Source organism: Notamacropus eugenii, chromosome 4, assembly GCF_028372415.1.
Source record: "Notamacropus eugenii isolate mMacEug1 chromosome 4, mMacEug1.pri_v2, whole genome shotgun sequence".
In the NCBI taxonomy this organism is placed as follows: Eukaryota; Metazoa; Chordata; class Mammalia; order Diprotodontia; family Macropodidae; genus Notamacropus; species Notamacropus eugenii.
Genome location: NC_092875.1, coordinates 463,647,774 through 463,773,679, shown reverse-complemented (window position 1 = coordinate 463,773,679; position 125,906 = coordinate 463,647,774). Strand labels below are relative to the sequence as shown.

Below are 125,906 nucleotides of genomic sequence, written 5' to 3'. Positions count from 1 at the left end.
TGTGGAGTTTGAGAAAATCCTGATCCTTTCTTTTTGGGTTCAGGATTCCCCAGTGTTGAACCTGGTCCATATTAATCCTGAGCCAAGGCCTCTTTGTGGAAAGACAGAGAAACTTTAAAAAAAAAAAAAAAGGAAGAGTGAGGAAATTACATAGGAAAAGGGAGTTGTAGGGAAGAAAAATAGGAGATGGAGAAAAGAAATGGAGCAACTGAGATGTCATGGGATAGTGAGACAAGCTGTAAGTTGTGTTTGAAGTGGAAAGGCAGAAGTAAGGGAAGAAGGTGGGATGCTGCTAATGTGGCATCCCCAAACCCAGGAGTACCTGGAAGAATCCTGATGACTTACAAAACAAGCTAAGAGGAGGCAGTAGATTCTGGCCTGCCCCTATAAGTTAACATACCTTCATACTTGCTGCTGAAAGGACACAGAGAAACTAATTGACTGTTTCTGACTCCTTTGTAAATTTGTCCCTGCAATGTTTCTATTACATTACCCATCTGGGAAGGTATGGGATATGGCACCCATTTGTGTATGAGAATGGAGAATGACTCTCCTATTTGAGTACTTGCACTACTCTGACATCTTAAGTGCTTTTTGCAATGGGATTGGTGTCTTTTGTGGTATACTAAAAGAGAGCGTCGTGCTGAATGGGGGTTCAGGATGTGATTTTAATACAAATGTATATTATACACAACATAACTCTTCATTTAACCAGAATAGACAATTAATCAGAACATCCTACTTCCCTAATATTTTGAATAAACCAAAGGTGCTTTAATCATTAAGCAGGGAACATTGAGGGGAGAGGCAAGTATGCCTGAGTAGAAAGAACAGTGGACCATAAGCTAGCAGACCTGGGCTCTACTCTTAGCTACATTACCAGTTTATTAGCTAAATGACTTTGGGAAGTGAGTTCACCTCTGTAGGCCTAATACAATCAAGATTCAAAAAATGTCAATGGGTTGGAGCAACAGACTAAGAAAATGAAATAGGGGGTTAATGTGAATTCTTGCTTTTAAGTGAAAATATTGCACAAGGATGCAGGAGACTTAGCTCAAAGGCAATTTTTGTCAAGGAAAGAAAGGATAGGCTGTTAATTGACTAACTTGTATTACCTTGGGATAGTTACTCTACTTCTATGGCCTTTGGTTTCCCCATTTATAAAATAAGGGAAGCAGACTAGATAATCTGTAAGGTCCCTTCGAGCTCTAAATACCATGATCCTAAGGCATGATCCAATGTGGATGCTAAGAAATGAACCCAACTGCCAAAACAAAAAAACAAACAAACCAAAAAGAACTAGTGCAATCAGAAGCTGCATACCTAGTGTCTAGTTCTGTTCTTGGGACATTTCAAATTAGAATGTTCCCAGGGAGGGCAATCTGGGACATGAAAGGTCTAGAAACTGTCACGTGAGAAATTACTGAAAAACCTGAGGAAAGTTCACCCTTGAGAAAGGGGGTCATAATAGCTGTCCTCAAATATTTGAAGGATAAAAGGGAAGGGAATAAGGATTTATATAGCACCTGCTCTGTGCCAGGCACTGTTCTAAGAGCCGACCATATCTGATCTTCACAACAAACCTGTGAAGGAGGTGCTTTGATTATCCTCACTTTACAGTTAAGGAAACTGAGGCAAAGTTCAATTGACTACCCTAGGGTCACACAGTTAATAAGCATTTGAGGCTGAATTTGAACTCAGGTCTCCAATGAAAGGGATCAGGCTTCCTTTTCTCATACTCTTCAGCTCAAAAACCTCCAGCCAAGAACTTGGGGACAAATTTATTTATAGTAGAAATTACAAGAGTTTCCCAAAAAATGGGAAGGATGTGTTTTTTTTTTTAAGCTACCCAATGTACAAAATTAGGTATGGGGCCAGTAATCTACATACAATCCTACACACAAAAGAAATGCTAAACACGAGACCCATGATACACATTAACAAAACAATTTAAAATAACACAGACCCATGATACACATTAACAAAACAATTTAAAATAACACAGAACCATGATACACATTAACAAAACAATTTAAAATAACACTTAGTAAATTAACTTGTATCTACTGTTACAGTGTGTTAGGAGGTTGAGATTTAAATCTCATCAGAATATAACGTAGTTGTCAGGACAGCTAATTAGGTATTCTGTATATCACCTTAACACTGTACTATTCAAACTACTGGAATGACTGGGTCAGTGGCCAGACTTGGATCATTCATCTCACGGATGGCCATCCTCTCTAAGAGCACTGGAATCTGTCTCCTGCTGTCATTCAGCTCCAGCTAGATGGGAATCAGTACTAATTACTCTTGGACTCATCCATATCAGAATAGATATTCATTCATCTAAGATTAATCACAAAAGAACACAAAAAGCAGAAAAGACAGACAAGGTTCTAGAAGGTGTAAATTAATCTAATCCAATTTTCCTGCGCTAGCTGCCACCAGGGTGAGGTTGCTGATGCTGGGGTAGAGAGGACCAACCCTTCTCTATCCTTCATTAAAATGCATGATGCCACCTTGAGTATTGAATGAAAGCAAGAGAGCACTGGCTAAGAGCTATATCTTTGAACTGATTCACTCACCACCATCCCCACACCCCTCATCTGTCAAGGGCAAGGAACGACTAAGGGACTACTTGGGATTTGCCACATCATATTAAAATGCTAAGTACTTTTAGCAGTGGGTCACTATATTGTCAAAAGCAGATCCCAAATCTCCCATGTGATCAGTCAGAGCCAGAAAAGTTCTCTAAGCATGCTCTATGAGAGATGGGATATTTTTCATAAGAAAGGACTTTTAAAAACAAACAAAACCAGAGCTGACCCTAAATGTAATGTGCTATATTGTAAAGTAAAGAGTTTTCCATCTCTGAAATTATTCAAGCATTTGTTGGATAACCAGCAACTCTAAAGAAGAGATTCCAAATAGTGTTAGGTTGGACTAGACATTATCTGAATTCCCACCTAAATCAGAAATTTTATGAAATTATAAATCTAAATGCTCTATATTTTAAGACCTATATTTTATAAGAGCTTGCAAACACTAATTGTTCAATAAATGTTAATTGATGAAAATGAAATAGAAATTCAAATATGCCTTCCCCCAAGAATGTCCAAGAAAATAGTTCCTACATATAACAAAATATTGAAAATAGCACTCTTTGTGGAAGCAAGAAAGAAAAAAAAAAGGAGAGAGGGACAAAATGCCCATCAATTAGGAAATGGCTGAATAAATTGTGGTGTATGAATGTAATGAGATGTTATTGGCCAAAAGGAATACAAGCAATTCAAACATTCATGGGAAGATTGATATGACTTAATAAGGAGTAAACAAAATAAAACCAAGAGAACAAAATGCACAATAGCTACAGTAAAGTAAACAAAAGAATTATTTTAGAAAATTAAATAATTATGAAATATATTGAACAATCTGGAAAATTTATAGGGAAATACACCTTCCTATTCTTAATAAAGAGTAGAGGGACTCTGAATGTGATATGTAGTATATATTCCCAGATGTGCTTCTTGCTTACAGTAATTCTGAGGCTTTTTAATTTTTTTACATGTGGACTTTTTTTTTAAGTGCAGAGACTTTTTGATACTTTTTAAAAATTCTTTTTCTTCTCATTTTGCTTTACCTATTGTTTTAATTAGAGTTAAGGGTTATTTAAGGTGAAATTAACCCAATTAAAAAAAGGTGAGGGGGCCACAATAAAACTTTTTTAACAGAGGAAAGCAAGATGGTAACAGATAACTAAACAGAGATACTGTATATTCTTTAGGACACAGTAAGGAGTTGCACAACAAACTAATCAGCCTTAAGGTCTGAAAAAGAATGGAGATTAGCCAGTAGAGTGGTGAAGTTTGACTAGAAAAGGGGTGCCATGCTGAGTGTTTTACCCTTTTCATCAGTGTCTTTTATAAGTATATAGCTTAAAATGCAATGCCAAGGGAGGGTCACAAAATCATGAATTTAGAACTGGAAAGGAACTTAGAGTAGTACATCTTCTTCATTTTACAGATGAGGAAACTAAGGAAATTTTGTCTTTGTATCTGTTTCTCTGCCTCTCTCTGTGTCTCTCTGTCCTTCTGTCTCTGTATCTCTCTCTCTCCCTCCTCTCCCCACTTTTTCCCTATCTCTTTTCTCTCTCCCCACATCTCTGTCTCTCTGTGTCTGTTTCTCTCTCTGCCTCTCTCTCTTTCTCTCTCATTACCCACACCCAGACCATGGAATGTAAGGAATACAATCATATTCATGCATTCAACTCAAGAATTTATGAAGCAGTTGTCAGACAAGTACCATGTGCCCCAACACTATTGGAGGGCAAGAATCAAGACATTGAAGGTCATTATGTACACAGGACACTAAAAGTTTTGTAGCTGTTGCAAGTGTTAACTAGTTTCCCTGCCCCTCTAAGCTAGCATAAAAGGATCATGTGTTTCTGTATGCTGGTAGCAAGGGGCATCCTTTTCAGCATAGATACAGCCTAACAAAGTGCTGAGCAACATCTTCAAACTTGGCAAAAGCAAACTTGGCAAAAATCTTGATTAACACAGAGCCTCCACACTGGAGATATTCCAGGAGATGCATGAGGAAGATGGGCAGTCAGAAGCTAGCTTCCTGTTTTCTGAACCCTATCTACCACCCCTGAATCTGCATATCACACTGACATCTCACTAGAGGTACAGAAATAAATATAGCTGAATTTATTATCAAGGATGTCTTCAAATCTGTCTTATCACAATGAAGTACATGGAGCTAATAGAACGGTTTGGTCAAGGCAAGGGCAAAAGCTTCATTCCATGACACTTTTAGGATTTAGCAGCTGTCTATTCTTCCACTAATGACATTAACTAGCATTTAAATTAATTTTACTGTTTAATTTGATTTTAAAAGCCTGTGCCCATATGATCTGTGAACCAGCCTACAACCACACTGACTTCAAACATGTAGTTTCAGTTTCAATTTCAGTCAAGCCAAGGCATAAAGTATTTACTGAAAACCTACTGTGTGCCAGCCACTGTATTGGGAGGAGGGGGAAAACAAGAAAGTGGAAAGAGTAAGAAGATGCCATGGTTCCCACTCTCAAAAAGCCAAAGTCTGTCATAAGGGAGAGGAGACGAGACTTACACATGGAAAACAATTAGAGAATTATTTTTTTAAGTAGGAAAGAGAATTAAGTACTTTATTCTGAGATAAGACAATGAGGACAACAGTAGTTCAGTCTCTAAATGAAAAAGTGCTTGGGCTGATTGTACTCAAGGTAGCCTTCAAATATTAGTTGGGATTTAGTTGGATTTTGCAGGTTAGATAGGATTTACAGCAACAAAGAGGACTGAAAGGCATTCTAGACAAGGGGAAGAGGAGGAGGAAAGGAACAGGAATAGGAATGAGCACAGCTAGAATGGTGGAGAGAAATTGTTGCACAACTGGAAAAGAATCAGAGAAATTTCTGGTATGGAAACTCACTCCATTGATAGAAATAACCAATTCTGCAATTTATAGTGTAAGGGGAATGTTTGTTGCCTATGTAGATTGTAGATATCCACATGAAATCTTTGAAATCTTGCCCACCCTTCTTCAAGGGAGACTGATTCCTGCATTGGAAGAATCCCTTTGGAGAGGAATCAAAGAAGGGAGCACAAGGCTGACTTCAATCCAAAGGGTTGATTCCTTCCCACCAAATGCTGACTATATTAAAAAACCATCACAAATAATGAATAATAGATAAATCCATTTTTCCAAGCAGAGAACAAACAGAAATAGGGGAAGTTATACAGATTAGAATATTCCAGACAAATATAAAATGTGCATGAGCTCTTCTACTAGGACTGAGATAGCTCAGTTCCATCAAGTCTCCTATCTCACTGAGAGAGAAATTCCTTGAAGTCCTTAGGAAGGCAAACTGGAAATCAAGGATATATTGGGGAGCCAGATTTCTGCTATATGTCACCTCCCAAAGTCCATTCTCTTTCTCTCTGGATTTCTTTATATATATATATATATATATATATATATATATATATATATATATATATATATATATATATATATATATATATATATATATATATATATATATATATATTTTAGTTTTCAACATTCATTTCCACAAAATTTTGAGTTCCAAATTTTCTCCCCATCTCTCCCCTCCCCCAACCCCAAAATGCCAAGCATTCTGATAACCCCTTCCACCAATCTGCCCTCTCTTCTAACATCCTTCCCTTCCCTTATCCCCATCTTCTCTCTTTTCTTATAGGGCAAGATAAATTTCTATACCCCCTTACCTGTATTTCTTATTTACCAGTTATATGCAAAAACAATTCTCAACATTTGTTCCTAAAACTTTGAGTTCCAACTTCTCTCCCTTTCTCCCTCCCCCCTTTATCCCCACTGAGAAGGCAACCAATTCAATATAGGCTATATATGTGCAGTTTTGCAAATGACTTCCATAATAGTCATGTTGTGTAAGACTATATTTCCCTCTGTCCTATCCTGCCCCCCATTTCTTCTATTCTCTCTTTTGACCTTGTCCCTCCCTAAGAGTGTTGACTTCTAATTGCTCCCTCTTCCCATTTGCCCTCCCTTCCATCATTCCCCTCACCCTGCTTATCCCCTTCTCCCCTACTTCCCTGGAGTGTAAGGTAGATTTTCATACCAAATCAAGTGTGCATGTTATTCCTTCCTTGAGCCAAATGTGAAGAGGGTAAGTTTCACTTTTTCCCTCTCACCTCCCGTCTTTTCCCCCTCCATTGGAAAAGTTTTTTCTTACCTCTTCTAAGAGAAATAATTTGCCCCATCCCATTTCTCCCTTTCTTCTCTCAAAATATTCCTCTCTCACCCCTTGATTTTATTTTTTTTAGATATCATCCCTTCCTATTCAACTCACCCTGTGCTCTCTGTCTATATATATAAATGTATGTGTGTGTATAATCCTTCTAACTACCCAAATACTGAGAAAAGTTTCAAGAGTTACAAATATTATCTTTTGATGTATGAATGTAAACAGTTCAACTCTAGTAAGTCCCTTATGATTTCTCTTTCCTGTTTATCTTTTCATGCTTCTCTTGATTCTTATGTTTGAAAGTCAAATAAATTTTCTTTTCAGCTCTGGTCTTTTCATCAAGAATGCTTGAAAATTCTCTACTTCACTGAATGATCATCTTTTCCCCTTAAGTATTATACTCAGTTTTGCAGGGTAGGTGATTCTTAGTTTTAGTCCTAGTTCCTTTGACTTCTGGAATATCCTATTCCAAGCCCTTCAGTCCCTTACTGTAGAAGATGCTAGATCTTGTGCTATCCTGATTGTATTTCCACAATACTGGAATTGTTTCTTTCTAGCTGCTTGAAATATTTTCTCCTTGACCTGGGAACTCTGGAATTTGGCCACAATGTTCCTAGGAGTTTCTCTTTTTGGCTCTCTTTCAGGAGATGATCAGTGGATTCTTTCAATATTTATTTTGTCCTCTGGTTCTAGAATATCAGTGCAGTTTTCCTTGATAATTTCTTGGAAGATGATGTCTAGGCTCTTTTTTTGATCATGACTTTCAGATAGTCCCATAATTTTTAAATTGCCTCTCTTGGATTTATTTTCCAGGTCAGTTGTTTTTCCAGTGAGATATTTCACATTATCTTCTATTTTTTCATTCTTTTGATTTTGTAATTTCTTGGTTTCTCATAAAGTCATTAGCTTCCATCTGCTCCATTCTAATTTTTAAAGAACTATTTTCTTCAGTGAGCTTTTGAATCTCCTTTTCCATTTGGTTATTCTGCTTTTTAAAGCATTCTTCTCCTCATTGGCTTTTTGGACCTCTTTTGCCAGTTGAGTTAGCCTATTTTTAAAGGTGTTATTTTCTTCAGCATTTTTTGGGGTCTCCTTTAGCAAGTTGTTGACTCACTTTTCATGATTTTCTGGCATTGCTCTCATTTCTCTTCCCAATTTTTCCTCCACCTCTCTTACTTGATTTTCAAAATTCTTTTTGAGTTCTTCCATGGCCTGAGACCATTGCATATTTATTCTGGAGGTTTTGGAAGCTTTGACTTCCTCTGACAGTATGGGTGTGCATTGTTCTTCCTCATCCAAAAGGATGGGAGAAAATACCTGTTCACCAAGAAAGTAACCTTCTATAGTCTTATTTTTTTTCCCTTTTTTGGGGCATTTTCCCAACCAGTTACTTGACTTTTGAGTCCTTTGTCAAGAGTAGGGAATACTCTGGGGAACCTGTAAGTTCCCAGTTCCTCCAAGATAGCACAATCAAGGGAGAGGAGTTACTCCTCTCTTGGCCTGCACACTGGTCTGGGAGCAACCAAAAACTTTTCTGCCTAGAATCTGCAAATAGTAGAATTCCCTCTCCACAACTACCTCCAGCTCTGCCAGGTCAGTGCTCCTCCCCACTCCTGGGCCAGGTTCGCTGAGATTCATATCAGCTGCTCAATTCCCCCAAGGGTTTTAGGCTGAGCACTCCACAAATGGACCTGCCACTGCTGCCACCACTGCTGCCTCCACCACTGCTGTGTGGGGCCATGGCTAGGGGAGGACCCTGCTCCCTTGTCACCGAGGTGAAAAAGCTTTCTCACTGACCTTTGAAGCTACCTTTGGTGTTTGTGGATTGAGGGATCTGAGAATGGCTGCTAATACTGGGGTTTATGCCCCCAGGGCCTGTTCTGGTCCTGTTTCTCCCAGTGCCCCACGGTCAAGTCTGGCCTGTGCTCCATTCCATGACCTGTTTGATAGACCTTTCCTGTCAGCCTTCCAGGCTACCTTGGGCTGGAAATCTCTTTCACTCTGTCATTCTGCACTTCTCCTGCTCCATAATTTGTTGAGTCATTTTTTACAGGTATTTTATGGACTGTGGGGGAAGAGTTAGAGTATGTGCATCTTTCTACTCTGCCATCTTGGCTCCACCCCCCCCCTCTGAATTTCTACCTGTGTTAATGATAGTTAAAGATCTTCCCTGTCCATTAATAGCTTCAGGTGGAGCTCATTAAGGGAAGCTTGATTAGGGAAGACTTATTTTGTAGGAAGACTTGTTTTGTAGGAATGCCCATACCTTTTGTTAATTTCTAATGAGGCACTGGGTCATGAGGGTCTTGATACCCTCTGACTCTGAAAAGTGTATATATACTCTGAGGTGAAGTAATGCTTTGGGGTTTACTCTTTGGAAAGAGGTCTGTGTGCCAGATGAGAATCTGGGTAGCCATTAAGGAACCCCTTGGCTTTGAAAACCCAGATGTTGGTGCTTCTCTCTCTGGTAACTATGTATGTATGAAATGGATCTGTCTGTTGATCTGTGATATATGTATGGCTTATGGTCAGACAGTTAGAGAAGCCCTATCTATTGGTCTTTATTTCTCTGCTTGTATTTTCTCTTTTGGTATATGTGATTAAAGAAGATTGCTGGCCTCTCAAACGTTGCTTTCATTTTAGAAAAGCAGATCTAAAAACCTGTGATAGCAGGCCATCCTGGGTATGTCAGGGGGCTTGTTACTGCACTCCTAAAGAGGGCCTGGAACTTTTCCTAAACTCTCATGTCAACTCTGCCCCTCATGAAGGCACATAGAATTGAGTCCTCCTCCTCTCCATCAATGAGGAGAATCTTATGCAAATAATCCAGGCTTGAACAGCAGTTTGCAATAATCTTAGACATTTGCCTGGGGTACTGAGATGTTATGACTTATAATTCCTATGAGTCCTCTTGCCTTCAAGAGTTGATTTCTATCCACAGCACAATACCACCTTCCTTTAAAAAAAAGTTTAATTCAATTTTACTTTCAGATCCAAATTCTCTTCTCTCTCTCTCTTCCTCACTTATTGCAATGGCATGAAAAATAAAACCCATTACAAATATGTGTATACATGCAAAACAACTTTCTGCATTGATCATGTTCAAAAAGAAATATAAGAAAACATGCTTCAGTCTATATTCTGAGTGTAATGAATTCTGCCTCTGGAGGTGGATAGCATGCTTCATCAGGAGTTCCTTGCAATTGTGGTTGATTGTTGTGTTGAGGGGAGTTACCAAGTCTTTTAAAAATCTATTATCATCTTTACAATATTGCCATCATTATGAAGTACTCAGTTCATTCTGCATCAGTTCATTTAAGTTTTCTGAGGTTTTGATGAAACCATCTTTCATCATTTCTTATAGATATTCTTAAAGTATTCCATCACATTTATATGTCATACTTGTTTAGCCAAGTATAATGTCTTTCAAGAACAACATATATGGATAAATAAATAGGGAAATGGGGAAAAAGAGGCAAAAAGCTTACTTGGCTTCCACAGGCTTCCACTTTTATATAGCAAGTTTATAAAATCCTTTATATACATTCTCTCAAGTGAACTTCATAAACATCCCTGTGAAGTAGGTAATTCAGGTACTCCTATTTTTATAGATAGATGAGGAGACTGAGACTTATGGAAGTTAAGTGAATTGCTCATGTTCACACAGCTAATAAAGGTAAGATGTAGGATTTAAACTACACTTTCATAATTCCAGGTCCAACATACTAGCCACTACCAGATACAACCTCTCTTCCTCAGGGCATCTATAATTCTCCTAAAGAGCATAGGAGTGCCTCTTCCCCTAATATAAGCAAAGCTCAAGGAAAAATCTAATAAATAAGTTTACTTATGTAAGGTAAAATCCTAAGGGGATATAATTACCATGATTTTAGGACCCAACTTATTCATGTGATGAGCTCCAGATCATGTTTTGTAATATATGAAATATGGGATTGAATGAAATAATATTTTAAATAGCCAATACTTAAATTGAATTTCAACCAGATAAAGTGGAAACTATTGTATCCATAATTATAGTACGTTAGGAACACTGGCCAAAATTTACTTTGGGTGAGAAAGATAAGTAGTAACATTCTTCAATTAAAAAGGAGGCAGAGGAATGCTGGCAAGATGGCTGAATGAGAGTTTAGTTTCACCCTATCACCTTAAAATTGCTAGAAATGCACAAAATGAACTACAGTTAAAAGAAGGGAATGAAAAGAAATCTAAGAGGAAGTTCCCAAAGGAAAAAAAATACAGCAGAGAAATTGAGTAAAATAAGCAACCAGAGAAAAGCTCCTAATACAACAAATACTATGGGGTAAGTTTGTCGTTACGTTCGTGCTTCGTTGCCAAAGAAGACCATGCCATCAGAGAAATGATGACATGCCTTGTACTAGATATTGTTTAGATTTTCCTTTGTTTCCAGTTTTTCTTCTTTTATCCTCTTTTTATTTATTTCTAGCATTCTTTTTTTTAAAATTGAGTTTGAAATTCTTTCTCTCCCTCTAACCCCTCCCTCACCCATCGAGAAGAAAAGCAATGATATCCATTATACATGTGAAGTCGTGCACAACATATTTCCACATTTTATTATCTTTCTGATAAAGACAGATGTCATCAGAAGGATGTAAAGATGGACAAAAAGTCGGGTGTTATGTGGTGAGAGTCGGAGTAGCCTATAGATCGTCCGGGCACTCCATTCATAGCCTGCAGAGCCAAGAGAACAGTCAAACAAGATGGGCAAGAACAAATCTGATTGTGATCTGCACTCATGGATGAGATCAAAGATTCAATTCAATATTTATTGTGGAAACTCTGTGCAACACACTGTGCTAGGTATTAAAAATACAAAAATTAAAAAGTAGACCTTCTTTCAAGTAGTTTACACTATACTGGGGGGAGTACAATTTGGGTACAAGTAAATTCAAGTAATACAACATAATTTCAAGAGGATGAGAGTCCTAATAACTGGGGATATCCAAGAAAGGTTCCACATAAGCAAAGAAGTGTATTCTTTTCTTTTTCCAATATATTTTATTTATTTCATTAAATACTAACCAAATTTAAAAATTTTTGACTTCCAAATTCCCTCCCTTCCTCCCCCTTCCTTGAGAAAGGCAAACAATTTGATACTGATTATAGCATGAACTCAAACAAAACATATTTCTATATTTATCATGTTGCAAAAGAAAACAGACAAAAAAGAAAAAATAAAAAGTCTGCTTCAAACTACACTGAGTTCATCGGTTCTAAAGGAGCACATTTTTGACACAGGGAACCACTTGTGTGAAGGCACAAAGGTAGAAGATAAAATGTCATAGATAGGAAACATCTGGCAGATCCTGATTTGTACAGTCTGTTAGAAACATATAAAACTAAGACTGGAAAGATGGAGAGGAGTCAGATTGTAGAGGGCTTTGAATGTCAGGCTGAGGAATCTGTACCTTATCTTAGAATGCAACAGGAAACCTCTGAAGACTGAAAATGTGGGTGAGAGGGTGGTGTAACGTTAGTAAGATTTATGTTAATAGGAGTTAAAGATCTTCCCTGTCTAGAATAGGCCTCAGCAGAGCCCATTAAGGGAAGCTTGCTTAGGGTAGGCTGGCTTGCTTGAAGGCTTTCATACGTTTTGGTAATTAGGCACTGAATCAAGTGGGTTCTATATAGATTCTGGGATTAGGATTTTGCTTTTGGGGCTCACTCACTGGAAGTGTTCGTGTGATTTGGCCACATGAGTCTCTGGGTAGTCATTAAGGAGCACCTCCCCGCTTTGAAAACCCAGATGTCGGTGCTTCTCTCTCCCTGGTAACTCCATGCGTACGGTCAGACAGTTGGCTCTGTCTGTTGATCTGTGATGTATGTATTGCTTAAGGTCAGACAGAAGCCCTGTCTGGTGGTCTTTATGCCATTTTCTCTGTTTGTAATTCCTGCTTGTATTTTCTCTGAAGTTCAGGGTGCTGACTTTTTCCCCCTGAACTAAGTGAATGATGTATGTGTTTGACTAAAGTAAGATGGTTGACCCCTTTAAAGTTGCTTTCCTTTAAGAAAAGCAGATCCCAGAACCTGCACTAGCAGGTTACCCTAGGTATGCTAGGGTGCTTACTTTTACAGATGGGGGAAAAAGAAGAATGACAGTGGTGATATAATGGGATCTGACCTGACGGTAGGTTGCAGGGAAGAAACTAGTGGAAAAGAAGAGTTTGATGAGAAGTGGAGGGAGGCGATCAAAAGTATAAATGGAAGGATGAACCTTGGCAAGGAGGACCTCCTCTTTGCAAAAACCTAGAGCAAAAGAGAAAGTTTTGATATGCGGAGTGGAAGAGAACTTGGTACTCATGACAGATGGTCTATAATCAGCTCTTTAAGTATATTTAAGTATGTTTAAAACTATTCCTTTCTAGTAGTTCCACTTTCTCAATAAACACCTAATTATCATTGACAAGCCAGAACAGAGTGGTTCCTCCAGCCCTTTCACCTTCTGAACAGTGACAGTCACATTTTTTGCACATTCATAGTTTCTAATTAGCTATTGGAATAAGCAAGTGCATTGAGTGCTAGACCTAGAGTCAGGAAATCTTGAGTTCCAATCCTGCCTAGGGCACTTACTAGCTATATGATCAGGGGCAAGTCACTTACCCTCTGTTTAACTTAATTTCCTCACCTATAAAATGAGGATAAAAATAACACCTACCTCCCACAGTTGTTGTGAGGATAAAAATGAGATATTTGTTTGCTCTACAAATCTTAAAGCATTACATAAGTGCTATTATTAGAGACACTCATTAATAATCTGTGAGATCTACAAAACTCTTGCTACTTCTGCCCCTTTTCTCTCTCTGGTGGTCAGTTACTGACTGCTTGCAATTCGTTTTCTCTGGGGTCAAGGGATCTCAGATTTGGTACCATTTGGTTTTCTTTGTCCAATATATTTTTACAGCTAGAAAGCAGAAAACATCCTAAGTACTACTCTGTCAATTCCTTGAAAACATGTATCTGCACAATGTTGGTTAACTTAAAATTCAGTATGTGCCCTTGACCAACTTGCCAAAAGGTTTCCTTCTATTTTTCTGGTCCCCAAAATCATCTGCTCTGCTAGCAAAGAAAGTGTGTGATTTAAAACTTAGCAAAAAAAAAAGTATAAATTGTTCAACAGACCCCTACTGTATCTCAAAATCATACCACAATTTGTGATGGTGACCACCTTTAGCAGAAACAGGTGCAGAATGTTTTACTGTAGAGGGATTACTTTTTCTAAATTGATTTGAACTCAAATTCATACAAAAATGGCCTCTATTTTTGTAGCTGATATATGACAAGTAGTCACAATCCCCAGATACATTATCTGTGACTCATAGGATGCATGCCAAAGTTTCTATATGGAAAAGATCACATGGGTCACAAGAGAAACAGTTTTTCACACTGTAGACCAAGAAGCAGCTTGTCGATCTGAGAGAGGCCTGTGCCCCTAGAGGGAAGGAACTGGCACCAGATGGGGACCTTGAGTCATACATGGACCTGGAAAAACCTGTGCTGAATGAAGCCTGGCCGCAAAGAGGAGCCAGCACCAGAATGGAAAACTGAAGAGGCAGAATCATGATTAAGTGCCAAAAAGGGGGGCAGGGAACCACAGAACCAAGGTCTCTAGGAGGATCTGGAACTGAAGAATAACACACTGAGCAATAATGTAAAGAAAAAATGTACTTTGCCTTTTGTTCATCCTGTGGAGAGCAGACACTGTGGATCCCATACCATCAAGTCATTCTATGATTCAGCAAGACTGTACAGGCCCTTGAGAGAAGTGGGAGAATTCTGTCAATTTTCTGCATGCGCTGGGGTAAGTCCTTTCTATTGCTTCCATAAGCAGGAAGTTTTTCTTGACTATCTAAGGACCCAGGCACAAGTCTTTTCTGTACTGTTGCACAAATAAAACATCCACGTTGTTCAACACCACAGTTAGCCTAAGTTGCTCTTAAAACATCTTGGAGAACAAAACGAGCCAGGTGCCTACGTTCCCAGCATTTCCCTGGGTGAGTGCACAGGCAGGAGACTTAAGAGACACATCCAAAACTATAATTGGGTTCTTCTGTCTGGAAGGACTATGATAGAATCAGACCCCACTTCCCTCTAACTGGAATTAAGTTTTCTTTAAACTTGATTGCTGCCTGCCTCATTTGGCAGTCACTTAAGGGCATGAAAAGTCCTCATGTGGAGTTGAAGTCCCTTCAATTTGGTGGATTGTGGAAGACCACTGAGAGTCACCATACTCCGCTGTTGACCATTTACATTTCCAATATCAAGAAGAGAGGGACTGTATCCAGAGAAGCTATGAGTCACTATATCCCTGCCGTGTCTTAGACAAAGTAAACTTCCTTATACCTGTGCAATGGTGTGAGTGCCTCATTTCATCGGAACATTTAACTTAAACAGGATGCTGGCACTAAGCCTGCCTCTAACGAGGAGTTACATTTCATATTTGAAATTTCACATCCATTTTTCTTCAGAATAAGAAGAAAATAGTCCAAAAGAGAATAAGGAGTATGTATCTCAAGCTTTCAAAAACAATGACTTTATGTGGTGTTTTAAGGTTTGCGAAGTACTTCACTTATATAATCTCATCTGATCCTCATAAAAGCCTTTTAAAGGAGGCACTATAGGTATTCATAATCCCATTTTACAAATGAGGCAAGTGAAATTGGGAAGTTAAGTTGGTCATAGGTATACAACTAGCTTCAAAAGTGGAATCTGAACTCAGAAAAAAACAAAACTGTACAAGGTGGCTTTACTCCTATATATCAAATTGTGATTAACTATAAATATAAAATTTTTTCTGTTTTGGCTTTTCTCACGGTGAAAGAAAAATCACCATGTATTGTAGCTGTGAAAACAGCAGTCCTCCATTTGTGGTTTGTTGTAGATAAACAAGTCTATTTAGTCTTTCTAAAATTAAGACTGAAAGGACAGAGAATGAGTGGTATAAAATTACTTTATTATTCACATAATTTACATATATGAAAGATCATTACTTTCTCTGAAACAAGAAAGTTTACAAATGAGTATTTTTTCCATTTTTATCAATAAACTGTTAGGTAACATAGTATAGATGATCACTTCTATCTCAAATTCCAAGTATGCAACTAGTAGGTGTTGAAAGAAAAAAATTATGTTTCTGCACTGATCATTCCTGAACTTTTTTCTTGAGAATAATCATTTCCTATTTTCAGAAATGCATCTCGAGAGAAGACATAGAGTCTGACCTATGTGGCAATTAGGAAAAAAAAAAGTCCTTGTATTCCACAGGGGAAGATAAAAGACACTTCATCATATTTTCTGTAATTAATATTTTTTAAAATACAAATTTGAAACCAGATTCAAAATCTGGCTGAGACCAAAGATACTTATGAATAAATCTTTTCAATTTCACAGTGGCACTAAATTTGCTTTAATGTCTCTTTTTCTGATATTGCTTATTCTCATCAGGTCATTTAACCAACTTGACTTGATTCTTTAGAACAACTGGATAAACCCACTGTGTACGCAGTAAAACATAACATTTTCCCAAAAGTTGCTGTTTACAAATGAAATCTATAAGAGGCAAGGTTTAATTAGCACTGTTCATAAAAATTAAGTCTACAAGTGGTACTTGTACTGTGCCATCATACAATCTAATCCTGAAAACAAATTCAGAGAGAAAGAAATTTAGCTTAAGACTTTTTAAAAAACACCACAGTAGAAAAGCAATGTGATAATTATCATGATTTTTCTGTATCTGATGCTTATTTGCATAAAAAACCTATACATGCATGCCTGAATGGAGGAAATCTTCACTCCGACTTGCAAGTATCCTCTCTAACTGTGATCCTATCTCATAGACTTCAGACTTACTCTCCCATTTTTTATGGGTCATACAAAGCAGTAGTCACTATAAAAGAAAAATTTTCTTGGGAATTTAATTTGAATAAAAATCATCTTTTCCCCAAATTTGGCTTATACAAAACCTAAGTGAGCCTATGATTAGTTTTACTGGTTTTTGCTTGCCTTGCCTTTAGCTTGAAGGAAGAAAGAAATTAAGTTAGGAATTTTATTATCAGGGCTTACCAGCCCTCCTCCTCTCTCCCAGTCTGAACTCAAGACTATCCATTTCTTGATGGTGCTTGGATATCTCTTCCATAGGTTCTAGGACTCCCTTCTCCAGATGGGAGTAGTTCCCGATTCTGCATTCTGGTCCCCTTCCTCAATTACACAATGTTCATAGTAAATATATATCTTACACAGGAACTTTATACAACTATTTTTCTACATATAACTTTTCTCTTTGCAATATAGTAATATGTTTCATTATTAATTGTTAATGAGTTGTAAAGAGTAAGGACATTTACGTAGGTGGTAGCAGATTTGGAAATTCATTTTTTTCCATGTGAAAAGCAGGATTTAGTTTATATTCTGAAGAGTTTTGCTCTCAGGAAAGATTCATGACTTCAAACACGAAATAATTAATGGAAGACCAAAAAACGAGCTATTCAAAGAAAACCTCAATTCAAAAAAACTGAAAATTCAAAGAAATATCCTTTGGAAGGTTTCTTCAGAATCTGCTAGATTTGGAAGGGGATGGAGGAGGGGGAAGAGGAATTGAAGCAATTCCTAGATTATGAAGATGAATCACTAGACCTTGAAATTATAACTTTTAAGTGTAAAAACTGGCCAAGAATTTACACTGAAAACAGAGTTTATGACTTCATTTCAATTGTCTAATTGATATCTATTAAGATGATTTTTTAATCACAAATCAAACTTTATGTAGAATTTGGAGGCAGAAGAAAGAAGCAGTAAAAAAGAAGTTACAATTTACAATCAACTTGTAGAAGGAATTTTGCCTAACCTGCTAGAAATAAAATGCAAGATTTTTTTCTTATTAGAAAAAAGGTGCTTATCCTAAATTAAAAAAAAAAAAGGCCACCTAAAATACCATCAAGAGCCAAGTCAGTCAAGTAAGGTACGAAGAAAATCTCCCTGGCTTCACAACTTCCAAGAGACCAAGCATAATCCATTATAATAATCATGGTCAATGGCTTCAAAATTAAGGAAGAGATTCCTAATTGGATACATACATTCATTTCTACCTTACCCACAAGTCTGTCAGGTGAAAAGACTGAAACAAAACAGCATTCTTATAAATAAATAAAAAATAAATAAATAAGCTCTTTGATGTTTCACCGCTGTACAAATACTGAAGTTAAATATTTACTTTTCAATTTGAACTATCAATCTTACATCAATATGGATTCTTTTATTACAAAAATACATATTTATAGTCAGAGAAATAGCTGATCCTAGAAAATGGCTGTTTCTTTGCCATTTTCTAAAGTTTCGTAACCTGCTTCCATCTACTCAGAGGCCCCTACCAAGAAGATACTTCACAGAAAGAAGTGATCACTAAACGTTGTAGACAATCAACCTCCAAGGACTTTAGGCCTCCAATTGAAAAGGCATTTATCTGTAACACCACAAAGTGTCCACATGTGGCCAGCACAGGAGGAGGGTCTACGTGTAAACAAGAGTCATTATTTGTTTGACAAACCAGTCTTAACTGCCTGACTCAGCTAATTTGAGGGAAATATCCATAATGTACTCCAGTGATTTCAAAAGCTTGAAGACCAAGTTCATCAAATACAAAATAAATCCAAGAAAAAACAGTGATCCTTTAGCTAAATACTGCTTTGTTGATGCAATTCAGAATTAAAAGCCCAAGCTTTGTAAAAAGCTTCAGTTTTGCTCTGTTTCATCCACTTCCATAAAAATATCACTAAAAAAATACTCAGTGACTTTGGTTGGCTCCTCTTCAGTTTCCATCTTTTGGTCACTTTTACACTTTTCTTCCTCAAATGATTGATCACAGGAAACCTAATGTAAGAAAAATAAATACTTTAAAGTATTATATTGCAGAGCACGGCCAGCTCATGTGCTGGCAAGTTCTGCCAAACCACTTACGGCTGCTTGCTTTTTAAATCTTTGTTATAAAGGAAAGTTAACTGAGGGTGTGGGAAATTTATTTAGAAATAGAGGCAATGCTGAAAATATAGCAATAAAAAATAAATTTTTTAAAAAGACTACCATGTAACACTACAGCACAAAACTGTTGTTTTCTTGGCATAACTCTTTACATGGAGCCCAGATTTTCTTATAGCTTTCTCTTTACTATACTAGTTAGGCTGGGGCAGCTAGGGAGTGCAGTGGATAGAGCACCAATGCAGGAGTCAGGAGGACCTGAGTTCAAATCTCACCTCAGACACTTGACTCTCACTAGTTGTGTGACTTTGGGCAAGTCACTTAACCCCAACTGCCTCATCCTGGGTTACCTCCAGTCATCATAATGAATATTTGGTCACTGGATTCAGATGGCTCTGGAGAAGAAGCAAAGCTGGTGACCTGCACAGCCCTCCCTCACTCAAAACAAAGTCAAGTGCAAGTCACGTCATCATTTCTCTGATGGCAACAAAGGACGAGCACGCACACGCGCGCGCACACACACACATGTTAGGCTGTGTAGGCTAAGGCAAATTGTTTCAACTCTGCATTTTTGAGATTTACTATCTTTACAATAGAATCCATATCTTCTCTTTGTACTGCAGATGAAATTTATGAAAATGTGCAAACTCTTAGGACTATATACAAGGAATTAGAACAAAACACATTATAATCTGGAGAAGCACTCAATGTAGGAGAAAAAAATCCTACATTTCATTACAGTTCCTAATGAAATTATTCTACCACGTTAAAACTACATACACTATACTTAAATCAAATAGAACGCCCCCCCCCACACAAAAATCAATAGTGCCAACTACTGGCATTTAAAGTGGCAAGGACATCTTCAGTCATATAGAAAGTACTTCTAAAAATGAATAATGACACTGCATTATAAAACACCTCAGAAACATAAATTGAGTAAACACTTTGTTGTAAGGCAAAAGCAATTCTTAAATAATAGAATATATATATGAGCTGATGGGGCCATGATTACTTTGCTCTGCTGCTCCCTCAAATTAACAGTCAGACACTGCTTTCTTCTTTTGCTGCTTTTGGGTATCAAAGAAATCATATTAAAATTCCTAATTTTGATTAGATCACTGGCTTTGACCCAGAGTAACTCCCTAATTTAAAAAAAAAATAAAACTTTTCTTCTCCTTTTTCAGTGTTTCATTTTGTAGCCTCTGCTGATATTCCCATAAAAAGATCCATAACTGTTTATCATCATGTTCCTTCTTAATTGAGTACATGTCATTTATCCCATTTCAGAAGCAATAAAACCTAGAAGCAACTATCCATACCTGAGGTGCTGAGCTGCTAACAGTACTGGCTTCAGAATGAGACTCAGCACTTGTGGGTGGAAGGGAACAAGAATCTTGCTTTTTTCTCTTGCTTTCATTCACCAGCGTTGGTCTTCTAACATTATGCCTCGAGACAGGTATAAGAGGTTTCAAGCGCTTTTGACTATTTGTTGGTGTAGCTTCCTCGGATTCCAAATTATTCTTTGAACATATCAAAGATAAAAATCCCAGGGGTCTTCGCCCAGGCCTAGAAACAGAAATAAAGTGACAATCTTACCTATGTGCCTGGAACGCCTTTATTTCGGTCCAGAAGAAAGTTGAAAGTTGCCACCTACCATTCCTAGTAACATTTAAGCTGTTTGAAGGATACATTTGTTTCATAAATTAAAAGAGAAAGGAAACAGTTATCATAGTTAAGAGATTTCTTTACAATACCTGGAAAACAAAGATGATGGCTTGCTCCTCTGCTCTGATTGATGGGTAGCCTCACTCCTTTCCTGCTCGTCAGACACTGCTGTCTCATCCTGAGGTAAATGAGGAACATTCTCTTCTTCTTGAGCACATGTCACCTCTTCAGAAGATTCAGTTCCTGAAGTCTGAACAGTTGGTTCTGACTGCTCTTTCTCTATCTTTGGAGGTTCTGCAATTGTACATGTGCTTCCCAAGATAGGTACAACTGTCTGTTTTTCATAAGACTCTCCTTCAGAAGACACAAAACAGTGAGTACAAACAATGAAGCAAGTTACTCAGGAAATGTATGTATTCAAGTGATCTGAAATGCTTTAAAAATATCAGCAACTGACAGTAAGAATCCTCAAATCCAGTTCACTCTAAGCTATAATGAATCATTGTGGAACATTTTAAAAATTCATTCAGAAAAAGCTGAAATGATTAAAATGGAAAATGGCTAAAGTTTCTGTGCTAATAATAATAAAAGTATCACACTACAATGACAGTAAATGATGTATTTACTCTCTGATTCAGGTCCAAGACAGAAGGAATGGTCTCATATGTGCAAAAATGTTTATGAAAACTCTTCTTTGCAGTCAAGCTTTGGTCATTAGAAGGATACACAGTTTTGTTTTGTTGTTTTCATCTACATTGTTGTGGTCATTACGCAAAGTTTTCTTGGTCGTACTTCCTTCACTTTGTATCAGTTTATCTAAGTCTTCCCATGTTTCTCTGTATTTATTCACAGCCATCATTTTTTACAGTGCAGAAATATTCTATTACATTCATGTACCACAACTCATTTAATCACTCCTCCGTCTATGTAAATGTTTCTAAGATCCAGCCCGAGTCTCTCTCCTGAGCTCCATCACCAACTGCCTTTAGGATATCTTGAACTGGATGTTGCATAAGCATCTTAAACCCAACATGTCCAAAAGAAAGCTCTTTATCTTTCTTTCCATACGTTCCCATCTTACAAACTGTCTTACTATTGTCATGGGACACCATCCTCTCAGTCACTCAGGCTTGAAGCTTAGTTGTATTATCCTTAACTCCATACTTTCATTCACCCCACTCATCCAATCTATCATCACATCTTGTTTTTAATATCAAAATATCTGCTGCCCCCATCCTCTTCTCCCCACTCATATACTACCCTCCCCACTGCCTGTACTCATTACAAATGTCATCAGGATTAGTCTTTCCCCTCTCTGCTCCATTCTCTGTTCAGCTGCCAGAGTGATTTTCATATAAGGTACATCTGACCATGCTACCCTCTTTACTCAACAAAATCCAGTGACTCCCTATCACCTCCAGAATCTAGTATAAAGGCCTTGGGCATTTACAGCCCTTCACAATCTGGCCCCTTCTTTTTCTGTCTTGTTACCTTTTGCTCCTCAGTTACACTGGCCTATGTGTACATACAACTCTTCATCTCCAGACTATGCCTTTCTTCTGGCTGTACCCCCCCATACTCTGAATCCTCTCCCTCCCTATGCCTGCCTCTTAAGCTTCCCAAGCTTCCTTCAAGGTTCAGCTCAAATCCTACCTTCTGTATTATCCTGACACTTCCTGATCCTGGTGCACGCTCCCTAACATTATCTTCCATTTACTCTGCACACTGCTGTGACTGAATTTTAACAGAAGGGTAAACTGAGGCAAATCTCCATGCAAGATAATATTTATTAGCAGAGGCAGGCTACCTGAAAATAAATAGGTCAATGGACTGCTTCCATTAATGTCAAAGACCCCCTAAGCAGAAGGACATTTACCCTCATACAGGTTGTGGGGAGTCCAGAGCAAAGAAGATGACATCATGGGATTAAAGGTAACACAACTGATGACAAAGCAGAGGTGCAGGGAACAACATGATTTGTTGGAAGTCTGGTAATGGGGCTAACCACAACCCCTCTTCTCTTCTCATGAGATAAGAAGCGTTCACTGTTTGAATCCAGAGAGTGGCCCAGACTTCTGGACAGCAAACAAGACGTTCCTGAAGAATGGCTTGGTGACATAAAAACATCAGGCCCAAATTTCCTTGCTTTCTCACACAGTCCCTAAGGTTGGTTTAATTCCTTGAGGCAAGAAAGCTGAATTTTAAAACAACCCAGTACAGGCCAGCTGGAGTCTGAACTAAGTTCAAAGAAAAAGAACCATAACTTCAACAGTTATAGGGCAAAATCAATTACTTAAAAATAGGATCAATAAGAAAATGATACAGGATCAGTTTTAATCTTCTCAGTACGTCTTGCATGTACTTGGTTACTGTCTGTCCCACTGGAATGTGAGTTTCTCTGTCTTGACCTCCTTGGAAGTACAGGCCTTACAGTGCGATCTCTGAGTCAAATGATATGGTCACATTTTCATCACTTTGTCAGCACAATTCCAATTTGCTTTCCAGAACGACTGCAACAATTGACAGATCCACAACAGTATACTGATGAATGAGCCTACCTTACCAATGACTTCCCAACAATGACAATTCCCAAATTTTGTCACTTTAACAATTTGATACTCATTAAGGGTAGAAATATTATAGATCACTGAAATTCTCAGAGTATCAAAAGCTCCATTCAGGCAATGATTCCAACATCCTTCCCAACCAAATTAGTTCAAGTATAAGCAAAGAGAGAGAGAGAGAGAAAGAGAGAGAGAGAGAGAGAGAGAGAGAGAGAGAGAGAGAGAGAGAGAGAGAGAGAGAGAGAGAAGACATTGGTTTATCCTTATGTAATATAACTTAATGTAATTTTAAAAGTTCTTCCTTTCCTATGATAATTTTTGATGAATATTAACCAGTAACATAATGAAAATTTTATAAGCTAGTAATACTGAAGTCCCATAAAAATGGACACAAAGGTTACTGGGAAGTTGTGTTGCAAATGGTCTGGTTACAACATGGTGACTGATCCTATGTAGTATTTTATGTTAAACATGAGTTTGGGTGTTTTTTTTGGTTTGGTTTTGTTTGAGCAAACAAACCAAAAAAAGCATTAGCATTTGTACAGTACTAGAACTTTCCAATCACTGACAAGTCACTCTAGCTTTGGGATTGGAATAGAGCTGAATTTGAGAAGGAAGACCAAGCCAAAATGGTAGCAGGCCGTATAAAATCAGGTATATCTCTAGCTATGCAAGTCTTCACCATACCACTCTATCCATATTTTTTAAAAAAATGTAACTTACTGAAAGCCCAAGCTTAGACAAGGAAAGAAAAGAGGGAATATTAGAAAAAGAAAGGGGAAAGGGAGAAAAGGAGAAAGGAGTATGAAAAGGAAAGAGGTCCATATAGAGGGGAATGGGATAGGGATACCAAATACCAATTTGATGTAAATTTCCCAAAGAATTTTTGTAAAGATAAGGGAACCAAAAATTCTAGAATCTTTAGGAGAAAGTCAAGCCCAAATGCTTTTTACTAGTTCCAACATGAATCTCCAGGATGATTCCAGGGTATAAAGAAAACCCTTTAAAATTGGGAGTACAGAGTAGGGCCATTCAGTCTAAATTTGACTTCTGGGCTAAAAAAAAAAAAAGTCTGATAATTATTTGGTTTGGGGCTAACACAACAGGCTAACACTAGCAAACTGCTTTGTGGAAGGCAAAAGAAGCACTCTTAATCCCAATGTAAAGGAAAGAACAGAAAAATGTTGCTAAGGCCCCAAGAAGGAAAGTCAGCAGATACTAATAATAGAAATCATCAATCACATAACTGCATAATTTGATCCTCATTACCACCCAGCAAGGCGGGCAATGCCAAGTATTATACCCATCATATAGATGAGTATAACTAAGATTTGAGAGATTAAGTTACCTGCCCAACGTCCCACAGCTTCTAAGTACAAAAGCCAGAAGCTGACAGGAGATCTTGGCACTCTTAGACAGAGGCAAAGGCCTCAATTACACCACAATCTCTAAGGCTGGCTAACAATTAGATCACTAGGAAGGACTAGCTCAAGTTTGTGAAATGCCCCATTAGATTAAGATCATTCATGATGACAAGCAAAATGTAAACACCAAATCCCTTACCTGCAGCATTATTGTACGCATTTGTGGATTCCTCTGAGAATACCTGTTTTAAATAAATGTTATTAAAGTCAGAAACATATTTTTTTCTCCTCAGTCGAGTATTTGAATGAGATGACAAAATATCTTCTAAAAAATCAGCCCAGATGATTAGAGTGTAATGCTGAAAATAAAAGGCTACAGGTTCAATTTCAAATTGGAAATTCCATGAATTTAAAGAATTTAGCAAAGTTCAGGTCCAGTCATCTAAAAATGGATGTTACTGTTTATATAACAAAACATATATTACTAGTAGAAAAACAACCAAATCTCTTGGCATATAGTGGTAGTTCAACAGCGCCATTTTCATGTATAAAGAGAAAATTTTATAAATCATAAAAAGACTTCTTACTGACAAAATAAATACAAGCTTCAGAACTTGCATGAAATTGCAGGTTTAACTATGTAAAGATATGAAATAAAGAGCATAGAATGATACAATATTCTTGAAAAAAAATTATAGTAATTCATAATCATTTGAACTTAAGGATGTATCTCATATTCTCATAATTACAGCTAAAAGGAATCTCAAGTCATCTAGACCAACTCTCCCTCATTCTACAGATGAAGAAAACTAAGGCCCTGAGAGGTTAAATGACTTGCTATGCTCACAGAGGTAAAATAAGTGACAAAGCAGGGCAATGAGCTTATTTGCTTTAACTTTAAATAGAGAGCACTTTCCCTCTTGCTTTCTCCCTTTATCGTGTTGCCTCTCTGTTGGTTATATTTTAGGGACCCCAAGAACATTCAGTTTTGCTTTTGGTCTTTGGCAAAAAAAGGATGCATCTAAAGTGTACCACTGCAGGAGGTTTAGTTCTAGTGTTTCCCCTAATATGTTTTGAGAAGGAATACACAATGAGAAAAGGAGATTGGTATGTAAGTCTAGGCACTGTAAGAATATGTCTCTAGGCTTACCTCAATTCATGTAACTTTGAAATTTATCAAAGCAAGCCATTCGTATTTAATATCTTCACATTTCCTCCTCAAACAAGGAATTCCTCCCCACTTTTTGTGATTCTCTGAATGCTGAGAATGTTCTATCACTACTTTAGGAAACATCAGGTAACAATACACAGATACGCAGATGGATCTGTGATCTCAATGAGAAGGGAGTTCCCAATGAGGCATGCTGTAACCCCATTTCTACCTGCCAGGCGCATGGGATTCTGGTCCACATCCACCCTAAGTCCATCTTACTATCAATCCACCACCTTCCCTCAAGCTTGCCACACAGCCCACCCATTTTCTCCATCTCTTACATATTTCCTTGATTAGTTCAGATTATTCACACTAGTACACAAACTAAAAGCAGTATAAATGCAATTCTCAGTACAGCTATGCAGGGAAAAACATGAGCTTGGTTCACAGTGGCAGCCCAAATACTATCCTAATTTGTCCTCTGTAGAGAGAAGGTTCCTTTTGCATTGTTTTTCTTCACATGCATGAACAGATGGCATTACATGGTACCATGAGGTCTGGAGAGTACCTAACAGCTGTAGTACTTACTGTTTATTTTTCTCTCTCCATGTATCCAAACAGAAAAATAGATGACAAAATATGGTTACCTCAGGTCCTCTTACCTCAGAGGTAATTTTCTGACAGTCCTCTCCTACAGTAGACACACTAGGATTTGTGGGAGCGACCACGCTGGTGCTTTCTTCAAGGCTGCAACCAAGTGTTTCACTCAATGTCACATCCAAATCAGTTGCAGGCTTGTCAGGGGACGGCTGTATACTGTTTCCATAACTAGATAAATGTGTGGTATCTTCACCAACTGGGAAATTCAAGCTGCAGTTAAAATAAATTGGAATTCATAATTTTATAATGTGCTAAGTATCAATCCAATGAAAAATGAAGAAAAATTATGTATGGACCACCAAAAAATTCTACTTTCTAGTTATACTCATATTTAAAGCCTGATCACCTTAAGTTCTTATACATTGGATTCAAACCCGAAATATTTAATATATTCAAAATGAAAAAAAATTGATTTAAATATCTCTAAATTCCTTTCCATCTCTGACATTTTGATTTCTAATATCATTTGACTATATAAAAATTTCCAAAAATCTTAGTGAAGTTTTAAGCTTCAGTAGCTTAAAAGTAGCTTCTAATAACACTAAGCTTCAAGTTTAAAACTTCACTAAGACTTTTGGGACATCCTATGTGGGACAGAGGAAAATCAGAATAAAAGATGTATAAAAAAACATCAACACTCAAATGGCTTTTTTTTTAACCAAATATAAGAATGGTCGTAATACATTTCCTCTTTAGCTATCCATACAAAAGATAAAGTAAAATATTTAAGATAACTACAAATAAAAAAATTAAGCTTATTTCATTTTAAAAATGAATTTGTTAATTTCTTCCCAAAAAACTCAGCAAAAACAGTGCATTTCATAATTTACCTCACGTCTCCCCTTTCTTCTTTATTCACTGGTTTGACCAATATGGGTGCTGGCAGAAGAGGGCCAGAAGTTAATGAATCCGATAAACCAGCAAATTGCTCTGCTGAGTCTGTTGGGATTTCCACCAGTGTTAAAATGAATGTCTGCTCCTCCTCTTCTCCTTGATGTTCACCAGCAACAAGATTCACTATCAAAGTTCAACAGTCAGTAATGAAAATATGAACTAGGATGTATTAGCAATTTTCTTATATTTCAAATTAGTCTTAGCAAAAAGGTTCACACAAAGTACTACAGTATTTCAAAAAGAAAGATGACTGGAACTGGCTCCAAGATGGAGTAACATACACACTCAGAAGGGTACAGAAACCTATATTACCATACAAAGTTGAAGGGGAATGGGACGGGGGTGGGAAATTTAACAGAAGGGAGGATGGATTGGGGGAAACAATAATAAGAAGCAAAACACTTTTGAGAAATGCCAGCATGAAGTGAAGGAGGGTGGGGGGCAGGGAAAGGAGAGACAGACAGAGAGAAAAGGATAAAAGGTAAAAATAGGATGGAGGGAAATACACAGTAATCATAACTGCGAAAAAAAATTTATAGTAAGTTTCTCTGATAAAGACTTCATTTCTAAAATATACAAAGCACTGAGTCAATTTTATAGAAATAAGAGCCATTCCTCAATTGACAGATTGTCAAAGAATATGAACAAGCAGTTTCTTTTTTTAATTTAATTTTTTAATACATTCATTTATTTTTAGTTTTCAATATCTGGTTCCATAAATTTTAAAATTTTTCTGCCTCCCTCCCCTCTCCCTTCCCTAAGACAGCATGTAATCTAATATAGGTTCTAAATACCTATATCTATATCTAAATATACATTCTTATTAACATAATATAATAATAATATAATATAATATACATTCTTATTAAACATATTTTCACATTAGTCATGTTGTATAGAGGAATTAGAATGAATGAGATGAACCATGAGAAAGAAAAACAAAACAAAACAAAAAGAGTAATAGTATGCTTAAATCTTCATTCAGACTGCATATTTCCTTTTCTGGATATGGATGGCATTAGGTCCTCGCATTACTGAGAAGAGCTAAGTCTATCAGAGACAGTCATCACACAATATTGTTGTTACAGTGTACAATGTTCTCCTGGTGCTGCTCCCTTCACTCAGCATCAGTTCATGTAAGTCTTTCCAGGTTTTTCTGAAGTCTGCCTGCTCATTTCTTATAGCATAATACTATGCTTTTAAAAAAATATTTTATTTATTTTCAGTGATCTACAATCACTACCATATAACTTAGATTTTTTTTTCCTTCCGTCCCTCTCTTTCTCCCCTCCCTCCCTGAGACAGCACACAATTTTATATAGGTTCTACACATACATTCCTATTAAATACATTTGCACCATAGTCATGTCACATAGAAGAATGAAAATGAATGGGAGAAATCATACAACAAACCAAAACGTAATACAAAAGAAAATGATCTGCTACATTCTGCGAATGAATTCCATAGTTCTTTCTCTGGATATGAAAGCCATTTTGCCTTAAAAGACCACTGGGAATTTTTTAAGTCCTTGCATTTCAACGAAGTACTAAGTCTACCAGAAAAAATCCTCACATACTGTGGTTGTTGCTGCGTACAAAGTTCTCCTGGTTCTGCTCCTTTCACTCAGCACCAGATCCTCTCTGAAGCCTCTCTGAAGTCTTCCTGTTCATCATTTCTTATAGCACAATAGCATTCCATTACATTCACATACCACAATTTATTCAGTCATTCTCCAATTGATGGGCATCCCCTTGATTTCCAGTTTTTGGCCACCACAAAGAGTGCTGCTATAAATATTTTTGTACATGTCGGACCCTTTCCCATTTCTATGATCTCTTGGGGATACAGTCCTAGAAGTGGTATTGCTGGGTCAAAGGGTATGCATATTTTTGTAGCCCTTTGGGCATACTTCCAAATTGCTGTCCAGAATGGCTGGATCAGTTCACAGTTCCACCAACAACGAATTAGTGTTCCAACTCTTCCACATCTTCTCCAACAACATTTATCATCTTCCTGTTTTGTCATGTTTGCTAATCTGATAGGTGCGATGTGGTATCTTACAGTTGTTTTGATTTGCATCTCTCTAATCAACAGTGATTTAGAGCATTTTTTTCATATGACTATAGATAGTTTTAATTTCTTCCTCTGAAAACTGCCTGTTCACATCCTTTGACCATTTATCAATTGTTGGGGAATGACTCGTATCCTTGTACATTTGACTCAGTTCTCTATATAGTTTAGAAATGAGGCCTTTAACCACAATAGTATTCTTAATACATTCTTAACACAACTTGATCAGCCATTCCCCAACCGATGGACATTGCCTCAATTTCAAGTTCTTGGTCACCACCAAAAGAGCTGCTATAAATATTTTTGTACATGTGGCTCCTTTTCCCATTTTTATGATCTCTTTGAGATACAGCTCTAGAAGTGGTATTGCTGGGTCAAAAGATATGTACATTTTTATAGCCCTTTGGGCATATGAACAGGCAGTTTTCAAGCACAGTAATCAAACCTATCAATAGTCATGTGAAAAAAATACTCTAAATCACTATTGATTAGAGAAATGCAGATTAAAACAATTCTGAGCTACTACCCCTATATATCAGACTGACTAACATGACAGAAAAGGAAAATGACAAATACTGGAGTGGATGTGGAAAAACTGAGACACTAATGCACTGTTGGTTGAAGTTGTATACTGATTCAACCATGCTGTAAAGCAATTTGGAACTATGCCCAAAGGGCTATAAACCATGCACACCCTTTAACAAAGCAATACCAATCCCAAGAGATTTAAAAAAAAAAAGAAAGAAAGAAAAGGTCCTATCTGTATAAAAATATTTATAGCAGCTCTTATTATGATGACAAAGAATTGGAAATTCACAGGATGTCTATCAATTAGGGAATGGCTGAATAAGTTGTTGTATATGATTATGATGGAAGATTATTGTGCTATAAGAAATGACAAGCAGGATGGTCTCAGAAAAACCTGGAAAGATGTACATGAACTGATGCAAAGTGAAATGAGTAGAACCAGGAGAACATGGAACACAGTAATAGCAATACTGTATGATGATCAACTGTGAATGATTTAGCTATTCTCAGCAATTACAAGATAATCTGAATATCTAATTATGTTTAAAAAAAAATGCTATCCATCTCCAGAGATAAAACAGAAAGGGGGTAGTCAAGTGGCACAGCGAATAAAGCACTGGCCCTGGAGTCAGGAGGACCTGAGTTCAAATCCAGCCTCAGACACTTAACACTTACTAGCTATGTGATCCTGGGCAAATCACTTAACCTCAATTGTCTCACTCCCAAAAAAAAGGCAAGAACAGATGAGAGTCTGAATGTAGATTGAAATATACTTTTTATTTTGTTCATTTTTCTTGGCTTTTTTGGCTTTGTTTTCTTTCAAAACATGACTAATATGAAAATGTTTTGCATGACTGCACATGTATAATTTATATCAAACTGCCTGCCTTCTTAATGAGGCAGGAAAAGAATTTGGAACTCAAAAATTTTTTAAAAAGAATGTTAAAAATTGTTTTTACATGTAATTGGGGAAGAAAATAAAATATTTTTAAAAAGATGATGACTATGATGAGGGAAACTTAAGACTCTTCATTTAAAACTCATTTCATCAATTACAAAAAAATAGGTCTTACGAATGAAAAAAAATACTGGCTTTTAATGGGCCCAAATACAGGTAAAATATCAGGGTAAAAACAAGGGTAATACAATGCTTTATATATAGGTAGCTAGGTGGCAAAGTAGATAAGAGTGCTGGGCCTGAAGACAGGAAGATGTGAGTTCAAATCCAAACTCAGACACCTGGTATCTGTATGACCTTGGCCAAGTCACTTAACCCTGTCTGCCTCAGTTTCCTCATCTGTAAAATGAACTGGAGAAGAAAATGGCAAACCACTCCAGTATCTTTGTCAAAAAAAAACCAAAACCCCAAACAAATCAAAAAACCAACCACATATGGTTTCATGAAGAATGGACACAACTGAAACAACTGAACAATGGGGAAAAAATACTTTCTAGAATCAGTAAGCCATACCTGCTGTGTTATCTGGGGTGACTACATTCTGCTGCTCAGCTTCCGGAGCATTATTCAATGTACACTGCTATAAAAATTGTAAATGAAAAATTATTTTAGGACAATTTGACACAATGAACAGCCACTAGATTTGGATTCATGGAGTTATCTGCACTCAAAATATTTTAAAATGTTAAAAAATTTAAAAATATTTTGTCTTACCAATGATTTCCATTTACTTAATTGTGTGTGTATACGTGCATACAGATGAAGAGACCTAGGAGTGAAAACTGAAGTGTTTTTACTCTAAGTGTGCTGACTAAATCACCCAAATGATTTCTATCCAATGAAGTAACTGAGATAGTGAATTGAGATAGCCTTCTCTCTTCTATATAGCAAGAACCAACTTGATAGAGAATTTCTATGACCTTACTACATGTGTGAGTGTGTGAGCAGTCATTATAATCTAAGCACTGTCAAAGATTCTGATAGGCTGCAAACTCAATGACCCAAATGAGTCAAATCTGATTACGACGAATATCACTACAGAGAAGGGTTTTACACGGAGATTTCTAAATTTTGCTAAGTGTACCCATAAATACAAAGAATTGGATACAGGGTTATTTTTTTTAAAAGCATAAAATGAATGACCTTGTGCAACAAATGAGCATGTGACCTTCAGCAAGTCTCCCCACATTTAACAATAAATTTTACAGAAATTGATTATGTGAAGTTCAGAATGAAGGTGGGGGAAAGGCAATTTGAGCACTTTGTCTGTTGGCTCTTTTTAGCAAATACCTTTCAACTCCTCCTTATTCATGCTTACCCTTAAACATCCCAACTAAAACATTTCTCAAACAACCTAACAAAGTCAAAAATTAATTTCAAGTATAAATGTTTAAAAGAAGAGTGGATGGGATCTCCATTCTGTCATTACTAGATTCAAAGAATTTCAATATTAAAAAAATTACTAGAACTAACTGAACATCTACTATTTCATTTCTAGGACCAAAAAATAGGAAATATGTTCGTATTTTAGCAAAATTCTATTATAGTAAAATAACCTGGAATTTGAAAGAAGTTCAGAATAAAAGGAAATACTAGATATTCTTTTACCTGGGCAAAACGAGTCATTACCAAGTTGTGTCCATCATCATCATGGCTAGGAAATTCTCCTGTTGGAGCCTCAGTGAGATTACAGCTAATGTCACCTGAACTGGTGTTGGCTAGTGGAGAGGGGGACGCCATTTGAGACTCTTGAGATTCCTTGTCCCGACTTTCACCTCTGAAAGTAAAAAAAATATGTAAAAATATGTATAAAATCACAGAATTTTATTGCTATAAAGGCCTTGAGTAATTTAGCTTAATTTTCACATTTTAAACTGTTGAGAAAAATGAGGCTCAAAGAAGTTCAGTGATTTTCCCAAGGTCACACAGCCTCTGAGTGGCAAAGTCAGGGTTACAACTGAGGTTCCTTTACTCACAGTTCAATTGTATTTCTGCTATACGATAATCAGTTTTTTTAATAGAAAATCCAACTATTTATTTTGAAGCTATACAAACAATATTTTCATCAATATTGCAGTTTGGAAAACATGCCATTTTACAAATCTTGCTAATAATAGCTGGCTAGCATTATTTAGCACTTTGAAATTTGCAAAGTACTCATTTAATCCTCATGACAAATCTGGGAGGTAGGTGCCATTGTCATTTCCATTTTACAGTTAAAGAAACTGAGTCAGACAGAGACCTGCCTGGCTACTTGCCCAAAGTCACATAGCTAGCAGGTGTCTGAGGCTGGATTTGAACTCAGATTTTCCTGACAAGGTTCAGTGCTCTGTCTCCTGCACCTCTTAACAGCCTACAGAATATAAATGGAATTCCCTCCTTTCACTTACCTTTCTATTTGTTTGACTTCTTTGCCATCATCGGTGCCTTCAAAGCTGTGGAGATCTGTCAACATGCTAGCCTGCTTCATGCCATCTGCCATAGTCTTTGATTCTAGGCTTATATCTTCCAATACTGCTTCTTTGGAAGCTGTACATCCTGTTTCTTTAAAAAACAGAACAAGTCATTCAACATATTGTGCAAGATAAGATAACTTACACTAAAACCACATTCTTGATTATACTCCTACCAATATAACTTACTTAATCAGGAGCTCTTCTAAATAATTCCTAAACAAGAAATACTGATGTATTATTCAGAAAGGGGAAAAAGAATGACAATAGTCAATCACATTATTGAACTCTATATCTAATTAATATATTGTGATATATATTGCTCACTAAACAGAGTCTCACTGGGAACCCCAACCCAGTTTAAACAATTTCATTTTAAAAGCTACATGAAAATGCATCCTGTAAGCAACACTGAAAACCATATTTAAAAGATAAAATTTGACAACTCTCTATATTACTTTTAGTGAATTTATAAGTCACTTCATACACATGTGTTTATATGGTTTTTACAATAACTTTATGAAATGGAAGTATTATTATCTGCCTTTTAAAGGTTAATAAACTAAGGCTCAGAGAAGACTTACTCCCCATCTTAATATTCCACCTCCAGCACTCTCTTGACCACACTACCTTCTTAAAAGATAAAGTGACCCCATTACTTGACAAACCAAAAGAAAACAATATCTAGGTGTCTATTTTTATTTACAGTCTTAAAACTGTAATTAAATGGTTTTTCTCATAAATTATCACAGCCTTGCTGAACATTCCATTCTTTAAAAGGTAAATGCGATAAAGGCAGAACTGCTATTTTGGACATGATGCTGAACAAGAAGAAGGAAATTGCTGGCAAAGTAGAAATTAACCATAACCTCAGAAGGAATTGACCAAGACATCTTAAAAAATGGAGAAGGAAAAGCAAATTTCAAAGAACTCTGAGAATGGACGGGATAAGATGTGACAATCTGATCATTTCAACAAAGGAGGATGGCTTAAAAGAGATGAGATGCATTTAAAAATAAAATGCTCAGAATTAGATCCCCTACCACAGCCTCTTAGGCTGAAGAAAATAAGACAAAATTGAACAGTGATAAATGTAAAGCCATAAAACTTAAGAGTTAGAAGGGATTTCTGCCACCACTTATTTGAAATGGTACCTGACCAAGAATCCCTTTCAAAGAATTCAAAGAGCCAAAGGAAGATCCATGTGAACTGACACAAGATGAAGCAAGAAAAGAATACATACAACTACAACAATATAAATAAAGGAAGAAACTGAATGCTATGTAACTATAATAATCACTTGACCCTAAACAAAAGTGGAGAAAATATACCTCCTTCCCTACTTTGTAGAGCTACTGGATGACTAAGGATGTACCAGGTATATTGTCATATATATGATAATCATATCTGACATATATTGTCAGATATAGCTGATGTATTGGTGTATTTTCCTCAAACTTTTTTTTTCTGCTTTTCTTTTAAAATGTTAAGAAAGGCTTTCTGGATAAGAGGTGAGAAGAAAGCTCTTATCTGGAAATTAAGGTGATATCAAATAAAAAGATTTATCAATAAAAAGTATGATTTTTAAAGTTCTTTTGTAATATTGGGAACAATTGGCATCCAACTTCTGCTTGTTAAAGGGGCCCACTGCCTTTCAATGAAGGACATTCCACTTTTGTACAGATCTAGTTATTAAGTGTTTTTTTAAATGAAACCTACTGCTGTGTCTATGCAACTTTTATCCACTGCTTCTGAGTTTGGATGCTCTGAGGGCATGAAGACAAACCAAGACTGAAAGGAATACAATATATGACCCCTTTTCCACATGACAGCCTTTCTTTATATATATATATATATGTGAATAGCGAGTACTGCTACCAACTTCCCCCGGAAGTTTTCTTTTCTCTAAGGTAAAAATCCCAAGTTCATTCAACTGACCCTCAAGTGGAGCATTTTCCAGTCCTCTCACCATCCTTGAAGGCCTCTTTTCCTCTAGCTTGTTGTAACGGCAAGTAAAATAGGATCTTTTGCTATTTTTGTTTTAGTATGATCAAGAAGTATAATGCCTCCATTTGAATGTGATTAAGGAGGCTCTTTCCTATTCACGGTGGGGCCTGGGAAGATTTGTAAGAAAGTCCACGCCTTTTGTTAATGAGGCACTGGTTCTCAAGGGATGTGATGCCCTCTGGCTGTAAAAAGTGTATAAAGCTTTTGAGGTACAGTTTTATTTTGGGGTTTACTGACTGGAAATGTTTGTTTGGCCAGATGAGGACTCTGGGAAGCCGCTAAAAGAGTCCCCTGGCTTTGAAAACCCAGATGTCTGTGTTTCCCTCTCTGGTAACTATGGTTAGACAGCTGGAGGCCAACTGTTTGTTGAATTCAGGCAGAGGAAGCCATGTCTGTTGACTTTTAATTTCTCTGTATTTTCTTTGAAGTTCAGGGTGTTGACCTCCCCGAACTAGGTGAATGATATACGTGCTTGGTTAAAGGAATGATATACATGTGCTTGATTAAAGTGATAGTTAACCCCTCAAAAGTTGCCTTTCCTTTTATGAAGGCAGATCTAAGAACCTGTGGTAGCAGGCCCCCGTGTATGTAGGGGTACTTACTGTTACACTTGTTAAGGTCCTGCCTTCAATGTAGTATTCAGAATTGAACAAAGTATTCTCCATGACAGCAAGTTATCTATTATTGCCTTCATTCTGGATGCCATCTATGTTTCTCTTATTATACCTAGGCTTCAAAGAAGTAAATAGTCTATGTGGGAGATGCAACTATATGAAAAGGATCTTGGACTCTGTGAACTACAAAACTTCATATGAGTGAAAAAGTTGAAGTAGTGGCCAAAGAAGCTAAAGTCATCTCAGGTACATTAATAGAAAGAGGAGATGATCCCACTGAATTCTGTACAGGTCAAATCACATCTGGAATATTATAGTCAGTTCTGGATACAATATTTTAGCAAAGACATCAATAAGTTAGAATATGTCCAAGGGAATGAGACCAAGACAAAGATGAAACTAGAAACAACAATTAAGCAACTGAGAATTGCAAGCCCCTCAAAAAGATTTAGGAGGAAAGAAATGCTGCCTTTATATATGAGAAAGCCTATAAATGAAAGATCTGAAAACTAAACTAAAGCCAATGGGTAGAAAGTTAGAGAAGCAGATTCCCACCAGATATTAATGTTACATTTCAAATGCTGATATGCCATTAACTTTAAATGTGGGGCCAAAAGCAACTCTATCTCCCACAACACTCACCACTCTGAATGTCAACCTGCTGATCCACAGTTGAAGGAAGACTAGTAACTTTCCGGCGAATATGTCTATCTTTTCCAAGTATTTTACTGATGTTTGGCTTAGGTTTAGGAAATCTGCTTCTTGTTCTAAATGAACTTATCTTTTTATAAGACTGGTCACTACAGAAAAAAGAAAGAAAAATACAAATTAACTATAGATCTTTCCTAAATGCCTTTATATCTTACTGTACTATAAGCATATTAATCTTATTAGTCTAAAACAACTAATTAATTTCCAAAGGCCAAACTTACTAGCAAGGAGTAATAGGTAAGAGAGAAAGTTTGGTTCAATGTTCATAAAATATTCTAACTACTTTAGATAAGGCTAAATAAATTTCAGCACAGACTCAAATATACTACGATATATCATCAATGTGAAATGTTAAGACCAAGAAACCAATGATTTTTTTCAAAATTAAGAAACTAGTATCATCAATACTTATTTTGATTTGTATTTTATGATTAAATGTGCCTCAATACTATCTCATATATTAAAGTAGTTAACTTAAAATTGTGTTGTTAAATGACAATATAATTTATATTTATTTTATACTTCCAGTCAAAAAAACCTAGATCTATAAAGAAAAACCCATGAAATTAACCTGGAAGGTGTAGAATGTTCCTTTATTTGCCCAGGTAAGTTCATTTCTTTTCCAGCATTTTGCTCTTCTAATATATTTTTATTTTCATCCAGTGTTGTAAGCAATGTACTAGGGACAGGTGAAGAGAGAACTTGATGTTCAAGAAGTACTCTGTGGTCAAAGGTCTCTGGGTTAGAAGTGGAAATATGGCTCCTTAAGTCATCTTCAGGAAGCACACACACTATTTCTATTGTATGAAAACAGAAGAAATGAGAGTGACAAGGAGATTTTCAAATGAATTAATTTATTTATAACCAATAAAGCAGTAATTCCACATGATTTGTTAGTCCTCTATAATGAAAAGTTAATTACATTTAAAGATGTGTAACCTTAACAATTTTTATATAATGAAGCTTTAATGTAGCCTGATTATTAGCAGAACAAATATATATTTTGGTGAGACTGGTTTCTAAGGAATCCTTCATGCTGTCCACAACAAAATTCTCTTTAGGTGGATTTCGAGATGGATATCTATTTAAATAACAAACATGATACTATGACAGACTGTATAATTATGCGAGAGTAATCTAATGTTATGTTAATTTAATGAATCTGTGAAGAACTCAGCTTTTATATGCTCTTTTAATGAACCAAAGAAGTATTATAATTTGTAAGAAAATATAATGCATCTTTAAATTACTATTTTTAAAAATGAACAAATATCCTGAGAGCTTGCACAATGTCCAGGAGTCAGAAAATTTAGGCTTTCATCCCAGCTTTGGTGCAAAGCCTTTAATTTCCTTGGGCCTGAGGTTCCACATCTATAATATCAGGTTAGCTGAGATGATCTTTGTGGTATTCTCTAGCTCTAGAATTCTCTACTTCTGGGAATCCATTAACTAAGGGAATGAAGCGCATCCAAGTGCACAGGTACACTATGCAGGTACACTATGCAGGTACTGAATTATAAATAAGAGCACAAGGAATGTCAGGGAGCCAGGCGGAGATGATTATGATGACATAAGTACTTCTGTGACAGACACTGAACAGTGGCTGCTGCCCAAAGCATCTGAGCAGAGACGTGTCGAGCGTAGAGAAGCCTTCTTCCAGAATGGGCAGACATCCCATTTAGAGAAGTGCTAGTTTACATGGCTGATGGTTAGCATACTTGTGGCTACGACTCTACAGGAGATACACACTGCTGAAAAACTACTACATATTACCAGTACAAAAACAACCTTTGACCCAGCAATATCGCTACTAGGACTGTATCCCCAAGAGACCATAAAAATGGGAAAGGGTCCCACATGTACAAAAATATTTATAGCAGCTCTCTTTGTGGTGGCCAAGAACTGGAAGTCAAGAGGATATCCATCAATTGGGGAATGACTGAATAAACTGTGGTAGATGAATGTAATGGAGTACTACTGTGCCATAAGAAATGATGAACAAGAAGACTTCAGAGAGGCCGGGAAGGACTTATATGATCTGATGCTGAGCGAAAGGAGCAGCACCAGGAGAACTCTGTGCACAGCAACGACCACAGTGTTCCACTGGAACTTCGTAATAACGCAAGAACTTAAAAAAAAAAAATCCCAATGGTTTTCTAGGGCAAAATGCCTTCCACACTCAGAGAAAAAACTAGGGAATTCATTTCCAGAATGTAGCAGATCATGTTTGTGTGTTTGTGTGTGTGTGTGTGTGTGTGTGTGTGTGTGTGTATTATGTCTTGATTTGTTATATGATTTCTTCCATTTATTTTAGTTTGTCTACACAGCATGATTACAGTGAAAACGTATTCAATAGGAAAGTATATGTAGATCCTATATAGAATTGTATGCTGTATTGGGGAGGGAGGAGGGTGGTAGGGGGTAGGTGTGTGTGTGGGGGGGGGGGGGGAGTGGTGGTGGTAAAAATAAATAAAATTAAAAAAAAAAAGAAAAGAAATACAACCCCAAATGTCTTAGTAGTAAAAATGATTTTGATACATGAAAGACTACAACTTCATTTTCAGTTAAAATGGTAGAATAGGTTTTTTGAGGAAGTTCTTTCTTTTTTTTTCTTCCAAAAACATATCTTGTTCTTACCTTCAGGACTTGTCTCTGACTGCAACATCTGATGCCCCATTGAAAGTAAAGCTATGGCAGCTTCTGTGCTTCCATCACTGATACCTATAAACCAATTTACCCAATTCTGAATCACAGAACCATGGTAGAAATCAAAGTTTACTTTAATTTACTTTTTAAAGAATCTACTTGAAGATACTCTCCCTCTTCTTTATTATACTACTGTCAACATCTTACAAAGAAACTCTAGAAATATCAAAATGAGACCTGAATTATTTGATCAGTTTAATCCATCACTAAAAATATTATATGCCTTTGAAAAGAAATTTGTTGATAGTATCAAATGACTATCTGCTATGACAATATCCTTTCATCTATGTTAAAAAACATTCTGGGTATGCAGTAGGTCATCCACTTAACTATCAGAAAAGAAGAACACACAACTCTTCTAAAAGAAAAAGAATTCGTTCATCAACATAGTCTTTTGGCTCAGTCTTCTAGAGAGTCCTTCCCCAACTACCATCATCATTCAATCAGTGAGTTTATTAATGGTTACTTAGTTTCTCTATTAAAAGTTACCTGTTTCTTCTTCAGGATATTCAATTGTAGTCATTTCCTGAAAAAGAGGGAAAAAATGTGAACTAAGCATTAATTCAGCACCTTACCAATGGTACAATGTGCCATTAGGCAGTTAGCTGCCTTTTGATAATTCTAAAGCTTAATTTTCTTTTTTTGTTTATTATTATTCATGACATTAGAAAAAAGCAAAACTATTCACTATTCCTGCTTTTCCTCTTTCTTTGTACCCTCGTCCTAGCTATGGCCACAAATTAAACTTCTTTACCCCTTTTATCATTTGTGTCTTTCCTTTTTCATCCTCATAAGCCTCTTTGGACATCTTTCTTGTCAGCTATAACCTAAATAAAAACAAGTCCGAAAATGTCCCTTTTGAAAGGACAGATAGATTGACACATATACTAATATAAAATGAATGTTATAAAGTCTAGAAATATAAATTAAAACCCGTAACTCCAAGTCTTTAATGAATAAGATTAATGTAAAACAACTAATGCGACTTCCAAAAGGCCTGGAAATAAATATATTCAGAATAATTTTAAATTGACATTAATTCAATACAAAGAATTAAAGGATTATTGAAATACTGGGGAAAAGGACCCTCATTTAAAACAGATGAGTGTAATGAATACAAGTGATAGAACTTGCACTAGCATTGGTCAGGTGAGTACCACAGAGCATGTAGTATCTATTCACAACATATTCAATTGTCACGGGTATTATTGTTCTTCTTAATTTTAGGTCATTAACTAGTCTTTGTGTAGGACGATATGGCTCCTGTTATCTCTGAGTGCCTACAAATGAATTAAAGGTAACAAACTGAGGTGTTTACTTACAAGGGAGGCATTCAAATTCTGTTCCTGATTTAGTCCTTCATTTGACACCTTTACATCAGAAAGGGGACGTTCAGGAATAGTAATACATGCTACATCTGGGACATTCACAGAAATTTCAAGCTACAGAAATGAAAACATTCTATTATTTCATCTGAAAGTCTACAAAAATTTAACAATACTAAACTTGACAACTTCATGTTTGACTTGAGAATTTAATTCAACCTCTTCTCAAGAACTTGCTTAGGTGCTAGGGGTAACAGAAAGGATCTAAGGATATAAAAGAACTTTTGGCACCAAATACCACTATAAACTACAAATGGATAAGTGATATGAATGTAAAAGGGTCATATTACAGGCAATTAAACAAACTTCTTTAAATTAAATTAATTAAACTAAAGGACAGTGGAACAAGAAACCTTTCAGAATTGTAGCTGGGAGAGAATTCATAACCAAACGAGGAATAAAGGATATCACAACAGATAAAATAGATAATTTTGATTAAATAAGCATAAAAGTTTTACAAACAAAATCAAGGTAATAGCAGAAACTATAAAGTAGGAAAAGTAAACCTTCTATCAGATATCTCTGATTAAAGGTCTGATAACCAACATATATATGGAAATGACAACACTAAAAGCAATTGCCCAACAGATAAATGGTCAAAGAATGTGAACAGTTCTCTATAAAAAAAGTATCAACAACCATATGAAGAAATTATCAGGATACCCAATAATAAAAGAATTGCAAATTTTAAAAAATTTTCAAATAATACCTTTAAAACCACTAAATTAGTCAAAATTATAAAAAGGCAAAAATAAAGGCTTTAGAAAGGGGTTGAAAGGGCCATAGGAAGAAAGTCATACAAATATACCACTGGCAAGGCTGTTTGATGTTCTAACAATTCTGGAAAAAACTTGGAATCGTGCATGAAAAGTCACTAACCTGTTCAAACCCCTTCAATGCCACTACTAGACTGATATACTGAATGGGCATCAACTGAATAAATTGTAGTATATGTGTACAATGGAGTATTACTGCACTCTAAGAAATGATGACTTGAAATCAGAAATATATGAACTTGATAAAGAATGGAGAAGGCAGAATCAAGAGAATACAACACAAAATGATTTTAGTGATGTAAATAAAAATAATATCAAACAAAGCTGAATGTCACAGAGGGCAGATAACAAAATACACTTTTCTTCTCTTAGAGATTAGGGCGATTATTGGGTGTATTGGGATTCATATACTGGTAGATATGGTCCCTGATTAGGGCGATTAGTTACAAAGGAAGGATATAAGGTGGGGAATATTTTTGGAAAAATGACTGTGGTATAAATACTAAAACAAAACCCAAAAAGCAAATATCAGTAAAACATTTCTTTTTAAAATTCATAGCTTGGTAGGGGGGGTGCAACACATATAGAACATAAAATGTTTGCCAACCAAAACCAAAGTGCCATACTCATAATTAAAGGATTAAAAGATTATAATCCTTACTTAGTATTAGTGATAGCGCACTGGCCAAGAAAATTCCCTTATGATTACCAGTAGTCTTACCTAAACTTAAGTCCCTGACACCTTATTCTCTTTTTTTTTTCTCTGCATAAAGGTGTTTATTGCTGTCCTATTTCATTATCCAAGGGAAAACTGGAAACAGCTAGTTTAGGGAATGGCTGAACAAACTGTGGGATATCAAGGTAATGCAGTCACATCACCATAAACAAGTTCAAATTTGAGGACTGTAAAGAAAAATGCTAAAAACTCATATGAAATAATGCAAAGTTTTTTTAAAAAGCACAACTGGAGGTATTTTAACATACTGACTACAACTACACCTTATTCTCTTTTGTCATTATTTTCTGGCCCAACTCTCCAACCATTTTTTCTCCTCAATTTCCCTACAAATTGTGTGGCCTCTGGGATGGCAGCTTGTATTAAAGAAGGTGGAAGAGAACAAGATTCCCTCAGGGTCGACCTTGGATGCTCCCTTCCCATTAGCCAGATGTCTCTACAGACCATGTGACCTAATAATTAAAAGTAAAAATATCAGCATACTGAATTAAGTACTAGACCTAAACAAGTCATATAAATTCGCTGTGCCTCAGTTTCCTTACCTAGAAAATGGGCATAAACCCTTTGCTATTTTCTTAACCAGGCTATTTTGAAGCTAAAATGAAATAAAAAGTGAAGGTACTTTTTAAAAAAGTTAAGCATTTTATAAAACACAAGGCACAGTAACATCAGTTATACATGATGTTTGGAGAACAGGGTATTCTAAATAATAAAGGTTAGCATTTTGTTTGTTTCAATCCTTTTTGATGAATTAGCTAAAATGTAAATACATAAAAATGTACATATATAAAATCAGCTAAAACATACATATGTAAAAATATCCATTTGTAAGCCCTAGCAAATGGAACACAAATGAAACCTTTCTCTAATGATAATCTATGACAAATTGCTATTCACATCCTAGGACATCAGAATAATTCTACACAGTTCCCAGGGCATACATACCCTGAAACTTCTCTTCCTGTTATCAGGTAACTAATTTTCATTTACTGTTCTTCTCTCAAAAATAATCCAGAGTGCCGAATGTGTACCTGATGAATTCCTGTGCAGTATTACTTAGCTATATTTTGGCAAAATTAATTACTAAGTAAAAGACCAAACTAACCGGTGGCATTTTTACCCCTCAGTATGAACCCTCTTTGCCTTCTTTATTGGTGTTCTCTGAATTTTTAGCAGCACTCAGAAAGATTCTTTTATTTTAGCATCAGTAATCACTTTAATCTCCTTCCTAATTTGCTTTAGCCTTCTTCCTAATTACCTTCCAGCCATTTTCAAGCTTCCATACTTTAACTTTCTAGGGAACTTTTGAAACTAATCATTTGTGCCAATGACCAGTGAAGGCATGCCGCATTGTTACTCCTATGGACATAAATGGTACTCAGTCTCTTGAGCTATTCCTTTACTTCTGGTCAGACCCCAGAACTAAATTATGTCAGTTTATTATATTGCTACACTACTACCATCAAAACCTTGCCAGGTTTTTTAGGCCTCTGGAGTTCTAACAGCCATTAAAATCAGTGGTTCGGGGATTCTTCACTGCAACCCATGAGTCCTGTGATATCTGTGGCTAGATAAAGAGGATAAAGTGGTGAGGCCACGTTTACTGAAGGGAACAGAAAAAATATGATTACGCTGGACCCAGCTATGCCCCAAACAATGTGCTCCAAAAAATAATGACAATCACCAACATGGGTATTTTACATAACACAGCTACACTGGAAAGCTTTGATGCCCATGTGTAAACAGCTGTTCCTCCTCCCAACTCTTCTCACGGTCTACTGTTGTTGTTATTGTGCATGGCTCAAAGAGCTAAGCAGTGCACCCAGGAGTGTACATTTCTTTCTTACTTTCACGGATTTAATTAGCTTAAGGCAACTTAAAAGTTTTTTAAATCCTAAGACCAAAAGAAGAAAATGTCACATAAAAACAAAATAAAACTAAGCAAGAATGTGTCAGGTAATCTTGCATACCTCTTCCATAGTTTCCTCAATTTGGGGAGAAATAGGTTCTGGTGACCTGAGTCCTATAGGTACAAACACTGGGGCCTTGTTGACTTCTTCTGGTGCAAGGTGGTAGTTTTCTTCCTCATATTCAGACTCAAGATCATCTATATCCTCTTCATCCTCTTCCTGAGAAGCTCGGAGAGTCACCAATACTGCCTTTGAGGTCTTAGGTTCCTTCTTGCAAATCCTGCCACGAACACGTTTGGACCCACGTCCTTTGGTGAAATTTTGTTTAGACTTCCGCTGCACTCTCCTGTCGGTACTATCCATCTCACATTCAGAGGTTGAGGAAGTAACTATTCTTCGACCCAGAGAATTTTTCACACAACCTAGTTCTTTTGATTGTTGCACATATCTAAATGATCATTTTAAAAAATATTGTGGTCACTAGACACAAATAACTTTTTAGGGAAGTTTTATTAACAATATTATTTTTTATTAATAAAGGCCACTAATAAGAAGCATAAGTTTAAGTCATTACAACAAAAATTATCACTACCCATTTTAAAGGGTTATTTCCTTGAAGAATTATAATTCAGTTGGTCAGAACTTCCTACTATTATTCTGTATTTTGCAGCAAATTCAATTTTTGATCAACCACATGTTACAACCCATAGCAAAACTTTCACCCCAAGCTAGCTTCTCCTTTCTATGCAAATGGAAAAGAGAATAGGCAATTTGACAAAAGAAGAGAAATGAAGGTAAAAAGGCATTAATCTTAAGGAACTTGAGGACAGAAACCCTGTCCTTTTTTTTTTTTTAAAATTCATAAGGGGGCTATTCCAATCTAATCTCTGTAACAGAAGAGGGTAAAAGAAGATAAAACACTGGCAGAGGTGTATTCTTCTGAGTGAATGGCTTCCAGCTTCATTTATTGGGATGTGCCAGGAGAATGCACCTGGGATACTTTTTTTCACTTCCCCATTCCCATCCTTACTCTACCTATTCTCCTTAGTCTCACCTTTAGTCAGTGGGGCCATTTCCTGCCTGGTCAGGTCCCATCAATATATGTAATGCATTCTACACTAAAGATTTGACCTGGGATGTGGAAATAAAGAATTTTATATTCACTCATCAATAAGGGAGAAAACCCTTATTAGAAAAGGAGATCATAATACAAAAGGACAAGAATAATCAAAATAGAAAAGAAATTTACATAAATAAATAAGGAACCCTTATTTATTATTTATCCTATAAATGAAGCAAATAAAAGGCACTTCTAAAAGACAGAATGTATGTTTAATTTTCCAATCGGAGAAGCTATGTTAAATTAGAAGTAGCTAGGTGGGCATACTGCATAGAGCACAGGACCTGGAGTTGGGAAAGCTCGAGTTCAAATCCTCCCCTCAGAGACTTACTAACCATGTGATCCTAGACAAATCACTTTTCTGTGTTTCGTCATCTGTAAAATGGGGATACCTACCTCCAAGAGTTGTGATGAAGATCAAATGAGGTTAACAGTTATAAAGTTCTTCATAACTGTTAAAGCACGATATCAGGGGTGAGGAGCTTGCAGCCTTGAGGCCACATGTGGCCCTCTAGGTCCTCAAGTGTGGTCCTCTGACTGAATCCAAACTTAACAGAACAAATGCATCTCTAAAACTTGCATTCAGTCAGAAAGCCACACTCGAGGATCTGGAAGACCACATGTGGCCTCAAGGCTGCAGGTTCCCCGCTCCTGCTCTATAAAAATGCTCTTATTAGTGTTAATGTTATTGTTATTATTAACGTTTTATTATGAGACTGTACCTTGGTGATACATTTAGAAAGTGCTCTTCAGTGCCTACACATGAGGCGGTAGCTCCCGGGCCACTGTGACCAGCAGAGCCCAACTGTCTGCCAAAGGAGTCCAGTTGTTCTGACTGACTACATTCTTTGGGCAAGGCAGAGTCTCTGGAATCCACACATTCTTTTCTTGCTGCAATCCCCAGGGATGACAGTAGCTCTGTTTTATCCTTAAATATGAAATTTTTAAAATGTTTTTAAGTATCACAATGGTTTTTTTCTATATTTTGGCATGACACCCTTAATCTAAACTTGTTCAAAAATTTGTTTAATGAATTCATGAATCTTATTAACACTCAAAATTCCTAAATTTCCAAAAAGAGAAGCAGAAGACTCCGAAAGGTATGGTCTCCCTCAGGATCATGATAGAAAAGAACTCACTAGAACTAAGTGGCTCTAAAAAGATTACACTTTTCTAAAAGGTGAAGTCTTACAAAGAAGAAAATAAAATAAAATTATGAAAACACTTAAGATAATTGCTAGTAACAAAAGTGAATCAAAATCTGAGACGTTTCTCAATATATAATTCGACAAGGTACTTTTGATTTAAAAAGTATCAAAACAAAAGACTTTTATATATCTATTGAAACATTATAGCAATATCTTTTTAAAGATATGAAATCAATTAGTGACAGGTAAAAAAAAAAAATCTCACTTTTAGAGACTGGTGAGCATCAGAGTCTCCTTGCTGCAACAACTTATCTTCTACTTTTCTTGTGTCATTTTTATTTGGCACAATCTTTTGTGTTCCAGGTTCTTCTTTCTTTCTGTACACTCTGCCCAAATTTGACTTAGCTGTTTGGAATCGGCTCCTTCTCAACTGTGCTGGGGTGATAGTATGAGGTTTATATTTATCCTTGCTTTAAATTAAAAATAAAAAATAACAGAGCAAAATTAGTGGTAGTAGTAATTGTTTATGGCAACTATTTTTGGAACAAAATTACTCAATGATAAAAAGTTTTAATATAAATGGACTATATAAAAACAGATAGATGAAACGTACCCTATACATGCCAAAATTAATTACAAAACTTAGTCATATTTTAAGTTTTAAACTTTCTTTGATGATATCAAGGCCAAACTCACCTTATCTGTTCATTTAAAACTTCAGTTCTGCTAACTTGCAAATTTTGTTCTGAAACCCCTTGATTCTTATTTCCATGCATACCTTCTTCAGAAGGTACAACTTCACTTTCAATTTTAGAATTTGGCTAAAAAACAAAGTTAGGCAATGTTATATAACAGAAGAAAAATAAACACATAGGATTTCCTTTTCCAAAAAGCAGAAAATAACTAGGAATTCTCTGAACCATAATAATAATAAGGATTAAAACTGTGAGTCTTTGCATATTATATATAAAATTTGCTGGTTCAAATTTCTTTAAAAGATTATGACATAAACAATCAACAACCATTTGTGAAATACTAACAATCAAATAATAGAACGGAAAGGAAAAAAGGATTCATTTTCATCTATCTGTAATTTCAGTATGCATTTTTTTAACTGGATTAGAAATTTCACTGGAGACCTGGTAAGGGAACTTCCTCTACCAAGGTAAACTGTATCTTATCTATAAGCTTATAGTATGAGAGAATTGCCTGAGGCACTGAGGTATTCAGCAACAGAAAGTTAGGACTTGAATGTGAGGTTCTAGACTACTAAGCCAACAACTTCTATCCACTATGCCATGCTGTCTTCTCATCAATTTGCTACACTAATTAAAAATGCCCAGTTCATAGAGTGCATCAAGTGTTAACCCAGAAATAATTTGCTTTAAAAATATAATAGTCTTTTGACATGAAAATAAAGAAAAGTTTACAAGCACAAATTTATGCTTTATTTTTAGCTCAAATCAAGAAAGACCAAATGATTTTTAATCTAGTACCTTTATGAGGGGAGGTAGGACTGAAAAACTAGAACTAGATAATACATATTTCTTTAGTCATACAGCTAAGTACCTGCAAAACAGGAGACCCATGTAGTCTTGGAGGGGCTTACTATAAATGTCGTATATACTTGTCCTATAAGCAAACTGACTAATATGTCCCTAGGATTGCTTCTGGATTCTCACTTCATACATTTCCATCAATATTCCAGACATAACTGCAGAAGACTAACTTACAAGGGTGAAGAATTCACTAGCAGATTCATTCATATGTTGTGTTATTCCTTCTTCCTTATCCCTTTCTTCAATAACCCAGCTTCCTGCTGTCCTGCAGTCTCTCCGCTCTGCTTTGCTGATGTTTGGCCTAGGCCTCTTAAATCGACCCCTTGTTCGCGGTGCAGGTTGGATATCATTTTTTTTAATTTCTTGTTGGGAATTCTTGATGCTAAGAGTGTGGGGGATTAGAGGGGAGAAAACAAAGCTATTATTACAGAAAGCTTAAAGAAAGCATCCTAATGGTATAGAACTCTGAATTATAATAAATTACAGCTGCTTAAATTCATAAATGACTTCCTCATATATTAATATTTTCAAAGGCCTGTTAAAGTTAATATGCTTATTATTAATAAATTATTAGTGAATATAAAATTCTTTAAAGAATATGAGCTCCTTGGAAGCAGATACTATCTTGTTTTTCTAGTTTATAGCACCAGAATTTAGCCAGTACTAAACATAAAATAAGCATTTAAATGCCTTTTCATTCATTTTTTTAAGGAAAAACTAGGTTAAATATTTTCCATCCATAAACTACATCTTAGTGTAAAACATCAGGGAATTATGCGATCTTAAGAGCAGGAAATAACTTCAGAGGCCATCTAATACAATTTGTTAACTATGAATCACCTCAACAATATAACCAACAAAGGGAAACATACTATCATTCAGCTTAAGGAAAATACAAATAGAAATTTCTCAAATCTCAAAACAAAATGATTAAATGTTCATTAAAAACTGCTTAACCATAAATGTTTATTTTCTTATTTTTGCTATTAACTATACCAAAAGGTAAATCAAAATTGTTTTCAAATACATTTTACATGACTATAAAAATTAATGGAATTTTTAAAAAGTCTATCTTATTTTCCCTTTCCCCTAGCCTACCAAACAATAATAAAAAGTAAAATTATTTACCCTGTAGAAACAGCAAAATTATTTTCCTGGGCATCTATAAATGAAGACCTCTCTTCAGGTTCACAATTCATTGAATCTAAAAGCTTCTTTGGAGTCTGTTCATTTAAAAGCACGTCTGCTTCCCCCTTTTCTTGAACTGGTTTTTCATATTTAATTGCTGTCTTTTGAGAAGATTCAACTGTATCCTAAAAGGCATATTGCACAAATAAATTAATTATTTTAAATACCAAGAAAGCAACTATAAACACTATTAATAGAAAAGCATTACGGTACTTTAAAAACAAGCTGTCAAATTATTTTTAACTCAAAAAGGTTTTTATTGGTACAAAATGCTCAAATATTCATCAGTGTGAACAATGGATTTCACTTTACATCAAGCATATGACCACAGGAAATAATGGGATTCTGCACTAACTCATGAAAGATAAGCTAAGTGTTTAAAATACACAAATATGTAACAAACAGGTATAATTCTTAACTTTTCAAAGTATTTTCACTTCCACTGTCTCACATCATTATCCAACAACCCAGTGGAGACAGTTTAAGATACTATTATTATCATGTTCAGGTGAAGAAATTGAGTCAGATATGTAAATGCCACATCAATGTACTGTTAGCGATAGCAGCTAGTTAAGAAGCTAGGCATGCTGACTTCATGACAAGCTCTTTCCACATTCTAGTCCATGACTACATCTGTGACTATGCCTCTCTAAGTGTTTGTACCTGAAGCTATGTGGTATGACTGAAAGGACAATGGGAGACTGGAAACATGAGCCATACTGATGACTAAAAGTTTCCAAATATATTTAATATTAAATAGTATCACTTACATTCTGACAAGGGCGGCTGATGTCCTCAATGGGAAGGGCAGCACCTTGAAGGCAGGAAGCAGTGACTTGAACAGGAGGGGCATCATCTTCAGGCGAGAAGGTAACAACTTGAGTGTGGGAGGCACTGACTTGAAGGGAGGAGGCAGCAACTTGAAGGGAGGAGGCAGCAACTTGAAGGGGAGAAGCATCAATCTGAAAGGGGGAGGCATCATCTTGAGTGGGGAAGGCAGCCATTTGAGGGGGAAAGGCATTATTTTGAGGGGAAGAGGCATTAATTTGAGGAGGAGAGGCATTATTTTGAGGGGGAATGACATCATCTTGAGGGACAGAGGCATCATCTTGACGGATGGAGGCATCATCTTGACAAACGGAGGCATCATCTTGACAGACGGAGGCATCATCTTGACAGACGGAGGCATCATCTTGACAGACGGAGGCATCATCTTGACAGACGGAGGCATCATCTTGACAGACAGAGGCATCATCTTGACGAGAGGAGCCAACAACTTGAAGAGAGGAGGAAGTCAATTGGGGGGAAGAACAGACTTGAGCAGGAAAAGCACCAACTTGAGGAGGTGAAGTACTGTCTTGAGAAGAGACATCACCTTGAAGAGGAAAGGCTTTGCCTGGAAGTGGGGAGTCATCACCTTGAAGAGGGAAAGCCTCATCCTGAAAGGGAGAGGCACTGCCTTGAAGGATGGAGGCATTGTCTTTAAGTGGGGAGACTTCAACTTGAAGAGGCGAAGCTTTGCCTAGAAGTGGGGAGGCTTCACCTTCAAGGGGAAAGGCTTCACCTTGACAGGGGGAGGCATCACCTTGACATGGGGAGGCACTGCCTTGAAGAGGGGAGGCGTCATCTTGAAGGGAGGAGGCATTGCTTTTAAGTGGACAGACATCATCTTGAAGGGGGGAAGCACTGCTCTGAAGAGGGAAGGCTTCACCTTGAAGTAGGAAGCCTTTACGTTGAAGGGGGGAGACTTTGCCTTGAAGAGGGGAAGCATCATCTTGAAGGGAGAAGACTTCACCTTGAAGTGATGAGGCATTATCCTGAAGTGAGGAGGCTTTACCTTGAAGGGGGGAAACACTAACTTGAAGGGGGGAGGCATCATCTTGAAGGGGAGAAATGTCATCTTGAAGAGGACAGGCAGTGATTTGAGGGGGAGGACTGTCTTGAGGTGGGAAGGCATCAAGTTGAGACGGAGAGGTAGGGACTTGATGGGGCATGGAATCACTTTGAGGAGGAATGGAATCATCTTTAGAAGAGGCACCAACTTGAGGGGAAGATGCAGTGACTTGAGGTGGAGAGGCACCATCTTGACAGGGAGAGGAATTAACTGCAAGGGAAGAAGCATTTTCTTGAAGGGGAAAGGCATCATCTTGAGAAGAAGAGATGGCATCCTGTTTACAATCATGTTGAATCATAATCTCCAATTTTCCTGTTTCCATTTTCTCCATTAACTCGCATTTTTCTGCTTCTGGAACACCACTTTTTTCAACTGCTCTTCCTAAGTTTGGTCTTGGTCTCTTGAATCGACTTCTCATAAAAGGGGTTTTTTTAACTACAGAAAGCTTTTCATCTTGAAAACATTTGCTTTTGAGAAGAAAAATATTAAACATAAGAAAGCAGTTAATGCTACAAAAGAAACTGATAAGCAAATTCTTTTCTACCTATAGCTAGGATAGGCTCCAGTTAAAAAAAGTCGTCATTTAAGCACCAAACAGGAATTATTAATACTTGTGGGAAAAGGTTAAAATACAGAGAGGACACCTAAAGATGCAAATACTGCTGACATGTCAAGAAGTTGGGGTTGTAAGCTAGCATTTATACAAACAAGTGCCATGAAAATCTACTCATCAATGAAATAAAACTTGCATCACTTAATGAAGCACTTAAAGAATGTTTTTCCATACCTAATAAGCTTTGCTCTGATCTCTAGCTCTCTCTTCTCCCAGAGCTAACAAATTCTAAAAGGTTATTATTACTCTTATGCCTAGGAAAGTTGATCAATCCTGTTTTTTTGGTTTCTTTTTTTACTGTGGTTACACAATCCTTATTCTTTAAAGATCACGCTATTAAATTTTTTCAACCTATGCAAATCAAAGTGGACTGGGAAAAGACCACCAGATGTGGCAATTAAAAAATCCTTGGTAACCATGGAGAACGCAGTTTCATTTGAGTGACAGAAGACAGACTTCAACAAAAGGTTGAGGGTTGAGAGGAAGTAGAGGGGAAGAAAAGTAGAGACAATGCATACAGACAGGTTTTCTAGGAGCAAATCTGAAAAAGAAAAGAGGGTTCAGTAAAGGTTTTTCAAAGATGGGCAAGTGTTGGGCAAGTCTGAAGGAAGTAGGGAAGAAGCCAGGAGAGACACTAGAGAGGAGGAAGGAAAACAGAGAAGGACAGAAGGAGTGGGAGGTGGAAGAGAGAAAGATTAGATGGGGGCAGATGAGATCAAGGGCACAAGTAGAGGGATTATCCTGGCAAGAAGAAAGCCTACTTTATCATCAGAGACTGGAGGAAAAGAGAAGAAAGTAAGGGATGAGAAGGGGTTTTGAGATGAAGAGAAAAAGAAAGCGCTTGCTACCAGCAAATGGACTCAACTTTCTAAGTAAATATTTAGGAGTTAAGTCTTTAATTGTGGGAAGGTTTGAGGAGAAAAGAAAAGTTCTGGAATAGTTCTGTGGGAAGCGATATATGGAATTTAAATTAAGGAAGAAAAAAAGGACTGCCTTGTTGCAATGAGGGTCTAGTTGATGTGAGAGAAAATAAATTTGTAATGGACCTAGTCAACTTGATTATGTAAATAAGAAAGGAGAAGGCAGATGGTCAAAGCAGATTTTCTCCAGGTCCTAGACAAAGTAATGAGGGATGGATAGATTTGAGGTCACAATGAAAGTGAAGATGGGTAAGACATAGGAAGAGAGTAAGACATCAGGGAAGATGGAATGTTAGGTTACAGAAAGATAGAGGAATGTCAGAATTTTTTATCAAAGAAACAGGATACTTTAGAGCAATGGTAAGATCCATAATGTAAATATCTCTAAGCATGGCTGAGGCGGAGTAGAGAAAGAGATGGGATCTGAGGAGACGGAGGAATTGTGAGGTTAAGGATGTCTGAATTAGAACCCATCACTTTGAATGCTGAAGTCCCCTAGGATAATGGCAGGAGTTGAGGAGGTGCTGAACTTCTTCAAAAAGGAGAGAAAACACCTTGGGGGACATCAGATAACAGCCAGCATGACAGTTTCTACTCCCACAATATCTCTCACAATCATCTTTTTCTCTAACTCACAAAGTTGCTACCACTCCACCTCTTAGCTGGACTACTGCAATGCCTCCTAATTGGTATCCCCACCTCTAATTTATTCTCATTCCAATTCATCCTCCATGGAGCAGCCAAAGCTACTGAGCTAGTTAGATCTGACCATGATATTCTCTAATGCAATAAATTCACTTTTATCTCTAGTATCAAACACAGTTAAGCTTAAAACTGAAATAAGACTTTTGGGATATCTTATACAAACTTCTACTTTTAAAGCTCTTTGTAACCTTGCCTCAATCTGTATTTCAAGCCTCATCATACATTATTTCCCTTCCTATACTCTACAACTTAGCCGTGGCCATTGACTTTCCCCCATTTTTAGTGCATTACCTCCTTTAACTTCACAGAATCCCTTTTTTCATTCATTGTTTAGCTCAAGCACCAACACAAGGTTCTCCCTCATCCTCCCAAATGCTAGTGTCCTCCATTTCTAACTACCTTGCACTTATTGTATATGTATTCTCTATATGCTCATACATGTTGTTACCCCCAAAAGAATGTAAATTCCTTAAGAGTAAGGATTGTTTCTTTTTTCTTTGTATCTGCATCCCCAGAGCCTAGCATGGTGCCTGTAACAGAGATGCTTGTTAACTGGCTGACTAGCTACTCCCCACAATCACAGTACTAAATCTTGCCCTTTCTCTTCAAAGCCTTAGATACACTCCCACCTTGCAAACTTACAGAAATGATTTATGGTCCCTATTTCACTACAAAAACTAAGGTCATCTGATGACAACTCCTCAACTCCTTTTCTCAAAATTTCTCAGTATTATTACTCACTCTTCACCAATTCCTGTATCAGAAGACTCAGTATTCCTACCTTTTGCAAAGTTAATCCTTTTAGCTACATCTTTGATCCCATTCCTCCAACTTCCTCTAAGAGAAACATTCCTTATTCCAGAAAGATTCTCTTTTCTCCCTCTCTAATGACTCCTTCCTATTTGTTCACCAACACATTTTTATCTTTTCAGTGCTATTAAAAAAAAAGCACCTTCCTAAATTTAACTCTCTTTCCCTTGGCCAGCTACTATTTCCTTCATTCTCTTTCCTTTCAATGCAAAACTTATTGAAAAAGTTGTCAATATCCAAAATCTCCACTCCATCAACACTCTCTATTCCCACCTAAAACAATAACAAAATGGCATCCAACTGCATAACACTATTGGAATTGACTCTGCCAAGAAGTCATCAAATCCAAATGGCTTTTTTCCAGCCCTTTTCCTTAAAGTCTCTGAAGCATATGATGCTGGACACTGTCTCCTTCTGGATACCACTGGTTTCCCTGGCATCTGTGAAACCTCTCTACTGTTCCTCTTCCAACCTTTTTATTCTTATCTAGTTTGTCATCCTATTTTCACTCCTTCAAAATGAATGCACACCAAGTTCTGTCTTGGTCCTTTTCTTCATACTTGTAAACTGCACACTCATGTTTCCAAACTATCACTCCCATGGAGACAGCTCCCAAGTAGATGTCCAGGCCTAACTGCTATTTTGCACTTCAAATCTACAAATGCTTACAAGTTACCTATTCTTGGTGCGTTTCACCAAGAATTCAAAATTCAGTATGTCTAAAACTCAGCTGATGTTTCCTCTAACCTTTCTGTCAGTGGTGCTAGCATTTACGTAGTCTCTTACACCTAAAACCTTGACATTATCTTTGATTCTTCTATGTTTGTCACCTCTTACCTCTCATCAATTACCAAGTCCTTACCCCTCCTCCTAAACCCTGCTGTAACCAAACTAGTCCAAATCCTCATCACCAACTGCATTGTAAAACTGCTTCCTCTATCTGGTCTTCCCATCTCCACTTCCTGCCTATTTCTGTCCAGCCTTCACACTGTTCCCATATTTAGCCATGTCATTCTGTTCTAACATCTTCAATGGTTTCCATATATCTCTGTCCGGCTTCAAGACAGTGGACAATATGACATCACCATACCTTTCCAGACTGACTTACTTCTCCACCGACACATTCTGTGCTGCTGCTGAACCAGATAACTTGTAATCCCCTCAAAACATACTTTACCCCCCACCACCCTTTTACACAATAGTGCGAATGTTCTTCTCAGTCTTCTGTTGGTGAATTCCTACCCATCCTTCAAAATTAAAAATGTCCCTTTCTTCAGGAAGATCTTTACTGGATCCCAAGTCAGTTATGACTTTTCATATCTAGATCTCAGTACTTCTGTATCTCTCTAAAGCACTTATCATGTAATACTTTGTATCAGTGTTATCTGTATGTATATCACATGGCCTTACTAGACTGTTAGCTTTTCCATAAGGGAATGTCTTGTCTTATTTAAACTTTGTATTTTCTACAGCCCTTGGCTCAAAGCTCTGAACACAGTAGACATTTTATGCTGAACACAGTAATAACTTGTTAAATGTTTTTAATTTATTCCTCCCTCTCTTTATTCGTGTCCCTAAATTTACAGATATTTATCACCAAGAGTTGAGGTAAACTCTAAATCAATAACAATGTTATCTTACTGCTGGCTCACTAGATCTAAGATTATCATCTAAGAATTTCAGCATATTTTCTTGGTTTCCCTTTGTTATGGTCATCTTAAATTTTGTTTCTGTCTTCCAGAGTATCAGAAATCCTATCTAATTTACTATCAACTATGAATTTAAATTTTATTTTCTCTTACAAATAAATACATCCACTCAGATACCTTGTGATGACATCTGAAATCTGCTCCAGATCGGTTGTAGATTGCGTTTCCTTATCTTCTTCACATCCTTCTACAGGGGACATGCAAGAAGGCTTCAGAGGAATTACTGGACTTGAGATTTCCTTTGGAGAAGGAGCTTCTTTCTCAAATGCTTCAACAGGGGGTGGTCCTTCACAGCTTATGATCTAGAAATGACACCTACAATCATCAACTAATGCACAGCCATGATCTCAAGGATCTAAAACTTCCCTAAGTCACTCTATAACCAATACTTTTATGCCAAATCTTTATCCCAGATAAAAAACAATGCTGAAGTTGTGAATTCTTCCTAGCTACACTTTTTTATGTTAAGAATGCTTCTATTCCTTAGGCCACCTCCTTAAAACCCAATCATCTAACAGAAAAGATACATTAGAAAGCACTCATTAACAAAACACATTAAGGATAATGGAAACTTCAATTAATGGAACAAGAACCTTCAAATAAAGGGAATTTTTTTTAAACACTAAGGAATCAAATGATGAGTTAGTATCAGTTTAAAAATAAATCCTCAGAAATATCCTATAATCAGTACAGATTCATTCTAATTCTAATTTCCTATACCTCCTATATCTAAATACTATAGAATGATAATTCACAGAACAAGTGATGACCTTGAGGCATGATAAAATTCTGAATCAGGAAATGTTTAGAGTCTTTCAGACACTGTCTTAGATCAACTTTCTCAGCTCACGGATGAGACAACTAGGATCCAGAAAGAAAGAGACTTGTTCAAGGTAATTTATAGCATTATTTCAGCTGTAGAATGGTATCCAATGGCCATATTATGGAATTTCACAATGAATTTAGTACCTAACAAATAATGTTCCTCCTTCTAGAATCTACATATAACCATCACCACGTTCAAGGATTTCAAATTTCAATGGGAGTAAGGCAGTGTTCATAATACAAATTTGCTAATAACTTTCGCTGAAAAAATACCTAAGAATATTTTTAATAAAGAAAAATGCATAAAACTTACATCTGGGAGGGGAAGAGAACTGAATTCACCATCAGTCTGACGCAAACCTGCCTCTACTTTTCCAGTGACACTTATTTCTTTGGGTGCCTTTTCCCCCGCGCTAATTTTGCCTCTTCCAATTTCACCTCTTCCAGTTGCTTTTCCTATGTTAGGTCTTGGCTTCTGAAATCGTGTTCTCATTACTGGTCCTCGCTTGAGTGTACTTGATTTAATGCCATCTTGCAGACTTTCAAAAACAATGCAAAATCACAAACAAGTTCTTTAGTCTTTTAGTGAAAGCTATAGCAGTTGAGGACTTGTGCTAGAATGTACAGAAACCTCAGAAAGGAAAGGAAAAGAAATATTTTATCTCACAAGAAAACAGTAAACACCAAAAATTCTAGTTCCTGTCTTTTCAAGTGCTTGTGGGAAAGGCTGAAGTAGAATTTTCATCACTGTTCTACAATCTTATACTCTACAAGGTATAAGGAAGAAACCTTAGAGAAATGATAATTTAACAAAACCAGTCATACAAAGGATAAAAAATTAAGAAATGTTAACAAAAAAAAAAGCTTTCAAACCTCCAAAAACTTAAAATAGTAGGTTTCCAAGTTTGCTCATGAGTGAGAATAAGGAAATTTCCTATGTCTTCCCTATAACTGACCACAGATGTGGTAAAAAATGGATTAGTCATTCAGTCCTTCCAGCTAAGCTTTGGAAAAATTATCATGTATAAATATAAAATTTTCAATTACAAACCAATCAATTACAAGTATTTATCAAGCATATATTATGTGGTAAGACCTGGGAGTACAAAGACAAAACTGAATCAGTTCTTGTGATGCACTTACCTCTGATTTTCCTTAACAGTCTCAGGCTCAACTGTTTTTAACTTCTGAGAAATTACATCTTCTTTTTCACTCTTTGAACTACTGTCCCCAACATCTAACTTGCTGAATGATTGATCTTCTGTCTGCATTTGAGCCTTAAGAATAAAAAATGGCAAACATCTTATACTTTTCACATTGTGACTGTTACTCTAAGAAATGTACTTGTTATTTCAATAATTCAAAAGTTTTATTGCTGTGGGTAATTCCTCTATTAATGATGCCTCCACACAACAGTAAACTTCATGAGTTTCTGTGAACAAAAATTCTATTGTCTGAAAACGAGACTTTCTGATGAGTCTTTCTAAATTTACCTATGCTGAGGTCCATGTGCAAAGCAAAACATGTAACCAGGTTTGTAACAGAAGCCTTCTGATGTGAAAAGAATCTACTGGGATAGCCTGTGAGAACAAATCAACTCCATATCACGAAAAGGCATCAAGAATAGGACTTTCAATGGAGGAAAAAAAATACCCAATGGGGAAAAGAACTTCATTTGAAAATCCAGGCTACTGTAGATTTAAAGGAAAAAAAGGCAAGGTATTTTATTTACAAATAAAGTTCCAACATGATTCCTTAAATTTTGTCCTTTCAATACTCCTCTTAAATAGCTGATAACATTTCATATGTCTCTATTTCCTTTTTCCTCTTATTTTGACATGTCTAATGACCCATTCTTATTCCCTTTTTATTAACACACAAAAAGTTGCCAGAACGTTATCCCTTCAAATCATGACCCCCAAAGTTATCTTTCCAAATAATTCTTCATTCAGTATCCTTCCTTCCATATATTATTCAAACAGGGACCAAATGCAATAATGTATATGGTCAGTTATTGCTATTATTATATCCCTAGGGATCACATGAACCATAAGGAGTCACTGCAATACTCCAAATGGTAGCCTGAAAACAAAAACTATTTAAATCTGTTTATAAGGAAGTTGTATTGATCCCTTTCATTTATTACTTTAAATATACTCACATGACTGGTTTTAATAAAAAGGAACTCAACAAAACACAATTACAATGTATATTAAGCACAATTATATTTCAGATGTTAATAAATGGAAAGATGTGTTCCTTAACTTTGATAGGATAGTACTAACAATGACCACTGTATTTAACCAGTTTTGTTGACTGACCACTATAACGAGATCAACAAAAATAAAGATATGACATTTGTACACAGACCTCACAGTTATCATTTCAAAGTTTGATGTCAGACTTTTGGTGCCAATCGATGGTACTTATTGAATGCTCACTGTATATTAAAAAGAATAATAAATGCTAAGACCAAGATAAAAAGATTAAATAATATGAAGAGTAAAGAATCTATCAGGGACGATCAGAGAAAAATTAATTTGATTACACATAAAGGAAATATAATTCAGTTTTAAAAACTTGATTTCTACTAGGTTTTTAAAATAATAGCAGGGAATATAAAATTTTAGACAACAAATATTATTTATAGAACACTGTCAGTCTTAACTACTGACCAACTTAGGAATGCCTCGGACAGCCACACTGGTTTTGTCCCCTAAGTGCTCCAGCTGTCACGGAAGGCATTTATACTGACAGCTGAACCAAATCTACACAATCAGTACACAGGGTATTCCAAAAGTCTTAGCACAATATTAAGCTTTAATAACTTTTCTTGCTGGTTACCACAGTCATCTGATATCCATCAGACTTTCTGTTGTGTGGTTATATCAAAACTGTCACGTATGCATCAAAACCTCATTTCTATGTGATTTTAATTAAGGTTAGGATTACAAATGCAATGCTTTCAGTCACCAAGCAGCAGCTGATAAAAGCTTCTATAAAATTTAAAAAGCGACTAACACAAAACTTGTGATTTTGAATTTTAATCACAAACATAAATATTTTAACATTTTAAACTATTAACCTTTCAAATGTCATTTTTTGTAAGTCTGGAGCACTAACTGAAGTTATTACATCTTAAAGCTGCACTAAGACTTTTGTACACTATAAAATATCTAGTTTCAACTTTATTGAAAGGTTTTACTATTTAATATAAATCTAAAATTAGATTCCGAGGTCATCATAATGAACTTCACAGACATAACAGGCTGACAGAGATTATTTTATACATGTTATTTAGTACAGAAAAATGTCAATTATATCAAAGAAAAAATTCATCATGTATTTGAAAAGGGAAAAGTATTTATCTTTTTAAATAATATTTTACTTGGGTCAAGATTAAAAATTACTTTTCTCCTAAGCAAACAACTACTGCTGAGGCAGGGGTAGAAAGGAAGGGTCAACTGGAAAGTAAGGGCTATTTAAATGAGAGGTTATGGGAGATATCCCTGGAGATCTTTCTGGAATTAAAGACTGGCTACAGATTATGCATAAAGAAGATCTCTTCAAAATTCAGGTAAATTAGGATTCCCTCTTTTTTCTATACTTGGGAAATCTGTTCTGCTAACCACAGGATTTTGGCTTGTTTGTATCATTAGATTAACAAACTATTACATCTGATCTTGCATCAAAGAGTTTTTTTTTTTTAATTAAAAAGAAAAGAATACTTACACCTCTGGTGACATTCGGCTCACTTTCCTCCTCTTCCTTAGTTCCAGTTTTGTCTTCTGCTGCTAGTACTTCTTTCTGGCCAGCTGTTCGACCTATATGTGGCTCTGGTCTCTGCATTCGACCTCTCAGTAACCTCGCTGGTCTGAAAGTACTTGCCTTATTAGTTTCTTGTAAACCATGTTGTTCACTGGAAAAAACAAAAGAAATGATAAAATAAGGGATGTCTTCTCCCTAACACATGATGTGTTATTCAGTGTGTTTTATAACACATGAATAACTAAGACAATTTGAAATATAACTCATTTTGTGAAACATTTTCTTAAAAATTCTTTGTAAAAAGTTTCATTACTATCAATTGTAAAGCTAGAAATGCGTACCCAAACTGATCCTTGTCACCTTTTAAGCACTTCATTCAAATTCTATAAAAAACAAAAACAGAGGGAAAGAGGAAAGGGAGAAAGACAAAGAAGGATGAGAACTGGGGGAAAAGAATATATTGGGGAGGAAAAGTATTCTAGTTGCTTAAAATATGTTATGAATGAACTAAACAGTCTCCAAAAACAAAAGCAGCTAAAAGTTTCTCTGATAAAAGCCTCGTTTCTCAAATAAATAGAAAACTAATTCAAATTTATAAGAACACAAGTCATTCCTCAAATGATAAATGATCAAAGGATATGAACTGGCAGCTTTCAGATGAAGAAATCATAGCTATCTAGTCATATGACAAAATGTTCTAAATCACTGATTAGAGAAATACAAATTAAAACCCTGAGGTATCACCTCATACCTATCAGATTGGCTAACATGACAGAATAGAAAAATGTTGGATGTTGGGTAGGTGAGAAAACTGGGGCAATAATGCACTGTATGTGTAGGAGTTGTGAACTAAACCAACTTACCCAACCATCTGGAGACCATTTGAAACTTAGCCCAGAGGACTATAAAACTGCTATGTAAAAAAGATAAAAAATAAAAGGGAAGGAAATGAAAAGGATCTACATGTACAAAAATACTTATAACAGCTCTTTTTGTAGTGTCAAAGAACTGGAAACTGACAGGAAGCCCACCAACTGGGGAAATGGCTGAACAAGTTGTGGTACATGGTTGTGATGGAATACTATTGTGCTATAAGAAATAATGAGCAGGATAGTTTCAGAAAAAACTGGAAAACCTTACACGAACTAATGCAAACTGAAGTGATCAGAACAGCATACACAGTGACAGCAATATTGCTCTATGATCAATTATTCTCAGCAATGCAATGACCCAAGACAATTCCAAAAGACACATGATGGAAAATGCTATTAACCTCCAGAGAGAGAACTGATAAAGTCTAAATGCAGATCAAAACATACTTTTTTTAATCTTATTTTTATTGGGTTTTTTTTCTGGTCTATTTTCTTTCACAACATGACTAATATGAAAATGTGTTTTGCATGACTGAATATATATAACCAAAGCAAATTGTTTGCCTTCAATAAGGGGGCAGGGAAAAGAAAGAGGGAGAGAATTTGGAACTCAGTATGTTTAAAAAAGAATGTTAAAAATTGTTTTTACATGTAATTGGAAAAAAATAAGTTTTTTTTTTAAAATCAACTTATATTTTGTTTACATGGAGAATTTTTATATATCTCATTGGATCTAATAAGCACACCTAAGTGTGACAGCATTGCTTCATGGGTCCTGATTATCTGCTACTCAAAATGTAGTGACGTAGAGAGAGGCCCCTGGTGGCACAGAGGATAAAGTGTAGAGAACTGAAGTCAGGAAGACTTAAGTTCCAATTATGCTTCAGAGACCTGCTAGTTTTGTGACCCTGGGCAAGTCATTTAACCGGCTTCCCTCAGTTTTCCCAACTATAAAATATGGACAATAGCAACATCTACCTCAGAAGGTCACTGTGTGAGAAATTATAAAGCACTTCGCACAATGTGTGGCACACAGTAGGCACTACATAAATGCTTACCCCCCACTCAACTGCAGATCTACCACTTGGTTCCCTTTGATGCACGTGACACTACTTTTTCTCATGACAGGGAACATAAATTTAGAGTTGGAAGGGACCTGAAAGTCGCCTAGTCCAACCCTTCATTTTACGGATGAGGGAGCCCAGAAAGATGGAGTGAGCTGCCAGGTCACATGGGTGATAAGGAACAAATCCGGGCTTGGGAAACAACACACTCTACTGGTGATGACTGGAAAGAACAATACCAGATAGAGATGCCCTTTTGTCTCTTTTTTTAAAAGTAAATGTTTCTTTCTAAAACTTCCATGCTGCTGTTGTTGTGGAGCTCTGAAATGGTCCATCCATGCTAGAGAACAATTTGGAACTATGCCCAATGAACTACAAAACCATGCATACCCTTGGACCTAGCAATACTACTGCTAGATCTATACTCCAAAGAGATCAAAGAAAAGAAAATAGGACCTCCATGTACAAAAATATTTATAGCAGCTCTTTTAGTTGTGGCAAAGAACTGGATACTGAGATGCCCATCAGTTGAAGAATGGCTAAGTTATGATATATGATTGTGATGGAATACTATTGTGCTATAAGAAATAATGACCAGCATTTCTAAAACATAGAGGGAACTGAGTCAGATTGACAAGAACACAAGTCATTCCCCAATTGATAAATGGTAAAAAGACATAAACAAGCAGTTTTAGAGGAAGAAACTAAAGCTATCTACAGTCACATAAAAAAATGCTCTCAATCACTATTGATTAGAGAGCTAGAAATCAAAATAGCTCTGAAATACTACATCACACCTATCAGATTAGCTAACATGACAAAACAGGAAAATGATACATGTTGGAGAACATGTGGGAAAGTTGGAACACTAATTCATCATTGGTAAAATTGTGAGCTGATTCAACCATTTTGGAGAGCAGTTTGGAACTACATCCAAAGGGATATAAAAATGTACATGCCCTCTGACACAGCCATATTGCTTCTAGGGCTGTATCCCAAAGAGATAATAAAGATGGGAAGAGGATTCACATGTACAAAAATATTTATAGCAGCTCTTTTTGTGGTGGTCAAGAACTGGAAATCAAAGGGATGCCCATAAATTGAGGAATGACTGAACAAGTTGTGGTATATGAACATAATGGAATACTATTGTGCTATATAAGACATGATGAGCTGGTAGATTTCAGGAAAACCTGGAAAGACTTACATGAACTGATGCTGAATAAAGTGAGCAGAACTAGGGGAACATTACACACAGTAAGGGTCACTGCGTACAAGGACTGATTTTGATAAATCTAGCCCTTCTCAGCAACACAAAGACCTAAAACATTTCCAAAGGATTCATGATGCAAAACACCATCCACATACAGAGAAAGAACTATGGAGTCAGAGCACAGAATGAAGCAGACTATTTTCTTTTTGGTTGTTTCATTGTGTTTTGATCTGTTTTGTTTTTCTCATGGTTTCTCCAATTCATTATAAATCTTCTATGCAACATGACTGGTATGTAAATGTATTTAGTAGGAATATATGAGTAGAGACCATATAAGATTGTATGCTGTCTTGGGGAGGAAGGGGGAGAAAATTTAAAACTTATGGAAGTAAATGTTGAACACTGAGAAAAAATAAATTAATAAATTTTGGGGGAAAAAAGTACAGCCTAACTCCCCCCCAAAAGTAATGAGCAGGAGAGTTTCAGAAAAACCTGGGAAGTCAGGACAATATCGTACACAGTAACAGAAATATTGCAATGATGATTATCTGTAAAAGACCCAGCTACTCTGACCAATACAGTAATCCAAAACGATTCCAAAAGAATCATGATGAAAAATGAAAAAAAAAAATGAAAAAAATAAAGGTGCTTCATAACCTACACATCTACACTTAAAATGGACCTTAAATACAACCAGTAGAAACAAAAAAATCAGAAATTGGAATAAGATATGCATTTTTAGATGAGGACAATGTGGTGATTTGTTTTCCTTGACAATGCATATTTACTACAAGGGTTTTGTTTTTCTTTTTTACTTTTAAATTATGGGAAGGAAAGAAAAGAAATACAATTTAGTTGAAAAACAAAAGAAAATGAAAAAATCTGAAGTCATAATCATCCTCCATGAATACTGCCACCATCCCTAAATGCTATTTTAAAAATTATTTTTATTGATACTTACTGAGATTCAGCTTCAGGTGCTTGACTCCCTGTTTCTGTGACTCCCTTTCCATTAATATCAGGAGGGCTGCATTCATCTTTTTCAACGAGATTCTGGAAAATTGTAAAATGTTAACATATTTATACATAATAGTCATAGCAAAATAAGTTTTTGAAATTTGATTTAGTGGCTGAATTTAAAGAACAGAAGAAAATCCTCTAAGTCCAAATATAACGTATAAAAAATCTGACTGTAATATAATGTAGGATGATAGCAACTATTTTAAACAAATACACCAGAACACAGACATCCCAATGAAACTGTTCTTCTAAGGTGGCACAAAAGGACTGTTCAACCAGTATTTACTAAGCACTTACTGTATTTCTAGGCACTGTGTTAGATGCTAAGGACACAAATTTGAGAATGGAATAATCCCTACTCTCAAAGAGTACGCTCTAAGAAGGAAAGCATGATAAGTACATCGTTAAGTATATGACAAATAAATATAAACAGGATACAAGATAACTAAATATAAAATATTCAGAGGTAAGGTATTGACAGTTGGAGCAATCATGAGGTTACATGTAGAAGGTGATGTTTGAGCTGAATACTGAAGTGAGGGCACTCCATGAAGCGAAGGTGAGAAAGCAGTGCATTCCAGGCAGAAGGGGGGAGGCAGGCGGCAAATGTACTAAGACAGGAGATGTTGTGCCCTGACTGAGGAAGAGAGAGGTGGTTTGGCTAGCCTGAAGAATGTAAGGAAGAAGAAGAATTTAGAATGAGGCTGGAAAAACAGGTTGAAGTAAGATTTTAAAGGACTTTAAAAGTCAGAGAACCCTGAAGTTTAATGAGGGGAGTGACACATGGCCCAATCTGTGCCTAAGGAAGTCATTTTGGCAGCTACATGAAAGATCAACTGAGGTGAAGGTGAACTTAAAGGGACCAATTACTTGTGTGAGAAGAATGGATTGGGTATGCGAGATTTAGCAAAGGAAGAAGTAGCAAAAGATTACAGGTTTGGGCGAGGAAAAGTGAAAAGGTGAAAATAACCCCAAGACTATAAAGGTAGGAGATTGGAAGAATGGTGGTGCCTTTGATAGAAATAGAGAAATCTGGAAGAGGGGTGAAGTAAGGGAGGAAATTGTAAACTTTGCTTTGGACACTGAGTTCAAGATGCCCCTAGGATATCAAGGTTAAAAAGTCAAATAAGTAAAAGATTAAAGTTCAGGGGAGAAGCTAAGACTGAATATATAGATTTAAGAGTCAAATTCACAGATATGATCATTAAATCCAAGGAGCTCCCCAAAAGGGGGTAAAAGGAAAAGCAGGTACAGAACAGAGTTTTAGGGGAATATACAGTTTTAGCGAGTGTCACAACAATGATCAATCTAAAAAGAAGAGAGAAGGAGAATGAAGTTTCACAAAAATCAAGAGGGGAAAAAATATCCAGGGGCAGAGAGTAGCAAACAGTGTCAAATACGTTAGAGAGGTGAACAAGGAAAAAGGGCTGTGAAGAGACAGAACAAACAACAAAGAGATTGCTGTTAACAATGAAAAGAGTGATTTCAGTTGAGTGATGAAATCAGAGGACTTCAATAACAAGTTGCAAAAGACTGAATCTCCAATTAATAAATGGCAAAAGTATGTGATTTTCCTTTGCTTTCCCCAATGGGAATAGGGGGAGGGCAATGGAAAAAGAACATAAATGTTTGTCAACGAAAAAAAAAAGATCGAGGAGATAAAGGGAAAGGAAATAATGGTAAGGGGTATATACAATTTCTTCAAGAAAAAAATGAGAAAGGGGGAGGAGCCAAGATGGCAGAGTAGAAAGATACACATAGGCTAGCTCCGAACCCAGAGCCCATAAAATACCTGTAAAGAAGAACTCCCAACAAATTCTGGAGCAGCGGAAGCCACGCAACAACGGAGTGGAGGAGATTTCTGTTCCAGAGAGTCCTGAAAAACCAACATGAAAGGTCCGTCACACCCTGGACCTGGAGCAGAGCCCAGCCCTGCCTTGGCTGCGGCACCAAGAGGAGCAGATCCGAGCAGGCTTCAGGGACAGAATCTCAGGCAGCCACGCAGGTCCCTCCACCCACAGACACCAAAGATCAGTGAGAGAGTCTTTTTGGGTGGCCGAGAGGGGAGTGGGGTATCCCCATGGCTCGGGCCCCCTCAGGAGGCAGCAGTGGGGGCAGCGGTGGACAGGGGCTCCCAAAGCAGGCAGGAGCTCGGATTCATAGTTGAAGGTCTCCACATAAACCCTCTGAGGGAACTGAACTCCTTGGGGCGGCCCTGCCCCCCCCCCAGCACCTGAACTTAATCTCACACTGAATAGCAGCCCCACCCCCGCCCAAAGCCCTGAGGCTGGGAAGCAGCATTTGAGTCTCAGACCCCAAGCATTAGCTGGGCGGATCTGGAGGCGAGGTGGGTGTGGAAAGGAAACTCAGAAGTCAAGTAACTGGCTGGGAAAATGCCCAGAAAAGGGAAAAAAAATAACACCATAGAAGGTTACTTTCTTGGTGAACAGATATCTCCTCCCTTCCTTTAAGATGAGGAAGAACAATGCTTACCATCAGGAAAAGACATAAAAGTCAAGGCTTCTGTATCCCAAACATCCAAAATAAATATTCAATGGGCTCAGGCCATGGAAGAGCTCAAAAAGGATTTTGAAAATCAAGTTAGAGAGGTGGAGGAAAAACTGGGAAGAGAAATGAAAGAGATGTAAAAAAAGCATGAAAAGCAGGTCAACACCTTGCTAAAGGAGACCCAAAAAAATGCTGAAGAAAATAACACCTTGAAAAATAGGCTAACTCAATTGGCAAAAGAGGTTCAAAAAGCCAATGAGGAGAAGAATGCTTTCAAAAGCAGAATTAGCCAAATGGAAAAGGAGGTCCAAAAGCTCACTGAAGAAAATAGTTCTTTCAAAATTAGAATGGAACAGATGGAGGCTAATGACTTCATGAGAAACCAAGAAATCATAAAACAAAACCAAAAGAATGAAAAAATGGAAGATAATGTGACATATCTAATTGGAAAAACAACTGACCTGGAAAATAGATCCAGGAGAGACAATTTAAAAATTATGAGACTACCTGAAAGCCATGATCAAAAAAAGAACCTAGACATCATCTTTCATGAAATTATTAAGGAAAACTGACCTGATATTCTAGAACCAGAGGGCAAAATAAGTATTCAAGGAGTCCACAGATCACCTCCTGAAAGGGATTCAAAAAGAGAAATTCCTAGGAACATTGTGGCCAAATTCCAGAGTTCCCAAGTCAAGGAGAAAATATTGCAAGCAGCTAGAAAGAAACAATTCAAGTATTGTAGAAATACAATCAGGATAACACAAGATCCAGTAGCTTCTACATTAAGGGATAGAAGGACTTGGAATATGGTATTCCAGAAGTCAAAGAACTAGGACTAAAACCAAGAATCACCTACCCAGCAAAACTGAGTATGATACTTCAGGGGAAAAAATTGTCTTTCAATGAAATAGAGGACTTTCAAGCATTCTTGATGAAAACACCAGAGCTGAAAAGAAAATGTGACTTTCAAACACAAGAATGAAGAGAACCATGAAAAGGTGAACAGCAAAGAGAAGTCATAAGGGACTTACTAAAGTTGAACTGTTTACATTCCTACATGGAAAGACAATATTTGTAACTCTTGAAACTTTTCAGTATCTGGGTAGTTGGTGGGATTACACACACACACACACGCACACACACAGAGACAGAGAGCAAAGAGTGAATGGAATAGGATGGGATCATATCTTAAAAAAAGGAAATTAAGGGGTGAGAGAGAAATATATTGGGAGGAGAAAGGGAGAAATGGAATGGGGCAAATTATCTCTCATAAAAGAGGCAAGCAAAAGACTCTTTAGTGGAGGGAAAAAGAGGGGAGGTGAGAGAAAAACATGAAGTTTAGTCTCATCACATTCCACTAAAGGAAGGATTAAAATGCACACTCATTTAGGTATGAAAACCTATCTTACAATACAGGAAAGAGGGGGAGAAGGGGATAAGCAGGGTGGGGGGGATGATGGAAGGGAGGGCAATGGGAGGAGGGAGCAATTTGAGGTCAACACTCTTGGGGAGGGACAGGATCCAAAGAGAGAACAGAAGCAATGGGGGGCAGGATAGGATGGAGGGAAATATAGTTAGTTTTACACAACACGACTATTACGGAAGTCATTTGCAAAATTACACAGATATGGCCTATATTGAATTGCTTGCCTTCCAAAGGGAATGGGTGGGGAAGGAGGGATGAAGAGAAGCTGGAACTCAAAGTTTTAGGAACAACTGTCGAGTACTGTTCTTGCCACTAGGAAATAAGAAATACAGGTAATGGGGTATAGAAAGTTATCTGGCCCTTCAGGACAAAAAAGAAGATGGGGACAAGGGAAGGGAGGGATGATAGAAGAGAGGGCAGATTGGTGATAGGGGCAATTAGAATGCTCGGTGTTTTGGGGTGGGGGGAGGGGACAAATGGGGAGAAAATCTGGAACCCAAAATTTTGTGAAAATGAATGTTAAAAGTTAAATAAATAAATTAAAAATAATAATAAAAAAGAAAAAATATTAAAAAAAGAAAAGAAAAAAGAAAAAAATGAGAAGCTATGGGGTGTATCTTGCTGAAGGTTTTTTAAAGTTTAGAGGAGAACTGGATGCACTTAAAAGTCATGGGGAAAGAATCAGTAAAGAGGGAGATGGTGAAGATAGGAGAGAGAATGACAGTGGCAGTGACTTGATAGAGAATATGGTAAGGGATGGGATCATGGGTACATGTAGAAGGATTGGCCTTGGCAGGGACTTTATTATCAGAGAGTGGAGGAAAAGAGAGAGGAGGAGATGACATCAAAGGGTTTGAGATCAGAGAAAGACAAAGAGCCCACATGACCTCAATTTTCTCAAAAAAGTGAGTATGAAGGTCCTTACTCTGTAAAAGTAGGGGAAACTATGGGAAGCTTGAGGAGAGAAAAGAAGGTTTGGAATAGTTTGGGGGAGGGAGGTGCTGGGTAGGGAAATGAACAGAGGAGCAATAAAAAGTCTGCACAGCCACAGTGAGGGCCTACTCAAGGCTGAAGAACGCACATTTGTGATGGACCCGGTCAGAACAGTGGTTACTATAGTTTCACTCAGCCGCAAGTGAGAAGAGGAAGAAAGGGAGCGTAACCTATGGCTGAGAAAGAGGTGAAGGAGTGAGATCACTCTGTATCATACTAGAAAGCAGAGTGCAACTGCAAGGTTTAACTATAGGGCTGAAGAGGAGAAAGAAATAAAGGGAAGTCAGAGCAAGCACAAAGGCCTGACAAAGTACCACATGGTGGAGGGGCTGGGGTTTACAATGAAGACCAATAGGCTTAGGAGGAGTGATGCTTAAGAAGAGACAGAATGATAAAAACTTATGATGAGAAAGAGGAATGTCATCCAAATGGTGACCATCCTTCCTCATGATGGAGGTGGTAGGGAGGTCATGTGAAATGGGAAAACTGAGGAATCAAGAGGTTAGGAAGTTTGAGGCAGCATCAGTATGAATGGTGAAGTCCTTAGTACAGGGTATGAAATTCTAATGGCTTTAAACTGCAGTGAGACTTTTGGGATCTGTGCAAGATCAAGAAGTGGAGAGCAGAAGAAGACAGCTCAAGAGGAGAGGAAGACAGTGGTCCAAATGCTGAATTTCTTGAGAAAGGCACAAGAATGTCCTGACGGTCCGTACAGAAGAGCCACCATGATTATGCAGGGCAAAAGAAAGATTCAGTCATCTCGATTTTAAAGAAGAGGCTGCTGAGTGATGGTGATAAAGATAAAAGTCTGAAAGTGTCAGTGGGGAAGCACGCACACACACACACACGCACGCACACATGCATGTGCGCGCGCGCACACACTCACACACACACACACTCACACACACACATACACACACACAAAAAGTTGGAGGGTTCTAGGTATGAAGGAAAGTCTAGCCAGTGCTGGAGACAAAAGGCAGGGATCTAGTGACTGGTTGGGAAGACAGATATTGGTGAGAACCAAAAAACAGAAGTATAAGAAAAAGAAGTTCAGAATACAGGGAAACTGGATATTATGGAAGAGGAAATTCAGAGGACATGGGTGGGGGAGAAATGAAGAGGATGAGGAGATGAGAGGATAAAGTAGGCACCGGCAGTGCAGACTGCTCTGAGGCAGTGTTTAAGTAACACAGGGATAGCTTAATGAAAAGCAGCAGACGGAAGATGATTTAATACTGATAGACTCAAAGAGGGGGGTATTTTCTGGAAATGAAACAGGGCTATTGGACCTCAGGAGCTCTGTGTGATCCTCCAGGCTTGGTAATGATGATACCACTTCTCAAAAACATTCTTGGAAGCACATTTTCAAAAAAGTTTTCAGAAAAAATTCACAAGCTATGTAACAAATACCATATTTCCTTTAAGAGTAGCACATCTATCTCCACTTCAGATGTCTAATCTCATTTACAATTCATTTTTACACAAAAACATTATTATTTAAGTTTATCAGACTTTAGTCAAATTCATTTTGCGATATTTCCAAAACTCATATCTATCCTCACAGGACAAACACTTGCTAACATTATAGATATTGGGAGTTTCAAAAATTACTTCAGTAATGGCAATATCATTGAAATAATACAGTGATTCATTTGGAAAACTTTATCATTTGGGTTTATAAATTCTAGTATGGTGGTTTAAAAATACACAGTATTACACCATAGTCATACTTGATGCACTTTAATCAACCATTTGGAAAAAAAATTTATACTTTATTTACAACTTAGTTTCTCCCTACTCCATACCTTTTCAACATTTCCTGGAAGTTCTGGAAACGAATTTTTGCTCTCTACTTCAATCTTATTTTCAGTAGGTTCTGCTTTCTTTCCAAACGGTCCTAACAAGTTGGGTTTAGGCCTGAGAGGACGCCCTCTCACTTTGGGTTTGCTAGTATCGGTTTTTTCAGCTTCCCTAAAAAAAAAAAAAAACAAATAGCATAATACTTAAACTATGTTCAGACTAGAGAGTCTAAATATGGTCGAAGACATGTAATCACAGAAAATAATGCTAAAAACAAAGTTATTATAAAAGAGGTAGCCTACTGAAATATGGTCTTGTTTTAAAGAGGCACAAGATTGCAGAATGAGTACCTGACCTGATCCTTGCTAGCTGTTTGACCCAGGAGAGATCACTTAACATCCTTGAACCTCTGTCCTCTAATTGGTACAAAATGGATAATGATACTCAAATTACCTCAAGAGTGCTATTGGGAGAAAAGCATTTGGTAGCTAGTGATAGTTAAAAAAAAAAAAAGGAAATAAAAGGAAAAGAGGAAGAAATAAAAGAGGGTGATTGAAACACCTTAAAAAATGCACAGAAGGAAATAAAAGGTCAGAGAGAAACCCAATATGCAGGACAGTCATGACAGTAACATGTTGAATTTATGACATACTTTTTTAAAAAAGGCATATGTATTTGTGGTTTCACATATAATCCCCTTTTCTGTTCTATTTTTTATATGGAAATGTTCTCTTTTTTAGTGTTCATCAAAATTAGAATGAAAAAATATAGCTCTAAAGACTTGTAAATGATTAAATTCTTGAGTTTTTATAAAAGGTACTCTATGGGGGCTGCTTTAATCAATGATTCATAGCTTCTACTTTTTAATTAACTGAATGAATAATGAAGTAACTCTAAGTCCCTATTGATATCAGGTTATCCATATCTCCTAAATTACATCAAGTGCCAAATCCTCTTTGGTTAAATCCATGCAGTACAACAGGTTGGTCTAACCATCCATGTGCAAAAAAAAAAAAAAAAAAATTTGATGCATCAAATATGGAAAAGAAGTGCATCAAATTAATACAAGCATACAGACAATAACAACATAGGTACTGCTTGACCAAGAGTAGAGTGCAGAAGAGAATGAACCACATTCAGGAAACTGTAAGGGGTTTTCAAGGGTGTCAAACTGTGGGCTCCCACTAAGGCCCTGCTCCTTCCTCCCATTGTTTCCCCAGTGATGTTACATAGCTACAACAATGGAACACCACAAATCCCTAAAATGGCAAATGGAAAGGTGCATTTTAGACATAACTAACTTGTGCCATGTATCTCACCAACAACACCTTGAAGAAATGGCATAAAAATTCCACTCATTCATGTGAGTGGAAAAGGGTGTAGGCTGCTCATCTAGTAAGAAAGAAAACTGACTGACCAAATAGTACAATGGTATAACTGGGATAGTAAAAAAGAGGAAGGTCTCAAGTATGTTGCCTAGAGAAACAATGTAGCACTAATGAAAAAAACAGAAAAAGATGAAAAGATCTCAAAAGATCATGATGTGCACTGAGGGAAAGAATGACCACATGGATGATGTCCTCAGTCCTATGAAACCTATGAAAAAGTAAAAGTGAAAACTGACACTTGACTTAATTTCTTATAGAGGCACTGTCATAATCAGTAACTTACTAGGAATCATACACCTATTCTATAGTATCTAAAGATAAAAAGTTAATGGCAGAATGCCATGTTATTAATACTCACTTCATGGCAAAAGAAAAGTGCACTGAACCTAACCCTTGGAAGTGTCATGCACATTCAACACACCACTTCTCTTCCTCCTACAATTTCATCTATAAAAGATACTTACAGGAGTTTAATATTAGTATCACTAATTTTTCCTCCTACGTTGCTGTCAACTTGAACAATCTGAGTCAATTCTTTACTTTTGGCTTTTGAAGGAGACAAATCTAAAGCCTCTGGTTCAGAGGACTCAACTGCTGTTACTGAGGTGGCAGTATCATCTTGAATACTGAAGAAGAAAAGCATGGTGAAAGAGATATGATAGTGTTACACTTTAGCATGTATAGATATCCAGAGGTCTTCACAGCAAAGAAATTCTAAGAAATGTACAGTTCACACTTGAGAAGATGATCTCACACATTACTTAAGAAATTCAATCTGATATTGTGTTGTTCCTTTGGCTCCTTTGTACAGCATTTTCACTGAATAACATTCAAAGTTGTTTCTAATTAATTCAATTTGAAACAGTATTTCCTAATATTAACATTCTTTTAAAAATATTGGATAACAATGTCTATCACAATCAAAAATTTACATAGGCTTTACAAACAATTGGAAAGGAAGAAAATTAAATTAGCTTTTAAGATTGGACAAACTGAAGTTATTAAAGACAACCTACATATTATTTGCTTGAACAGAAAGTGTACCTGAAACTCATTTGCAAAGAAAAACTTAGTTTACCTAAGTATATTCTGAAAAAGCCCATCTTCAGAGTAAGCAGCTACTATAAGTTAACATAATAAGCTCTGCTCAAGAGAGACCCTAGGAAGTAGCAAAATGTAAAATTATTACTTCCATAAGACTGATGTATATATACAAAATATATACAAAGTATTTGAAGTTATTCATTCAAGGTTAAGTTGTCAGCATTATGTGTAGTGGGTGACCAGAAAGTAATATGGCTGTTTTCACAAGCCAAACAAACAAAAATCAATGTTTATCTGATTTTTAATTTAAGAGATTCAAACCAAAAGGCTAAGAAAAAGGAATATACTGAGTTGGCCATTGGTGGGCTGCAACACATATAAAAGAGTATTAAATGATAGAAAATTCCAGGTGGTAGGTGTCATCTCCTTCTAGTAATAATACCAGGAGATACTTTTGGAGGAGTAGAGTGAACAGTTACAGTTCTAAACTTACATTCCACTCACTGAAAACAAAATGCAATCCAATACTCCTGCTTTCCAAGTCAGGTGGCTGTGCTGAGACCATCAGATTTTGTTTTTACTATACACTAATTTCAAATGATTAAAATAACAAACTATACCCATAAGCCCAGCAGAATCCCAGAGAACTAGGAAGGCAGTGAACTTGTAGAAAAGCATTCAAATTACCTTGTCGAAGAGATGTGCTCAGTTTCATTCTTATCATTTTCACTTGGTGGTATGCAAATTATTTCATCTAGGTTTTCTAAATTGGAAACTTCCAAGTCTTTATTACATTCATCCCCATTTAATACAGTTACCAAAAGTTGACATTTCTCTATTAACAAACAATGATACAAAATGAATGTTATTTTCAAAATGCAAGAAGAGAAAAATTTCTCAGTTTTCTTTAACAGGACAGCCTCTTCTGATGGTGTCATCAAGAGTATAAAAATCTTTCTAAGCCTATAATTTGGAAAATACTCAATATTCAAAGATTGATTCAGTAAATAAATTTTTTGTATTATCACTGATTGATTACATGTAAGCCATCATACCAAGACTCTCTTAAAATCTAAAAGCAGATATTATACTATAGTGGAAAAAGCATTAAGTTGTCTTATTAAAAAACACAACTTCAAGTTACAGATCTGCTGTTCATTAGGTGTATGACCATCAGTACGTCACTTAACATCTCTGCATCAGTTTCCTTATCTGTAAAATAAGGATGATACTTGGCTATCTACCTCAAAGGGCTGTTAGGACATATATGTAATCAGGCAGTGCGTGTCAGCCACTCGGCAAACCAAAAAGAATAACATAACTGTAAGGTATTAGTGCTATTTACCTGGAGGCAAACGCTGACTGTGTGTGTCTTGACAGACCAACTATAGTTAAACCAGGGCCAAATTACTCATGATTCTTCTGATCTCTTCCCTTTAACTCCTCAGTCATCTTAAGCTATGAAATTTTAACTCACAAGGGTGGAAACAATGTTTGCTCTACACCAAGTACTTTCACATTCCCACCTCAACCGCACAGCAACCGATGGTCAAAAACATGTGAGTTTTAATAAGCATTATTACGCTACCAATAAAAATCATCTCCTAATGCCATCCCCGTCAAAACAATAAGTAACTTGGACACAATACCCTGAATATAAATAAATCAACCCTTAATAGGTGTTATTTCAGTGATTATTCAAAAGCAAAATATAATCAAAAAGTGCAGGTGCACAATAAGTATTGCATAATCTTTAATTTTACTATAGATTTCTACTAAAAAATGTCACTTACTCTTATTTGGCTTTTCTCCTTTAGAAGTATCTGAGGGGTCAGTGGCCTCTTTTGAAAGATTTTCTGCTTCTTGTTCATCGGTGTCATCCTTTTTCTTCCTTTTCCGTTTCTTTCTATTTACAACAGACTCTAATATAGTTTGTCCTGATGTATTCAAAGACTGGTCATTCTCTTTCTCGACAATCTCAGCATCCATTTCAGTTCCTTCCATGTCTGAAATTCTAGCATTCAGAGAATCATCTGGATCATCATCCACTTCACCACTGGCAACTCTATTTACTAAAAACAGAAATATCTGTAAATTTTTTATTTTCATTTTCAAATGGTAATTTTTTTCAGACAGGCTAACAGCCAACTTTAAAAGAAAAGACATAAAGGAAAAACAATGAAATGAACATAAATAAAAATGAACTAAAGAGTATAAAAAGTACAGAAAGGGGAAAGAGGATAAACAGAGAATTAAAAACCAGATCTTCTCTACATCAGTGAACACATTTTGCACTCTGGAATTACATTCTGGAAACTCGCTCCTGTTCTTAAGAGCAGTCTTGATATAAAATAAGTTGCAGTGAACTGAGGTTTCTTCCAGATACAGATCTATGATCCTATGAACTGAGAAAGCTCTAAAAGGAACTAAGTAAATCATAATTATCAGAATTATTTTTAAATTTATTATTGCAGAATTGATGTTCCTTCTTTCCCATACAGCATAGATGGCAAGTAAAAAATAGCTAAGAACTACATGCTATGAAATGAAGTACGATGTTCTCAATACTACTTCCACAAAGAGAGACAATAAAGTGGAAGAAGCACCCAAGAAAACTTTGGCTTTTGCCCTAACTCCATCACTGACTAGCTGGTTTGACCTTGGTGAAGTCACCTGAGTTCATCAGCCTCAAATTCTTCAGGTATAAAATGATTATTAAATAATTTTCTAGCTCTAAGATTCTATATAATTCCATTATTTCAGTAGTATATACTATGTAAGGAGGATTTAAAGGACACAGTTAAGAAAAATGACAATATTTATGCTTATAGACCAAGAAGTTTATGTAGAAATAATTTTCCAACAAAAACCAAAATTGTCTTTTAGAAGCCAGTAGTACTCAAATGCATTAAAAGCATAAAACAGATCATCTAAATTAAAAGAAAATTAGATTTCTGTTAAAAAATAGAGTCAAATACAAAATAATTAAAGATTGCTTTTACACTAGAAATCAGTACTGATGTATTATGATATGGTGTTAACTATATAAGCATACATAGATAACATATACCACCCAAGATACTCCAGGTTTTTTAGAATGCAAATATAGAATGAGCATGTATGTGTGTATATACAATATATATATACATTATGTATGTATATATGTACATGTATGTGCATATGCGTGTGTGTGTGTGTGTGTGTGTGTGTGTGTGTGTGTGTGTAACATTGATACAGTATCCAAAAACTATTTAGGGAACAGCTCCCATAAAGACCTGAAAGAATCGAAATAACTATGAAACTGAAGAAAAATCAATTACCCTTTAGTTGAATACTCTGATGTTCTCAACTTACTGAATCACCTATAAACCTCAAAAATTACTGAGAATAAATATGCAACCAAATCAATACTATTTCACACTCTCATTTATAATAAATACCATTTTGTTTTTTTCGAGGTCTAGAAGACTTCTTCTCTTTTGCATTTTGATTTTTAACAGTTTTCTGTTTTCTTTTCTCCTCTTCTGCAAGGACCTTCTCAAGCAAACGAGCAAAGAAATCGAAGTCAAAGGGGCGTTTCTCTTCTGTCCAAAATAAAATGCAAAAAAAGTTTCTGGTCATGATTTCCAAAATATCCTAAGACTTAGGATACATATATTATCTAATGACCTCAGAGTCAAAAAGTCTACCCAGCTCTACCTATCCTCCTGTTACTATCACCTTCTAAAATAATACATGGGAAAAACAACCTAATAATGACAAAAATCAGCTAGGTGGCAGAGGAGTTAGAGTGCTGGAAGTCAGGAAGATCTAAGTTCAAATTCAGGTTCAGATACTTATTATGTGACCCTGAGCAAGTTACTTAACCCATTTGTCTCAACTTCCTCATCTGTAAAATGCTAATTACAAAAGTGAACCTACCTCCCAATGTTGTTATGAATACCAAATGAGATACTACTTGTAAAGCACAATGTCTGGCATATAATAGGTATAAAAGCTACTTTTTGTTAATTACTGCTACTAATACAACCACTACCACCATTATTATTATTATATCCCTTTCAGCAGCACTGGGAACAACAGACAAATGAATGGAACTGCAAATCATCAAGGAATGCATCCAAAGCAGTGGCATTCAAAGAATCTATAGGTAGATCTGGAAAGGACAACAAAACATTCTGATCCAAATTCTGTGCCAGTTTTGATGCTTTATATATTACTGTAGATAGTCTGGTCAGAGGCGAGTCTTAGAAAGTGAATCTGACATAAGAAAAAACTTGGTGCATTGAGAAATCAACTACCACTCTACATTGTGATCAAATCTTCAATACTGGACATCTTAGGTCATTCTTAGGACTAAACCTATAATATCACAAAATCTATAATCTTATGAGTATATTCCAAAAGTTCCTGATATGCTCTGTTGCAAACTAGATTGAACCAGACGATCTGAATGTGAATCCCAACTTTGCTATTTACTATAACTGTACGTCAACCTCTCTGGGCTTCAGATCCTTATCTGAAAAATAAGAAATTTGGACTAGATGCAAAATAAAAGTCACAGAAAAATGTGCAGGTTTAAAAATGTTAATTTTCTGTTACAGATTTGGATCTAGAGAAAAAATTAACTTAATATAGTTTATTGACTTCTTTTCACATCATAGTCATTTCAACACCATCTTCTGAGAGAATCCTCCCTTGTGATAAAGAAAAATAATTAAGCAAAAATAATTGATAAGGAAACTTGTTCTGACAATGTATATAGTACTCTGTCATATCTGCCTTCCATCTGCCTCAAGGGAAAAACATATTTGTTATCTGTGCTATAGTTCACTGGTTGCCTTCCTTTTACTGATCTGTTAACTTACACTGCTGCAATGACTGCTTTAATATCATTCTTTAGGTTCTACTTATTTCATTTTGCATCAGTTCATACTAATCTTTCTGTGTTCTTCTTAATTCCTTATACTTATGCATTATTCCCTACAGCACCAAATTAATATTTTTTCAACTGTGGCAAATTTCACAAAACTTCCAAGTTGGAATAGACCTGAGATCACTGAGCAAAACCTGGGCAGATTTTCTTTCAATAAGATTCCTGACAGGGGAATCCTGCCTTTGCTTTAAGACCTCCAGTAATAGGAAATTAACTACCTACTGAAGCAGCCTATTCTACTTTGGGGTATCTTTAATCCTTAAGGAGATATTTCTGAAGACTGAGTCAAAACTTTGTCTCTCAAAATCTTTTATTCATTTTTCATATCTGTGTCTTCTCAAGCCAAGGTTGCAACAAGGTGGATTCCCTACAAGACAACCTTTCAACTGAATGTAACTACTGAACACAACTCTCCTCTAGGCTTAAAATCTCCAGTTCCTTCAACTGATATGGCTTGGCCTCCAGCCCTTTTATCTTCTCGGTTATACCTTCATGGACATGCTGATTTATAAATGTCCCACCAATAAACAGGGCACTCAGAACTGAACACAATATTCTACATATGCTTTGACTAAGGTAACCTGAAGTTGTGTTCAGTTTTTTGGATGCTCTGTCACGTTACTGGACAAAGTGAATTTGTACTCCCCTAAAATCCCAAATCATACAACCTGCTGCCTACTTGCCCCATGCCTGAACTATGCAGCTAATTTTTATAATCCAACAAGGGAAGGGATTTACATTTATCCCTATTAAATTTCAACTAATTAGATTTGTTCCATCTGTCCCAGATATATTTTAGAAATCTGAGTTCTGTCACCCAACATATTTTCCCTTATTTACTGAACACGCTATTCTTTCCAGATTTGTGGGATCTAAAATCAAATAACTATAGATAGGACTGATATCTTTAAACAAGTCACCAATAAAAATTCTGAGAACTGCCACCAAGGACTAATCCTGGAGCTCTTGGTTAAAGGCTAAACTTTATTCTTGACCTAAATCCATAAACACAATTCTCCAGATCTGGTCACTTAACATGTTCCACACCAAAGGCACTATCAATGAGCTCCATCTTTTCCACAAAGACATCATAAAACATTATCAAATGCTGTCTAGATTTGGGTATACTATATATAGCATTTCCCTTCTCAACCAGTTTAGAAAATGAAAATGAAAACCAGATGATCAGTTTTCCTTTAAAAAAGGTCACAAAGCGTTCCTTTAATAAAGTAACCCTAAAATTTTTCAGGTATAGAAATAAAGCATACAGGTCTTTAGGGTAAAAAATCAACTTTCTGTACTTATTTGGAGATATCAGAACATTTCATTTACTCATCTTTAATCCTGAAGTGCCTGTCCTCTTTGCTATGATTTTTCAAAGTCCACTATTAATAAGTCAATGATCATACTGACAGTAATCTCCTTGATGACTTAGCAGACATGTTCCACAACTTGAAGCTGGTAGTCATGAAGAGTGGTCTTTGTTCCTACTCAACTGCTCCATAGCCCAAAGATTTTTTAGCAACAGCGCTCTCAAATGGGAATAACATAGGGTCAATTTAGCCCTCATGCTAGACACCATTCTAGAAATTGCCAAAGCACTTGATTGGGAGGAGTGGAGGGGGAGAAGTACTCTTATCTGTCTCAATGTACATTAATTTTTTAAAAATTAAGCATATATTCAAAATACCTTGAAGTTTTTCTCTGCAAATTTCTTTTTCTAATAGCATTATATTTCTGATAATACAAAAAGCTTCTCAGGTCTCTCTGAGACCCTTAAGATTGCCTTTGCTCTGGAACACTTCTCCTTCATTCTACCTGTCTAATTAATACCCTAAATGTGGCCCTTTTCTGAAAATTTCCATACTTTCTACTAGAAACACTGATGCCTCATGCTTGTACAATAAGATATTATGGGCTAAGCCCAGGCATTTCCTTGTCTATTACATTAGAGATGGAAAACCAAGTATGACTGAGTGAAAAATCTGTTCCCTTCCTCTAAAATATATGATATTTGCTCCTTTACACAGCTGCCCTGATGTGGAGGAGACAGCCATCATACACATCAACTAGGATAAGTAATGCACAGCTAGCAAACCTAGACGTTTCAAGTGTAAGGACAAGCTCTCCAAAGCACCTGATCACTTCCTCCCCCTGCCATGGCCTGAAAATTGCTGTGATCAGTGTTTCAGATCTTCCTACTTGTATACTTCCACTTGCTCCAAGTGTCTCATATTAGACCTTAAGCTTACCTCTTTAATAATGGCCCGTTGCATTACTGGCCTGACTTGTAAAAACTTACATTAACACTCCAAATTTAACCAACTTGTACACCATTATTTTAATAATCATTTAATATTGATATTACACATTCCTGATGAACATGATTTGCTTTAATGATAAAAACTTAAAGGTCAGAGTAAAATTAAAAACACTTTAAATATTTAACATCTTTGTAATTTTCCTATGTGGTATACTTTCAAAGAGAAAAAAAATTCTAGATAAATCCTCAAATCATAGACATGAACTTTAAATATCAAATAGCATGTGAGAGAAATTGTAGACATTCATATATATGAGAAAAAACAAACAAACCTGACATTAGGACCTGGTGATCTTAGTATCACCATTCTATCAGATAACCGCCACTCCACTGACCTCTTTATGCCAATGATTAACACTTGTATCCTGAGACACTAATATGTTTCAGGCAGTATAAAACTGGGAAGAAATCAAGTAGCTTTGTTCTACTCTATAATCAGTGCTCAGTCCTTACTGATTCTTGACCTCCTAGAGTTTGAATTCTCCATCAGATATGGTACATACCTATCCTACCATATATTCACAGACCCCCTTAGATCTGAATCATGTTTCCAGAGTCATGGTATTTGTCTACTCCAAGCAGCTTTTGAATGATTTTGAAATGATTTATTTTCCACCTAGGCCTGAAACATGTGTCAGATACTTTTTTGTTCCCCATCAATTTGGGACTTAGACCCTCCTAGACAGCTATATTCCAGTAGTGTCCACATCTCCCCAGGGTGATAATAACAAGAAAGTCTACTCTGAAATAAAGTGAATAAAAATATATGGCTTATTAAAGGGCCCTCCAAATAATTTTTTAAAATTATTTTTAAAAGTTAGAATACTTACGAAATGCTTTGTCAATTCTCCACCCATTTGTTTTTTCCTCACGTTTAAATTTATTCTGTAAAAATAAAATAAAATTTTATCTGTAACTTTCCTTCAATAGAAAGAATGCTAAAATGGCAGGAGTGGGGGTACTTAGGAGGGGGTATTTAGACTTGATGACCTTTAAGGTCTCTTACAGTTCTAGATCTATGAGACTATGAGGTACAAAATTCTACGGAAGGTCAAAGGAAAGAAAGATCTTACCTAAAGGAAAAGGGGAAGAACAAGGAGAAGGAAGCCTTATCAGAAAAGTAACAGTTAAGATGGGGTTTGAAAAATGTGTAACATTGTGACGGGTGGAGATAGAGGGAAAAAGGAAAACCCAAGCTTAAGGTAAAAACATGGACAGTAACGCAGAGGTGGGAAAATGCAGTGAAAGTTTAAGGAATAACAAGTGGTCCAGTTTACCAGAAGCATTGAAGAGTAACAGGAAAAAAATACAAGGGATATAGGTAGGGGCCAAAATGTAGAGGACTTTGAATGTAAAAGTAAAGAGTTCAGATTTTATTTGATGGGCAACAAACTAACACTGAAGATTTTCAATTAGAAAACAGTGTGAGCAAAGCTTTGCTTGAGAAAACGGAAAGGTGAACCTGAAGCGTGGTGATCTAAAGGCAGCAATATCAGTCAGGAAGTACAGCAGGTCAGCTAGGCAGCGCAGTAGATTAGAGCACCAGCCCTGAAGTCAGGAGGCCCTGAATTCAAGACTGGATTCAGACACTTACTAGCTGTGTGACCCTGGGCAAGTCACTTTACCCCAATTGCTCCCCAAACCCCCAAAAGAAATATTGACAACAGCTCAACAATAAAGGACCTGAACTAGGGTGGCAACAATGGGAGGAGAAAGGCAGCAATGATTTAGAAAGTTATTGTGAACACACGATTAACAGAACTTGACAAATGGCAGGATGAGAAGAAAAAGAAGGGAGGAGTCAATGAAGACTACTAAGTAAGATAAATAGGAGAATAACTGTTACTAACAAAAAACAGGGAACTCAGAAACACTTAAGTAGATAAATTAAAGAACACCCACACAACAATACCGAGCTCATGCCAAAGGAGGGTTTACAACAGAACTCAATCTAACATTAGTCCTTCCCAACAGTTACTGAGAAGGCAGGCATACCACAAACAGGAGACAGTCAAAGACTCTACCTCTTATACAAAGTGAATTCAAAGTGAACACAAAAGGCTAGAATCCTCAAAAAAATGACTATAATATCACAACAATGCCATCCTATGCTGGCTTTAGAGAAATAATAGTAACAACAGATACAGTGACTAAATAACTCTCTCCTCAAGAGCTGGAAGTGATACTATGGTTGGCTTCTACACTCCAGGGAATAGATAACAGTAGATATGGCTGGAATAGGAACCAAGCCCAGAATTTTGGTGGAAAGGGTCTAAGAAGACTGCCAACTATTCATCTACTGCAAAAAATAAAGATAAAATTATGCTTAGAGACAGTGGGGAATAATGAAAACTGTAGGGGACATGGAACAAGGAAACTTGGCTTTGAATGCCACTTTGTCACTTCCTCATTTTATTACTATGGGACAACTCATTTAACCTCTCTGAACTTCAATTGTCGTACATGTAAAAAAGTATGGTAACCATAGTACTCAGCTCACAAGGCTGTTGTGACAATCAAACGAGACAAAATTAAAACGCCTTCTCAATGCTAGCGATTGTATCACTATGTGATGTTATATCATGCTGTCAATCACACTTGTTTATATGATACATACTTTAAAGACTGAGAAACATACTTTTCATATAGCAAAGAGTAAGTGTAAAAGAAAGCAATGAAATGAAACAACAAAAGAGAAACAAAAACCCAAAACTAATAGGAAGACATGCTAAGTACTTCCTGCCCCTTTCCTGATTACCCGCCACAGCATACATTTATTTTTTACCTTAATTTCTATTCTTGCTCTGTGAGGAAAGAGTTGTCCAATCATGGAAAAGTCAGTTCCTACCATGCTGATGGCTAAGAAGAACATGTCTGTTTCTATTAAAACAAAGTTTCAGAAAAATTTCAAATTAACTTCAATATCTGAAAGTAGAAAAGTTATAGATAATAAATATGTATACAATATTAGTGCATTTATATAAATTTAGATAATGCTTTAATGCTTTCTGCCTCAAGTTCATAATATCAGTGGTCATAGAAAGTAGCTGACATAAAATAAAAATCACATACAAGTATATATCATTTTATAGAACATTCAAAAAAATCTCATTATATAGAAATGAAAAATATTTCCAACATGTCATTACAGTGGAATTAGCTTAAATACAACTTAAAATAAAGATAGTAACCAAGCAAGAAATACATAGAACTTAATATAAGGTCGACTACAAGAAAATTTTTGCAGAAATAAAGGAAGAACTAAACAATTCCTTAGTTAAGCAAAGCCAATATAATAAAAACTAAAGACGATAAAATGCAAGAAGTATTTAGTAAATGCAAGGCATTGTGGTAGGTGTCAGTATTTAAAACAAAAAACAAAATAAAACCAAAAAACTTTTACTGCCCTACAGGAGGATTCTTGTAGGTCATGTTACATGACCTAAATCTTAAATAAAGCCAGGGATTCTAAAAGGTGAAGGTAAGAAGGAAGACCATTCCAGGCCATGAATAAAGCCTGTGTAAAGGCACAAAGATAAGGGATGAAATGTCTTGGACAGGAAAAAACAAGTAAGCCAAACTGGCTGAAATATACAGGACATGGGGAGTAATGAGAAATCAATCCTGAAACAGTGGCTAGAGTCCGATTACAAAGAACTTTAATGACAAAATTTCTCTCTTATCCTAGAGGAAACTGAAAGACACTCGAGCTTCCTAAGCAAAGCTGTGCTTCAGTCACACTTGTGCTTTAGGAATGTTTTAGCAGCTATGTGGCAATTAGTCTGGAGAAGGAAGTGATAGTCAGCAGTGATACTAAATAGGTGGAGAGCCTGAACTAAAGCAGCTGTGGTGTTAATGGAAAGAAAGGGACAAAAACCAGATCTGGGCAGATCTTGACCAAATGGGAGGGAGAATCATTCCCAAATTTCAAATTATACCATATGGACATAATTACCAAAACTAAGTTTTATGAGATTTTTAAAGAGATAAGTGAAACATGTTGAAAATACTAAGACTGCAAGCTCCTCCATTAGACTACAAGAATACACTGTCTTTAACCTTTCTTTATATCACCAGTACTTAACACAGTGCCTGGCGTGTAGTATCCTCTTAATAAATGCTTCTTTGATTGATTACTAAGCAAAAACCAGGTGCATACAGTAGTCTAAAGTTTGTCCCCCCAAATTTGGTTGAATAATAATCTACCCAGTGTTTTATGATCTAGATACAGCAAAAATATCACAATTAAAAATGGACCAGTGATAGAAATATTTCTTAAAAATTAAAGGACAAGGGATATTGATATGCTTTACAAGGAAAAGGATAAATTCTTAATAAATCATGTCCTGAAAAATTTATGGGAAATAAGTTTGCAGAAAATGTTATCAATACAAACACAAAAATCAAAAGGTTTTTTGTACAACAAAAAGAAGTTCATCCAGAAGTTTCCTGGAAACAAAACAAGGCGGAGAAGGGGAAACTTCAGCAAGGGATGACAAACATCTAACATACAAAATTTATAAGGCACTGACACAAATTTATCAGAGTAAAAGCAATTTTTTAAAATTAAAATGTGGTCAAAAGATATGAAGAATCAATTACAATTAAAAATCCTATCATATCAAAAATCACAACAAGAAATCTCCAAATCCTATTAAGGGGGCCAACAATTCTGGACAGCGATTTGGAATTATGCTAAGAAAGCATACGCTTTGATCCAGATATCTAAAAATAGGCATGTTGCCAAAAGGGTTGAAAAAACCCATCCTCAACAAAATATTTATAGCAGTACCTTTTGTCACATCAAACAACTGGAAACGAAGCAAATACCTATTATGGGACAAGGGGGAAAATGACTATCAAACCATGGTATGTAAATAAAATGGATTATTACTGCACTGTAAGAAATAATGACCATAAAGAATGTAAAGATTTCTATCAGTTGATACAAAATGAAGTACATTACCTGAGTTATAACACAGAGTTAGCTAGGTAGTACAATAACTTATTAATTCATCAGTATATGAATAAAAACATACACACAGAGAGAAATGATTTGGGACCAGAATTAAATAACATCTGGATTACAATGACAAAACTGCACCACACTTTCAACAATCCTGAAGTGTCCCTACCACAAAAACCCATCTTTTAACTCCAATATTCTTCCTGTGGTGGGTGTAAATTAAAGTACACAACTATATAGAAAAAAAATCACTATTACTGCAACCTGAAGGGCCATGGAGCTACATGGTAAATATGAGTGGGCTGCAGCATATTAACTAGTGATTACTTAAATAGGACAAATCAAGTAAGATATATCAAGAACAATGTCATAAAAAGTATCTAAAAACCAAAAACAAGCATAACATGCAATGGGGATACATTAGAACCTTTTCCAATAAATAAGAGTGAAACAAGGATGCCCATTCTCCTCACTATTATTTGACACAGTTCTGAAAATGCTAACAAGAGCAATATGAGAAGAAAGAGAAGAGAAAGAAATTAAAGGAGTAAAGACAGGCAAAGAGGAAATAGAACTATCCTATTTTCTAATATGATGGTTTAGTTAGAAAACCCAAAGGAATAAGCAAAAATACTCACTGAGACAATGAATAGCTTCAGCAAAGTTGTGAGCTCCAAAACAAATAGCATTTCTACATAATAATAGCAAAATCTAAGTGGCAATAATAGAACAGGAAATCCCATTCCAAATTACTACAAAATGCAAGAAATATCTAAAGACCAACCTACCAAAATAAATAAAAGATCAATAGACCAGGCAAGGGAGAATCACAAACAATAGCACTTAAATAACCTATTGAAAAACAAATTATTTAGCAAAGAACTTTATATGTGACAAATACATGAGAAAACTAGAAAGTAGTGTGACAGAAACACTTTTAGGACCAACATTTTACATTATGTTTCACAATATATTCTAAATGGATTTTGTTGTTGTTGATCAGTCATTTCAGTCATGTCCAATTCGTCATAACCCCATTTGGGATTTTCTTGGCAGTGATACTGGAGTGGCTTGCTGTTTCCTTCTCCAGCTCATTTTACAGATGAGGAAACTGAGGCAAATGGTTACGTGATTTGGTCAGGTTCACCAACTTATAAGCATCTGTGGCCAGATTTGAATTCAGGAAGATGAATCTTCCTGACTCCAGATCTAGCACCCTATCCATTGAGCCACCTACCTGCCCTAATACATGACCTTACTGTAAAAGATAAGAAAAATTAGAAGAAAAGCAAATTATATATCTCTGACAGGAGATATCTTCTTAACTAAACAAGGGATAGAGGAAATTACAAAAGATAAAAGAAATCTTTGATTATATAAAGCTAAGAAGCTTCTACACAGTCAAAACTATGCTAAGGGAAGGGTAAGATCTTTATACAGAATTTCTCTGATAAGGATTTGGTATCCATAATATGTAAACAATAGATATCTATAGAACTCCAAAACCTATTCCCCAACAAATAAGTGGCCAAAAGATTTCAACAAACAGTTCTCAAAAGAATTGCAAAGTATTAACAACCATATAAAGTCACTAATAAGAGAAATGCAAATCAAAAAAACCTACCAATTGGCAAAAATGACAAAAACCAGGAATAGTCAAAGTTTGAGGGTCCATAGAAAGGCTGTTGGAGCTTTAAATCAGTATAATCATTTTGGAAAGCAATTTGGAATTATGAAAATAAAGTGACTAAAAAGTCCATGCCTTTGGACTCAGAAATTCCACAAACAGGCTTATATGTCAAGAAGACCAGTGATAAAAAATCCATATACACCAAATCATTTATAGCAGCACTGTTTGTGACAGCAAAGAATTGGAAACAAAGTAGATACCCATCAATAGAGAAATGGCTAAACAAACTGTGGTGAGTAAATGTAATGAAATATTACTACTCTGTAAGAAATGACAAATATGAGGAATACAGAAAAAAGCATGGAAAGATCTACATTTGATGCAAAGGGAAGTAAGCAAAGCCAAGAAAATAATATGCACAAAGATTACAATATAAATGTTAAGAACCACCAATAAATGAATGTTCTAAAATTAAAGAGTTATGAGAAGGCACCTCTCTTCCACCTCTACAAAAGGGTAGTAGGTCTACAAGTGTGATAAACTGCACATATTTTCCAACTTTTTTAAGATGACTTTTTTCCTCTAGTCTTTAAACATATTATTTGTTATATGTGATGGCTTTCAGGAGGTGGGGAGTGGGGTGGACATACTAGGGAAAATTTTGGTCATGTAAAAAAAAAAAATCAATAAAAGTTTATTTGGAAAGTATCAAGGATATGTATGATCAGAAAAGCAAATGTGTTTATAGATTCTATAACATTACCCTCTCCTAGTCCATTCTGACCTCACTTAACTACTCCTTCTCTATCTTCTTGAATAGATCATCATTGATGTCCTACCCCTATGTATACTTATAAGTCAGGTCTCCAATCTGAGACCTCGTTTTCTCTTTTTATTTCCTCTGCCTTGCCTGGGTGATATAATCAGCTCTGATGGAGTAAATGATCATCTTTATGAAGATAACGCCTACAATTTACATTTCCTGCCCTTGTTCTCCTTCCTGAGCTCTGGTCCTAAATCACCAACTGCTTTCTCAATACTATCACCCCAGTGACCCATATGCATCTCCAATTCAATATGTCCAAAGTAGATAACATTACCTCCCCCTCAAAATTCCCTTCTGTTCATAACTTTCATATTCTTCCAGTTACCCAGGTTCTCAATCTCAGAGTCATTTTTAACTCTTTATTTCTCCCTTATCTCCCACAGTCAATTTGTCAAATTTTGTCAATTTTATTTCCACATTTCCATTCCCATTATGGCTCTAAAATTCAGTCAGTCATTTCTGCCCTGACCTACTACAATAGTTCCTAACTTGTCCCCCTGTTTCTAGTCACATGCCTTTTCCAAACTAATCTCCACAGAAGATGCCAAATTGACACTGCTAAAGCACCAATGTTATTCCCACTCACTCTATGCTCCAGTCAAACTGGCCTAATTACTGTTCTCCACATCCAACACTCTATCTCTCTCACCAATATCTTTGCTCAAGGTGTGCACTATGCTCTTCTTCTTCTACTGTGTCTCTTTAAGGTCTCTTCCTTCAAAGGTCAGGTAAGTGCCTTCTCTTACATAAGACCTTCTCTCATCTCCCAGATGATCAGATTCTCTCCCTTCAAAAATATATTTTCATTTTGAAAATACTTCATATATATATATTTTAATCTAGTCACCTGTGCTTGCTACAGTGGATAGAGCATTGGATTTGGAGTCTGGAATATTTGGGTTCAAATCCTGCCTCAGACACCTACAAGCTGTATAATGCTAAGCAAATCACTTAACTACTGGCTTCAGTTTTCTTATCTGTAAAGTAAAACGGCTGGATTCAATGTCCTCTAAGGTCACTCCCATCCCAAAATCTATAATTCTATGATCCAATGACCTAATATTTCCAAAAAGTGCTTAGCACAGTGCCTGGCACACAGTAGGTGCTATGTAAATGTTTACTCCTTATTCCCCTCCCCACCTGGATGAACAATTTTGTTTGTCCTCTTAGAGCCTGACACAGTGTCTGGCACAGAACAGGTATGCAATAAGTATTTGCTGAGAAGATTTAAAGTGACCATACTATCTGCTATAATAATAACCACAAAATGTTTTTTACAAAAACCTAGGAGAAAGTCCTGTTTTCACTATATTGAACTGATCCACTCCAATAGATTTATCAGAGGACATGGTTGTAAATTACCCAGGAAAAGCACAATAGAGTTATAATCTACACTGGTGAGGGCATAACCACATCAGCAAGCGCAGAGGATAATCTGTTATAAATCAAAACAGTCTATGGAAATAATTTTGTTCCAGAGAACTTTTCGATAAAACTGTTTATTTGAGAGCAGGGGTTCTTCATCTTTAAGTATCATGAACTGACATTGGTGCCTGAAACACATTAGCTTATTTTAAGCTATTCATTCTACAATAATAAACAATGGTGAAATGAAAGACAAGTTATTACCAACTCACAAGTACAAACTTTAATTAGGGAGTTGAACTTACATGAAGAATTTAAACAGGCCCATCAAAAGCAAAACTACAAATTACCAAAAAATTTTTATAGATCTAGAATAAATAATATCAGAATTCATCTGGAAGAACAAAAGGTCCAGAATATCAAGGGAATTAGATGAAAAGAAATGCTAGGAAAGGTGACCTGGCCATACCAGATCTTAAATTATATTGTAAAGCAGCAATCATCAAAACCATAAGGTACTGGCTAAGAAATAAAGGGGTAGATCAGTGGAATAGGATGGATATATGACACAGAAGTCAATGACTATAGTACTCTACTGTTCAAAAAACCCAGGTACCAGCTTCTGGGATAAGAATTCACTGTTTGACAAAAACTCCTAGGAAAACTAGAAAATAAGTATGGCAGAAACTGGGCATAGACCAATGCCTGATACCATATACCAGAATAAAGTCCAAATGCGTAAATGATCTAGGTATAAAAGCTAATACTGTAAACAAATTAGGGGAGCAAGGAATAGTTTATTTGTCAGACTTATGGAGAATGGAGGAATTTATGACCCAACAAGAGACAGAGCATTATGAAATGCAAAATGGGTAATTTCGATTATATTAAATTGAAAAGTTTTTGCATAAAGCCAATGCAACCAAGATGAGGATGGAAGCAGAAAACTGGGAAAGAATTTTTACACCCAGTGTCTCTCATAAAGGACCCATTTTTAAAATATATAGAGGACTGAGTCAAATTTACAAGAATATAAGTCATTCCCCAATTGATAAATGGTCATAGGATATGAACAGGCAGTTTTCAGAGGAAGAAATGAAAGCAATCTATAGTCATATGAAAAAATGCTCTAAATCACTATTAGAGAGATGCAAATCAAAACAACTCTGAGGTACCATATCATACCTATCAGATTGGCTAACATGAAAAACAGGAAAATGATAAATTTTGGAGAGGATGTGGGAGAGCTGGAACACTAATTCATTGTTCGTGGAGCTGTGAACTGATCCAAGCTCCCTCAGTTGGAGAGTAATTTGGAACTATGTCTAAAGGGCTATAAAAATGTGCATACCCTTTGACCCAGCAATATCACTTCTAGGGCTGTATCCCAAAGAGATCATAAAAATGGGAAAAGGACCCACATGTACAAAAAGATTCACAGCAGCTCTTTCTGGTAGCCAAGAACTGGAAATTGAGAGAATGCCCATCAACTGGGGAATGGCAGAGCAAGCTGTAGTATATGAATGTATGGAGTACTATTGTGCTATAAGAAATGGATTTCAGAAACACCTGGATAGACTTAAATGAACTGATGCTGAATGAAGTGAGCAGAACAAGGAGAACATTATAGACAGTAACAGCCACAGTGTGTGAGGACTGTTTTTGACAGACTTAGTCTTCCACAGCAATGCAACGACCTAAAACATTTTCAAAGGACTTATGATGCAAAATATCATCACACATCTGGAGAAAGAACTATGGAGTTGGAGTGTAGAATGAGGCAGACTATTTTCTCTTGGGTTATGTTTGGTTTGGTTTAATTTTCCTCATGATTTCTCCCATTAGTTTTGATTCTTCTATGCAACATAACTAATTTGAAAATGTGTTTAATAAGAATGCATACGTACAGTACATATTAAGATTGCATACCACCTTGGGGAGGGAGGAGGAGAAAATTTAAACTTATGTAAGTAATTGTTGAAAACTGAAAATAAATAAATTAATAAATTTCAAAGAAAATAAAACTACAAGTAAAACACAATAGTAATTTTACCAAATGATCATCAAAAAATTCTACAAAAGAATAAGATATGTATTGCAGTCCTATCCTTACTCTCATTATTAATAACTCTTATCATCATAGTTTATACAGTTAGATATCACATTAAGAAGAGTTTCATACAAGCCCCTGTCAACTGAAATGGGACAATGATTACCTTTATTTGACCAAGGTTTAGAGTAATAATTTTTCCTAAAGCTGGAATACGTAGTTGTGGAACCTCTTTCAAAAATGGGATCATTTTCTTCAACAACACATGGGCCTTTCGTCCTTAAAACTTCTACAGTTAAACTGAAAGACAAAGCATTTTGAAAGACATGAAGAATACAATACTAAAAATGAGGTTACATTTTTTAATTACCATAACAGATTCCTTAAATGTGACTGCAATTTTTATTTTTTTATATTTATTCTCCTTATAGTTATTATGCATACCCTAACATATGACAAAGTTATCTGAGTAGTATATAAGAGTAAAGATTGTTTCATACATTGTATTCATATCTCGAGGGTCTACAAAGTATCTGGTACATAGCAGGCACTTAATACTTGGTGATTATATTAACATGGTTTAAAGAGATGCAGTAGTTTATATTATTAAGTATGAGAACAATCTGTAAAATAGTTCAAATTTCGTCAAAAGAAAAAATTATATTGTAAGAATCCATCATCATTTAACATATCATTCTCTCTCTACACACACACACACACACACACACACACACACACACACACACATGCACATTGTGTTCCTACAACGGAAGAACACCGTTCACAAAGCAATGAAAATTTTTAAAAAATAGTGCAGTACAAGACCCTTGTGTTCAATTAATTTTTATTTTTAATGATATTTTGAAATTTACTGGCATCTAATTTAATTATTGATTCTTAGAAAACAGTATTGCCAAACATTTATCATTGTGAATAATTATCAAAGTATTATGATCTTATACTGCATTATTTCATTTATTTTTCTTTTTTTACTATAGCAAGGCAAACAAAATATCACCATAAACAATAAAAGGTAAATTTCAAGATGCCAAAATTATGATAACTTATTTTTAAGCTTAAGAGTGTAAACAAAAAAAAATTAAGGCCATTGAACAAACTTGCCTCCAAAATCATAAAATGTGTATGCTCATTCACTTGTAAGGTTTATTAAAAGTGAATCTCTTGAAATTTCAATCATCTTAACTGACTGGATACATAGCAGCAATGAGGTCAAGTTTTTGAGTTCAGTTCCCCTCAAGGTGAGCAAATACAAAAATATTCTATTCCCCAGCCACAAACCCCACATACCCCAACACTAATCATGCAAATCTCCTTTCCTGATGACAAGACCAAACAGCATGTGAACAGTTCAGCACAAACACTAAGGCAAAAAAAAAGACCAACTGGATGGCTAATTAGTAATATCATCTTCGTGTATAAAAGATAACACAATTAAAATTATCAAAATGGTATATAAGTATATCCCAGTTGATACCAATAGCATTTGTACAAACTACACATTATGTAGATGAAAAAGCTGAAACACGGTGAGGTTAAGTGACAGTGGCCCATAATGATTTGACTAACTGGGTATAATTTCCAACAACACCAATTTTTCTCTTTCTTTACCTTTCTTCGTCCAGAATAATAGAGCCATCTTCTGCCACTTTAACACGAGGAACGAGTAAAGGGCCATCATTGCTCTCTTCCTCCATTTCTTCAACATCATCTTCACCATCAGGAGTATTTTTCTCTTCTTGACTAAAATATCCCGAAAGTAAAAACAGTTTAACTTAATTGTGGAAATAGCATTTCCTGATCAGTATGAACTTATAAAAATTATTACTAATGTCATCTTGTAGATGATATTGCTAGAAAGATTAAAAGTGCAATGTATTTCTAATAACATGATTTATAAAATACCCTCACATTGTACTATCATTAAACTTAGCCAGACAAGTGTTTTCCCAGTGGAAAAAGACAATTTGTCTTTTATGCACAGTCTTAACAGAAGTACTACTGTGAACTACCCTAGTAACTATGAAATGAACACAAGATGATTATCTAAATAGGGAGAGGGCATAGTAGGTGAGTGTTAAGGGTGTCAGGATATCAGGAAATTGCACAGCTTGTTGTATGAGCTTCAGGAAAACAGACACATAATGCACCATTGGTGGAACTGTGAAATGGTTCAGCCATTCTGGAAACCAATTTGTAACACAATACCAAAAGTGACAAAACTATGCTAACCTTTGGAATCAGCAATACCACTACTACTAGACAGTACCCCAAAGAGATCAAATAAAGAATAAAAAGACCTATATATATATGTGTGTGTGTGTGTCTGTGTGTGTGTGTGTGTGTGTGTGTGTGTGTGTGTACACAAAAATATTTACTGCAGTTCTTTCTATAGCGGAAAAGAGCTGGAAACTAAGATGTTCATCAATTGGGGAATGACTGAGAAAGCTATGTTATATGAATTAATGGAATTACTACTACGCCCTAAGAAATGGCAAAAGGCCAATTCAAAGAAATCAAGATTTGTATAAATTGATACAGAGTGAAGTGAGCAAAACCAGAAAACAATTTATACAATAATAATATTAAGACAAACGACTTTAAAAGACTTTAGACTCTGATCAATGCAATGACCAACCACGATTCCAGTATAACTCATGAGGAGGCACACCTTCTCTGACAGATATATTTATTCTAAAGGGGCAGATGTGGTCACTTGTGTATATTCGTTTTGCCTGACTGTGCTTATTTACTAAGAGTTTTTTTTCTTCCCCTCATGTTTTCAGGTGGAGGGAAGGGTTGAGGACAAAGGATTGATTAGCAATGAGGACACCAATAAAAAGGGGGTCACTGAAGCATATTTAACAGTGCACAGAAAAAAAGAAAGTTCAAAAGAAGCACAAAAGAGGCAGTTCTGAAAGTGATGTGTGGAAAACACCAAAAAACTGTGAGATGGAGGGAGATTCATGGTTTTACGTACAACCCTTTTTTGCATTCTGTTGTTTACTGTTGACATGAAATTTCAAACTTTAAAATAAAAGGAAGGAAGGAAATGAGATCTCCCAATAGTTCAGTCCACAATTATCCCTGATTAAGTGAAAAGATCTCCATTAGTCCTAAAGACCTCATCATGTTATAGCAATGACAGATTTTAAAGTCTATTACAGTGGACCACATAAACTTTGGTAGGCACTAACAAGCTAGAAAAATATGGGCCCAGTAACAAACTATTTCCATCACCTGAGGATGAAAACTACCTAAAGTTCAGATACATCACTGAGGTGATGAATGTTTTTGGCCACAGAAATTTTCAAAAGTTCTATTTGAAATTATAGAAAGATTGTGATTTATGTCAGTGGAAGGAATATTCATACTGATGAAATCACAGATAAGTAAGAGTGAACGGAACCAGTAACTCTTGTGTTAGGACTTGCTGCTCTATCTTTTGGGATGACTGTTTGGTAATTAGCTACCAAAAGCCAATGGAGAGATAATGGCTAAAAAGCAAATGCAAGAAAAATCCTGAAAAGCACTCTATGAAACTGTACAAAAAAATTTGCTGTTAACCCTCAATACTCCATCTTTTAATTCCCAAATTACCCTAAAATAAAAGCTTTAGTGTGAGCTAAATTTTAAATGCAAAATCATACAAATGGTTTTCCCATATCAATTTAAATGAATTATTATATTTGTTAATGATTCTATTAAGTAGAATCCAACCAACTATACTTGACTTTTAATAGTACCAAAATAATTCTTTTTAAAAGTACCAAAATAATTCTTTTTAAAAGTATATATAATAGAAGTTTTCACAATTAGAAATAGAAACTTACTCTTTGGTTTGCACTAGTGGTGTAGATTTTTCAGCTTTTGCTTCTTGTTCCAAAGAAGATCTATTAACCAATATATAACACAATACAATTTGAATACACAATTATTACTTCTAATTTCTTCTTTAAAAACCTGATATTTAATAGATCAACTTTAAGTCACTTGTCAAATCTGTCAATGAAAAAGATACAGCAATTGATACCTCTGTCAATGAAGAGAATGAGTCCCAAAGAGATGCTTTTTCAGACACTTTATTATTAGAAAATAATCTGTAGAAAACATAGACGCATGATCCAGGAGACTTTCAGTAACTTGCCCTCCTGGTATTTCTTTCCCTGCTTGCAAGGCAGGCTAGGGATTCCCTTGCCTTCTCAGTAAGTAATCCAAACTCTGTCTATATAGTGCAAGCCAGTCATGTGATAGCTGCATATGCCCTGTCTTAGAGTGATCCTTCCTAGCCATCAAAGTCATGACTCTCTGATGTCCCAAAATACGGTCTCCCTCTCAGCTATACCCTGGTTGCATCCCACCAGTAAGAAGTTTCAAACTGAGATCACAACACTCAGGCCAACTTTGTTAAAAAGATATTTGTTCCCAATAGAAATGTCACTGTATTTAATTATTCCAGGGCCAGTTTTAATGATGTATCCATTACTTCAGATTCAAGCTTAAAAATAAAGTTATAGTGCACATTGATATGCCAGTTTATGATTTATGAAGTGCTTTTCTCACAACTATGTGAGTACTTAAGATAAGAAAAGTGAGTCATGGAATAATTAAAGGATTTGCCTATAATCTCTTTCTTTAGTTAAGAAGAAACTAGGCCTTTGGTTACAGAAGATTGGTGTCAAACTTAGTTTCACAGAGTACCTCATGATAGCTAACAAAACCAGACAAACACTTTTAGTCTCAAAGGCATTAAGATTTGCTATAATTCTGTTCCTTTATAGTCAGGCACCACTAGCTAGCCTCCACCAAAGTTAATTACTAAAACTTCTTTTTTCCTTCATAACAATCTAGGTGAAAGAACTTAAATATGCTATAAAGACATGCCAAGGAATTTGAGTCCTTAGGTTGGGGAAGCTTTAAACAAATTCCTAGAAATAATGTTAAGATGATTAAACCAAATCAATGAAAATATAAAAACACGTAATTAGACTTACTTCATAGGATTGCTGTCCGGCAGGTAATATATCAAGTCTCTCATGGTCATTTTAGAACGGTCTGGTGGCATTTGGCTTTCATTTCCAGCATATTTGTTTTTCCATTGCTTCTATACATACACACAATTATTTAATATTATTTTATACATACAAATCTAAGGCATGCTGAAACACGGAATGTAATAGCCCACTGTCATTATCTACTTTCTCAACTGAAATTTCCTTAGAAATATCCCACCCCATATTTTAAGGAAAACATTATCAATGCTGAATATTAAAAAGATGAAACCTCCTAAGAAGTTAGGGGTTAATCAAGTTGAGGTAAGAGTAGCTCACTTTTATACAGCATTGAGTAGCTAGGTGATACAATGGATAGAGTGCCAGGTTTGAAGCCAAGAAGACATTTTCCTAATCTCAAATCTGGCCTCTGACACTCACTAGCTGCGTGACCCTGAGCAAGTCACTCAACCCTGTTTGCCTCAGTTTCCTCATCCATAAAATGAGCTGGACAATCAAACCACTTGAGTACCTTTGCCAAGAAAATCCCAAGTAGGGTTGGTCCTGAAGAGTTGAACACAATTAAAATAACTCAACAAAACTGAAATTTACCAAGTACTTCCTTCACAATAGCCTTGTGAGAGTAGTACAAGTATTAATGTCCTCATTTTACAGAAAAGAAATTGAATAAAAAAAGATGAAACAGGGATGAGGGCTGCAATTCATTATATATAATAAATTCAAAATGAATTAATAATCTAAGTATTAAGAATCCATTAAAAAATTGAGAAGATGGTAGGATGTTATATAATTTCATAACTATAAAGAGGCTTTTAAATATTCAAATATTTAAAATTGAAGGAGACAAAACAGATTGGTTCAATTAAATAAAAAATAAAGTTTGTGCATAGCAACAAGCAATGTACCTAGAACAAAGAATTGGAAAATTTTCTATTTTATACATATTTTTCATAAGTCTAACTGTGAAACTGTTCAAACTCTCTAATAATCAAAGAAACTCGCAGCTCATAAGTTGAGATTTGAAAGTAATCTTAGAGGTCATCTAGTTCAATCCACCTATTTTTCAGGTGAGGAAGCACAGAGAGGAGGGAGTGGCTTACCCAGGGTCACAAGGCAGGAAACAATAGAGCTGAGATTTGAACCCATGACCTCAATAACTTAAATTTCAATGCTCTTTATAATATGTCATGCTTCCTCTCAAATTAAATTAAATCTGGAAATACATGACATTTAAATTGGCAAAGATAATTAAAAGCAATAAAATTCAGTGCTATCAGGACTGTGTACAAACAGGCACAATCTTAAAAGGCTGGTCAAGCTGTCAATTGGTGCAATCTTTTCTGAAAGCAAGATGACAATTCAAAAAGGCAGCCACTGGTGCAGTGGATGGAAAGCTGGTCTCAGAGCCAAGAAATCCACCTCTGACACCTGCAGGCTATGTGATTCTGGACAAGTGGGTTAACCTTTCAGAGCTCCAAGCAACTCTCCAAGCCTCTAACCTGAAGATGCCAACATGTATTGTAGAGGGATTCCTCATTCAGGAGTTCCTTGTATCAATGAAATTACAGGTCTGGTCCCCCTCTCTATCCCTATAGTAAGAGTGATCAACTTGCTTATACCCCTGGACATGATAAATATCACCACTCAGCACTATATAAGAATATTACTGACAGGAAAAAGAAGTCTCTCTTTATAAAAATATTCCTACAACTCCATCTGCATGGTTCCAAAGTTAAATTTTCTATTTAAATCTGAAATTGGTCTAGTTAAATTTGCTCTTATTTTATACACATACGCTTAAAGCCAAGCAAAACACATCATGATTTTTGTGCTATGTGTTCAAATGTATCCCACTCCTAAGATTTTAAGGTTAACTTAGTTGACAATGCAAATGACTTCTCATTTAACACCAATAATGGAACTCCTCAAATTTCAGTCATTCTCAGTAAAATCAAGTTATAAACTGACACCAGGTTTCTTTTCTAGTTGTATGGAATGGAAGGTAGGGTAGGGGGCTACTTGGGATTCAAACAAACCCACCCTTCCCCTCAATGGGCTCCAATCAGAACAAAAGGTCTTAGGATAAAAATCATGTGACAAGGTCCCCTTTGATTCACAAATGATTTGTTCCTTAAAAAGGGGGAATCTCTGACTTTAAGAACTGGCTTCAGAAACACAAAGTACAATGTTGCCTCTTACCTTCAAGAGGAAGGACTGAGAACTGGGGACCTAAATTGACTGTAAATAGTAGGCAGAACTTTTAACATCCAAGTCTTTTGAGGAACATTTCTCTGGATTCTTTTTCTCTTCCTATTCAACTGCGGAGCCACAATCTAGGCCCTGTAGTTCCCTTTCTCTACCTAGCACATGGGGGAGTAGAGATGTCTTTCTTCTGCTCTATTTTTTCACTCTTTTCCTAGCAGTTATAAGAACAAAAGTTTTTGGCTCTTTCAATCCCTTTTGTTCTCCCTGGCAAACTGGGGCTTCTTGCTTTCATACCACCTGTATTTCCCACTGCATATCCCTGCCCATACCCCTCTTCCCAGAGTCATCCTTATAATGGACAAAAAAGGAAAAAGAAGTTTCACCAAACTAAACAACATATTAAAAAAAGTCTGCTACGTAGTGCTTCGCAACCATAGGATCCCTGCCCTATGCGAAGAAGGGGATTGAGGGGCAGTTTTTCTTATCTCTTCTTTGAAATCAAGCTTGTTCATTACAATTTCACAGTATTAAGTTTCGATTGTTTTGTTGTCCTTTCCATCTGCACTGATGTAGTCATTGCACAGATAGCTTTCCTGGTTCTGCTTGTCTGACTTTGCATCGGTTCATATTAGTCTTTCCATGCTCCTCTGAATACAGCATGGTCATCATTTCTTACAGTACAGTATACCACAATTTATTTAGCTATTCCCTAGTCCTTTGCTAAGATAAACAGTGTTGCTATAAATATTTTGGCATATATGAGGACTCTCCATTTGTCCTGATCTTCTTTGGGTATATGCCTTGGAGTAGAATCTCTAGGTCAAAGGAAATGGACATTTTAGTCACTTTCCAGAAAAGCTAGAGATCAGTTCACAGCTCTACCACTCCGTGTTCAGGGTTTCTAGTGAATCTGTCTTTCTATAAGCTTTCTAATACTGACAAAGCTCATATTTTATCGTCTTGCCCTATTTACTGGATGTGAACTGTAACCAAGTTGTTTTGGTTTACATTTCTCTCATTATTAGTGATTTGAAGCATTCTTTCATAGTGCTGTTAATAGTTTGCAGTTGTTTTGAAAACAGTTTGCTCAAACCCTTTGACTACTTATCTAGTAATGAGTGGCTTTTGGTCTTTTTTATAATGTGTGTACCCTCTCTATATATATAATTTTGGATATTATACCCTTCCCAGAGATATTTCATAGATTTCCCTAAGATAACCACTTCCCTTTTTATCCTAGTTGTATTAATTTTGTTCAGGCAAAAATAGTTTCGATTTAGTGCCTCTATTCCTGGTTTGATACTGAATTTACCCCTTAATAGTAGCTGTGGAAGGTTTATGATGGTTATGTTGTCTTCTAGATTTTTATGTCATGACCATTAATATTCAGGTTATGTACACATTTTTAATTTACTATGGAATATAGTATAAGATGTTGCTCTAAATGTAATTTCTAACATAATGCTTTCCAGCTTTTCTAGTAGTTCTTCTCATGTGAGTTCTCTCCTAGGCATTATGTTTTGGAGCTTAAAAACACTGAGTTCAATTATTTCTGATTTTTTTCTCGTCTATTCTACTGGTCTACTCTTTTATTTTTTTTAACTAATACCAAATCATTTTAGTGATTTTTGCTTTATAATACACTTTGAGGTATGGAAGTGCTTTTCTTGTTCATTTCTATCTCTTTTCATTAATTCTGTAGTTATGTTAAATCTTTTGTTCCTACAAGTGAATTTTATTATATCTAACTCTGTAAAGTGTCCCTTCAGTAGTTGAATGGAAGAGAACATTATTAAACTAAATGTAAGTTAATTTTAGTAGCATTGTCATTTTTATTATGCTAGCTCAGCCCAGTTAGGAACACAGAGCTTTCCTATTTAAGTTTTTCTTTATTTCTTTAGTATGTTTTAGCAGACTGATTACCAGATGTCTGACGCATTTTGCAGTTATGTTGAATGGAACATTCCTTTCTAACACTGCTTCCTGGATTTTATGTTAGTACATAAATATGCTGCCAGTTGATGTAGATTTATTTTGTTGCCTGCAAATTTAATGAATTGTTAATTTTCTCAACTGATTTCTTTTCTGACTCCCTAGGATTTTCCTAGTGAACCATTATAAGATCAGTGAAGAGTGTTGGTTTTGTTTTCTCTTTATTTTTATGCCTTTATTCTTTCTCTTATCTTATTCCTATTGACAGTTTTTCTAAAACCATGTCAAATAATACTGGAGAAAAGGTACTCTACTCCTGTCTTTATTAAGAAAGCATCTAGTATTTGCCCTTTGAATATAAAGCTAGTTTTTGGGTTTTGACAGATAATTTTCCAATATTAAAAAATCATTCCATGCATACACTTTGCAGTTTTTAGCCTAAATGAGGGTTGAACTTTGTTTAAAGGCTTTTCCCAGGAGGGGCCTCTTCATTCTGTCCTCTTGCTTTTATTTCTTTTATGTAACACAAAGGAGAAGGTGCTCTAGCTCTCTCTTCCTGGTAGATAGCTGGATAAGAAGTATCTTCAACTTTCATCCTTCCTAAGGATAAAGTAGCAACCAACAGTCTTTTTTTCTCTCTCTCTCCCCGTCTCTTCATTAACAGTTGTAAAGACTGAGTAATTCTAACTGTATTTAGGAAAGGTAATCTACTTGCTACCATCTTCCATTCAGAAATAAAAGTAAAAGATTCTATTGTCAGCAAGTTATTTTTAATAGATGTATAGAGACAAGAATAACCTTCATAATCTATGCGCTTACCAGTACCTATTAAGTCCCTTTCAAACAAAACCGAATGTTTACTTAACAAGGTTACAATGACCATTAGTGAAAGTCCTGAAAACCATGATCCTCTAAGGGTTTGGAGTCTAATGTTCTCATTAACACAGATTAAATCCGATAAACTGGACAAACTACCACCCAGATGAAGCTCTGACAAGATTCTCACTCTACCACATAAAATATTTAGAATTCCTATTGAAAGTATAAATTCAACTATTTTTAAAATTAGAATATCTTCCTACATATTTACATCCCAAAAGCCTAATAAACATCTACACAGAGGCTATTCCCACACTTTTATCAATTTTACTCTCTCACTGAAAAATGAGTTTTATCATGTTTCTTTCTCTCAAGAGTATGGCTTCTCATACAGAACACTACATATTCCTTGAGTTAAATAAATCCTCATATGACTTAGAAATCTATATTTGAAAATATGACTGGTTTAGCCTAATATTTTAAAAACAAAGAGACATATATGAAGAGTATACAAAAATCTTTAAAATTAAGCTTAATAAAAGTTGTAAACTGTTTCAGTCATTATGGAAAACAATTTGGAACTGTGATAGCAAGGTGACTAATTGGTTCATACCCTGTTGATCCAGCAACAAGAGCTTCTGGTATATACCCCAAGTAGGATAAAGACAGATGGAAAGAGCCTATATGTACCAAAATATGTATAGCAGTACTTTTTACGGTAGCAAAAAAATAAAACCTGGAAACAAAATAGGTTCGTGTTTATTAGAAAGTGACTGAATTGCATTATATAAATTTAATGAAATATTTTGCCATAAGAAATGATAAAAATGAGGGATTCTAAGAAACTTGGGAAGTTGTTGGAAATGACATATAATGAAGTAAGTAGAACCAAAAGAACAGATACAACAACCATGATAATATAAGGGAACACAACACTTATCAGTTTCATAAATCCTCTCAATGAAGGGCTGGCATATTATCAAATGGGGTATATCCATTTAGAAATTATCAATGAGTAAGTTTGTTTTGCTTAGTTGTACTACTTTGTTGCAAGGGAAGTTTCTATATAAATTAGTACTAAGAAATGACAGTAAAGTTAAAAAAAAAAGAACTGGTAAAGCATTTTTAAAAGAAAAAAAGCCTTTTACAAAAAGAAACAGAATTTATATAACAAACCATGCTGCCTTTCATTACAGTCTCCCCCAAAAGAATCAAGAGAGATATTATTTGCATGGGTACAAGACTCCATGGACCTTTTCACATGTAACAATTCCCAGAATATAGTTTTCTGATACTTGAAAAGAATTCTAGCAGAATGCTCAAATCAAAATTCCATTCTTTCTCCCTATCTCATTCTTAATGGCGGTCCTTACCCGTCTTTTTGTCATTTCCTCTCTTAGCATTTCTCTCAGCTTTTGAGCTTTAAGTATCCTATAACGGTCTGAGCACGGTTGTTTCTCTTTTACTGGAAGGGGACTTGGTTGTGGTGCTTCCTCTTGAACAGTGCCCAAGGACTGGGGAACTGATGAAGCAGGGGCACTAGATTTAGTGAGACTAGGCACAGTTGATATTCGCTTTCTTCTTTGTAAAACAGTCATTGAAGATTTACTGGATTGTCCAGCACCATCCCCAGTGGGCGTTTCATCACTGTTGAAATACCAAAAAATGTATCATGAATTATCTTAAAATATTTACCACAGACATTCACTTTCTAATTTTAAAACTCAGCTAAAATCACAAAAGTACTAAGACAAATGTGGTATAATCTTACTCATTCAGATGCCAATAGTACAGAACACAGATTAAAGAATCATCTGTATAGAAATCATAATGGAACCCATGACAGCTTATGAAATCACCAAGCCAAATAGTAGAGAATACAAAAAGACCCAGGGCAGAACTGTGGGAGAAGCCCATAGTTAATAGTTGTGACATCTCCAAGAGACTGGTCAAAACAGCTGGATAGACAGGTAGAAAACCAGGAGAAATTTGTTTCATGAAGGCCCAGAGGAGACAGGATATCCTGAAGGAGATAATCAACAATGTCAAATGCAGCACAGGTCAAGTCAGGTCAAGTCAACAAGCATTCATTAAATCCTACTATGTACCAGGCATTTCTGCTAAGCACTAGGGATACAAAGAATGGCAAAAAATGGTCCCTGTTCTCAAGGAGTTCACAGAATAAAGGAAGAGATAACAGGCAAGCAATTATATATAAACCAGATACATTCAAGAGAAATTGGAAAGAACCTCAGAAGTAGCTTGCTAACACTAAGGCGGGGCCAGCAATGGTTTTGTGAAGAAGGTGGGACTCTTGCTGAGGCTTAAGTAAGTCAAAGAAGTCAGTGACAAGGTGGAGATGATGGGGGAATGGGGTAATTAGCTGGAAAAGACAGGATAGAATGGGGTCACTGCACAGCATGTAGAGGGATCTGCCTGCCTTAGAAAAGAGAAGGGACATATTTTCACGTGAGACAGAACTGAAGGAGGAAATAGTAGCTGAAGGCATCGGAGTGATGTGAGATAAACAAAAGGAAGAGGGAGCTCTGAATGAATAGTCACAATTTTCCAAGAAAATATGAGACAAGCTGCTCAGCTAAAAAAGTGGTGATGGGGGGAAAGCCAAGGAAGTCTGAGGAGGAAAGAAAAGATTTAGAAAGGTTACTGTGATGAGTGGAATAGGGAAACAATAAGGAGGGCATGGAAAGACTGCCTTGCCACTGTGAGAGTCCAGTTAAGATTATGAGAGAGGCTGAAAGACAAATCTAGTACACTAGATAAGGCTGCCCTATGGTGCCATGCCTCTTGAAGAAGTTCCTTTAAGCCAGCCAAGGCTATCAACTTGTGAGAGCTACTGAGTGCTACTAAATGCATGGAGGGTATGAGGAGTGTGAAGTTTGCTCCAAAGCCTCCTTAATTCTGAGGGCTAAGTGGGTTTGGCTTCAATAATAGATGAGAACTGAGCAGCCTAAAGCTTTACAAGCCTTGGGAGCACCTCTGGCCTTGATCTTGCTCATCAAAGAATCTTGCCTATTCTTGGAATTCATTCTCTAGAACCTGAAGCTTTTCCTTGCAAGTGCAGCATAGGTTTGAGTAAGACAAAGGATGTCTGCAATGGTTCTGTTAAAGTATGCTGAAGGCGGAGCCAAGATGGTGGAGTAGAAAGACGCACATACACATAGCTCCGAACCCAAAACCCACAGAACAGCTAGAGGGGACCAACTCACGGTGAATTCTGCACCCAGAGGCCATGGAATATTGGAACGAGGGAGATTTCTGTTCCGGAGAGATATGCAAACGTCTCGCGGGGGGTCCTTCGCGCTGTGGACTGGGCGCCGGGACTGGGAGCAGAGGGCAGCCCTGCAGCGGCTGCGGCACCGAGAGGAAAAGATCCGAGCGGGCTACGGGAACGGGATCTCCAGCAGCCACGCGGGTCCCTCCACCCACAGAGGGACCTGCAAACCTCTCGCAAAAGGTCCGTCACGCTGCAGACGCGGAGCCCAGCCCAGACCTGAGGCGGCCGCGGCTCCGAGAGGTACAGACCTGAGCAGGCTTCAGGGATGGGATCTCCAGCGGCGGCACAAGCCCCTCCACCCACAGGTGACAGGGGTCGGTGAGAGAGTCTCTTTGGCGGGTCGAGAGGGGAGTGGGGTGCCCCCATGGCTCGGGCCCCCCCCAGGAGGTAGAAGCTGAGAGGCGGCGGCAGACAGGGGCTCCCCAAGCGGGCGGGAGCCTGGATCCATTGTGGAAGGTCTGTACCTAAACCCCCTGAGGGAACTGAGCCTGAGGGGCGGCCCTGCCCCAACCTCACCACCTGAACTTAATTCTCACACTGAATAGCAGCCCTGCCCCCGCCAAAAGCCCTAAGGCTGGAAGCAGCATTTGAATCTCAGTCCCCAAATGCTGGCTGGGAGGACCAGGAGGTGAGGTGGGTGTGAGGAGAATATTCAGAGGTCAAGTCACTGGCTGGGGAGAATGCCCAGAAAACGGAAAAGAAATAAAACTATTGAAGGCTACTTTCTTGGAGAACAGACATTTCCTCCCTTCCTTTCTGATGAGGAAGAACAATGCTTACCATCAGGCAAAGACACAGAAATCAAGGATTCTGTGTCCCAGCCCACCCAATGGGCTCAGGCCATGGAAGAGCTCAAAAAGAATTTTGAAAATCAAATTAGAGAGGTGGAGGAAAAACTGGGAAGAGAAATGAGAGGGATGAAAGAGAAGCATGAAAAGCAGATCAGCTCCCTCCTAAAGGAGAACCAAAAAAATGTTGAAGAAATTAACACCTTGAAAACTAGCCTAACTCAATTGGCAAAAGAGGTTCAAAAAGCCAATGAGGAGAAGAATGCTTTCAAAAGCAGAATTAGCCAAATGGAAAAGGAGATTCAAAAGCTCACTGAAGAAAACAGTTCTTTCAAAACTAGAATGGCACAGATGGATGCTAAGGACTTTGTGAGAAAGACAGATATCACAGAACATAGCGTGAAGATTCGAAAAATGGAAGATAATGTGAAATATCTTATTGGAAAAACAACTGACCTGGAAAATAGAATCAGGAGAGACAATGTAAAAATTCTGGGACTACCTGAAAACCATGATCAAAAGAAGAGCCTAGACATCATCTTCCATGAAATTATCAAGGAAAACTGCCCTGAGATTCTAGAACCAGAGGGCAAAATAAATATTCAAGGAATCCACAGAACACCGCATGAAAGAGATCCAAAAAGAGAAACTCCTAGGAACATTGTGGCCAAATTCCAGAATTCCCAGGTGAAAGAGAAAATATTGCAAGCAGCTAGAAAGAAACAATTCAAGTATTGTGGAAATACAATCAGGATAACACAAGATCTAGCACCCTCTACATTAAGGGATCGAAGGGAATAGAATAGGATATTCCAGAAGTCAAAGGAACTAGGACTAAAACCAAGAATCACCTACCCAGCAAAACTGAGTATAATACTTCAGGAGAAAAAATGGTCTTTCAATGAAATAGAGGATTTTCAAATTTTCTTGATGAAAAGATCAGAGCTGAAAAGAAAATTTGACTTTCAAACACAAGAATGAAGAGAACCATGAAAAGGTGAACAGCAAAGAGAAGTCATAAGGGACTTACTAAAGTTGAACTGTTTACATTCCTACATGGAAAGACAATATTTGGAACTCTTGAAACATTTCAGTATCTGGGTACTGGGTGGGAGTACACACACACACATGCACACACACATACATAGAGACAGAGTGCACAGAGTGAATTGAAGAGGATGGGATCATATCTTAAAAAAAAAAATGAAATCAAGCAGTGAGAGAGAAATATTGGGAGGAGAAAGGGAGAAATTGAATGGGGCAAATTATCTCTCATAAAAGAGGCAAGCAAAAGACTTATTAGTGGAGGGATAAAGAGGGGAGGCAAGAGAAAAACATGAGGTCTACTCTCATCACATTCCACTAAAGGAAAGAATAAAATGCACACTCATTTTGATAGGAAAACCTATCTCACAATACAGGAGAGTGGGGGACAAGGGCACAAGCAGGGTGGGGGGTAGGATTGAGGGGAGGGCATGGGGAGGAGAATGCAATCCGAGGTCGACACTCATGGGGAGGGAAAGGATCATAAGAGAATAGAAGTAATGGGGGACAGGATAGGATGGAGGGAAATATAGTTAGTCCTATACAACACAACTAGTATGGAAATCATTTGCAAAACTGCACAGATTTGGCCTATATTGAATTGCTTGTCTTCCAAAGGGAAGGGGTGGAGAGGGAGGGAGCTAAAGAAGTTGGAACTCAAAGTGTTAGGATCAACTGTAATGTTCTTACCACTAGGAAATAAGAAATACAGGTTAAGGGGCAAAGAAAGCTATCTGGCCCTACAGGACAAAAGAGAAGACGGAGACAAGGGCAGAGAGGGAGGACAGAAGAGAGAGCAGATTGGTCACAGGGGCAATTAGAATGCTTGGGTTTGGGGGGGGGGGGGGATAAAAGGGGAGAAAATTTGTAACCCAAAATTTTGTGAAAATAAATGTTAAAAGTTAAATAAAAAAAAAATAAAAAAAATAAAAAATAAATAAAGTATGCTGAAAAAGATCTATTCTTTTTTAAAGTATAGGAATAATTTGCTGTGTGCTTCAGGAGCTTCTGAATGAACTTGATCTTGTTTTTCTAGGCAGCCACAGAACAAGCAAGAGTGTAAATTCTGCATCAATCTAACCGGCACCAGGGAGCTGCTCTTCTTTGTCTGATGACAGCACTAGTGCTGAGGTTAAGATATATTCTCATGGAAGTTTTTGCACAACCAAACCCAATGCAACCAAAATCCGGAGGGATGTAGTAAATTGGGAAAAAATTTTTACAGCTAAGCTCGGGGATAAAGGCCTCATTTCTAGAATATATAGAGAACTGACCCAAATGTATAATCATACAAGTCATTCCCCAATTGATAAATGGTCAAAGGATATGAACAGGCAATTTTCAGAGGAAGAAATTAAAGCTATCTATAATCATATGAAAAAATGCTCTAAATCACTATTGGTTAGAGAGATGCAAATCAAAACAACTCTGAGGTACCACATCACACCTATAAGATTGGCAAACATGACAGAACAAGAAAATGATAAATGCTGGAGAGGATGTGGGAGAGTTGGAACACTAATTCATTGTTGGTGGAGCTGTGAGCGCATCCAACCATTCTGGAGAGCAATTTGGAACTATGCCCAAAGGGCTACAAAAATGTGCATACCCTTTGACCCAGCAATATCGCTACTAGGACTATATCCCCAAGAGATCATAAAAATGGGAAAGGGTCCCACATGTACAAAAATATTTATAGCAGCACTCTATGTAGTTGCCAAAAACTGGAAGTCAAGGGGATGTCCATCAATTGGGGAATGGCTGAATAAATTATGGTATATGAATGTAATGGAGTACTATTGTGCTATAAGAAATGATGAACAAGAAGACTTCAGAGAGGCCTGGAAGGACTTATATGACCTGATGCTGAGTGAAAGGAGCAGAACCAGGAGAACTTTATGCACAGCAACAACCACAGTGTGTGAGAGTTTTTTCTGGTAGACTTAGATTTTTGTAATAACACAAGAACTTCTGAAAAAAAAAAAAATCCCAATGGTGGACCTCAAGGCAAAATGCCTTTCACACTCAGAGAGAGAAATATGGAAGTCACTCACATAATGTAGCAGATCATGTTTGTGTATGTGTATCTGTTTGTGTATCATGTTCTGATTTGTTATACGGATTCTTTCATTTATCTTAGTCTGACTACATAGCATGACTATAGTGAAAATATACTCAATAGGAAAGTATATGTAGAATCTATACAGAATTGTATGCAGTCGTGGGGAGGGAGGGAGGTAGTGGGGGGTGGGTGGGGAGGGATAAAATCGCAATTGTATGGCAGTGACTGTTAAACATTAAAAAAATAAAAAAATTAATAAAAAAAAAAAGATATCTTCTCATGTCAACTAGTTGGAAATTAATAAAGTTATTTTTAGTTTCTATATAGTTTCTATAAGGGATACTTAAGGCACCTCAGAACTTCATAAATGTTATTTTTTTGCTTTAATTTTCTGTCTCCATTCCTCATTGGTCACTTGAACTTGGAGTCACTCAGACGAAGGAGTCTTGAGTCCAAATTTGGACCTGGCTCCAAATAGGGCCTCAAAACATCTACTAACCGAGCAAATCTCTCTAACTGCTTCAGTTTTTCCACTGTAAAATAGGGTTAACAACATCTACTTCATAGGGGTGCTGTGAAGCTCAAAAAAAGATAAAGTGTAAAAGCACCTGCAAATTATAAAGTGCCTCCTTTACTCTCCTTCACCAAACATCATCTCTTCCTCTGAAGTTCATGAAATCCCAAATTATCTCCCAATGCAAATCCTTGTGACTATTATCTGTTGCCCAGGATATCTCTCTTTCCTTCCTCAATGAGTTCATTGTCGAACTCAATCTTTCTTCCCTATTTCCCCTCATATTAGAATACTTCAACATACCAATGCTCTCTCAAAAATCCTAACTAACCAATTCCTCAATCTATTCAACTCACTGACCTACACCTCAACTACAGACAATACCCATACTCTTACCCTTAATCATCCCTAAGTGTTCTGCTTCCATGTTAATGAATTATGAAATTCTTTTTTCAGAATATAATCTTTTCTCATTCCATCATTACCTCTACCTTAAGACCATGAAGCTTGTTCTTAGATGTTGCCATGATCTCCATTCCTTTAACCTTTCAGTTCTTTTCTGGGCCATTATTCCTATAAGCTACACTCTCCTCCTTTCCCAATCTCAAATCCTTGGTAAGTCAGTTCAACTTGGCACTATCTTCTACATTCAAGTCCCTTGTCCTTTGTCCTACCTCCATCACACACTGCCAAGTCCTAACTCTGGACTACTACCAAAGACTGACTCTTCTGCTCTTATTCACAGTGATACTAACAGGACACAGAGGAAATTATGAAAAGGTGCCCGCTCTAAATTCACACTATTCTTAGGTGGACCCTCACTCCAACAAGGCAAACATCCCTCCTTGATTGACTGGAAGAGCATCTCTTCCACACCATTTCACCTCCGTCATCTCCAGATCTTCAGATTCATCTTCCCTCCTTCAGTGAGCTGAATCCATGCTTCACTGCTTTTCTCTCCTCCCCAATACCTGCTCTCATACTAGAGGACTTCAACACACACAATGATTCTCTCTCAAAAATCCTAACTTACCAATTCCTCAAAATACTCATTTCTAATGATCTCTACCACACAACTAACCAGAGAAATGAACATGTCCTTCCCCTTCCCATCCCTTGTAAGTGCTCCACATCTAAATCCATGAAATTCAAAACTCCTATATGGGCTCATAATCCATTACTGCTCTACCTCTCTCTGCTATTATTCCTCTTCACTGTGACTTCTGATTTCTCCAGTCCTCGGTGCTTTCCAAAGTCATTACTACTGCACTCTCTCCCTTCCCAATCCTGACCCTCATACCGACTGAGAAAATATTTGTAAAGTGTTTACAAAGCCTGGTACATAGTAGGCATTTCATGAATGCCTGTTTCCTTTCCTTCTCATCTTGACCCCTGGTGAACTAATTAAATACTGACTTCTCTTAAGTCCCTTTAATTGTTATTATACATAAGATCTTGTCCTCCAAACCCCAATTAAGGATTACTCCCATCATCTACTTAATTTGCTTCATTTGCTGCTAAAAAAAAAAAAATTCATGAAACTACATTGATTGATTGAGTTCACTTCAAATATGTTACATAATGTCAACTGGACCCTCCAAAGCAGTAAGGCAATCCTTTACACTTTCCTGATTGATTCATTAGCCCACTTACCCCAGATGTACCAGATTTTAAAGTTTCCCTTACTCTACCTCCTCCCTCAACTGAGAACACTGCCTCATATTTTATTGAAAAAACTGAAGCCTTCACTAAGAACTTCCTCTTCTCTTTATTCCTCATCTTACATCACCGAGATGCCTTTTTCCACTATCTCGTCCTTCATCCCTGTTTCACAGGAAGATATGGCCTTTCTCCTTAACAAGGCAAAACCCGCTTCATGCGCAAATAATCCCATCTCCTCAAGCAGAATGTCCCTCTATTAGGCCTACTTCTCTCTCATCTTCAATTGTTCTTTCTCTATGGGCTGCTTATCTACTATCAACAAACATATATATATTTCTCCTCCATCCTCAAAAAAACCCTTCATCTGATCAACCATCCCTGCTCGCTAACATCCTTTTATGTGTCCTACCTTTCGTAGCTAAACTCATTGAGCAGGCCATCTACAAAAGATGCCTCCATTTCCTTTCTTCTCATTCTCTTCTCAACTCTTTGCAGTCTGGCTTCCAACCTCATCAGAGAAATGAAACTGCTCTCTCACAAGTTACTAATGATCTCAATTCTCGTTCTTCTGCAGCCTTTAACATTGCTGATCATCCTCTTTTCCCTGAGAATCTCTTCTCTCTAGGTTTTCACAACACTACTCTCTCCTGATTCTCTTCCAAGCCACTTGACTACTACTCCTCAATCTCCTTGGCTAGGGTCACCCAAGACTCTAATCTGGGCCTCATTCTTTCTCTGTACTATTTCAGTTGGTTTCAATTATCACCTCTATGTAGGTCACTCTCACATCTACTTGTCTAAACCTAACCTCTCACTGGTCATAGTCTTGCATATCCAACTACCTACTGGACATCTGAAATGACTATATCCCATGATATCTAAACTCAACATGTCCAAAACTGAACATCATCTTTCCCCAAAAACTTCCCTTTCTTTTTACCTCACTATTACTGTTGAGGATACCATCCTCTAAACCACTCAGGCTTACAACCTAGATGTCAACCTTGACACCTCATCCTCTTCCCTCCCCAATAACCAATCAGAGGTGAAGTCCTGTTATTTCCATCTTTCTAATATCTCTTCTACATGGACCCCACATGTCACCACCACCAGCCTAACACCTAGATTACTGCAACAGTCTCTGTTGGTTGGTCTTCCAGCCTCAAGTTTCTCCCCCCCTCCATATATCATCTACTGAGCTATTAAACTGCTCTTCTTAAAACACAAGTCTGTCCACATCACTGATCTAGTCAATGAATTCCAGTGGCTCCCTATTAGATAAAATTAAAAAGCCTCAGTTTGGCTGTCAAAGCATCTCGAAAGCTAGCTCCATCCTACCTTTCCAGTCTTCTGACACCTCACTCTCCTCCACATACTCTTCTGACATTGGGCTCCTTATTGTTCCTCAAATCAACAAGTACTTCTCATGTGCCTACTATGCACCAGGCACTCTAAGTGCTAGGAAAACAAAGGCTAAAAACCACACTCTGCTCTCAAAGGGCTCACACCCTAACGAGACAACATGAAAACAATTACGAACAAACAAGCTACATACTTGATTAATTGGAGATAGACAATAGGAAAGGTATAGGTGAGATTTTAGTTGAGACCTCAAGGAAGTCAGAGAAGCCAAGAGATAGAAATGAGGAGAGAGTGCATTCCAGACACGGAGATGGAGTGCCTTTCACTATGAACAGCAAGGAGGCTGGGGTCACTGGATGGAAGAGTATATGGGGGAAAATAAGGTTTTGGAAAAAAAAAAATAAGGTTTTGGAAAAGTGCAAAAGTAGGATGGGGTCAGGTAACAAAGGGCTTTAAAAGCAAAACAGAGGATTTTATATTGGATTCTGGAGTTAATAAGAGGGCACTGGTATGGAGGAAGGGGAGGGTGATCAGGCTGTGGCTTTAGGAAGATTAATCTGACAGCTAAATGCAGGATAGACTGGAGCGGGTAAAGACTTAAGGCAAAGAGACTAACCAGAAGGCTACTTCAATAGTCCAGGCTATTACAACCATCCAGGTGTGAGATGATGGGGCCTACACCAAGGCAGCAGCAGTGGCAGAGAAGCAAATATATACAGCAGATATTATGAAAGTAAAATCCACAGTAGTTAGCAACAATCTGGACTGGAGGTAAGGGAGCTATGAAGAGGCAAGAGCTGATGCTGACACCAGGGTGTGAGTCGAGGTGACAGGAATACACAATTGGGGTGGCAGATTCAACAGTAATAGATGAACTGGGAAGAGAGGAGGCTGTAAGGAGACCCTCCACTGGAGACGTCCACCAGGCAGCTGGAGATGCGCATGGAGCTGAAGGCCAGGGCTGGATACGGAGAGGGGTAAATCACCCCACGCTGGGGATCCGAGGTTCCTCCCACGAGACACTACCACACATCCCAAGTCCTAGCCTGAAGTTCTCTCCTCACCGCCTTCAAGACCCAGTTAAAAGCCAACGTTCCGAACGAAGTCACTGGCGATCCCTCAACACTGGTGCCTTCCCTTGGGTGACTGTGTCCCAAGCCGTAACAGCTTAAAGCTGCACGGGTACTTCGGGGTCACTAGGAGCGCTCTCTCCCTCCAGGGCCGGCTCCGGGGCTCCGAGCCCCGGCTCGGCCCCCGCCGGACTCGCGGCTGCCTCCTCCCACCCCGAGGCCGGGGCCCGGGCCAGACGGGGCTCGGCCGCCTCTTACCCGCACTCGGCCGCCTCGTCCTCCAGGGGCTCGGCTCCCCCGGGATCCAGCGGGGGCCCCGGCGGGGTCTCGGCCGCTTCGGGCGCCGGCGGCGGCGGCGGCGCGGCCGGCTCGGGCTCCCGGGGAGCCTGCTGGCCGCGCGGGGGCTCGGGAGCGGCCGGGGCCCGGCCGCCAGCCCCGGGTCTCACGTTGGGCTTTACGCTGAGTCGCGCCCTCCGGAACATGGTGGCGGACGACGGGAGGCGCGGCCCCACCGGCCCCTGATGCGGCCACTGACTGGGAAGAGGGCGCTGGGAGGCGACGCTCCTGCCCCGGAGCTCCCCCTGCCACCCCCCGGACGCTGCTACCGCCGCTGGGCGGCCCCGCCTCCGTCAGCCTCCCGCCGCCGCCTCTTCCTCATGGCCCCGCTGCGGGCCGCGACCGGCGGGCTACCGTCCCTCCAGCTCCGAGCCCAGCAGGCAGACGGCCCCGGCCGGGCCTGACGTCATCACGGCGCGCGGCGCCGCGGGCGCGGTGACGTCACCCGCAGACGCCCGCAGGCCCGGTCGCCGCCCGTGTGTGGGTACCAGCATGGGCCGCTGTGGCTGCTGCGTGTCCGCGGCTCCGGTCGGGGAGCTCGGTGCCAAGCGCCTGCGTCCGGCCTCCCCGCGGGGACCTGCGGCTAAGGGCCATAAATGGAGCCGGAAACTAGGGAGAGAGAGGCGGGCGGCAGAGGCCGGGCCTGGGCCTGGGCCACCCTGCCCACCGAGCGGGCCGGCCCCGGGATGGCGGCTCACGCTTCCCCCTCCTAGGACTCTGTAGGTATGGGGAAAACCAGGGGGAGAGGGACGGAAAACGCGGACGGATCTGCTAAAGAGGGTCCTCCTGTGCCTTCCTGCCTCTGTCTGGAAGAGTTCTGCCTTCCCATGAGAGGGGCCTCTCCAGAGCAGGCTGTCTCCGCAGAGGGACCCGCACTGAAGCACTTTGAGATTTTGTGTTTGGAAGTTTATATTCCTGGAGTTTTTAACTGTCCGAGAGCCTCGGAAAACTCAGGAGCAACAGCCTCCCCGTTCCTTGAGAAAGCGTCCGAAAAGGGCTAGTCCGCGTCTATGCGGTACTTCCCAGGGTTACAAAGGACATTTTTCATTCCAGCTCGGTGAATTAGGTGATGCTGCTTCTGGAGAAAGAACTTACCGATGAAGTTCTTCTTTTGACAACATTTCAGATCCTCTGGCCCACTGGAAAGTAGCCATTAGTATCCACTGTTTCATGTACAGTTCCCTCCTGTTCCCCAATAAAAATGTTCATTTTATTTGGTAAGTTCAGAATTTTTTTAAAAAATGCTTAAGGGACTGAATCTGATGATGCTCGAACCCCAGCCCCTAGAACCGTGTCTCTCCCCAGTCCAAAGACCCCTATCTCTGGCAATATAATTCGTGAGTGAGCCCCCGTGAGGCAAATGGCTTCTCCTGTTACAAAAACAAGCTAACCTCTATAGACTTTGCCTTGTTTGAACAGGACTATCTTATACCAGCAGGACTATCATGTTCTGATTACTGATTCCCACAGTTACGGCATACAGTCCAGAGGGCAAGCTAGAGATGTCAACTCCCGAGGCTAGCTTGTTACAGAAGTAAACGTACAGATGTACAGACCCTCTCCCCCCTCAGGCCATGATGCTTGTGCCCAAGGTACAGAAACTGTGTGTTCACCACCTGATCAGCACACTTGGCACACCATTCACTGAACTCTTCATAAGCTTTAACATCATTCCTGTTAGTCTGTGAGTTCCATAAGGAGCTCTACCTGCCTTTCTTAGCATCATAATAAACTTTTTGCCACTCTCCTGAAAGACTGCTTGAATCTAAATTCTTTCCAGACAACTCTGCTCTGAACCTTGATATTTTGGGGTCTTGCACCTCTAAGACTGCATTAAATCCAAACTTCACAGAACAAATGCTTTTATTGAGGGAATTTTATTTATATCTATTATATATTTTATACATTTAGCTATATCCCTTTTATTTGTTCTGTGAAGTTTGGATCAGTCAAAGGGCCTCACTTGTGGCCTGGAGGCCACAGATTCCCCACCCCTGGCCTAGGCAATCTAAGACTGCTCAGTAGTTGAATAGATGTTTTAAGTTCTTTCTCCAGAAGTTGCATTACCTACTTCACAGAATTGGCATGAAAAATGTCCTTTGAAACTAGAAGGCACTATATAAATGTGAGCTATTAGCTCTATTTCATCCATCCATACCCTTTTGCTTTACCTTCCCCCACCTTTGATTTTTAGCAGTAGCTAGGCACTCAGCTAATATTCAGGGAAGCCAATTCTAACAATTTGCTCAACAATCCTTGGCGTATCATTTAGTCTAGTCTGAATCAGAAATTTTTATTCAGGTAACTGAATGGGTACGGGTAGGTAACTCCAGGTGAGTAAGTGTTTGGGGGTAATGCAGCCATGTTAAAAGCACCACTTGACTCGAGCCTAGGTGCTAGTCATAGACTTTTTAGAGCTGTAAAGATCCATAGATTTACATCTTAGTTGGGTCAGAGATTCCTTAGCGTTATTAAATCATCAGATGATGAAGGGAAAATATTCTCCTTCAAATGAATACATTTTCATTTTGCGCCTGTTACCTGTATGAGCCCAGATTTAGCATGACTGTATTACTCTGAGCTTCATTTTGCCTTTCTACAAAATGAGGGTCTTGAACTACATTATCCCCAGGAATCCTTTCTGGCCCTGACATTGTTAATCATGTAACACTGTGGTAGGGATTCTAAGAGATACAAAAGAAATACATGACAAAGTACGTGCCCATTGATTGGGAAATAGTTAAACAAATTGTAATGAAATGTGTTGAAATGAATGTAATGAAGTATATTACTGTGAAGTAAGAAATTATTAATTTGATGAATACAGAGAAACCTGAAGTTATATAATTTGTTGCAGAGTGAAGGAAATAGAGTCAAGAAAACAATGTACACTGTGACCACAAGAGTGTAAATGGAAAGAACAAAATAATCAAAAATGAATGTTGCAAAAATATGAAGAGATATAAGAAGACACCCTCCCCCCCCCGACTTCTTTGTAGATGTAGAGTGTTTCGGACAATTTGCATTTATTGATTGGCTTTGCTGATTTTTTTCTTCTTTAGCTTTTAAAAAAATATTATTATATTTGATTGGTCCCTGCAAGAGGAATAGGGAGAGGGATAATAAGAGAAATTTTGACGATTAAAAAACAGAAAATATCAATATTAAACAGTTATATACTTTATTTTTGTTTTATATTTATGTTTAAATGTTTAATATTTATATAACATAATGATTATAATTCTATAATATGTAAAGATATTAAACAGTTTGTTAAAATACATAGTATTGTCACCACCCTTAAGATAGGAAGGGAACATACATTTATATAGTACCTAATAGGTGCCAGGCACTAAAGTGCTTTTTGCAGATATTAATCACATTTGATTCTCACAACAACTCTACAATGTAGGTGCTATTATTAAACTCATTTTACAGTCGAGGCACACTGAGGTTAAATATCTTGCCTAGGGTCATTCAGCTCATAAATATCTAAAATTGAATTTGAGCTCAGGCCTAGCATTCTCCCCACTGTGCTACCTGCTGCCTTACTATTTACTTACTTACTGTTTAAATTATTATTTAATCACAGAGTCAAGGCTTATATTCACAAAGGCCTTAACTGAAAACAGGTTGTGTTCCAAATGTCCATCCCTAAATTGGTTGTTTACACTCCTGATTTAATTTTCCCATAAAACAATACAGTGGTCATCTTTCCTGTCCAGCCTTTAAACCCATTGAGCTCAAGCTCAATATACTATACTAATAGGAGGATTGGTGAGCAGCTAGGTGGGGAAGTAGAAAGAGTGCTGGGCCTGGAATCAGGGAGACTCCTCCTCCTGAGTTCAAATCTGACCTCACAAACTTACTAGGTGTATTACCCTGGGCAAGTCACTTCACCCCATTTGCCTCAGTTTCCTCCTCTGTAAAATGAATTAGAGAAGGAAATGGTCAACCACTCCAGTGACTTTGGGGTCACAGAGAGTCAGACATCACCAAACAACAGTAGGAGGATAGACCCTCTCCCACACACACATGAAGAAAGTGCCTTGTCCATATTTTATGTATCTTGTATATGCTTTGTATATGCGTATTATCTCCCCATATAAAATTTAAGCTTCTTAAGGACAGAGACTGTTTTATGTCTTTATTCCCGGCACCTAACATAGTACTTGGGCACATACTAGTATTTACTTAATAAATGATTGTTGATTATTAATAGCCATGAATAACAACATTTCTACACTTTAAAAATGCATTTAGAGTGTCAATTAGAGATGATAGAAAAGCATCTTTGCTAGTTTCCCCCATCTCAACAACCCTGGCCATTGGAACAAGGACTCTCCCTTCCCAACTGTTCCTTTCCTGCCAGGAAATAGAAGAGGGGATTTTCTCAGTTCTAGCTCTTTGAATGCTCTCTATGGACAAGGGCAAGGACTCCAGCAGGTTGGGGAAAATCTACAGAAGATCAAAACAGTTTTTTTTTTTCAAATAATTTTTTCCATTTCCTTTACGATGAAGGCAGAAAGAATGACTGACACTGAACAAGTACATATGAGAAAAATCTGTGCTAGAGAACATTTACATTTAAAAGAGCCAGTTATTAATTTTAAAGCTGTCTTAAAGAGGACAAATTGTTGTTTTTATGCCACCAACAAAAAAGTAGAAAATGCTGGCAACTACCAGCCTACATTCTTACTTAGACTATTAAAATTTTGAGGGTATTATCAATAAAAACATGAGAAAACATTCATAAATCATTTTCTATAGCAGATCATATCTTTAGGGTCATGTGGTTGATTGGGAAATATAAACTTATAGTTTTTCATTTTAAGGAAACGTTTAATTTGGGAAATTGAAATGCAGCCTTGAAAACTATCCTGAAGATGTGTCACATGTGACTTAGAATTATAGAAACTTGCATGGTAGACATGACAAGAGATAAATTTATGTAATCTGAGCATTGGCATCAAGTAAGGTGCTTAAGCAAGATAGATATATATTCACTAAAGATTATTTTTCAGCACTATGCAAAAATATGTTCTGCATAAATGGCCAAAGAAAATAATGGCTTTTTATTGATTTCTAAATATTGCTATTTGCAAATGAAATTGTACTCATTGAATCAAGCCCCCAGAACACACAACAGAGCCTCTGTAAGTAAAATAAATCCACAGTAGTGCAATAGATAATGATTCAGCCATCTACACAGAAGAACTAAGTAAAAAACTCATTGCTCAGATTATCGAAAAAATGGCAAGCTTACTGAATTAAATCAATCAACATGTATCTTTGACAAGCATTTGTTACTTGCTTTTTTGCAGCTGGAGAATTAACTGAGAATGGACTTGAGTAGAAGGGGTAACTGGGACTTTTTTGTTTCACTGATCTCAAACTGCTGATGTTTGCAAAAGTCCACCCTTTTAACACATTGGTTTCTCTAGTCATGCTGTATAGCTCTGATTCAAAGAGTATCAACCTTGGAAGAAATAAAATTACAACTAAATCCAGATGGCAATGAAAAGATACATAATAGGTATAGTAACAACAGAATGTTTTTAGTTATTGTGTTGCACAAAAATGTCTAAAGGAGAATATCAAGGGTATGAATGACCAGAAAAGTTGGAGTGGTCACTTACCAAGAAGGAGAGACAATGGATGAAAATCTTAAATGGAAGATATATTGGATGTTCCCACAATATTAAAGAACCAGAGGAAAGCCTCTTTTATATTGGGCCACTCTGGAGAATTTGTGATAAAGCATGAGCAGTTATTACAAATAATGGAAAGCTATGGAAGGATTATGATTTCCATTAGTACAGGGAGTCCTTACAAGTAAAATTACAAATCCTAGAATATCTTATCACTCTTCCTCCCTTCATATCCATTACTAAGTCTTATCCTTCTTCCACTAAAATTATTTACAACCTTCTCATTCTCTTGTTAAGACCATTAGTTTCTTGACTAAAGTCACAGTGACTTTTCCCATACTATTCTCTTAATAAAAAGTTTTGAATTAAATTGAATTTTCACCAGATCACTCAGAAAGGCCTGATCTCATCTATATAGGTATTCTTTCCAACAGTGCAGGTCACAATCTAGCCAACCCTGTCCATTCTGTGCCAATCTTATACATGCCCTCCTGTAAGTTTACCTTATGGGATCTATCCAACATGCTAGAGTATTTCCTTACTTTCTCTTAGTGTTATGAGGTTACTGTTGGAACACATAAGCTGTTCATCTGTTATTCCTTCATCTTACCATAGGACCAATTTCACTCATGCTAGGTACCTTTCCAGTGCCTTCTGGGTGAGAATCATTTCCAATTTTTTGGAGACTATAGTATTCCAAGTCTCACAGCCATACAACATTGGTGCGAAGTAGATGCGATTTTATTTCTGGGAGAAGTTTGTAATCAAGAAATGAATTTTGCATCTTCCCTAAGACAATGCCATCTACTCTACTTCTCCTGTTTATTCTCGGTTCAACATGTCATCTGTTAGCAGTGTCTGTTCATGAGACATAAACTGATTGGTAAGCTCCATGAGTGGTCCGTGATATTTCATATCATGGTCCAGATACTAGGTATTCTTCATCCACATGATTTTTCCTGCTTAGATAATTAGACCACATTCTTTGAAGTGGTTATATATCTCTCCTGCAGTGTTTCAGGCAGTGTCATCTAAAAAGAGCAGCATCTGGAGGACCTCACTCAACTCAAACTTGGAGCTGGATCTTATTTATGATAGTAGTAAAAACTTGTGACCAGGGCCATTTTCCTGTTTTATGCCTTATCTGATATTAATGATCAGACACTCATTGAACATGGTTCTTTCTGTTGTATCTTTCAGAAATCCTGTGTAACCTTGTGTGCACAGGGGGCCACTTCTTGGAGGAAAGTGTCAGGCACCATTGGAATACACTTATTGGAGGCAGTGTTTGGCTCTAATAAATCAAATGCTTTTTTATAGAACACAAAAAGTAAGTACAGTAGGAGGATGTATTCTCTACATCTTTCAGTCAGTTGTAGGATGGTAAAGATATTGTCTTCAATAAGAGATCAGATCCCATGATTGATGCGTGAAAATACTCATGAAAATTTTATATAGATAGGAAAGAAGCATGAAACTAAATTTAGAGCCAGAAGGGACATGAAAAGCCAGTTTGTCCCACCTCCTCCTTCTACAATGAGAAAACAGGGCTAGAGAAGTGAAGTCACTTGCCCAAGGTCACACAGGTAGTAAAGGGAATAAGCATTTATATAGCACGTACTATGTGCCAGGGACAGTGCTCAGTGCCTTACAGATACCTCATCTGATCCTTGCAACAGCCTTGGGAGGTAGGTATTATTATCCCCATTTTTACAGTTGAGGAAACTGAGGCATACAGAAGGGACTTGACCGGGGTCACACAACTGGTTAATGTCTGAGACCAGGTTTATGCTCAACCCTTCCTCGCTTTAGGCCCAGTTCTGTTTCCACTGTTTCATCAACTGCTTGTAGTAGTAGTAGCAGCAGTAACTGTAATAATAATAGTGTTTTCAGATTTGCACAGGGCTTTAAAAATAGCTCATTTTATCTCTACAGTAATCCTGGGAGGTACTTTTGGCGACTCCTCTCCAGTGTTCTAGATATCACAGGTCAGGCTGGAGTTGTTTTACTTCCATGCCATACTTTTTTCTTTACTTTATGGTATTCTTACGCCTTTCTTTATTCTAGCTCTGTGCTCATTGTACAGTATCTAACAAATCTATGATCTGCTGATCCCCATGAAAATAATCATATTTCCTGTTAAAAGAGTATTGATTAATATAATCAATGTTGACCTAAGTGTCAAACTCTGTCAAAGGCTCCAAGTCACTAGAAAGATTCATAGGTGCTGCCCATTAAAATGTAATTGGGGGATGTTTAACAAAATAAATAAAAATACACCAAGGGATAGATAATGTAAATTTGTGGTTTTCTAAGTCAATATGCATTCTGAAGGGATCAGTTTCTATTTGAGCTTTGCACATTAATCTAAAGGAGGATAAAGTACCCTTGGCCCTGTTCTGCTCACCATTTTTATCAATGACTTGAAGAAGACAGATGGAATGCTGATCTAAATGGCACATTAGATAACCAAATAAGTATTTGATAAAATTTCACCAGATTGGGATAATGATATTTAATAGGGAAACTAAAAAGTCCTTTATTAGATTTCTCTTAATTGCCAAATCTGATAGTCTTTTCTCATTCCTTAGCCTTCTCAACCTATTTGCTACTTTTGACACAGTTGACCAGCTTCTCCTAGATGTTCTTCTCTGAGTTTTGGTAACTAGGGAAATGTTATATTGTAAGGAGAACTGTCCCTAGGTCTTTCTGGCCTGTGTATCTTCCTTTCCCCATTTTCCAGCCCCAACATATGTTTAATATTGTTCAAGTCATTATCTATCAATGGACCTCAAAGTTTCTGACTTAATGAATAGTTAAAAACTGTAAAGTTTATTACATTTTATACCATTAAACTAAGGGCTTCCAATGATCCAGTGAACAGATAAAAGAGTTGTTTGACCTCATCCCCATCTTTTAGAGCCTAGTGGATTGTCCTCTACAGAATAAAAAAATTGTTTATCCATACAGTAATATATGCTGGCAGATTTTTTGAGATTAGAAATTGACTTCATCTTTTTACTCAAGTTCTGCCATTCTACTAGCCTTGTGACCTTGAACAAGTCTTTTCTGAAGTTCTCTGAGCCCCAGTTTCCTCCTCTTTAAAATCTACTTCACCAAGTTGTGAACAAATGAATAAAATTAAGTTAATGGCTTTCTTATTTTCCTCATACACAACCCTCTGTTTCCTATCTCTGTGCTTTTGTACTAGATGTGCCCCCCATACCTACAAAGCACTTCCTCCTCAGACCAATCTCTTAAAATCCTTAGTCTTCTTCAAAATTCAACCCAAGTGTCACCTTTATAGGAGACATCTCATTGCACTCTCCCCAAGACATAGGAGCAGCTAAGTGGTACAGTGAATAGTGCCAGAATCGGGAAGACTTGAGTTCAAATCTAGCCTCAAGACATTTACTAGCTGTGTGACTCTGGGCAAGTCACTTAACCCTCTTTGCCTCAGTTTCATCATCTGTAAAATGAGCTGGAGAAGGACATGGCAAACCACTCCAGTATCTTTGCCAAGAAAACCCCAAATGAGGACACAGAGAAGAGTTGGACGTGACTGAAATGACTCAACAACAACATATATGCATAGGATCTTTCCTTATAGGATATAAGTAACTTGAGGACAGGAACTTTCATTTTTGTCTCTGTATCCCCTGCACTTAGCATTACTGCCAGGCACTTAGTAAGCACTTAGTAAATGTTTGTTGATTGATAAACTGATTACTGCTTTATCTAAAAGCAAATTTTTAATCATCTCTAGAACTAGCATATAGCAAGTTTAAATAAATGTTTGTTGAAAGTATAACCCCAAAGTGGAAATATGAGAAGATACTTTGTTCTTTTGCTGAAATGGAAGGTTCATAGATGTGAAACATTACATATATTTTCAGATATTTTCAATGTACTGATTGGTTTTTGCTGACTTTTTTCTCTTTTTCTTAATAAAATGTTTGTTATATGGAATGACTTTCTGGGAGGGGAAAAAGTTAGGAATACTGTGAGAAATGTTAGTAATGTAAAAGACAAAAGATCAATAAAAAAATTTTTAAAACCAAATATTGAATTATCCAGAAAATACTTCTGGGTTGATTGTATTACATACAATATTCCCTCTGTCCCCTATTAGAAAGGTTTTTGAGAACACTGAATGAATTATATGAATGAAAAGTATTTACTAACTTCTTATTAAGTGCCAAGAATTGGGCTAAGTACTGTTCCTGTAGATACAAAAATGAGAGCTAAGTGCCCTTAAAAAGTTTATATTCTAATGAAAAAGGAACACTTGTACAGGGAAGTGATGGCTAGGGAAGGATGTCTTTCTCTGGGAATTCACTGGCATGGGGAATAAATGACACCCCTTTTCCACAAGCAAATAGTACTGATTTGAATTCAGTTACCATAATAAAAAGTGTGGGGAGGGTTATTATGAGATAAGTATGCTATGATATGATAAGATGAGTGGCAAGATGTCCTTGGTGCACATCTAGAGACATGGATTTTGCCTTGTCTGCATTGTGGGTACTCTGCAAAAGAAGGATATTTTATAAATGTTCACAAGTCTCTCATATATATGGATGTGCTGCCATCATGTGACCAATTTTCAGACTTTGCTCAGAGTTGATCAGTTGAGTTGCTCAACTGGACTTCCCTCAGTTGTTTGGTTTCTTGAGGATAATGTCTATGGTGTGATTACTGAGCTTGGTTGTAAATTTTGTAGAATTGGGTGGTTGGGTTGGGTTGGGTTGCTGCAGAGCTGTGTCACTTAAAAAGAGTTCTCTGTATCCTGGGTGTGGATTGTTGGATAGTGCTGGTTCCTTGGCATTTGGGCACCCTCAAGTTTCATACAGTCCTCCCTTTGGCAGAGAGTGGAGTAAATGTGGGGAAATCCCCAAGGAAGATTTCTTCACAAAGAAATTCCTCTTAATCTATGTTTATTTCTTCCCAGAGGATAATCAGGAACCATAAATTAAATGTCTCCAAATGTATACTTAAATAGCTTTTTAAAAAAATCCGAGATACTGATTCAATCAAATTCTCCGAAGTTGTCATTGCTTAAAATTATCCACTAGTTTTGTCAGCTAGGTTCAACAGAAACCTGTCATCATGAGAATCTGTTCTTGATGTGAAGACCATCCATGCTGAAATTAAAAATAGCATTCAGAGATACTGGAGGTGAGTCAGGAAGTGCTGTTGTATATCTTTAGGATTATCCCTTATTCTCCCCTGGAGGATGAATAATATTCCTGTTGCCAAGTGGCTATTCAATTCTTCAACAGGAAAAGAATTTATTTAGACCATAAGCAATACTGTTAGCATAAATAATAATGTACCTTAAATCTGATCTCCTTGATTCAGTTTAAAATTCCAGCCCCTATGGTATTATTACAACTCACATTTTGATTAAATTCATAACATGTCTAGCCCTTGTTGCAACAAAGGACACTCTTGCTAAGATCCTTTACTCCCTAAATGAAGCTATCCCCACAAAGATAACTATTTCTAAGCTAAGGAAGAAAAATCCATTTCAGGCTTGATAATGACTTATATGGTGATTCCTCCTCCTTTCTTATGCTTTATCTTTGGAAATCCCTTCTCACTTGGACAAGTTTCTCAAGTCCTTCTCTAAAGTAGTATCCTAACTCTGATGATCCTTTCTGGGTGGAGCTCAGAAGAAATTACTTCTGGAATTCTGGTTATTCCAGTGACCAGTCCTGATTTCAGACTGAAGTATTCCTTCTGTCTCTTGGCAGAGTGGTGATGAATTTGTAGCATCCTTTTATAATAATAATAAGTTCATTTTAATACAGGTTACAGATATACTATTAAGGTCCACTTGATTCTTTCATTTTTGGCTTTAGGAAGGGCTGTTTTTGTTGCTTTAGATGAAAAGTTCTGAGTTCAATTACAGTTCTGAGTTCAATTACAGTTGCTCTGAGCCCTCATTTAGGAAAATTCCTAACACCTAGGCAGAGATTGGGCTGTCCCCCTTAATCTGAATCAGTCTCTAGTTAATTCCTGGCTTCATTGTGGTTGAGGTCAAAATTCACATTATTGGAAATATTTGGGTAAATAGCAGATAATATTTAGTGTTTGGGAATAGACAGGTATCAAGGGGGGAAATTTGGGAAAGACTTCCCTAAGCTAAGGTGCCTGTAGAAACAATGACATGAATTTTCATTCTCTCTCCTATGGGCCACAACTCAACTCTCTCCTTTCAACTGCTCCAGTCCAGAAGCTCATTTTATACAGGCCCTGTTAACACTTAGTTCTTATGGTTTGGTTCAGCCAAAAAGTGTCACCTAATCAAGGCATCAGAACCAAATGAGGTAATGTTAGCCCCACCCTTACAAACTATTAAAGCTAGGAACAGCTCATTTTTAGGCATGGCCACAGCATTGGTTTATCAGACGAGCCTAGAGGAGGTTTTCTGTTCAGTTGGAAGGTGATGAAACATTTTTTAAAAAGCATTAATAACATTAAAAATAAATTA

At 37.0% G+C, this 125,906-nt stretch overlaps 1 protein-coding gene across 6 annotated transcripts; it reads right to left on the bottom strand.

Annotated features, from left to right (window-relative positions):
• Positions 1–15,755: 15,755 nt before the first annotated feature.
• On the bottom strand, positions 15,756–114,023 carry BDP1 (BDP1 general transcription factor IIIB subunit). Of its 6 annotated transcripts, none has more exons than XM_072606291.1 (40): positions 113,682–114,023; positions 103,000–103,273; positions 96,653–96,762; positions 95,492–95,551; positions 93,270–93,401; positions 91,807–91,940; positions 83,589–83,683; positions 81,634–81,688; positions 76,985–77,128; positions 75,338–75,616; positions 74,232–74,379; positions 72,965–73,126; positions 71,118–71,283; positions 66,172–66,255; positions 64,321–64,412; positions 60,175–60,361; positions 57,586–57,719; positions 56,756–56,981; positions 55,735–55,919; positions 49,737–51,327; positions 48,907–49,091; positions 47,953–48,160; positions 46,916–47,040; positions 46,485–46,689; positions 45,794–45,999; positions 44,012–44,399; positions 40,467–40,586; positions 39,634–39,670; positions 39,076–39,159; positions 37,010–37,235; positions 36,370–36,527; positions 33,044–33,197; positions 32,262–32,430; positions 31,167–31,233; positions 27,033–27,219; positions 26,205–26,412; positions 24,589–24,631; positions 20,551–20,815; positions 20,116–20,362; positions 15,756–18,688 (listed from the first exon to the last, which is right to left on the bottom strand). In XM_072606291.1, the coding sequence occupies exons 1-40, from the start codon at positions 113,903–113,905 to the stop codon at positions 18,551–18,553; spliced, it is 7,902 nt and encodes a 2,633-aa protein (XP_072462392.1). In that variant the 5' UTR covers positions 113,906–114,023; the 3' UTR covers positions 15,756–18,550. The 6 variants fall into 6 exon arrangements, 5 of the variants coding, with proteins under 5 accessions (XP_072462392.1, XP_072462389.1, XP_072462390.1 ...); XM_072606288.1 differs by having other exon boundaries at positions 96,653–96,759; positions 113,682–113,998; XM_072606289.1 differs by lacking the exon at positions 66,172–66,255 and having other exon boundaries at positions 113,682–113,997.
• Between the last annotated feature and the right edge of the window lie 11,883 nt (positions 114,024–125,906).

Bases quoted from the DNA above. Each gene is read 5' to 3' on its own strand.
- BDP1 (XM_072606291.1), bottom strand. From the start codon at position 113,905: ATGTTCCGGAGGGCGCGACTCAGCGTAAAGCCCAACGTGAGACCCGGG. The intron at 73,127-74,231 runs GTAATTTGAATG...TTTCTTCTTCAG, and splicing joins GAGCACATCTCTTCGACAAG to TATTCAAGATGATACTGCCA. The intron at 39,160-39,633 runs GTAACTTTTAAT...ATTGGTTTATAG, and splicing joins ATATCCTGAAGAAGAAACAG to GTATCAGTGATGGAAGCACA.